Here is a 129,707-nt window from a genome sequence, read left to right as displayed (position 1 = left end):
GCTTAGTAGGAAAATTATTGCTAACTGTATAGCTTTTTTGTTACACACCCAAACAGTCCCAAAATTTCAGGAATATTTTCATTGTGGATATTCTCCGCGCCATAAATTTCTTGGCAATAGTGTGTCATGATAACATGAGATATAAGGGGTGCGCGGCAGGCTTAGTAGGAAAATTACTGCTAACTGTATAGCTTTTTTGTTACACACCCAAACAGTCCCAAAATTTCAAAAATGTTTTCATTGTGGATATTCTCCGCGCTATAAATTTCTTGGCAATAGTGTGTCATGACAACATGAGATGTAGTGCGGCGGGCTTAGTTGGAAAATGACTGCTAACTTATCTCATGTTTTAATGACACACTATTGCTAAGAGCTTTATGGCGCAGAGAATATGCAGAATTGAAACATTCCTGAAAATTTCAGACTGTTTCAGCATGTAACAAAAAATCTACACATGTAGCCGCCATTTTCCTACTAAGCCCGCCACGCACCCCTTATATCTCATGTTATCATGACACACTATTGCCAAGAAATTTATGGCGCGGAGAATATCCACAATGAAAATATTCCTGAAATTTTGGGACTGTTTGGGTGTGTAACAAAAAAGCTATACAGTTAGCAATAATTTTCCTACTAAGCCTGCTGCGCACCCCTTATATCTCATTTTATAATGACACACTATTGCTAGGAATTTCAGGGAATTAATTTTGAAGCATATTTTTCTGTGCTCTCAAAATTTTGTAGCTTTGTTGTGTGTAACAAAAAAGTTATACATATACGCAAAATAATAAACGCAATACCTATTTGGGCTAAAGGAAAGCTGGTGAGAATTCTGAAAATTATCAGGTCATGAATTTGCACATGTACCATGATACTGTGAAATTTTTGGGGCTACTGGGGCACAGGAAGCGGTATTACAGGTCCCTGCCGCGTTAAAATATGATTTTTTCATGTCAATTTTCTCTAGGCTCAAGGAGACCCCTAAATGACTTGATTATTTTTTAGGGGGATTATGAAAAGTCATTCCATTGATTCATCACAAAATATCACAAGAAATGCAAGCCGTTTTTTGGGGGGAATGCACAGTGCGCGAAGAGCCGTGGCGAAAGCGCGCACTGGGGGCGGGACGTCGAGACGACAACCCCCACAGTGCGCAAAGAGTTTCTTGCGGTGCTTGAAGTAAGTCCAAAAAATTATTACTCAAAAGTTTTATGATTTTATGATTTTATGCAATGAAAATTTTATGATTTCAACTTTGAACACCTTAATTTCATATAAAATACATGTATTGCATTTGTTGCAGTGTTGCTTGTACAACTTAATACAAAATTGTGCTAGGGAGAGGTATGGCAATGAGTCAAAAGACATTCAAATCCCTGCAGTGTGAGTGATGGACTTGGTGAAGCGTAAAAAAACCTTTGTTCTTGCTGGTACAGGATTTGGTAAAACTCATATTGCTGAGATGTACTGGGACTTGTTTCCCAAGGGAAAGAACCCGCCAAACGGGTATACGGGTCCAGGTATCTGGTTTTGGCAAAAAGTCCACCCGGTACCCATACCCGCCATGGTTACCCGGGTTCCAATGCCCATCTTTAATTGTATTGATGAAGGATGAATATATTAATGGAATCTTGATGATATTGATAGCAAGACCATGCTGATTACAATATTGCCTGCTGATTCTTACCTTTTTCTGTTATTGTAATATCAGCATAAATTATTAGAAAGTGAATTTCAAGTGAGCCAATAAATGTTTTCTGGAAGAAATTCAAGTGATTTTTAAAATAAATTATGAGAAAATTGATTATCTACTCCAGTGAAAAATAGAGTAAACTCTTTTTCTCACTTGGTGAAATTGAGTAGAATTTGAGTTTCCAGCGCTTGGAAATCTTGAGATACCTTCATCTGAATACCCAGTGAGTTGTTTTCACTGGATGACGAGTGCCCTGAAATTTCCCCTGGTGTTCTCTACACTAATCCACTACTAATAACCACAATAAACAGACCTTCCTAGGCTGCTACAAACTAGAAACTAACCACAGTGACCAACCTCTCTAGGCTGATCCTAACTAAACTAACTAACCACTTGTGACCAAACCTCTGTAGGCTGATCCTAACTAAACTAACTAACCACTTGTGACCAAACCTCTGTAGGCTGATGGGGAAAAAAGAAAATTATAGTGGGGAGAGGCCCTCCTTTTATGCTGGAGGATGAGGGATTTCTGCTGCAGAAAGCTCCTTGTGAGGGATTTCTGCTGCAGGGGTTCTCACCTACACAGCTTTTCTACACAGCCACAAATACAAACAACACAGCTTTGCTGTGCTAGATACACTTTAAATCTACAGCCAAACATCTATGATATACAAACTAACAAACAAATACACAGCCTTCAGCAGTAGATTCCTGTGAAGGCTGGACCAGATACACCCTATCTCCACCTCCAAACAACGCAGCCTCCTGATAGATACCTTCTAAATCCACCTCCAAACAACACAGCCTCCTAATAGATACCTTCTAACTCCACCTCCAAACAACACAGCCTCCTGATAGAATCTTCCCTGAACAAACAAATACAAAGACTCCAGCCAAAGATGCTGTTCAGCCTGTGTTAGATACCTTCTAACTCCACCTCCAAACAACACAGCCTCCTGATAGAATCTTCCCTGAGCAAACAAATACAAAGACTCCAGCCAAAGATGCTGTGCAGCCTGTGTTAGATACCTTCTAACTCCACCTCCAAAACAAACACAGCCTCCTGATAGAATCTTCCTTGAGCAAGCAGATGTATAGATTGCCACTATCCGTGACCATTCTGGATTCTGGGGGTCTTGGCCTCTCCTCCTCTTCCTCCTGTTCCTTCCTCCCTTCCTTCTTCCTTTGCGCTCCTTCCTTCCGTTCCTGGTTGAGACTATTCCTTACTACAAATCCTTCTTTGGTTTGTATGTGCCTTGACTGTTGATGTGATAATATCTCCTCCTCTTGTATGATGACTGTACTGTCTCCACCCTCTGTTGTATCCTTTTTGGCATTGACACAGGCACAGAACACCACACCGTCTTAACCCCTTCCTGATTCATGAGCGCTGATACGCAGTGAAGCCAGTCAGGGGGGATAGAGCTGAGTAGGGCGGCTGTGTGGACATCGTTCGGGGTGAGAGGTTTGGTAGGGGTGACCAGAGCGTTCAGGCGCTCGTACAAATTCGCAAGCGACTCGATGTGCGAGTGAATGTCATCGCCTTCCATACGGGCGTTGACTAGTTTGCGGATCCAGTACACCCGGCCGCCGGTCAATGAGTCTTGATGGGCACAAGATAGGCCGTCCCAGATCTTGGCGGCGTTATCCTCGTCGGCTAGATGACAAAGATTGGCCTCGTCGACGATCTGTACTAGTACGGCACAGACTAGGTCATTGTCCTCATCCCATGCGGCCGGTCGAAGATTGGCGGGTGTAGTAGTTAGGACGTGGTTGACCTTTGCCGATTTCAGTACGCAAAGGACGACCTTCTTCCAGTTCAAGTAGTTGGAATCCAACCCCGGCGCTTTGAGGATTGGGAGCCTTGCGGTCGAGGCAGGGGCTTGAGAGCCGAGATTGATGCTAGTGTGGGTAGGTGAGACCTCTTTGGTGTCTTTCGACATCGTTGCGAGAGAGGTGAAAAGAGATGATCCTTATAGAGAATTCCACGAATTCGAGTCACTCGATACGCCTATATTTTACGTGCTTAGCGGTGCTGTTTGTAGCTGGGAGCTAGCTGGTGCTCATAACCTGTTGAGCAAGACAAGGACTGAGAGCAGCGGGCACAATGCCGGGCGAGTGAGTTGTGGAAGGATGAGTATCATTGCACACTAAAGAACAAAAGAAACAAGAGAAAACAACACAGAGAGAAGGAATGAAATGAAAAGACATATGACTGTACCTGAGAGCAGCGGGCACGATGCCGGGCGAGTGAGTTGTGGAAGGATGGGAAAAGGGAATCCTTCCACGCCCGCTGCCTCAGGTATACAATGAGAAGTGTGACATGAAATGTGGAGCTGTGACATGTGTGAAGCATAGAGACAGAGAAGAAAGAAACATGAGAAAGAAATATAAATATGACTATCTCAACAGTTGTAATGAGATCAACGGTACCTACTTCCATTCAACGTTTACCTCTCTTTGATTTCTTTGTACAGGACCAATTACAACGTCACCACCAAAGGTACCTCATGCGCAAGAGCCATCTCCTGTTGAATTTTGTGAGTTCTTGAGGATGTGTGACAGCAGAGGTTCACTATGTATTGCCTGTCATTGTGTATCTGCATTGGAGTGGGTTCTTCCGGCGTCGGGAAATGAGACAGTTTAGTAATTCACATCATGGAACCGGAACTAATGACCCCCAGCACGCTGGCAGTAGTTGTGCTGCTATTGCGCAACATGGCGGCGCACTTCGCATGACTTGGAATATCCAACAGGGTCTGAAATCGTTGGGCGCGCAGCTCGTAAATCCCAGCCAGTCAAAACCATGGTTGTGGCGGTAGCCTGGGTTGCCCAATGCTCTAAGGCCCTTTAGAATGCGCCCCGGATGTGGAGTTGGCGCTATGCTCCAAGGTGGAGGCACCGTCTCAGACTTCCCCTGCGCGAGAGAGAATCATGGGAGGCTGACTGCAAAGAAGGGCGCGGCGCGGTTGGTTGCAAGATGGAGCTTACCTTCTAAGTTCTGTAAATTTGGAGTCTTTTTGGCAAACAAGCAAGACAATCTTCAGTGCTCCATCACTGAACAGGGAGAAGCCCATGTCCACCGTAACTTACGGGCGTACGTTAGGGTGGACAAAGTTCCAACACACGGAGGACCAGCTGACTGGTTGGTGAAAGGCACTCTGGACCGCATGGCCAGTTTTTCAGCTGATGTCACAGCTCCACCACGCCGTGACATCACTTGTCCACCCAACCGTTCGGCCGTACAATAGGGTGGACATAGAGGTTCCCTCGGACCAAACACCAGGCGTTGGACCCCCCCTTCCTGTCAGAAAATCCCCTTTGAGGCCAAGCAGGCAACACCACCCCTTTGTGCCTCCAAACCCAATTAATGTGTAAGGCAATACTTAAGCTGGCTGTCTCTAGCTTAAAGTCCCCCTAAGCCACCCATTGCCTCTGTTTCCCCTTCCACAATCCCCATGTCTAACGCCAATTTTTGAGATGGGAAACCACCAGGCACAGTCGCCAAGATCAACGCAATCTATTCGACGTTGCTTCCAAATTCCAACTCCCCCTGCTCTCGCAGCATGTCAGCCTTCCTCAGGACTCTGCTTAACTTGGTTCCTTCCAAGAAGAAACCTCTGTCGGACGAGTGGAAGATACGTCCCCTGCCACACAGCTTCCACGTCGGCTCAAACCTGCCGGACTCCATCCTCGTTCATGCAATAGATCCGATTCCAGAGGCTGCGCTCCTAGTCAAATCTCAAACAGTCGACCCAATATTCAGAGCTCTGTTTCAGCAAGACCTGTCCCGCTCTCATTTCCCAAGTCAGACCTTTGCCTGGGATCACCCGTGGGACGCGCACTGGAATCAAATTTTCGCTGCTTTTGTGTTCAAACACTGGTTGAATGCGTACAAGGAAGGAGCGTTCAGTCAATTTTTCATTGATCCCGCGGAGGCGGGTTCCAAATCTGTCGTACTTGGCCTGCTCCACTGCTGGTTCATTGGCAGGCAGGAAGGACTTCGTTTGGGTCGATTTTCCGCTGTGAGACAATCAAAAAAGCAGAAGTCCGAATCAAAGACAAAGATACAAATGCAGGTCAGAAATTGGCATCCTTAGTAATTGTTCTTTCCTGCATCCTGATCACTCATTACCACACCACCACAGATCCAACAACATTGCCAGGAAACACTCTTTAAGCTTCCAGTCGATCCTGCTCTCAAAACCTTGTTTGACAACATCAAAGCAACCTCTGACACCAAAACTACACCTCCGCGTTCTCTGGTCAAGGTGCCTTTGGCTTGGCGGTCGGACGAGTTCACTCGCTTTGCTCAACAAGTTGATGTGATTTATGCTCAGAAGAAAATTAACACCAAGGGCTGGGTCTTTGCGCAAGGATACATATTGGAGTGCCGGCAAAAACCCTTGGATTCAATTCCAACTATCGGCATCAAGCACGTTGTCCGCAGTCTACCTGTCAACTGCTATGACCCACAATACTTATCTACACTAACTCAATCCCAAAGAGCGCTCCTTGACGAAAAACCAGCTGCAGAGTGGCCAAATCTGACCATCCCGCACTAAACGTACAACTCCTCAGTGAGTGTGAGGTCTTCATTCCATGAGGTTTGTCATTAGCAGCTGTGCACACTCATACTGCTTGTTTCCTGCAGCCGGTACACTTAGCCTGTAGTCCAGTCTCGACATTTATCAGCACCCAGAACATCAACACACTGGTGGAATTGTGCGCTTACAAAGTCAACTCCCCTTTCCGCCTCTGCACTTGAAAAATGCTTTTTTCCAAGCTCCCATCCACGTAGTATTGGTACACGCACACCTGATGTTTTTGTCCCAAACAATAAAGTCTATCAATTGCTTGGTTTTCACTTGCTGGGTTCCAACTCGGTTCCTTGAAGATTGAAGGAAAATATCAGTCCGTGTGAGCCTTAGGCTCAATGCAATGTATGAAAAAAAACTGACCATGAGATACACGTTCTGAGCGCATCGCAAGTGAATACCCACTCCTGCTGCTTGCAGGGATCCCAATAATACATTACAATTGTTATTGGCCCTAAACCGTCTGAGGTTGTCATCACGCTTGCTCGCAGTGAGATCCCCTGTGAGCCGTGTGAAAACCATCTGATTGTCTTCCAGAGCGCGTCCAATGCTGTAGTTGGAGGCAATCAGCAAAATTCATTCATTGCCTTTGGAGAAAAAACCCCTGCTTACATTTCCAAGTACCCAACAAAACTTGAAAATACAACAGCCTTTGGTCATTTAATCCCTTGGACTCCACTCAAGAAGTTTTCCAGACTACTGATCAGGTGGAGAATCTTGCCTGAATCCTCCCATCGCCAGGTTGGTTGAACAAGCAGCTTGCTTCTTGCAAATAAAGGATGGTTGCAAAACTGTCTCAGCATCGTCAGCTGTTGAAAAAACTCGGTGTGGTCCCACTGCTTGCCAGATGACCGTTGTGGTGTGCCAAATCTGTTTCAAGTATCAAATTACATAAAGTGATGGTTGAATACATGAGAAGGAGATATATTCTTAGATTTATTATTGCATAATTAGATTCTGAAGGTCATTTAACCCCTAGTCACTCACTTGAACCACTAGGATAGCTCCACTCAGTCAAAAGTTATTTTGGTTAAATGGTTTGTGACAGAACATAATCAAATACTATAGAATTATATTTGGTAGTACATAGTATAGAATCAAGTACAAGTACATAGTTAGGGTGTAGTTTCTACAGGTACACACACGTACCCCTGTATGGTTGCATGACATCATCAGTCACATGTTGGATCACACGTTTATCAGAAGGCTCACTAGCTAAAATCCCTCAACAGAAGCTTCCATGCAGCAAAAATCCCTCACAGGAGAAGTCACACCAGCATAAATCCCTCAACTTACTTCCTCACCAGCAAAAATCCCTCACATTTTACTATATAAGGAGCCCTTCCTCCCCCCTCATTTGAATTCAGCATGTGAATAGCAGCCACCAACCAACCAGTCACTCATTCATTTAACAGTGTGATCTCAAACATCCACTCACCCAACACCTGTGATCATAATCAGGTTCTTAAATAGCTTGTGTCATTGCACATCATCTACATTGTTTGATCTAAGTCTGATAGAGACTACTACACATAGTGATCTCTATCAAGGTTTTGCCACAAAAATAAATAATTTTTTTTGTCAGAATCCTTGTGTAGTACAATAGAGGGGCAGGTCCTTCAAACCACCCGTAACATAAATATTGCTTAACTGCAAATATCATATTTGTTATCTCCCCCTCACAGAACTGCCACCCGTCCCAAAGGAGTTCTCACACCGTAATCTTCCAAAAGTTGCGACAAAAGTTTGATGCAACTCCCTTGAGACTTCTTCCCATTGTGGACTGTTCCTGACAATGACAGCATGCTCGACCTTATCAGGCAGGTTCAAAATAACCTCTTTGGTTCGTCTCAAGCAGACCGTCTGCATTAATGATGTCAGACTCCTGATTGCTTCTGCCGCCCTGAGATTCATTCGCGGAATCAAGCATCGCTTCCAAATCAGATCTTCATCCCACGGGGCAATCCTCAACGTCGTAATTAAACTCTGCAGGTCTGTCAGGCGATTTTGGACTGGTGTGCCTGTTAAGCAAAGTACAAACTTGGACTGAAGTTGCTGAATGTTCCGGGTTCGGTTTGCATCTGGATTCTTCATCAGACTAACAATAAATTTTAGCATTGCACGCGCTGACAAGCGGAAGGAGTAATTGACTCACTGGGCTTCGTTGATGACAACTCTAAACCAGCACAGATTAAGCAATTCAACCGTCAGCTGATCTTCCTGTGACCCATTGGCGCTCCCGGCAATCATCTCATATGTGGTCAAAACCACCAGGGCTGACTGTAGGTCCTTCCTACTGCACTGTTTCCGAGATGCTCCATGGAAGACCTGGTAGGTGATGGCGTTCTCTTCAAAGTGGAGCCTGATTTTGGCCTCCCAATTAGACAAGGTTGCAAGCGGGCATATGACCAGAGTCGCTGCGGATCGCTGTATCCAATTGGCCCAGTGAAATTGAACAGCTGAGTCACTAGTTGACAAGATATGAGCCAGAGTCGTCAACGTCTTGCCCAAACCCATATCGTCCGCAAGTATAGATCCCTGGGACCTTGACACCTTCAATTTGGCCGTTGTTTCAATCCCAGCGCAAGAGGTAAAGCCCCAAAGCCAGGCGTTGAGGGACTCCTGTCCGTACAAGCGGAGGCAGTCGTGTGAGGGGATGGGTGCTGTTTAGGCTGCCCTCGTGGCTGGGTGGTCCGTGGTGATGAGCGCTGAAAATGGGGGGGATCAGGGATAGCTATTGGGTTTTGGGTGGTTTTGAGAAGTTCGCCGGGGGTTTGGATCCTCGGCGGCGGTTGTTTTGTTTGAGGGGAAGGGAGATGTGATCTTAAGGAAGAGGAAGGAAAAAGATCCGGAAAACTCTGATGAAGGATGATCGGCGGGCGGAGCCCGTAAGTTGAAACTCTGAAGATAGGATCTATAAGCTCAGTGATGGTCTGTATTCTGGGGATCAGAATGCCATGGCCACCCATCATCCAAGTTCAAGCTGAACTTGGACTCCGGGTGACATGTCACATACATTTCATCACATCCTCCGCGCGCTACACGCGCACACACTCACAACAAACAAGAGAAGCAGGAAAAGAGAACATAACACAAAGAAACAAGAAAAGAACAGTGAGATGAGGCAGAAAGAAGAGAGCCAGAGAGAAGAAAGGAAGAAAGAAAAGAGGAGACAGAAAACACTCAAGACAGGCAAAAACAAACAGAAAGAGACAGAAACCAGAAACAAAACAAGGAAATAAACCCACAGCACATGCTGTGTTAGGACCAAGAAAAATGAAAGAGTTAGATGGCAGGGGACAGGGGAAGTGAAAGAGGGGAAGGAGTATGGAAGAGAAGGGGGTGGAAGATGAGGAGAGGGAAAAGGAAGGGAAAAGGGGAAGATCTTGAGAAGGGAGCCAGTTGAAAGTGGGAAGATGATGGAAAGAGGGTGAATTCTTGAAGGTCTTGAGGATCTTGATGAGTCTTGAGGAGTGAGAAGCGAGTGGAGTCTTGGTCTTGATGTTGCTGGCGGCGGTGATGCTCCTGAATAGCTGGCCACGAGAGGGGCCACCACAGCGTTACTCGGGTGATTCCAAACCAACGACGGGTTCTGGTGGGAGGACTTGTTTTCTCTGAGGAATCAGAGGGCAGTCAGCTGGTGCGGTTTTAGCTTGGTACGACAGAGCCAAAGAGCGGGTGCAAGCCAATCCTCTTTAGCAATACCGCCATCTTGCGCACTGTTATCAGCATAGTGTGGAATGTCAAAGAAAACACTGGGATTGTAGTGCCAGATTGTTGTTAGCTCCACCCGCGCAGCTTCGAAAGCTGACTGCACAAGGGCTACATTCTAGTAACAACTAAAAACGCAACCGCGGAGCTCAAGCTGGGCGCCAGGAAGGGTCACTACAAATGCTCTTATCTTGATGACATTGGGATTGGTGGGGGAGATCTTGCGATCGGTCACCGGAGTTGAACAAGTTGATACTGGCCCTAGTAAAGGACCCAGATGTTTGCTTGCAGTATTGCTGAGATCTCCAATTTGCTTCTGTGGTGCTTGATACACGTGGACTCTCCGGCGACCTCTTTGCAGAAAGCCCACCTGTGGGATGGTGCTGCCGGGTAAGTGTGTTGGAGACGAAATAGGAATTATGAATTGTCCAAGGCAAAATGTACTCCTCATTGCTTCGGAAGGATTGGAGGTCACTTCTGCCAGGACTAACAGGTCAGTTCGGTTTACACTGATTTGCTTACTGTAGATTTTCAACAAATTTGGTGTCAGCATCCAGGAGTGTTGTGATTGATACATCCACAAAGCGTGTTGTTCAGGTGGCAATGTTTGGCTGGTCAGCTTGGTATGTTAGCCATCTGTTTGGACCGGAACGCAGAAAATCATTACACACATGTCCACAAGTTACCAACATGCTGCAATACCAAACATTACAAACAAGGAAACATCATCACCAATCTCACTCACAGCTGGGCTAATGGTCAGCATTGCTCAGGTGCGAGCGAATCCAATTCAACCATGACACAATTGTTCTGGAAACAGGTGTTCTGTGAGTGACTACAGAGTGGGAAACTTTGAGCTATGCAGCGGGGCCCACCCTCATGCAATGGATGATTGCTCATCACATAACATTGACTGCTATTTGATCATCCAGAAGTTGTAGGATATCATTACGCTGCTGCCATTTAGCTGCAGCTCAACTGCTCCACCTGACACACAGCCTGACAGGGCCATCCGCTGCTCCCCTGATTGAGTGCAGTGAAACAAGCTGCCCATGCAAAATAGCGGCAATTTGTACCCTTGTGGTTTTGAAGAAAGAAAGCCAAGGGGAATTTTTGGGGGGCAGAGGCCCCCACTCATTCAAGGGTTAGATGGGCTGAACCAAGGAGTCCCAATGACATCTTTCTGCAGCCTGGCGGACCCCGCTGTTGGGCCAAATTCAACTTGCAATCAGAAACAAAGCAGTGATCTGCCTGAAATAAATCAAGAAGTGCACAGGACTTTCAAGCAGTAACAAGAACTTTTCATAGAACTCCCCTTCTTCTGCAATGGCGCCTTTGCATCTCCCATCACATTTTCCCAGGTTTGCGGCATGGAATTTACCATAGTGTGTCACAGGTTGTGATTTATTCTGTGCCTCTGTCCATTCAGAACTGATTTACACCCTGGATGGAAGCAAGGTTGCTCAAGGACACGCACCAGGAAAAAAAAATAGTCACTTGATGGCAAGTGACATGATGCAGCTTTGGTTTCTGCTCCAGAGCGACTCCAGCGCTGCTCCAAGTCTGCTCCACCAGCACTTGTAGAGCTTGCAGGACTGCACCAGAGCACTCAATGTGGCACAGTCAGCTGATCCTAATTTTTTCCCAGGAACAGCTGATGCTCATCATAAGCTGAGCAGTAGGCATTGACTGAGCCTGGGCCAAAGCTGAGCATTGGCTGAGCCTGGGCCACAGCTGAGCATTGGATATTCCAAGCCTAATACAAATTCAAGTGTCAGCTGGACCAAGAATATTCCAAATCTGAGCATCAGCTTAGCCAACAATGGTCCAAGCTGAGCATCATCTTGGAAAAGGCTTGTGCAGAGCTTGGGATCAGCTGGGACAATGCTGTTCCAAAGATTAACACCAGCTGGGCCAAAACTTTTCAAAATCTGAGCATCAGCTGAGCCAATGCTGGTACAAAGCTGAGCATTGGCTGAGCCAAGGCTGTTCTAAAGCTGATTATCAGATGTTTTGAGACTATTCAAAAGATTAATATCACCTGAGCCAAGGCTGTTCCACAGCTGAGCATCAGCTGAGCCAAGGCTGGTCCACAGCTGAACATCAGCTGAGCCAAGGCTGGTCCACAGCTGAACATCATCTGAGCCAAGGCTGGTCCACAGCTGAACATCAGCTGAGCCAAGGCTGGTCCACAGCTGAGCATCAGCTGAGCCAAGGCTGTTTCACAGCTGAGCATTGTCTTAGCCAAGGTTGGTCCACAGCTGAGCATCAGCTGAGCCAAGGCTGGTCCACAGATGAGCATAAGCTGTTACAGGAGTGGTCAGACTCAGAATCTGAGCATTGGCTGGGCCGAGATTTATCCAAAGCTGAAAATCAGCTGAGCATTGGCTGGGCCAATGATAGTCCTAGTATGAGTCTAAGATGAGCCATGAGTGGAATAAAGCTGAAACGCAGCTGGGCCAGGACTGGTTCTGATCTGGGCAACAAAGCTGAGCATGAGCTGGGCAACAAAGCTGAGCATAAGCTTGGAGCTAAAGCTGAGTATCAGCTGACCAGAAATGGGGATCAGTGGTGCCCAGTGAAAACTGAGGATCTCCTGTGGAAATTCTGAAAGTGGTTAGATGGTGGGTAGATGGTGGGTACATGATGGGTAGATGGTGGGTAGATGGTGGGTAGATGATGGGTAGATGGTGGGTAGATGGTGGGTAGCCCGCTGGAGCTGGCATGATGTCACTTGTCATCAAGTGACTATTTTTTTTCCTGGTGACGTCTCCTAGATTGTGGCTCAGACTAGATTGATGTGGGGAGCAGGAATTCCACAACAAGAACCAGTCATCCCAAAAAGCATACGCCCAAATAGGTTCAAATGGAATGCAAGGGAATCTGAGTCATAAACATACAGAATGAGTTAACAACAACAACAACATGCTGTTGTCTGCAATACACAGTGGGTTGCAGGGAAGGTTGGACCTATGTTGCAGCTGGCACATCAGTCACATTGGACCACTTGACACATAAAATTATGGTTGGGCACTCTCTAAAGAGTGCCACACTTTCTTCCCTGGTGAGTCTTGAGTAGCGTAGAGTCAGTCAGTCAGTAGAGTGTTAGTGCAGTAGTAGAACCCACAATCAACAACCAACCAACCAACCAACAACAAACCAACAACCAACCAACCAACCAACCAAAAACCCATTCTCCTTATTAGCATATTAGTAGTAGTAGTAGAAGTAGAAGTAGTAGTACAAATTATAACATCAACAACAGTAGAGGAACTTCACCATAACAAACCACGTTATCCTTAGTTATAACCGGTCTAAAAACACATTGAATTAGATATTTAGGTCTGATAGAGATTACTATATAAAAGTAAGAGCTATCTTGGAATCTGCCACATTTTCTTAAATATTGCACCAGGAAAAAAAAGTAGTCAGTTGATGACAACTGACATAACACAGCTCTGGTTTCAGCTCCAAAGCTACTCCATCTGCTAGTTCAGGGCTGGCTGGCACACAGCTCAGTGCCCATTTTGGCACAGCTGAAGCCTCTAGCTTGCAATTTTCACAAGCTGCTCCTCAGCTTTGTCCCAGGCAAAGCTGCTGCTCAGCCTTGGCCCAGGCCCAGCTGCCCCTCAGTCTTGGCACAGGACAAGCCACTGCTCAGCCTTTGCCTGAGCAAGAACGGGTGTTGATAGACACACACCCGTCCCCCGGAGGCAAGCCCTCGCCCACGCCCTTTGAAAAGGGCGTGTGGGACCGCACACCCTTGATAAAGGGCGAAAGGGCATGCACACCCCTGTATGGGCGTGCGAGGGCGTGCACGCCCCCACATGGGCGTTCACGGGCGTGCACCATGGCTCGTCGGGAGCTCCTCGGCGGGCAGATGCAAGTATACCTGCTCGCCGAGAGCCCCTCGGCGGGCAGTTACAGATACCACCTCGCCGAGAGCCTCTCGGAGAGCAGGTATACATGCACCTGCTCGCCGAGAGCCTTGCCTGCTCGCCGAGAAGGATAACTCTCGGCGAGCAGGTATACAAACACCTACCCGCCGAGCCTGCTCACCGAGAGCCCCTCGGCGGGCAGGTGCATGTATACCTGCTCGCGCAGAGAAATCCTCGGCGAGCAGGCATACAGATCCCACCTCGCCGAGAGCCTCTCGGCGAGCAGGTATACATACACCTGCCCACCGAGCCTGCTCACCGAGAGCCCCTCGGCGGGCAGGTGCATTTATACCTGCTCGCCGAGAGAAATCCTCGGCGAGCAGGCATACATATCCCACCTCGCCAAGAGCCTCTCGGCGAGCAGGTATACTTGCACCTGCCCGCGGAGAGGCTCTTGGTGAGCAGGCTCGGCGGGCAGGTGCATGTATACCTGCTCGCCGAGAGAAATCCTCGGCGAGCAGGCATACACCTCTCGGCGAGCAGGCATACATATCCCCGCTCGCCGAGAGCCTTGCCTGCTCGCCGAGAAGGATAACTCTCGGCGAGCAGGTATACAAACACCTGCCCGCCGAGCCTGCTCGCCAAGAGCCCCTCGGCGGGCAGGTTCAAGTATACCTTCTCGCCAAGAGCCCCTCGGCGGGCAGGTTCAACTATACCTGCTCGCCGAGAGGCTCTTGGCGAGGTGGGATATGTATGCCTGCTCGCCGAGGATTTCTCTCGGCGAGCAGGTATAAATGCACCTGCCCGCCGAGGGGCTCTTGGTGAGCAGGCTTGGTGGGCAGGTATATGTATACCTGCTCGCCGAGAGGCTCTCGGCGAGGTGGGATCTGTATGCCTGCTCGCCGAGGATTTCTCTCGGCGAGCAGGTATAGATGCACCTGCCCGCCGAGGGGCTCTCCGTGAGCAGGCTCGGCGGGCAGGTGTTTGTATACCTGCTCGCCGAGAGTTATCCTTGTCGGCGAGCAGGGATACATACACCATACCCGCCGAGGGGCTCTCGGCGAGCAGGTATATGTACTTGCGCCTGCCCACCGAGGGGCTCTCGGCGAGCAGGCACGGTGCACGCCCTTGATAAAGGGTGCGCGGTCCCACACGCCCTGTTCGAAGGGCGTGGTCGTGGGCGTGCCCCCGGAGGACAGGTGTGCATTTATCAATGCCCGTTCTTGCTCAGGCAAAGGCTGAGCAGTGGCTTGTCCTGTGCCAAGACTGGAGGCAGCTGTGCCTGGGACAAAGCTGAGGATCAGCTCGTGAAAATTGCACTAGAGGCTGGATAGCCAGCTGGAGCAGGTGTCATGTCAGTTGTCATCTAGTGACTACTGATTTTTCCTGGTGTTGATTACAAGACTCTTGGTTATTTGCATAGTACTATTAGAGGGGCAGGTCTTTCAAACCACCCGTAGATTGTAATAGCCTTTCAACCTATTCATACAATTTATTTCCCCCTCAAAGGAACTTCGATTACCCATCCATCCCTGGAGTCCTACACCAGCACAATCAATCATCGAGGGGAGTAGCCCCCCTTGATGACCAACACAGACCGGTCATCAAGGGTGCTACTCCCCTTGATGACCGGCACAATTGTTCATCAAGGGGGGTAGCACCTCCCTTCAATGACCAACACAGACTGGTCATTAAGGGGGTGCTACTCCCCTCAATGTCCGGCACAATCAATCATCAAGGGGAGTAGCACCTCCCCACGATGGCCCACACAGATTGGTCATCAAGGGGAGGAATTGATGACCAATCTGTGCGGGCCATCAAGGGGAGGGAGAGTAGCACCCCCCTCAATGACTGGTCTGTGTTGGTCACCAAGGGGAGGTGCTACTCCCCTTGATGAACGGTTGATGTCATCAAGAGGAATAGCACCTCAAATCAATGACCAGCACAGACCGGTCATTGAGGGGAGTTGCACCTCCCCTTGATGACCAATTTGTGCTGTCCTTCAACGGGAGATGCTACTCCCCTCAATGACCAATCTGTGCTGGTCATTGATGGGAGGTGCTATTCCTCTTGAGGACCAATCTGTGCTGGTCATCAAGGAGAGTAGCGCCCCCCTCAATGACTGGTCTGTGATGGTCATTGAGGGGAGGTGCTACTCCCTTTGATGAACGATTGTGCCGGTCATCGAGGAGAGAAGCACCCTTGATGACCGGTCTGTGATGGTCATTGAGGGGTGCCACTCCCCTTGATGACTGATGTGTAGTCAGGAAAGGGTGTGGCACCCCAGATGTTGAGTGGCTCACCCCTTTCACAGGGTGACATATTGGAGTGCTGGGGGTTTGCACCCCAGTATGATGGGGTGTTGTGGTGGTGTACACCATAGATTTCAACGGCTTTGGGGTACCCTGTGGCTCACCCCAAATTACATGAGGTATGAGGTGCTGTACCCCATCTTCACAGGGGTGCACAAAAGCACACCCCAAGTGGTTTGGGGTACATTTCAGGAGTACCCCTTTTTGGTGTACATGAAGTAAATGTTTGGGGTGCATTTAGGCTGACCCATTCCCAAATAGGTGTCCATTTTCAAGTCCACTGGCAGTACAGGTAGTTTTCCAAATACTTGTTTGTAGGGAGTGAATCCAGTTTTACGTTTTGTTGAGATCCTGTCTGAAAATAAAACTAATGGAAGATACTCCCTCCACTTTCCGCCAGATTTGCCACACATTTTAACCAGAGCGTCCTTGATGGCTTGATGTACATGTTCAATCATTCCATTTGCCTCCGGGTAGTAAGGTGTTGTAGGTTTTAGAGTTTCTCCAATATTTTTCACAGCTTCAATGAAGTCCTCTTTGAATTCTGTGCCTTTATCCACAGTGTCTGTCTTGATTGAGCCATATATGTAGACCCAGTTCTCCAAGATAAACTTAGCTACATTACTTGCGGTGAGTTTTGCCAGAGGGGCGGCCTCAACCCATCCAGATAATTCATCCCTTGCCGCTGTGGTAGACGGAAAAGTGAAAAATCAAAAGTTTTTTCTCATACATATATTTACTCACCCTAGGCCTCAAGATACCACCAAATGGACCTCAGAAATGGATTCCACGGCCAATTTTACCCCTAGTCACCACTGGAAGCATCACTGGAACCCCGCTGGATTGGAAGTTACACCCTCTTGGACCCTCATGGACACGGCCAGCCCCAGTCATCAACCTGTCACACCCCTCAAGTCACCTTTCCCAGGTATACACATACTCAGCAACAGCCCAACACATACTCTTTTCTATCCCTCTTAAAATCCACTGCATATGCAGGGGACCAACCCCATTTCCTCTGTATTTGACATGTCCCTGCCTCATTTATGCACCCCTTGCAGCTGCATGCAGTCTTCTGACCCCATTTCTGCACTCCTTGCATTAGTCTGACACCACTCATGCACCCCTTGCATGAGGTAACCCTGTATTTGACATTCCCCGCTTCGTTTATGCGGTCCTTGCATCAGTATGACATCATCTTTCATTTCTCACCCCACTTTTTGCCTGTATTTAGTATCTTCTAACACCACTTGTACGCAGCGGCTGCGTCAGCCCACCAGCTAAAATCCCTCATCCAGGGTTCCCCTTGTAGCTAAAATCTCTCACATTTGTCTATATAAGGAGCTCTCTCCCCCCCAGTTGTTTTTCCCTCAGCTCAGTACTCACCAGTTATTTACATACCACCCTTCACACTTACCATCACCACCACACATCACTACATCCTGTATATTTGCAAATAACTACTGAACTCACTCTCAAAAATCTCACATACCTGTCATCGAACAACTTCATCTGGAATTAGACCAGACCTATCACTTGATTAAAACCTGCCAAGCATAGCTTGGTGGGTCTTGTTGACTGATAGCATAGAAGGGCAGAGTTTGCACCTCCATCATCCCCTTCTCCATTCAGCAAAAGGGCTTCACAACCACTTTTGAGTCTTACACCGCAATAAGATATTTGTATTGACCAGCTTTGATGTGACATGCGTCCAGAGCCACTCGTCCAAGGATATAGCTATCCCCAGTTGAATTTTGAATTTCCCTAGGTACCGTTGGGTCACGTTTTTGACAAGCTTCACAGCTTTGAACCCAGTTCTTGACCTTCTTCTTCAGGCTGGGCCACCAAAGCCGAGTTACCAATTTCTGACAAGTTTCTTCTATTTCACAATGTCCCAGTTCTTTGTGAACCTGTTGTGGTAGTTTTTCTTGATAAGTGTCCTTAGAGATTACTATCTGTGGAGAGGGTGAGTGTTTCAGCACAAGTCGTCCATCGCTACTGAATAATTCAGCTGAGTTCTGCCGTAATTTTGCAAAGTCCACTTTGTCCATTCCGTCAGGTGGTCCCAAGCTTTCCAGGTAGTGTTGAAGGTTCTGTTGGAGTGTGGGGTGGACAAACTCCACATTTGGAGTATGTGGGAGTCAAGAGGAGGTCGGGGAGGATACATGCAATCAAGGTTTTTCCACTCACTACAGATTAAGAGTCTTTTTACCTACCACAGCGCTAGCCCATTTCGACTATTTTTCGGCACGATTGACTCGGTTTATGGTAAATACTCGTCGAGATCGACCAGAGCTAACGGGACCACTACCTCCTCCGACTCGGGCGAAACGTCCAAAGCAAACAAAGGAGTACAAGGCCCTTCTCAAACTTCCCCCTTTACCTCCATCTCCGGCAGAAGAACATCCAGACCCACTCAAACACGATCGGCCTCCATCCCCTTTTATATCGGCAATATCATACGTCTTCTCCAAGGTAGTAACCCGGCACATCGACGAAGGCTCGCAAGCATCGGCCCCAATCTCCTCCGACGATTGAGTAGTTATACATCCTTTTGGATTACCGATTGTATCTGTCATCCCTACACCCGCGTATTGGCCAGCAACGGAAGAACCTCGAGTGACCTTTCCACCGAATTCTCCATCGGAAACTTCTCCCTTGATTTCTCCCTCGGCACAATCATCAACCAGCTCGGCGATCGCGCAAAACCAGGAAGCAATCACTCATTCAATGTCACAAAACGCCACAGTCGACATTTCTCCTAAAAATAAATTTCTACAACAACCTAGCGTCTACAAATCCAAAATCGAACAGCTCACGGCCAACGGATCGAATTTCAACAAGTGGAAAAGAGATTTATCGCGAGTGGTTCTACTAACTCTCAGTCATGCGAGCTTCTTCAACAACACCGAAAATTACAAGAAACTTTCGGCTCAGGAAGAGAACTGCCTCCTGTACCTCATCCAAATTACGGTTCACAATGAGTTATCATCCCTTGTTGATTGATATACGAAAGGGACCGAGGATTTTGACGCGGTACAGTCCAATTTCCAAGGAACGCTCCGTTTCAGGCAAATGGAACTTGTCGATCAACTCCTCGAATTCTGAATTGCAGGGCCCGCGACCGATCCTTCTCAGGTTCAAGGGCTATTCAATAAAATTTTCGACGTCTTTGCCGATCTTAAGAATGTACAGGCGGGGCTTTCCCCCTTGCTGGAAAGTCTCATCTTGCAAGCAGTCGCTCCGCCACCTCCAACCATGTCTCGGTCCCAACTCTTTCAAAACATATCACTTCAGCTTGGCGACAAGAAGAACGTCACAGCTCGGGATATTCAAACGATCATCACATCAGCTTACGGCGAGAGTAATCGATTCGACTCTAGTACGGCACCATCTGTTTTTCGATCGTACCATGCTCCGAACACATCGAACAACTATCAGGGCCAACGACAAATCGGTTGGCACCCCGGCAATCCTCCTTCGAATCAAGCATCTTCGCGCAGTCATTTCCAATCACAATCAAGGCAGCAAGGCAGTCATCAACCTCCCTCTTGAACCAGAAACGTGGGATGTCCTGGAAACCCTACGATCGAGGATATATCTGCTGCGATCAATAACATCAATAAGGGTAATCAAGGACCCAGTGACCCGTCGATTTTCCAAGGCAAACCTTGCTCCTACTGTGGGGTATCGGGTCACTGGAGATCGTCGTGTCCGACCCTCCGAAGCGATGCCAAGCTACCTCCACCCAATACCCCAATTCCCGGTCGCCCCGCTTCAGTTTTCGCCCGTCAAGCAGCACCTCCGAACGGCCCAAACACTGGTCCTGATCAGAATGTGGCGGTTCAATCGGCAGTGGGAGCGGATGCAACAGGTGCTGCAGGCGCAGGCACGGTGTTGGATTCAGGGGCGACCCACCACGTGAGCGGATCTCTCCATAATTTTTCATTTCTAACAGCTTTACGACCGCCAGTGAGACTGAACCTGGCCTCCTCCACGGGTTTTATGATTGCGACGCACAGTGGACACCTGCGGATAACCAGTGGGGCTGGTACCCTAGCGGTCCCGAGGGTCCTGTACAGCCCGGAAATGACGGGAACTCTCCTTAGTCTCGGTCAATTAATCGACTCAGGTTTCCGGCCGGCTTTCCTCCCCAATAATGATATTCGCTTGGTTTCTTCTTTCATGTCGATCACGGCCACTTATCGCGACCGCTCTTGGTTCATTTCGTCCGACGCTCTTCATCCCATCCAATCTTCTATTAAATCGGTCACTTCAACTGCTCATGTATATAATCCTTCGTACGATTGGCACTGCCGACTCAGACACATATTGGACAAGACGGTCAAAGAATTTCTGAAAAAATTCGTCCCAACCTTCGATATCAAATCCTGGACTCCTTTCTTGTGTGAATCTTGCAAGACTTCCAAAAGCGAACGACGTCGACATCATCTCCCAGAGGTCATTCCTATGAAAGACAGATTGGACCTTCTCGTAACAGATGTGCTGGGCCCACTCGACCCGGACATCAACGGTAATCGTTTTCTCCTCACGGTCCGAGACCACGCAACCACATATTCTTTTGCCTTTCCTATGAAGAACCGATCCGAAGTACCCTCCATCATCACGTCTTTGATCAAGCGTCTCATATCTCATTTCAAATCGGCTCCCCGTTACATCAGATGCGACAATGCGAAGGAATACACGACGCAACCATTTTCATCATACCTCTCTTCAGTCGGCACCTCTATCCTTTTCACTTCACCATACACACCCGAACAAAACGGAGAAGCCGAACGCTTGAATCGTACTCTCGGTGACATCGCCCGTACAACCCTTGCCCATTCACAACTTCCTGAGTCTCTGTGGTCGTATGCATACCGGTGTGCTTGCTACCTGGTGAATCGCATACCCAATGTGCGATGCAACACAACTCCCCTCGAGCTATGGTCAAATCAAGAGCCGATGGGAGCTTCATTCTATCCTTTCGGGACCAAGGCGTGTGTACACATACCTAAAGAACGTCGACGCAAAATGGACCAGCGGGGATGGATCGGTTACTTGGTCGGTTACCAGGATGATGAGCGTGGATGGTTCTTTTGGAACCCGATAACACGGAGGGTTGTCAACTCAGAGTGTGCTGAGTTCATCGATTTTCAAGGGAAATTGCTAATCCCGTCCCCAAAGAATTCTCCTGATGATCCTTCTGCCCGTAGAACGATGCTCCTTGGTCAGGAACCAACAAAAGAAATCTGTGATGCGCAGGATGCGCAACTTGACGCGATTCAAGCAATTTCCGACGCTGACATCCCGACCAACCTGAAGAATGCGCTGGCATGTCCCGAAAAAGAATCATGGCATGCGGCGTGCATGTCCGAGTGGGACCAACTGGTAGAAATCGACACTTTCGACGTTGAAGACAAGGAAAATAAGCATTCGGTCGGCACACGTTTCGTTTTTGACATCAAGCGCCGGTCCGACGGTTCTGTTGAGAAACTGAAGGCTAGGTTTGTTGTTCGTGGATTCAAACAAAGAATCAGCCAAGATGTAAAATCGACTTTTGCACCCACGGCATCACTCACCACATTACGACTTCTGCTCACTCTTGCGATAATCAATAAATGGAAGATCAATTCATTCGACGTGACCGGCGCATTTGTTCACAGCCCCATCGATGAAACAATATATGTCAATCCACCCATTGAGTTGTTCCCAAACCTCAAAGGCAAGGTCTTAAAGTTAAAAAAGGCGCTCTATGGAACGCGGCAAGCCAGTCGATGCTGGTGGAAGCACTTCAAAGGACTTCTACAAGCATGGGACTTCAACTGCGATGAAGTCAAGGAATGTTTGTACAGGTACAAAAAAGGCAACTCGGTAATCATCATATGGATACACGTAGACAACGGGATTGTATTCAGCAACAATGATGCGGCTCTTCAACTTCTCCGGCGAAAACTCAAAGCTAATCTGAGGGTCAAGTGGGATGAGAAACCAGATAAACTTGTGGGGATCAAGATGGAGTATGAAGATGATGCAATATTTCTAAGTCAACCGCTCTTGATAGACCAAACAATCAACAAATTTCAATCAGAAGTACAACATAAACTGATCACAACGTACACTCCGCTCGCTGGGGACAAACTATCAACTTCCACAGAAGAACCAGTCAACGCAACACTCTACCAATCTCTAATCGGTTCCCTCAACTACATAGCACTCGGATCAAGACCCGACTTAAGCTTTGCCGTAAATTTCCTTGCTCGATTTAGTTCAAATTTGGATATGTCACATTGGAGTGCTCTCAAACATCTCGTCCAATATCTGGCAACAACCCGGGGCAGGCGACTAAGGTTAAAACATACCAACAACAACCTGGTCACGTGGTCTGATGCTAACTGGGGTGGGGAGTTCCAGCGATCAACTTCCGGCTTCGTAATGACATTCATGGGTAGCCCTATCGCATGGGGTTCTCGTAGGCAAAAAGTTGTGGCTACATCGACTTGTGCTGCGGAATACATCTCAATTGGTTCAGCGATTGATTTCCTACTTTTCCTAATTCCAATCATTCACTCTCTCGACATCAATCCGGAAGTTATACTCAAATGCGACAATCGAGCCCTGATGACAACGCCTCGAAGGGCAGGATGAAAAGTCTCGAACGTAATTTTTTCTTCGTCAACGATGCGGTCCGTGAACATAACATCAAACTGAGTTGGGTTTCAACATCCGAGAATCTGGCTGATTTCTTCACCAAACCGTTGGGCGCGAGGCTACACTCTATCTCGATGGACAAGATCTTCCGATGATTTTTTTGGTTGTTTCTCTATTTCTTCTCTCTCACAATCACCACTCAATCTTTGTATGTTTATTTTTTCCATGATATTTTCCAATTTCCCCTCTCTTGTTTGATGGTTGTATTTAGAGGTGTGGAGTTTGAGGGGGGGTGTTGGAGTGTGGGGTGGACAAACTCCACATTTGGAGTATGCGGGAGTCAAGAGGAGGTCGGGGAGGATACATGCAATCAAGGTTTTTCCACTCACTACAGGTTCCACCAATATCCTGGAGACTCCCATTGCTTGAGTTCTAGAACTGTTGATTGAGTACAAATCCTAAAGGTGTAACAAGGTTTGATCAGGGGTTCCTCCTTGTCGACGGTGTCCTGGTCCATGTAGAATTCCTTGTTGTTCCTTGAAATAGGGTGTCTTGAAAGCCCGTCCGGTAATGTGAAATTTTTACCAGGTTTATGAACTATGTTGTAAGAAAATAGCTGAATAAATGACACCCATTGAGTGATAGGTGCATTGGGTAGTGATGGAGAGTTTATCATCTGAATCAATGACTTGGCATCCACTTGGAGTTCAAAGTGTTGGCCCCAAAAGTAGATCTGTAACTTCTTCAAAACCCTAGCTACTCCGCACAACTCCAACTTAGGCTGAGAGTACCGTGATTCCACTGGTGAGAATACTGTTTATTTGTAAATTATAAGTCGATCCAATCCAGTTTTGAGTTCTAGTTGCATCAACACCGCACCTGCCGCTATGAAGCTTGAGTCAACCGCCAGTTTGATTAATCCTGTGTCCGCCAAGTAGTCAATGCTTTTGAGAACAATGTCTTTGCCAATTATTTCCTTGAGTTGCTTGAAAGCTTGATTGCCTTTATCCGCTGAGGAACTCTGGCCGGTGCTAGGCCGGCAGCAGTTTGGGGAGGGGAAAAAAGAAAACTGAGAATAGGATGCGTATGCCCTCCGGGTGATTGGCCGTGAGTGAGCGCTGAGAGATTCGTGTAAGCGTGGGGGGGGGGGTTGATTTTACGACGGCTGGAGATGCGCGTCGGCGGGTTTTGTTTTTGAGAGAAAGCCGGGGATACTGCCGGCGGGGTTGTGATCTAAACCAGTAAGGTGGAGGAGATCGGCGTTTTGCGGGGTAAAGAACTTAAAGACTTCAGACTTGCGGGCAGACAATTGCCAAGACTTAAACTTAGAATGTTGATGGATAACTGAGAATTTTATGGTTCAGAGTGAGTCCATGCCGCTCCAAAGCCTGAGTTCAAACTGAACTCAAACCTTGGAGTTGGTGACATGTAGCAGACATCTCATCACAACCTAGCGCGCACGCGCGCGCAACAACAACACAAGACAAAAGACAGAAACAAAACCAAACAAAACAGAAACAAAACAAACCAACCCTCCTTATACAAAACCTATCCAACGCGTGCAGAATGAAAGAGGAAAATAACAAAACATGATGAAAGTGAAATAGACAGGGAACAAAGACATAAAAACAGAAACAAAAAGAAAGAAGGAAAAGAAAACCTGAAACGTCTTGAGGATGCGCGCCACGCCGCGCCATTGAATCTTGAGGAAGCCCTGAGGGCCGGAAAATTGAAGTCTTGATGTCTTGAATCCTGACGTCCTCTGGCGCGCGCCATGCGCGGCAAAAAGCTTGATCCTACGCGTGTACCAGATTGTCCACCACACCGCCCAAGTCCATTTCGTGTCCTCCCTGGTGAGCTGTTGTAAAGGTGCTGCCTTTTTGGACAGATTTTCAATGAATATTCATACGTAAGTGATTATTCCTAGAAATACGTGAATTTCCGTGACATTTGAAGGTGTAGGCCAGGTTAATATCTTGTTTTTCTTTTGTGTAGAAACTTGTTTTCCAATCTGAGAAACCACGTGTCCAACAATGTCCAAAGCAGGGACACAACAAGATTTTTTTTTCCTGAAACTGTAAGTCCTGCTTCTTCCGCCTGGAACAATGTTTGTGCGTATTCCCAAATAAACCATCTAATTCCTGAATTTTCCTTCAAAGTTTGTCCGCCATAGGTTTTTTGTGGTCCTTTGATGCCACAATTGTCAATTAACACACCCACATGCTCTGGAATCTCATCTTGCAAGATCCACATCATCTGAGCCTGATATACCGCTACTAAATTGGTTGTACTGTAAGCCCCCATCCCTGGAGTCTCACAATAACCTTTCACAAGAGCTATCACAAGTATTACATAAGCTACAAGAGTACTTGGTCTCCTCCTGCTACTTCCCTAGTCCGGCAGAGAGCTTCACTCTCTCCCGGCTAGGTAAGCTATCTTTCATTCTTCTCATTCCCTTATGATCTAGTTGTACTTACATATGAGAGAGCTTCACTCTCTCCCGGCTAGATACCTGCAATACAGCCCCTACGTTGGTACTAGGCGGTTTCTTAGGCTTTTGCCTTGTCTTTTGTGCCCCTTGACGGCGACCAGTGAAGGACTCAAACAGAGTCCTTACATGTACCTTGAGGCAGTTGGTGTGGAACTACTCAAATGGGAGAATAGAGCTGGGAAGGGAAATGTATAACTACACTAGTACTAATGTAAGCTATGCCAAGGATGCTGATATAAGAGCTGCCTTCCTGACTAATACTGCTGGGGATGAGTGTAACACTAAGAAAAAGAAGAAAGGTGCGGCTTTTCTACTATAATCTTAGACTGACTAATACTATGAGCTGACTACTTGTACCTGTAGGGTATGAGGAGGAGAGGAGGAGTAGTGGGGGAAAATATGAAAGGTGATGTGCAAATGTGAATGATATATGCAGGGGGATATATTTCTGGTATGTATGAAAGTGTGTAAGATGTGTGAATGGCAATGTTATCTAATGGTGTGGTGAAATATGTACTGATGAAGATGAATCTAATGGTGGGGTAAAAAGGTCATACAGGGTGTATGGGGTAGAAAATGTATGTGGGGATATTACAACATCTAGAGGGGAGTATATATGTGAGGAAATACAAAAAGGGGGAAATCATGATGAGCACAATGTAACAAGGTCTGAAGATGAGCAATGATGAAATGTAATGATGAAGTGAAGTAATGATGAGCACTATGTAATGTAATGGTGAAGTGGTAATGATGAGCACTTATGGAATGTAATGATGCAGTGAAGTAATGATGAGCACTATGAAGTGTGTAATATATGTATCTATGGTGATGATGACTGGAATATGTAATGTAGATGAAATGTAAGAAGCAGGAAAATACCAATGAAACTGTGTTGGGTTGTTTCTTCCTCCAAAATTGACAGGGTCTTGAATTCCTTGGAGATGTAGTGCATAATGACTAGGTAAGGAGGGAGAATATGGGAACTATCCACAGAGCTTTGCATTTGCCTATCCCTAAGGAGCTCCCTACAGACTGATACCTTGATAGGGGTGCTGACACAGTTGAGTACTGCATGTCTTATTTCTTCTGCACTAGCCATATGCTGACACCTAACTAAGTAAGCTACCAGGTTGTCCAACTTGATGCTGAAGTCCTGGAATTCCTTCTGAGTTTTGATTCCTTTGGCCTGAGTAGTGAAAAGGAGCTTGTCCAAATCATTCCTGGTGTACTTGAGGAGAGGTAACATTTTCCCCCATCTTTGGACTAATTTCAGCTTAAGTTTTTCCCAATCATGACCAACCTGTTCAGTCATCTCCTGTACCTCATTGATCAGGGCTTCTCCTTCCAAGAAGACAGTGATTTGGATGGCTATATCACATCCTAGGGCACCATCCGGTTGAGTAGCATTTTCTAGCCTCTTGATGAAGTTACTGATTTCCATGTTGGAACCATCAAAAAGAGGCCTTTGGCCATGGATTTGATCTTGAAAAGTTTTCTTCCAAAAGGTTCTGGGTTGTAGGCGGGGAGTTGGATATTGGCTTCCAAGAAATGGTGAGGATTGCTAGTGTTGGTTCCCATATGGTAATTTTGGGCTGCAGAGATACTTGCTGACTGGTCTGCTACAGGTTGAAATGGTTCAGGGAGAGGGTCCAAGGCAGGGCTTCCAGAACTAGGAGGATTGGCATTCCTCATGGGGCCAGGATTGGTGGGTAGGTATGGATTTCCAGTAATTGACTCCAAAGTTTGCAGGGAAATAATTTCCATTCCAGGGCTGCTCAGTAGGTCCAGGTTTTCCAAATTGATTAGGTAATGATCCAGTGTTTGCTTGTCTTGTGTGACCACCAAATGGGGGTATTACTAGGTTGGGTATGTGTGTCCACTTGGGGACAGGTCCAGAAAAGGATTTTCTTCTAGGTTGGTAAGACATGATTCTAAAGATGTTTGGGTGGTGGGAGGATAAGGTTTGTTAAGTGAATTGATAAATTTTTGATGGTAGATAATCCTGGGGAACTTGGGATGTCAGGGGAATCTGTCAAGGTATGTAGATTTGTTAAAATATGAAGTTTTATAAATGCACTAGATAATCTGTAACTATCTATTAGACTAGTACTCCAAAAGTAAGACTGAAAACTGAAGATCTTCAAGCCACTGTTGGGACACCACTTGTGGAACTACTCTTGGTATGAATAGATCTGGAGAGGGAATGGTGCTCTAATGGGCTGCCTCTCTGGGAACAAGAAAAAGATATAAGAGTATGGACTCTTAAGGAAAGGTGTGGCTATAGAGGATTCTTGTGATATGTCTTGAGGGTTACTTTTCTACTAATCTAATATTTTGTACACAGATATCAAGCTTGTCCAATCTGATTTATTGGCATAAGCAAGGCTAATGACAGGTGACCAGTGATCTGGATTACTTTGAAAGGATCTGATGGGGAAAAAATGAAGAGGAAAACAACCCATTTTATATACACAAGAACAAGGAGCCATGAGGAAGCAAGGATAACCTGAAGGGAAGCATACAAAATTCTACTTCTATAGCATGAAATAGTCATGTGGTCAGAGTAGTGGGTCAAGGAGTCACATGATGGTGTGATAGTGGGTGGGGATGATGCCATCTTCTGGGGGCTATGGTGCAATCTTCCTAGTTGGAGGAGGGGATATGTGAGACATAACAGGGGTAGAATATTCTATGATCTAAGATAGGAGGAGTTAGAAGTTTCAGGAAGTGTTTCAGGAAGAAGTAATCTAGGGATATAAGATAGGAGGAGTCAGGTGTTTCAGGAAGTGTTTCAGGAAGTAATAATCTAGGTGGGGTTTGGGGCTATGTCTAGTATAATGTGTACCATGTTGGTTTTGGAGGGTGAAGGGTTTCAAGGGTGCTTATACATCTTTGAGCACATGGTTCTAAGGAAATACTAGAAGAAGGGGGTAACATTTGATCTGGGTAGATGTTTGAGACTAGGCAGAGGGTTTATCCAAGAGGGGGGAGTGTGGGAATAGGAAATACTATTATCCAGGGTATGACCATTGAGTGGGGATGTTGAGGGGCTTGGGCTTTGCTGACAAGGGGGCCAGAGGTATGGGATTTGGTCTTGAGGTGTGACAGCCTTGTGATTGATGGTTGCTGGTTTTCTGAGTAGATCAGGATTGGCTTACCACACCTGTTCGAGGAAAGAAGATAGAAACCCGTACTCACCGTTGAGGGTATGGGTTACTGAGTCCAGCAAGCAAATTTGCCTGCGGCAGTGGTACAAGTAGCGCTGTCAAATAAGATCTGACTGTCAGCTGTCAGAAATCTGGATACACAAATGGAGCCTTTGTCTTTTTTTTTTTTTCTCTCTCTTTCTTTTTTTTCTTTTCTCCTCTTCTTGAAGAAAACCAAGAAGAACAGTCAGAAGAAAAAAAAAAAAAAAAAAAGAACACCTACGTCAAATGACAAAAGTGGTCCGAGGTTCAAGCAATCAACCTGAGGAAAGTGAGTTGGCCAGCGGCACCGGTGACGTATTAGAAGGAGCCGGAAGATTGGCGAAGTTGGATTGAGAAGCAGTTGCTGGCAGAGGTTGAGATGTAGAGGATATACATATTGATACCCCCTATGGGGTAAGGTTGATATACATACACATAACCCGTGGCGGGGTAGGGAGCAAACACTTGAGACCGAACAAGAGCTTGGATGGGCGGGTACGATCAGCACTGTGTACCCGGGCCCCAAGCCCGACCAGCCAATCATCAGAGGCGGGGTCGAGTCCCCAATCACTACTTGTACACCAAGGCCCGCGGCCTCAAAAGCGCGCACCCAGGCGCTAGAGCAACAGCTGCGGCCGCCACCACAGCACAAACAGCACCACTGCGCAACTGCGGACTGCGGACTGCGCGCAGCACTTTGACTCCCAGAACCAACAAAAATTTCTTGTTAAGAAAAACCCTAAAATTGACAAAAATCAAATTTTTGGCCAATTTTCACCCTGCGCAGCCTCTCAAGCCACGTGGCCCAGAAGATGTCAAACTGACCAACTCTATCCAAGTTATGCAAATCACCTGGTACATGTCTCACGTCAAAGGTTCAGAAGTTGACAGAAAGCACTTTTCACGTCAAAATTGTCTGGGGACAGACAATAAGCACTACAAACATGGATGAATTTGGGAAGGCATATATTGATCAAATTATATTGATCTTTTTTTTTTTTTTTTGAAATTTCTCTTTAATTTTTTTCCTTCCTGCAACATCATAACCCTTCTATCATCTCTATTTCTCTTGATTTCCCCCTGTCTTAGTTTTTGACCATAGTAAAAGCTTCATTTTGTTGCCAGATCAAATAGGTCATTTTTACATACTCATATGAATTATTCCTGAGAAAAATAGTCTGTTAACTCAGGCAGGGAGGGGGAGGGGGGAGGGGGAATGGGGAGGCATGAACTATTGTCACTTGAACCTTGCAGAAGTGTTGAAATCTACTTTTCAAAAAAAAGGAAAAAAAAAGAAAAGCCAATCAGTCTCAATATATCATGCTACATCAATTTTGTTCAAATTTAATGGCTTGTATATATCACTCATCATATCCAATATCCTAAATTTCTACTAGGCCTGAGATTTATTTAACGTTTGTACCAGGTTTGAGTAAGGTGTCTTTTGCGTCTTTTGTTCAATCAAAGACAAATGGGAGGTGTTTCCCCAATATATTCAATGGGTCAACTGATGTTATCTCAGAATCTGAGGTTCAACATTTTTTGAATGTAAAGAGATTGATTGAGTCTGGTTGGTTTGAAACTATCCCCTAAAATTATCAGGCAGTGTTTTTTGTGCTTCTGCCACTGTGTCTCAACCAGGGCTATAATTTATTTCATGATATTGGTACCATGAGGATCAGCAATATCTGAACAATAATGTGAGAAATTTTTGGTCTATGAAAGTCCCAAAATGTTGCAGTTACAGTCTGATCAGTGTGAAATATTGCCTAATTGGTTGGTTTTGTTGTGTTTATACAACTATATCTCAACTAGCAATGGGGATGAATTCATGACATTGGTACCGTAATGATTATAAATTTTGAAATATTAATTTAGGATGGCTTTTTTCCAATGAAAATCTCCCAATGTAGCAGCCCCATTTAATCAGTCAGGAACTATTGCCTCTTTTTTTGTGTTTCTGCAATTATATCTCAACTAGGAATGTTGATTATTCCATGATATTGGTACCAGAATGTTCATCCATTTGCAAAGAGTATTTTGGTGTAGCTTTCATGGATTAAAATCCCAAAAACAAGCGGCTAAAGTCAGATTAGTTTCAAAATATTGCCTAATTGGGTATTTTTTGGTGTTTCTGCCACTGTATCTGAACCAGGGCTAACATTTATTTCATGATATTGATACTATTATGATAAGATATGTTGAGAGATTGATTTGGGTCATATCTTGACCATGAAAATTGCAAAATGAGGCTGCTACAGTCTCATGAGTCTCAAATTATCACCAAATTGGGCTTTTCTTTCTGTTTCTGCAACTATATCTCAACCGGGAATGGTGATTATTTCATGATATTGGTACCAGAATATTCATCCATTTCAAAAAAATAATCAGGTATAGCTTTCATGTATGGAAATGCCCAAAAGGAGCTGCTATAGTCCGATTAGTCTCAAAATATCAAATTTTATGGTGTTTCTGCCACTGTATCTCAACCCCACAATGGGAATGATTTCATGATGTTTATACCTTTATGATAAGACATATTGAGAGATTAATTTGGGTCAGCTCTTGACCATGAAATTCCCAAAATGAGGCAGCTACAGTCTCATGAGTCTCAAAATATCACCAAATTGGGCTTTTGTTTCTGTTTCTGCCACCATATCTCAACCGGGAATGGTGATTATTTCATGATATGGGTACCAGAATATTCATACATTTTCAAAGACTATTTTGGTATAGCTTTCATCCAAGTTTATTAAAAACACAGTTTCACAGAAATGAGGTGTGTGGTTTTGGCCTGCATATTATTGAAAATACAAAAAAAAGAAAATGAATTTTGCAAAAGTTCAAAATAAATAACCCCCGAAGACCAAAGTGCCTTGGCCTGACCCAAGCTTAACAAAGCCTCTCCAAGGAGGTGCGGAGCGTCTCCAAAGGAGAGGCTTACCTCTAAAGTCACACCGTTGGCCCTACAGACTCGAGAATTTCTGGCAAAAAAACACATATTTTATTTTCAAAATGTTTTTAAAAATGTAGTTCTTATTTAAAAAAAATCTGAGTAGACAGACTTGTAGCCTGCAATCTCAGATTCCATTTTACAGTTTTTTACCTAGCTGGCACACATAATTACTAGCCCACTCCACCTACTGTGAAGTGGTCCTGGAGAGGTGATCCAGCGGTTTTTGAGCTCAAAATTTGAAATTCCCTGAGCCCGTGCGGGCTAGAAGGGGGGGATTGGGTACAGAAATCCACCATGTAACAACATTTACAGGACGTTTCTTTCAAGGGGGGATGGATACGGGGGAGTTTGAAGTGGGGGAAAATAAGCTAAGAAGCTTGCCATTCCAATGGTGCAAAGGGCGCGGGATGGATCAAGAGGAAACAGGGAGGTATTGGGGAAAATGGGGGAGCGTAGGGTCCTCCCTGCCATTTGTCTCGATCCTGTAGGGCGAGACATGCGACTTTAGAGGCAAGTCCCTCCTTCGGAGGTTGCTACGCTCCCCCGAGGAGGGTACGCTTGTGTTAAGTTCGGGGCTGACCCCCCAGCCGGTGCGCAAGCAACAGGCAAAAAGAGGCCGGCGGACCCCCCTGTGCTCAGCAAGTGCTGCGCTGGAGAGGGGCCGATAAGCAAACCAAGCCTAGGTCCTGGGTTAGGTCCTGGGGGGGATATGAAAAAATGTTGACAAGAGGAACGAAGCCGATCGACTTTTGCAAAGTCGATTGACCGTAAATGGCAGCCAAACTGCCATGTTTGGCAAGTTTCGCATGCCGCTGTTGGGTGTAACACACCCTTGAAGGATGTCCCCCGCGCGCGCGGGAACGATCCTTCAAGGAGGGAATATGCGGACCGGTCGGGTGGTTTGACTAGATGCACAGTTTGGAAGTCTTCAATCCAAAGGGGGTGCCAATATTGGTCCAGGAAGCGTTCCAGATCCCAATTCCAGGAAAACTGAAACACTGCCAAAAAGAATTACCTGGAGGACTGAGAGTCAGGCAAGATCATGTTGACCCTCTGATGATCCTTTGGCCAGCACGACATTGGTGAATATTTATTTGCGCGCAGGCCGTGGACATCGAGGGCAATCAGCTTGCTTGGCAAACACGGGGTTGTTGCTCTTCTCTGGAGTGTGTGCTTCTGTAGAAGTTGTTCCGCTCGTTTCCTCCGCCAGAGGTAGATTATCCATCCTAGTTATACCCTCGGCTGCCACGCACTCCCAGCCAGCAAGCCGGCTTGATCAATACGCGTACGTATCCCCCACGAGTGCTGGTTATTTATGCAGCTCTTGGCGCCTGAGTCTGACTGGGCACTCTCTGACTCTCTTCGCCCGATCCCAACACCTGCCGACCCCTTCCGCATCCGCACTCACTGCCGACCGATCGATCCCTCCAGTGCATTTTTTTATATCCGCACCTCAACTATTTCAATAATATAATACCCCCCTCCCCCCATTCGCAGCCGATCGCTCCCACTGCCTAGCCTGGATATTCAGACCGTAATTTATCAAGTAGTAGTTAATTAATTATTCGCCCGGCTCAAGCTGAAACGAAGCTCGCCTCGATAAGCTCAGCATGACCCCCTCACGCTGGTCCTCGCTCACATTCACATGCCTGTGCCTCATCCTGCCCTCACTCTCCTCGCCAACAGCCAACACCACCACCACCACCACCACTGCAGCACAAGCACGACCATGGATACTCCCACCAACGAATCATCAGTTGCCCGTCGGCTGGTTCACTAACGATCGGCTGCTCAACAAGCTACTCAGCCCTCACCCTCCCCATCACTCACGCCCCTCTCATCATCAACATCGCAAACGCCAAACCTCCCAGTCTCCAAACACTGTCGACTCGGAATTCAGAAATAACAGCTTGTCTTCCGGGGCTGGTAGCATCGAGCATTCCCATGAGGAACTCTTCAGGGTGGTCCCAGAGGTATGGAGGACAATCTTGACTTTATCTGTAGAATTCTATCCGTCGAAAATAACACGTTGTCTATCTTCTTTCCAAACAGGTTCGCAACATCTATTTGGCACTGGCCCTAATCCCGGCGTTCATCGTAATCTTTGGCTCCTTTTCGGCGTTTGTCAAAGAAAGACTGTACATCGGAGAATCAATCATCTCAGTCGTCTTCGGGATCATCCTCGGGCCGTATGTCTCCGGGGTCTTCGACCCGCGCTCATGGGATTCTGGGCAAAACTTCGACGAGTTGACCCTCGAACTCACCCGGCTCGTCGTCGCACTCAGCGTGTTTGCAGTCGGCGTCGAGCTACCCAAGGCGTACATCCTTCGGCACTGGCGCAGCTTGGCCGTCTTGCTCGGCCCCGCCATGTTGTTCGGCTGGATCGTCAGCGGCGCATTGATCTACGCACTCGTCCCCGCCCTCACCTTCCTCCAAGCCCTCGTCATCGCTGCTGCCGTCACGCCCACCGATCCCGTCCTCGCTGCCTCAGTCGTCGGCAAGGGTAAATACGCCCAAAAACATGTGCCTGCCCATCTCAGGCATCTCCTCCAGGCCGAATCGGGCTGCAACGACGGCGCTGCCTTCCCATTCTTATACTTGGCCATGTTCCTCCTCATGAGGCAGGAAACCGGGGTTGGATCGGTCATTGGACAATGGGTCAGCCAATCATTCAATCAACTAATCAACCAACCAACCAAACAAACAATCCACCCACCCACCAAGCAATCAATCAATCAATCTCTAAATTCACTGCACAGTTGTAAGCTAATCGACAGGCTCATCCCTCTGCTCTCACATTACAGCTCCTGCTCGTCGTCCTCTATCAAATACTCCTGGGAATCCTCATCGGCGTAGCCATCGGGATCCTTGCGCGCAAGACGCTCAAGTTCTGCAAACGGCGATCGATGATCGACAAAGAATCCATGGTCGCCATGTATGTGGCCCTTGCGCTCCTTACAACCGGTATCACCGCCCTGGCCGGATCTGATGATTTGCTGGCTGCTTTCGCATGCGGAGCAGCCTTCGCATGGGATGATTGGTTCACCGAATCGATCGAAGCCTCCAACTTCTCCTCGATTCTCGACCTGCTGATTAACTGTCAGTCACCCCTCCTGAGCTGACCACCTTGATCCCACGCTAAAAACATCCCATACCAACAAACAGGTACCACTTTCATTTACATCGGAGCCACAATTCCCTTTTCTTCCTGGAACGACGCCAGCTTAACTTTGGTTCCATGGAGACTCGTTGTGCTCGGGTTTTCAATCATTCTTCTCAGAAGGCTTCCAATCCTTGTCATCATGCAGAAAATCGTCCCCGACTTGAAAACTAACCGTGAAGCCGTCTTTTCGGGCCATTTCGGACCTATCGGTTCGTCCCATGGATTTGCATCTCTCCCTCGTTTGTTGATCAGAAGGCTGAGTATGTTACCTTTCATGATAAACCTGCTTCACTCCATTAGGTGTTGGAGCCCTTTTCATCAGCACCTTGGCAACAGCCAAGCTTCCTACACCGCAGAACCCACCGCAAACGAGTCTCGATATACTGGCGTTGACCACTCAATCGATCATCTATTTGCTCATTCTATTCTCGGTGCTCATCCATGGCCTTTCAATTCCATTCTTCACCCTCGGCAAAAACGTCCACTCACGCGTTCACACTATGACGAGAACTTGGACCCAAGCCTCCGGCAATGAACCCAGTTGGCTTAGTCGCGTCAAACGCGTCGAGAGACCAGCCGATAGCAATCCTGATGTACCCAGATTTGATGAGAAGGATATCACTGATTCAGCAGGACTCTCACCTCCAGACCCAACAACCTCCTTGCAGCCTGGTCAGCGACAAATCTCCGATGACCAAATCACCCGTGTCGGCGATCAAAACGTCGCTGCGGAAATGGTCGAACGTCCGTCTTTACAACAAGAGGAGCCACAAGAGATGCGGCCGCCCTTGACGGGTAGCATGACTGACCCAGGCTCGCAGTATCAACGCACACCGTCGACTCGCGTTGCCATGCTCCGTCTAGGGTCGAGAACGAAAAGGACACCCGAGGAACAAGCGGCTCGCCAGCGTGAAAAAATGATCCGTGATGCGTGGTGCCGACCAGAACGAATTGACGTTCTGAAAAAAGGCGAGGAAAGAGTTTACAAATCTGGGCGGAGAGTAAGATTGCTTTGCCTACTATCAAGCGTGAGAATCGGTCAAATTGATCATATGTGTCTGCCCCCTTTTGGTCTTCTTGTGCAGCTTGTTGTTGAGCGTGGAGACGGTGATGAGGTTGAAGTCCACGAGCTGCCCCGAGAGTCGTCCAAGAAGTCTCTTCGTGAGCTTGCCAACCTGCAGGCTGTCCCCAAACCGCACTCTGCTGGACCCGGTCCTTCGAACCGGCAGGCTCAAGCCGGTTTGGCGCGTAGGTTCGATCTCGCCAAGTTGATCGGCCCACGCACTGCCAGCAAGTCAAAACTGTCGCAAGTTTCACAAGCTCAAGATGCAGGTGATGGGATGCCCTTGCCTGGTCAGGGACCCAGGAGTAAAACTCTCTTCGAGCAGGAACCGAACGATGAGGCTTCTGGTTCTTCCAATGCACCACGTCCGCAAAACGGCAGCTCAGACCACTCTGGTCAATCTAAGGAGGTTTGGGATGAAGGAAGCAAGGTACGTGCTTATCTGCTGCCCCACATCTTACAAATGGATCCGGAATTCATTTATTCGACATTTGTAGCTTGTGATTGAGAATAAAGATGGCACCGATGTGCACGTGGAATCACAATCTCCCCATGAATTGAGGTCGCCTCGCTCTCTCCCAGCCATGGCGATTGTATCGGAGCAATCATCCTTTGCTCCAAGCCAAGCTTTATCCAATGATTCCGTACCCATCCCTCCTGCCGACGGCAATGTTTCAGACAAGAATCATGAGATTAATCAAGACGTGGTATCCGAAAACATCTCACCAGGTAGCAAGCAAGACTGTGATGATGAATGGGAAGAAGACGATGGTACACCAGAGTTGGCTGAAGGACGACTATCATCCAATTTCTACGAGGGTCCAGCCGACCGGAACAGGTCGACTGCGAGTCATAGGCTTCATTCTGCGCGCCACCCTAGACGTTCGAGGCGCAAAGGGACTGCCTGGGGGCCAAGTTCACCCAGTGTACCTGCGAGAAAATCCGTAGACTCCATACGCCGTCCGGCCGGTGGCTCACGTACGGTCGAGTTTGCAGACGTCGAACGGCAGAGCGTTCGAACGGATAGGAGTCGGACGAGGAGATCTTCGCGATCGCCTTCGCCTTCTCGGTCGATCAGATTTGCTGAATATCCAGACCGACCGTCCAAGAAATCCTCCCGCTTCCACCACCGAAGTACCTCGACCAAAGCGTACCACAAGAACAGTGCGGGCAAGAACAAGTTAAGGTTGAAGAACTTCGTCGCTCCTGCCGTCGACAGCTGGCGAAGGTCTAGTTTGTCGAGCGCCAACCCGACGCCGACGAACGTTGAATCCTCCCAACGATCTGGTTACTTCCACGACTCGATCCCCACACCGAACAATGGAGAGTCTTCTCGACGCTCCAGTTATTTCCATGCAGGTGGCACTGAGGAGCCTTCTCCTCGGCCCGCCAGTCGCGCGTCGGGCCCGGCCATCCAGAATGACCAGAACACTCACGATGTCTCTGCAAAAAATGATGAGCAGAAGTAGCCATATGTGTGTACTCGAGCGCAGCATCTCCAAAACATATTTCTCCGTTCAACCGACCCTACACACTTAACAGAGAAAACGGCACCCTGTCAATGGCTTTCCTCCTTCCTGAACCCCTATAGCACTATTTATATTGTAGTCGATCTTCAACTCTCCTTTTCCCCCCCTCGTTTTCGCTTATTAGTTCCTGTCAACAATCATCACAACAAGAAGCCAGAAAAGGAGGGGGTGACACACCGTCATATTAAACCTAAACTAATGAAGCGATGGAAACAGACAGGCAGACAGTCTCAAGTTAACCTCCTCGCCCTACAAGGACGATAAGCTCATGAAGGCCTGAACCAAACTTCCCACCTGTCTTTCTCATCCCTTTCTCCCTCCTCGTTCTCACTTATTTCTCGAGCTTCTACTAGTAATACCCATACATCTTACTCTCTTAGCCAGTAACCGACTAATTACAGCGTGTGTGTTTTTTCTTCTTTTTTCTTGGTCGGTTTCTGCAACCTTTCATTGCACATGTATATGAGTGACTCGTAGTTATGTTTGAGCTACATGGCAGATTTGTTGTCGTTGTCTTTCTTTATGGGGAGATCAATCCCCCTCCTTTAGTTCTTTTTTTTATGTATCTTTGTTTTTGGTTTTGGTTTGCTTTTATTATTTAGTGATGGCTAGCTGATCTTGAGGACCGTTTTTAGCTGTGTATTTATCTATCAGTCTCTGTTTCATTGTTGACTTATTTGCGAGTCAGCTGCATCTGGTTCTGTGGATGTTAAACAAGACTATTTTTTTCGCATCTCCATGCATCCATTTTTTCTTTTGTGATTTGTCCCTCTGGGGTGTATATTCTCAATGTGCATCTTGCAAGGTCAAAGTCTTGTTTCGGCAGCTCTCAAGGAAGTCTATCACTACTTTGGCGGTTGGAGTTAGGGTTCTCGAACTTAAGTTGAGTGACATAAAATCATGGCATAATAAAGTTGATATGGAATCTTGTGTAATGTGATCTACTATCATCCCTCTACCCCCAGCAAATTGGTCCATATCAGTTTTTCAACATTGAAATTGAACCCATAAGGCTTGAAATTTGTATGTTTTGAACTTTGAGAACCCTAAGTACATAGAGACTTGCCCGTGTCCTGTAAATGGAGGACTTCCCGCCAATCTGGAAACCCAGATTTTCCCGGATTTCGCAGGGAAATCTAGGCAGATCCAGGATTTGGGAAGATTGAGCCCAGATTTCCCCACAAAATCTGGAAAAATCTGGGTTCCCAGATTGACGGGAAGTCCTCTCTGGAAAGTCAGATCTGAGCGGCCAGCTTCCAGATTTCGCAGGGAAATCTGGGTCCCCGAATTAGATCCCCGAAGTGATCCAGAGTTCCAAAGTTCAGATTTCCCTGCAAAATCTGAGATTTGAGATCTATTTGAAATTGACGGGAAGTCCTCCAATGCAGAAGCCTGCATGGTCGGAGCACTTTGAACACCAGCAATGCTTGTGCAGACTCATTTTTTCATTGGTCGTTTGAGGAAAAGGATTCTCAGGCAAGGATCCCAGCTGTTTTGTTTTAGCTGAGGCCTGTCGGGGTTGATGCTCAATGTGTATTGCTGGTGATATGTATTTTTTCATTTCCCAAAGAAACGGAGAAAGAACCGGACATGAAGCACTGGACTGCAGGGACTTCCTGCCTGCTTCTCCTGCAAATCCAGCTCACACTCTCATCACCAACCACAACGACATCCTCAGTAGCACCAACATCAGCAAGCCAACAGCCACTATTGCCGCCGGGCTGGTTCACCTCAGACGACCTGCTCATCAAGCTGCTCAAGTATCAACAACCGTCTGCCCAGCCAGCGGACAACCAGCCACAGCTTCACCACCAATGGTCTCGCAGACACATCGCCGACGCCGAATTCCGAAACAACAGCTTGTCTGCAGGCGCTACTAGCTTGGAACATTCCCATGACGAGCTCTTGAGGCTGGTCCCCGAGGTCTGATGGTCCAGCTGCTTTTATTCTCACATTTTCTCTCCAGCCAGAAAACTGAGACATGATTTATCTTTTCCCGAAACAGGTCCACAGCCTGAACCTAGCCCTCGTATTGATCCCTGCTTTCATCGTCGGCTTCGGCTTCTTCTCGGCTTTCATCAAGGAGAAACTAGACATCGCAGAATCGATAATCTCGGTGTTATTTGGGATCCTTCTCGGACCATACGTCACTGGACTCTTCGATCCGCGCTCGTGGAATGATGGCCGGAGTTTCAATCAGCTGACGCTCGAACTATCGCGGATCGTCATTGCACTGAGCGTCTTCGCCGTCGGGCTCGACCTGCCGCGAGCGTACATGTTCCGTCACTGGCGAAGCTTGGCCTGGCTGATCGGCCCAGCGATGCTCTTCGGCTGGCTCATCAGCGCCGCCTTGATCTATGCCCTCGTCCCCGCACTCACCTTCGTCCAAGCTCTCGTCATCTCTGCCGCCGTCACCCCCACCGATCCCGTCCTTGCCCCCTCCGTCGTCGGCAAGAGTAAATCCGCCCAAAAACACGTACCCGCTCATCTCAGATATCTCCTGCAGGCTGAGTCCGGCTGTAATGATGGAGCTGCTTTCCCTTTCCTCTATCTGGCCATCTTCCTTCTGATCAGAGAGGAAACTTCGATCGGATCGGTTATTGGCAAATGGGTGGGCTAAGCAATCCATTTACCCCATATGTTCTACCTTCCCTGGTAGGTTGAACGTGCTCATAATAATCTTTGCCGGATCCTTTTTTCTATTCATTTGATTACAGCTCCTACTGGTGGTTCTGTATCAAGTCATCCTAGGGACCTCGATCGGGATCGTCGTTGGAATCCTGGCACGCAAGACGCTGAAGTTCTGCAATCAGCGATCACTGATCGATAAGGAATCCATGGTCGCCATCCATGTGGCCCTAGCGCTCTTGACCACCGGTGTAGCCGCCCTGGCCGGCTGCGACGACCTCTTGGCCGCATTTGCTTGTGGCACAGCTTTCGCGTGGGACGACTGGTATACGGATTCCATTGAGTCTTCCAACTTCGCAGCGATCCTCGACGTGTTAATCAACTGTTAGTTTCACTTCTTCCTCCCTGTTTTTTCATTTTTCGTGCTAAGTCCTATAGCATTATCGTCACTTTTCATACAGGTACTACTTTCTTGTACATTGGGGCGACAATCCCATTTTCCTCCTGGAACGATCCGACATTAGGCTTGGTGCCATGGAAACTCGCTGTGCTCGGGCTCTCGATCATGCTCCTCAGGAGATTGCCCATCCTGATCATGCTGCAAAGAGTCGTACCAGACTTGAAAACTCATCGTGAAGCTGTTTTCTCCGGCCACTTCGGGCCGATTGGTTCGTGAGATTCATTCTTTGTGCGTGCTCTTGGAACCACTTCACTGACACGCATCCTTTGTCCTTTCTTAGGCGTTGGTGCGATTTTCGTCAGCAGTGTAGCAACATCGAAGCTTCCCACACCCCAGATCCCACCCCAAACCAGCCTCGATATCCTTGCCTTGACGGCCCAATCGCTGATCTATCTCCTTGTCTTGTTTTCGGTGACCATCCACGGCCTGTCAATTCCACTCTTTGTGCTTGCCAGAAAATTGCGCTCGAGCGTACCGACGATGACAAGAACTTTAGCTCAAGCTTCCGGTCATGAACTCAGCTGGTCCCATCGTCCCAAGCGTGCCACCAAATCTCACCCCGAGAATGACCCTGAGACGCCGAAATCTGAACTGGAAGATCTTGATCAACCACTTCCTATTGGACCTAGTCAAGACTTCACAACTCCAAATGAGTCAAACCAACGAAATAACTCGGATATACAAACCATGCATATAGCTGGAGATCATGCTAAAGCGCGTGAGCTCTCGGCTTATCAGCAGGGACAACCTCTTGAGGTCCTTCCATCACTATCAGCTTACAACAATCCAGAAGCTCACAGCCGCCCTATGCCTTCGAAGGCAGCCAGTTTTCTCCGCCTGGGATCGCGGATGAAGAAGCCAACATCAGGGCGAACCGATAAAGTTGCTCGGGGCTCATCCGGTGAACCAGTCGCGTCTAGTCCACACACGAAAACCGACTGGACGCGGAAGTCCACACTGACTAATCTCGGCGTACCGCTTGATTCAAGTATTGAGGCGGGGTCGTCGTCAGCGGCCACTAGTGCGATTACCGTGGGCAGGACGCGCCCTAGCGAAGAATCTGGGAAATTGTAACTTTCGTGCTGTCATCCACCACTTTGTCTGCAATTACACTCCATGACGAACCCTCGTTCAATCACTTCTTCGAAGATGTACATTTTGGTCCACCTGAAACCATTGTAAAGGTATCTGCAAGCAGGGAAAGATTCAATTCTGAATAAACGATTATTTTCAACTGCATATTTTTTCTTTTCTTCTCTCGCTGCTTTTAAATTATATTTTGAGATGTATATGTGTATCAATTTTCAAGACATGTTCTTTTTATCCACTTTGGTCATCCCATCGTGAATTTACACATGAAGCTTCTCAACCTTTAATCACCAGTAAGATGTTCGCATGTGCAGGACATGCTGATGGGGTGAAGCACTTTGTCGTTGCTTCGCAAATTCAAATTAAATTTATGACACTTGGAACTCTGAGTGATAAAATCCAACCCAAAACACAACACTCCCTGACTATCTGTGTCGGATTAATGTAGACCCAGGCGCTAATGTGTTATTCAGCTTTTGTTGGAATTTGTGGAGTCCATAATGTCTGCATCCGGAGCGAAAATGCTCAGTTGGGTTTTCTATTCCATGGAGCTCGATTTTTTGCAATTTTTACAGTTTCTGTGGATTGCGGCTGTTTCCCGGATAATATCCGAAAGCTTCAGTATTCGAAGTACCTCCTGATGACTTGATCACTAAGCTGACGGACCTTCAAAAGCTCTGCTTTCTCTCCGCATGGACTGTGTACCCATAGTGTATCTATCACCACATCCCGTCGAGGGATCTGCTGACCGAAAACTTAGCATCCTGGAATAAAATGGCTTGGAATCTTTGGGCCGATGGGTCGCTTCCCGATTTGATTCGCGTTGACTTGGGAGGTTTTGCTTAGAGCTTGGTGAAGCAGAGCCTGCACTTCTGCTACCAGGACATGCGTTCATCTCTTCAGGATTTTCGTCCTCTATGTTGCGAGTGGAATTAAATCGCCGTTCTAGAGTGTCAGTAACACCCGTTGGATTCTGGCCATGGGCTTTGGGTTCAAGTTGACTGGCATCGAATCTTGCAGGGCTTCCATTAGGGCCAGGCGTGTCGGATATCGAATGCGTTGAAGGAGAGCTTGATAAAGCTGAGCCGGGACGTGTTTGTCTGTCGCTCCCCCTGATATTTTCCTCCAATGGATTGTGCTCTGGCACGATTGAAATCCTCCGGCTCGCACGCGGTGAACGACGAGGTGCACGACCAGAGAACCGCCTCGGACGTAAGACAATTGAGTGGGCCTGAAGCCGAGTAGCATAAGCGAGTGATGCTGTTGGTAATGCATCATGCAGCTCTTCCCCTATCCGCTCATCCGATTGCCGTGCGTCGGTCACTGTTGACCTTCTATCCAGATTTTTGCCATTTTGATTGCATCCTGATGTGAAGTACTGTAAACAGGTCCAACAGATGTCAATATCCACACGTGGCTAATTTGAATTGTCTACCAAGCTTACCGTGTCATCTTGTTCCCCATCCTGTATCTCTGACTCTCGGCTAGTACCTAAGGTTGTCAAGAGGTGTTAGAAACCATCCTGATTCGATGATTGATTAGCAAAAGCCGAAAGCTCACTTGTCCTATCTGTAGGTCCAACTTGGGCTTCCGACTCGGTTGTGTCTGACCAAAAACTTAAAGAACGGACACTATTCCTGGAGCTGTTTACTGTGAGCCGGTTCGACCGGGGAGAATCGCCGGGTCTGAGGTGAGAATTTTGGGATGATGATGGTGGCAATAAAGGCCCCACCTCGGCACTTGTTTCATCGTTGCCACTGATGATCGGATACGATGGGACGTGTGCTCTGGTAGGCTCATCTGAGCTTTGGTCGGGCCACCTTCTGGGATGTGCGATTTTGGGCTCTCGCGGCCCTGCATCATGAGGTTTCAAAATAGGCTGAAAAGGTGATATCATGCCCAGATTAGGGAGCAACGGAGAAAGAGGTCCTACGGGTGATAGATATCGTGGATGAAATTGTAAGGTATCACTTCGCGTGGTCGTTGTACAATCAACCGAGGAGACGCCATTGTTCACTTTGGGCAAAGTGTTAGGCGTACTGGTTTCACCAATGGAGATACTCGGTCGTTGGTTGGATGTGCTCGGTCGGTAAGATGTGCTCCGTCGATGGCGACTCGTACTGGGCCGATTACCAGACGATAATGACCCGCTCCTCCTTACGGAATTCGCCCGGGAGCGTATGCTTTTAGTTATCGTAAAGAAGGGTATAGAAAGGCCATGGACAAATACCGAACAGAATATGAGTAGATACAAGATCGGTTGTATCGTCAAAGCAAGGATATCAAGACCGGACTTCGCTGGAATACTGGGTACAGGGAGCTTTTTGGTGGCCAAGAAACTGATAAACAATCCACTGACTCCTGAAGATGGAGTAGCAGAGTGAGTTGGTGGAGAAAGCTCAATCAGTCATGGGGGAGGGGCACATGACATACCAACTGGACCAAAATGCGCGCAAAACAAGGCTTCCTTGGTCGTTCGCAACTCTGGGATGAGTTTTCGTAAGAGGAACATGACCGGAAGCCTCCGGAGAAGAAGAATGCAAATCACCAGCAGGAACATTTTCCAGCCTACCAACGTCAAGATGGCATCATTCCATGCTTTGAACGGGATGGTGGCTCCAACGAAGATGAAAACAAAAGCTATCAAAAGAAAATATTCACAAAAATCCGAAATGTTGGTTAACGTCAAACTGGTCAAGGCGAAATGTGGACTAAACTGTTAACCAAGTTGGAAATGATGGCCGAAAAATTGGAGGCTTCAATCTCTTCAGAAAACCAGCCATCCCATCCAAAGGCCGTCCCACAAGCAAAGGCAGCTACGATGTCATCGGTCCCAGACAGGACGCAAACACCGGCAGTCAGAAGTGCCAGAGAGATGTACATTGGGACCATCGATTCGTTGTCGATTAGCGAATGCTCTCCAGAAAACTTCAATGTCTTGCGCGCAATGATTCCAGCGACCGCGCCGATGACGATTCCGACCATGATGTGATATAAGACGGTAATCAAGACCTATGTGGTTCAATTCATGAGGGGTCAGACAGCGAAGTTTATCAAAGCATAGCGAGAAATAATTGACATACCCAACTACCAATGGCATGTGCAACTGTGTAATCATTTCTCAAGAGAAGAAACAGTGTCAAGTATAGAAGTATGATAGCTACACCATCATTGGCCCCAGCCTCGGCCTGGAGCAAGTGTCGAAGGTGTGATGGAACGTGGTCTTTTGCATATCTTCCCTTGCCGACAACAGATGAAGCAAGTAAAACATCAGTAGGGCTGATGCAGGCTGCAATGACCAGGGCCTCAAGATACGAGAGAGCCGGGACAAAGATCAAGATAAAGGCGCCAGTGATAAACCAGCCGGCCAACAAGACCGGCCCGAGTAAGCAGACCATCGTGCGCCAGTGGCGCAGAATGTAAGCAGCTGGTAATTCAACCCCGACTGAGAACACATCCAAGGCGACGATTATCCTGGTGATTTCGAGAGTGACCTCGTTGAAGCTTGCACCTCCGTCCCACGAGCGCGGATCAAGTAGTCCAGATACATGCGGTCCAAGCACGATTCCAAAAGTGACAGCTAGCATTGCTTCCCCCAGATGAAGTTTGGATCGGATGAAGGAGGAAAAAGCCCCATAACACATGATAAAAGCTGGAATAAGCGCCATGGCTAGGTATATAGTGCGTACCTTCATGTCGGCGGTTGAACGGAGGATTAAGGCCAAAGTGCAAAGTAGGGATGGAAATCTAAGCCGTCTATTGAAATCATTATACAAAAACAACAGAAAGAGGATCTTACCTCCGGATATATCTTGTAGAGATGTTTGTTGGCCTCCGGCAAGTTTTTAGCGGTCGCAGCGTTCAAACTGTTATTATATACCACGCGTGGGTCAACAATGCTCCTTCGAAAATAATGCCCGGATATATCTGGTTGCAACGCCTGGATTTTGGGCGAAGCATCCGCCAAACCCAGGTCCAAATAAAGTTCTGGAATTGATCGACTTTTCCCCTCGACGTTTTTGACAAAGAGGTCGTCCTTCGGGTGAAGCAAAGTGTGATAAAGCGCTGGATCTCCTCCCAATGAAGCTATTGGGGATGAATTGCTGAGTAAAGTATTTAGACATAGAACGAAAAAAATTACCACGTTCCAACCCCTCAGTTGAAGAGTACCAGGGCGCATGTTGATTGAAAAAAGAAAAGAAGAAGAAAAAAAACCGCGCCTGCAAGTCACGTTGCCCTCAAGAATTGATTTGGTGCTCTTTGAGAATACCTACAAGATTAAAGAATGATTCGCCAAGTAAAACTGAGATATATGCTAGGTTACCCCGGGACAATTATTCGTGCGCAACTGATGCTTCTTCTTTGTACCGAGAGGACCACCGGGGAATAAAATGAACGACTTTGAGTGCGAGATATATGGAGCCCAGTCTTGTCTGTCTGTATCAGCCGTCTAGAGAAAGGAGGAGTCGTGTATATTCACTATTTGTATTTTGATTTCGAAGTCCCGTCCACTTGAAATAAGTGCTTGCAGGTTGCTGAAAGGCGAATTTACAATCGAAAATGCTGAAGCCGGAGATGAGAACGCGTCAAGAAATCGCCCAATTATCACTCAGAACGCATAACACTTCTGAGCCTTACTGGCGGGATCTACTTTGTGAACATTATGATTGCCCTGTAGTCAATCTTGACGTAATCACTCTTATCCGGGTAGTCCCAGATCGTCTCAGACCACCGCCAACTACGCGAGTTTGCTCGGTGACATGTCGAGCTAAGCCTTTAACCGCACTGCTGGACTTCGCATGACCTCGGAACGTCCGGAGCAGATGTGAACGCTTTATATGGGGGTGGTATTGTACATTAAGGATTACTTAAATACTGTCGGAGTAGTCGAGTCGGAACTTGCCCGTCGAGGACTGCCGATACATACTTGTTCTCACCAATGTCAGTGGACGCGTGCAGAGACCACATCAACGGCGCCACCATCCCGCATTTCCTCCGGGATGGCATCGAACACCGGGCACCTTCCGCTGTGGATCTCCACATTCTCAAGGGCGGAAAATCTGCACGCTGTCTGGCTACATGGCTACAACTGCGCAGTGAAAAAGTTCCTCAAGTTTTGCGAGGAGACTGCCAAAGTCTTTATCAATTTGCCAATTCAGGAAACGGCCCCGAAGCTCTTCTACCTCTGGGCAGGGGAGGAACGCGTACACCGTCAATGGCGGCAAGACCAACTCAATGTCAATTAAGCGGTACATAAGCGGCCGGAAGGCTTGGCATCGGTTTCACTCGAAGGCTTTCTCAGCTACGCGGTTCGACCTGATGCTGAAGGTATCCGGCGACCTCAAGTTCGAAGAATCGCTTCTCACTTCGGACGTATCTTTCTCGCACACAATGCATCACTGGGAAGCTTCGGAACACTGACCCTAAGGTCAGCTAAAGCTGCCCTCCCGGGCAGTCCTCAATTTTTTATTCTTAACGAGCAACGGAACGCCCTTTGTCCCGTGACTGCGTTGCGTCGACGCCTACACTCAGTCAAGGAAGTTAGGACCTCGCTTTCTGGCTACGACCAGACGTCACCTAACGAGACGAGCCTTCGTCAAAAAAATTCAATCAGTACTTCAACTTGAAGGTTACAGCGGCATTCTGGGGCACAGTTTTAGAGTCGTGAGTTTGAGGAAGCAGACGGGTACACTGCAGGTATCCCGCCTCAGATGGTTAGCTATCCTTGCGTCCGGTTCCGGTCTCTCCAATCGGTAAGGAAGAGAAAACCGGGACCTTGCGCAAGGTTAGATAAAGTAGATACAACGTGCTGTGGCGCGTACAATGATGACAAATCACAAGATTTGGTGGAATCACAAGCTCAAGATGGTAGGGATCACAAACGAGTCACAAACTTACTCTAACAGTGAGGTGCGTCATTCAGGCACGCAACAGGAATGAGCAAGGTGGACATGTGCACCCTAGTTTGCTGGTTATCCAGGTGCTATAAGCTTTATATTTGATCGAAATTGGAAGACAATGTCAGCTGGATGAAAGATGTGTTAGTCTTTCTGGCGCAGGACCAGAGTTGGGATTTGTAGGTTTTGTTTAGACATTCTTTAAGTTTATTTATTTATTTTCAATGTAGTGTTGGATTTTGACGCGAGGCTCAGGCCCCCTTTCTAAAAAAAGACTGAGTCATGAGTTTTTGCCTGAAAGCTGCTCCTCCATATTTACCATAGAACATCCCTACCATCCCAGCTTTCCCCTGGTCGAGGACAAAGAAAGGAAAGCTCATCCTTTTCCCCTCTTCCCGCACATGTTGCGGTAAGCTGCGGCGTAACGACTTGCGGCAAGTATTTATGAAAAATTATGGTGTTCAAAGTTGGTTTGCATAAATCATAAAATCATAAAAATATTTTGATGAGGAAATTTTGTATTACATAATCAGACAGTCATATCCCCTGCAAAAAAGATTTTATGATTTTATGATTTATGCATGCATAAAATTATGCAAACCAACTTTGAATACCAGCCGGAATCTAACTTAGCACAAGACCCTCTTTGGAGGGCCTGGTGCAGCCTGGCTGGCACGGAGCGCCCCTCACAAAGCAAGCCTCTGAAGGAGGGACTTGCGCCATATACCCCCCTACCTGCCCTACTCTTTTTGGCATTTGGCAGGGTATTATTTTAGAAACACTATCAAATTTGATCCACTCAACCTTTTTTTTCTTGTTCAGTGTCCCATGACCGCCTGCTTCTCCTCTACAAGCATGCCAAAAATCAAGTGTCCCACTCATTTTAACATTGGTCTTTTTCCTTGTTTTCCATGGGCAATACATCCACAGGCTGCTTACGTGATGTAAAGCCACCAGTCAGAGTACAGGGAATGGTGCCATCAAACCTGAGCACTTTGAAAGTCTTATTATGACATTAAAAAATGGTGTGAAGGTCCAAAAATAATGCTACATATCCTAGAAGATGGAGGTGAAGGAAGTGGTCATTTGGCTTGGCGGAACCTTTATGCTATTCCTCACGACTGAGGAGGTACAAGCAATAGAATGGAAAACAGCAAAAAAACAAAAAAGAGTAGGGAAAAAACTGGCACATAGTGTATAAGTCCATCCTTCGGAGGGTCCCTGCGGGATTAGTTAAGTTAGAGCCAGAATGGATACAATCAATCAACAATTGTTTTGCGACAGGTGAGGCCCAAGTTTCATTGGACGCCGAGCGGGGAAAAGTATTTTTATTTTTACGTCACGTTTTACCCCTTGTTTCAACCGATGTATTAGCAACTTGAGCGACACCTTGCAGCACCTTGCGCTGAAGAAGCAGTGTCATCGAAGGTTTTCAATTGAGGTCAAGCTTGGCGGGGCTTTAAAGATTGCCTTAGGCTGACTGACTTCAAAATCTTTATGTATATGCTCAATTAGCCACCAGCATTCAGATTTCTGAACCCCAAGCGTAATCTCATAGAAGAACCGGCTAGCTATTCTTCCATTTATAGGTTGGAATAACTTGAAACTCTCTAATCAAAGCTGAACGTCTGTGCCTCTGAGGCTTCACTTTCTTATATTACACGATTTGCATTGAAATTCACAAGTCCAGAAGACGCCTCGTTCTCAAACAGTAGTTCAACTCTTTTGCATTTGACGATGTTAAAGCGTTTACTTCTCCTCATCGTTGAGTATTTCTTGGGACTGATATCAGCATAGGATCTGGCTGATTTTGAATTGACCATGCTCTCTTTCCTGGAGTAGCTTTTTGGGCAATCTCTTGCGATGTATTGTCACCCTGGATCATCAGCTCCGATCTTTTATGGAAGAGTGGATAACAGCGCTACTAGACCGGGTGAATTGCCAGTGGTGGCGCAGCTCGTGAAATCCAGCGAGGGTGGCACAACTTCATATTTCCCAAAAACACATGGGGTCGACCAGGTTTCACAAGAGGTGAGTTGGCTTTGAGCTCAAGACTTGTTCATCACTACTGTTGAACAATACTAATTGATCAAGTGCGTGTTTTATGAACTTAGAGAAGGAATGTGAATTTGGATGATTCCGATTGTTTACTCGACTTATTGGAACAAGGACTGGCTAATGAAATCCAGATTCGACAGGAAGTTCAAAAAAGTAAAGCTGCAAATTTGTATGATTTTTTGCGCAACAGTGTTACCAAATTGGTACCTCAAACAGATTTTGCCAAGTTGACTCCCAAAGTGGATGGTAATAGGTGGCCTTCTACATTAGACTTTTGTGATTGGTTTTCTAGGACAGGGTGTGCAGAAGGCATAACTAGAGATACGGAAGCCGCCTATCCAGGTAATTCAGTTTACAAGTCCACTTTGAACAAGTACAACTATCCCCCTCCTGGTATACCAGTCTCCGAACAACCCTGAGAATAATATGATCATCAAAAATTTGACTTCTTCATCCATCATTTTATCTCTTTTGAATCCTGTTGGCTCATAATGCATTAATTAATCCATTCTCATTTGAAGTTCAGATCAGACCTGCTATAATATGGCTGAAATCTAATCATTTTATCTTTCCATGGAATGGTTTAATAACAATGTTGATTTTTTCTTGGAAAAGTGACTTTGCTGGGGGGGGGGCTTAATTGCCACACATTTTTTTTTTCAAAAAGTCTTCCTACTTGTTACTTTCCTTTATTGTCCAATGGAAAATCTGGCTCAGAAATTTTTGAAAGAGAGAATATATATGGCTAATTGCTTGCTATATTCCCACATTTGGATTGTGATCAGTCCCAGGACTATAAGTCTTGAGTAATCTTGTTGAAGCCTGAAAATACACTGATAATGATAATTTGTGGTCATTAGCAAGCTCCAGCCCTTTATTTTACAGGAGTGTCAAGTTGCAATAAGGGCCAAAGTTAGCTTCATGTCATTTTTCACCTACTCTACTCAATATTCCCATGGTTTAAATTTTGTTTTGCCTCACATGGGCATAAAATACCTCTTTTTTTGGGCTTTTACTGCTTACCAAGTAACAGATTATACCACTAGATAACTGTAAAATGAGCAATAAAGGCTGGCTCAGGCCTAAATTTGCATCAACATCTACTGCTCTGCACATGCTCAGATAAATCAAAAGCTGAACAGACATATATTGAAAACATCTCTCTATTTTTGGGGTAATATTTATTGAACCTCCATTCCTAGTAACATTAAAATTAACAGTGAAGACCCTGGTGTCTTACAGTTATCTGCTGCATACCTAATATTGTAAGCTATAGGAGGGAATTCCCTAGGAATCTAGCCTGTCACATGCTCAAGTCCACCTACTTATATTCTGAGAGGCTGGAGATCCAGACAGCTTCCTCATTCTTCAATATAACATGTGAAATAGGACCCAGAACCCCAGAACCCGGAATTCTTTCTCTCCATGTACCAGACCATAACACCTACTTTTTATTGATGGAAGATGGTATTTTAGTTTCTTGGATTTGGTATGACTGACTGACTGGATGATATCCTTATTTTGTTAGTACCAACTACAGCCAAAGAAGGGTAGTTATGTTACGTTGCTTTATCCACACAATTTTGGTAACGTAACTACCCCCGTTACTTTACTAGTAACGGGGTCATTTTAGGCCCCGCGCGTAACACATTTTTGAGGCCCGTTATCAAAGACTAGCACATTGAATCGAATCAATTCGAGTATTTGTATTCGTATTTGATTTGAGTCAAATAATGCCTGGGCAAATTTAAGCTCAAATATTTGAATAAATTCGAATAATGGCTCAAAGGGGCGCGTAGAGGGCCAATGCAAGCTTTTCTGGGGCCCAAAGGCCCCAGATGAGTTTGAAAAGGCCCAAAAGTGGGTCAGCTACGCTAACCATAGCTTTTAGTGTAGTGTAGCGCAGCGCAAATGCACTCTTTTTTAGCGTAGCATTATCACAATTGTGCGCATCTGCGCTGCACTATGCGCACATCTGCGCTGACACTACGCGCACAGGGTGCAAAGCTATTTTAGCTTTTAGCCTAGCGTTAGCACAGATACATTTTAGATTTTAGCGTAGCATTAGCACAGATACGCGCAATTGCGCTAATGCTAAGCACGCAGGGGCAAAAGAGTGCGCGCTATGCTGCGTCCGCCACTATCAAAAGTGCTTCTGCCACTATAAAAAGTGCTTCCACCACTATCAAAAGTGTGTCCGTCACTATCAAAAGTGTGTCCGCCACTATCAAAAGTGCATCTGCCACTATCAAAAGTGTGTCCAGCACTCTGAATAGTGCGTCCGCCATTATGAGATATGCCTCCGGCAATATTGTAAGCGTCTTTGGCACCATGATATTATTGACGGATGACCTCCTCAAAAATTTATGGCCCAGAAATGGGCCAAAAGAAGTCAAAAACACAAAAAATGTAATTTTTTGGTGTTTTTAATGTATTTTGGAAGTTTTTCCGTTGAATATCTCCGAATACTTGAATATTTGACAAATCAGTATTCAAGGGGCCCAAAAAACACGTTGAATACCACTGTGCCAGTCTTTGCCCATTATTGTGTTATCCCCCGTATAACACAATAACGGACCATTTAAGGCTTTTTTAGCCTCATTTTTTGCCCGTTCTCAGGGGCTCCGCGCGCCCGGATAACGCAACAAGCCTAAAAAAATGGCTTAATGTGGTGCAATAACGTAATCGCACCACCGTTACGTGTAACACGTAGATAACAACAAAAATTCTGTTACGTTGCCGTTATCTACGCGTTACGCGTAGCGTAACTACCCTTTGTTGCTACAGCAGCACCAATCCTCTAGGGTTATCTTGGCAGATTTTGGGGCTTTTATCCTTTACAAGATCATGCATAATCCAAAGTCCACATCAGGGGTGGAGAAAATTCATCATCAACAGCATACATCACTAGTGTTTTACACAACATCAATGCATAAATAGTCCAATATTTTAGAGTATATGTTGGTAGTGGCCAGTATAATAGAAACAGAGCCACTATCATGTATAGTGCTTTTTGTTCTGCAAAAGAGCAGGAATAATTCAGCTGATTCTTTTTTGTGATTTACGTCTCCAATAAGGAATGAAATAAAGAACACAGAAAACTCCCAAGTGTCCGCTGTGGTGTTCCATATGCGTGACAATGCCAAAAGCACATTTCAGAGGTATTATAGTAGAGGGAGTGTGTAATAAGGTGCAGGGGAAGAAGGGAAGAAGGAGCAAGATGGGAGGAGAGGCCTTGACCCCCAACATTGGGGATGGAACAGGTTAGACATTGGATGCAGAGTGTGTGGAAGAGGATGGAAGGTGGCTTGGTTGCATAGCAACACATGACTTCATGCAGCGCAGTACATGCATGCAAGTGCTGTGTAGCTTAAGCGCCTCATGCAGCATATATCCCTCATTGTTTGTACATATAGTACAGCATATGCAGGTAGATAAGCTGTACAGGAAGTGTTCCTGCAGCATAAATCCCTCATTTTTTGTACATGTAGCACAGCATATGCAGGTAGATAAGATGTACAGGAGGTGTCTCCTGCAGCAAAAATCTCTCATTGTTTGTAACGCAGGGCAGTACACGCATGCAGATGCTGTGTAGCTGAGTGTCTCCTGCAGCATTGTTATGAGCTGCGCTTGCGCGCCGTAGGGCTTCCCACAGACATGTCTCTCATTTGTACATACATGTCACACATCCCAAACCACAAGGGAGAGCCGGGGAAAGATCACTTAGCTTTCCCCATCTAGCAATCTACTTTATAGCTTGAAGATCCAGACCAGAGGTTCCAGATTGCCTCCTTACCCCGACAGACTGACTCCATATTGCTAGATCTCAACACGGGGAACAAGGCTCAAGACAACGGTGTATCCGCTGCGCTGCATATAGCGCAGCAAAGCGGTTAGCGCAGCAATTTTTTGGGTCGCTGCGCTACGCGCTTTTTGATTTTCCCGGAAAAACATTCAAAAAATAGCGCGCTAAAGAAGCAATCACGTAGCAGTCAGCGCCGCTTTTCTCTATGCTATGTGGGATCCAAAAAAAAAAAAGGAAAAAGGGTTTAATGTATGTAAAAACATGTTTAGAACACAAAACTGTTCCGCTATCCGCTAATTTAGCGGGTAGCGTAGCGAATTTTCGCTTTCGCTAATGGCCCTAGGAGGGTAGCGGACAATTGCTGCGCGTAGCGAGTAGCGCAGCGGTGTTCTTGCTGCGCTACGCAAAAAGGCCGCTTTTTTTAGCGTAGCGCAGCGGATACACCGTTGCTCAAGAAGAAAACAAAACCAACCTAGAAAACCGAACCAGAACACCGAATCAACTGAACAAGCAGAACTGTAGCGGGGCTCTACAGTAACTGGGGGACTGGTACGAGCGATGCGATAAAAGACAAGAAATGGCACTCTGGATTTTGAGAGGCAAAAAGGAACTGGGGCAAAAAGCCCTACAAGAGAGAGCACCTAATATAGGCGCCTCAAAGGAGAAATGAAAACAACAACAACCACCCCTGAATACAGGGGGACTATCGGCTACAGCCATACAGGGGTACTCCTGGCAGCTGTAACGAGGAAAAGAAGAAGGTGTGATAGCCTAACTCCGGGTCTAACCCCATCTAGGCAAGGGAGGCGCAGGGGCCTCCCGCCTCTCTACTACGTGGCGGGTGGTAACCCGCCCGTACATAGTAGCACGGCTACAGAACCCAACTAGAACCCCCAGAAACCAGACTGTACATCAACTGCCCGACAAACAACCTGCAGCATCCAACACCAGATGGCCAACAATGCGACATCATTACGCGCAAGGGTGGACAAACTACTAGCCGCCGTGCAAGAAGAACAAGGACACCGTCAAAGAGCCGAGGCCGACCTAGCAGCAGCCCGTGCGGGTATGGTTGCACCCGCCGTTGTGTCCATCGTACCAGACCAACTACCAGCAGACGTCACCGTAAAAGGCCCCAAAATTGGACTCCCGGATAAGTACGGCGGCACACGGGGCGCTAAGGTGGAGGTCTACGTTACGCAGATTGGGCTGTACGTGCTATCCAACCCTAGGATGTTCCCCGACAACCAAAGCAAGGTCATTTTCTCCATCTCCTACCTGACAGGACAAGCTAGTAAATGGGCCCAAGCTATTCGCCGGGCAGCCGGTGACGTATCTCAAGTTCTTGACGGCATTCCCAACAATGTACTACATCACCAAACGCAAATCTAGAGCTGAGAAAGCGATCCAATAGCTGAAACAAACAAAATCGGTGGTGCATTACACCTTCCAGCTCAACCAACATGCCGCCAATACGGGATGGGAAGCGACGACCCTAATGAGCCAGTACCACCAAGGGCTCAAGAAAGACATCTGTTTGGCTCTAGTGCTCGCAATAGTACAATTCACCGCACTCACGGACCTGTGCAACCTTGCACTGAAGATTGACAATGAAATCAACGGCGCCGACCCGTGCTCCACCGATTCCACACATGCGGTGGATCCTTATAACACCATGAATCTCTCAGTGATGTGAGGGACCCTCTCGACCACGGAGAAGGCCGGGTTATGCTTCTTTTGCGGCGAGAAGGGCCATATCGCGCGGGGATGTCTGAAGAAAGGGAAGGGGAAAGGGGAGGCGGCGACGCGAATCGCGGAGTTGGAGGAAGAGGTTCACCGGTTGACCACGAGCACAGGGACGAGCGGAGGCGCGGGAAGAGCGGAGGAGTCAAAAAATGGCGCTGCTTGGGAGTGAAGGTTGTGCCTCCCCCGAGCAGCAGGGATACTGTAGTTAAAGTTGGATCTTGTATTATTGTCGACACCAATGCAATGGATCCGAGGCTGTTCGCTAGCCTGTCCTTTTCTACATTACAGAAACCCCAAGCCACAACCCCCCTGATAGACTCAGGAGCCACTCACGATGTGCTGAGTGAACAGTTCGCCACCAAAATGGACCTGTGCCTGATTGATTCATCGGTGGGGCGGACTATCTCCGGTTTCGATGGCTCCAAGAGCCAATCTTCCAAAGAGGTCCAGCTAATACTCGACACAGACACGAACCCGACCACATTCATCATCACACGACTCAAGGATGCATACGACGGGATCCTGGGTATGCCCTGGATCAAGAAACACGGCCACCACATAGACTGGCGCAAACGGCAGCTGATACCGAACCAGACGAGAATCGCCGCTGCTGAAGCAGCGTCGTCACCTCCGCCAACAACCTCGCAGGACGGGGAGGAGCCCGGAGCGAGGCAAGCGAGGAGAATTGACGAGGGGGTGCCCACTTGGTGCGGAATAACACCCCCGCGATGTGAGTCCATTGATAATCTCCAACATGCAACCCAGTTAAGATAAACTGGCAAGTGGATTCATTTCCTAGAACAACCCCCGGGACCAATGATAAGGAATCAGGCCTCCGAGACTTGAGAGGACGTCAAGAGCACCCAACGGAATACCATCGCGGCCGCCCAGACGGCTTTGTCCAAGCCAAACAAAACCTCCAGCGACGGGGAGGAGCCCGTAGGGAGGCATGCGAGGCAAAGTGGCGAGGGGGTGCCCGCCCTAGGCGGGATAACACCCCCGCGATGTGAGTCCACCGCCCATTTTTTTATGAGTTGGCTAGGGACAACTGGCAAGCGGGCTTGTCCCTTAGAACACATTCCACAGGACCCAAGCATACCACGCGCCAGGGACATATTGAAGGAAATTGTTGCAGCCGCTTGTGTGGCTTCGTCTATACCGAAAAAAACCTCCACCGACGGGGAGGAGCCCGTATGGAGGCAAGCGAGGTTAAATGACAAGGGGGGGCGCAACTTAGGTGCGATAACACCCCCGCAATGCGAGTCCGGAATCCCCCCTATTCATCAAGTGTCCATAAGAGCAACTGGCAAGCAGGCACACCCTTTAGGACTTGACAGGCCGGCAACCGTTGATGCGGCGAAGGCGTTGTGGAGCACGTCGGCCCAACTGGCAGCACAGGCAAAGCAAAATGAGCCGAAGAAGTTGGTTGAAGAGCTAGTACCGCTACAATACCATCACCACCTTGGAATGTTCTGGAAAACCGAGGCGCAACGCCTTCCACCTAGGCGCAAATACGACTTCCGCGTCAATCTGTTACCCGGCGCAGTTCCCCACGCCAACGTTGTAACCGCTGCGCTGCAGAAAGCGCAGCAAAGCGGTTAGCGCAGCGGTTTTTGGCACCGCTGCGCTGCGCTGCAGTGTAGCGGTCAAACCGCTGCCGCTTCCGCTTTCCAAGATCCCCAAGAAAAAAAGTGTATTTTAGCGCGCTGAAAAAAGCGGCCATGTAGCGGCCAACCGCTAAAATCAGCGGTAGCGCAGCGTAAAACCGCTGATTCCAGCGGTAGCGCAGCGGCAATAAAGCGCTAATCTACATACACTGGGGGGAAAAAAACTTTTAAACTACCAGTAATTATCAATAATCAAGATTTTTTTGTAGGTTTTTAGAGGGGACAGAGCTCAAGAAAAGATAATAAAAAATTAAACTAGCACTTTTTTTTGTTGGGTTGTTTAGATTTAGATTTAGGTTTTGTTTTGTACCTTTCAAATTTTGGGTTACTCCGCGCCTCGTTGATAACCTTTTGGCAATCCAAGAATACTCCTTCCAGCCTGACTTCATTCCGGATCCACATATGACTGCTAATAGGGGGGTTCACAATACGATAAAAATAAAACTTTAGGGCCAATTTTAAGGCCTTTACAGACAATTTTTTTAAAAATGAAGAACACCCTCTGATTGCCAGGGGACACCTAATCCTGTACATCCTGCCATATTTTTAAAGAGTTGTTGATAAAGGCCTTAAAATTGACTCCAAAGTTTTATTTTTATTCTATTGTGAACCCCCCTAATACAGCGCTCAATCAACATTGAGAAGCAAAAAATTAATCAATTCACCATAAACATCAATTAGATCAATGGTTCTCTGCTGGGGCACCCATTCACATGAGTTGAATGTGTCGTATGATTTAGTTGTGGTCCAGTTTTTTGTGCACATTTTCTGAGTCATATAAGTCGCGTGAAAGCTGTCAAGAAGCGAGTCCCAATTAACTTGTGAGGCTTCCTGCCTTAGCCTCTCAAGGTTGGATTGGATTGCCTTGTTGATTTTGTCCGGCTCTTTGGGTGGCAAAAGATTCATCCAGTCATCATCCTCTTCATCTCAGGTGGTGTAGACGGTGGAACGTTGTTGGATTTGGCGGGTATGGCAGATTGCTGAGACCCAACCATGATGTTGACACCAAGCACTGACTTCGACAAGGATAGCAAGCGGAGATGTCGACGGGGTATACTATAACCACTCCTACTAGCACTGTTCACGTAAGCTAAACATCAGCAAGATTGAAATAAAGTTTATCCCATTGTGCCAGCCAATTTGGCTGGGAAAGTATGCTGATGTATATCTTTCACATGGTCATAGATTTCTTACGTGAACAGTGCTACTAGCACTACAAGAAAAACTCTGGAAACTGCTAGCAGTTGAGATGCAGAAGCTCAAAGGAAGCTTGAGGTGATACTCAAGCCTTTCTCAAAGTTTATTTCAACCAAGGGTGAATGCACAGTCACTGTGCAACGTGCACAGTGACTGTGCATGAAAGGATATGTGACAGCTCTGTTTATGAAGCTTAGGGCAAAAACCCATCAAAATTAAGGGTTTTTGGGCCCTAGCACTATAACTGTGCTGATGTAAACACTAGTAATGTAAATTACTAAACTTGTTACGTGGTAATTTAGCCACTACATGGGGTTTAAACACTCTTTTTAAAAAGAGGAGGATTTATTATGTAATTAATAATATATAATTATTAATTACAGGGAATAAATTTGGCGTAAAAGGTAGGTGGTAAGCGCTTAAGCTGATTGGCTGCTTGTCAGAGGCGGAGGTCTTACGGCAACTACTTTTAAGGATAAAGCTTGTAATTATACTAATAAGGGATTTTTGATATTTTAAAGGTTTAATCCAGTGGATTTTACGTGCTGGGGATGGTTTAAAGGAAAAAGGGGCTACAATAGTAGCTGAGGAGAATATTCACGGCAAACTTACAGTTTATGGGCGGTGAATGGTCTGGGGGATCTTTTCCTGAGGGCCAAATAGGCCTCTATTTATAGAGGGGACTTCAGTGGGCGTAAACACTGAGTCCTTTTCTCCCTATGGGAGTATCTAGGGGTGTAGCCGTGAAAAGGGCTTGGCTGTGGGTAATTTAACTATATTGTAATAGACTAATTTCCCTGACTCTGTCACATGACATGTTTATAACCAATTGTCATGTGAAAGAGCTTCAGTAGAAGTCTACATAATACTTTCACGGGGTATTTTTACACGAGTAATATTACTCATTAATGTACAACAGTTTAATTTTATGTACATTGTGTGTTTTACTAAATTTATGTATGTAATACTATTTTTGGGCGCTTTCTGGGGCCAATTCTTATTTATACAACTAGTCCATGAAGGAATAGGAATAAGGGGGTACTTTAAGTGGGTGACCCCCCTTAATTTATGATGAGGAATCTGATTCTGCAATAATAATTTAATAATTATTATTATTTACTAAGTTATTGCAGTCTTTTGGATACTTAATGTATCTCTAAGGCTGACAATATGATGTAATTATGTGGAGTTACAATGGCAGTTATCCTGGAGTATGCCACATGTCAACTGCTGGCAGTTTCTAGAGTTTTTCTTGCAGTGTAGGTATGCCGGTATATGCTGCTCCCCAATTGGAATCTGTGCAGCTTCTGCTCCCGCAGCATATAGCGGTGGGTGCAGCGTTTAGCGGTCAGGAAGCGCCCATGTAGGGGTTTTGCGCTTCGCTGCGCTATTTCGCAGCTTTAGCGCGCTTATTTCCGCTGCGCTGACGCTGCCGCCCCTCAGGATGAAGCAGTACCCCCGCTAAATTTAGCGCTAGCGGAAGCGGTTTTTCAACCACTTCCGCTAAATGCCCATGGGATGTAGCAATGTAACCGCTGCGCTGCGCTAAATGACCGCTTTTTCTAGCGCAGCGCAGCGGTTACAACGTTGCCCACGCGAGCCGGATAATCCCACTATCTCTGGCACAAAATGAAGCCCTGGATACATTGATCAAAGAAGGGCTGGAGCATGGGACAATACGAAGGACCACCTCTCCGTGGGCGGCCCTGGTCCTCTTCACAGGGAAGAAGGATGGCAATCTAAGGCCCTGCTTTGACTACCGGAGGCTAAATGCGGTCACGGTGAAGAACAAATATCCGCTCCCACTCACAATGGATCTCGTAGACAGCTTGCTGGACGCCGACACTTTCACCAACCTGGATTTACAAAACGCGTAAGGCAATCTCAGAGTGGCAGAGGGTGACAAAGAGAAATTGGTGTTTGTATGCCGGGCAGGGCAATTCGCACCCCTGACCATGCCATTTGGCCCGACGGGGGGCCCAGGATTCTTCCAATTCTTTATACAGGATATATTACTGGGAAGGATTGGTAAAGATACTGTGGCGTATCTAGACGACATTATGATCTACACACAACGCGGTGCAGACCACGAAGAGGCGGCGTACAAAATCCTTGAAATACTAAGCAAACACCAGCTTTGGCTTAAGCCAGAGAAATGTGAGTTCTCAAAAGCTGAAGTTGAATATCTTGGGCTACTAATCTCGTGCAACCAAGTGCGGATGGACCCAGCAAAGGTTAAAGCGGTGGCAGATTGGCCAGCTCCAACCAATGTGACAATTCATCGGATTTGCTAACTTCTATTGGCAGTTTATTAGCCACTTCTTGCGCACAACTAGGCCACTCCACAACCTGACAAAATCCAACACCCGTTTTTCTTGGGACAAGCAATTGTAAAACCCCTGCGCCACGGGTTTCACAAGCCCTTTCACAAGAACCAGCTCCAACCCCATATAGTACTATCGCCCCCGCCCTCCTAGCTCAGTAGAGATCCCCGACCAACTGACCATCTCTCCTGAGCTAGGTAAGCCACTATTCCTTCTTCTCTTTCTTTTCCTTCCCTTCCTTGATGTTGTACCTAGAAGAGAGATCCCCGACCAACTGACCATCTCTCCTGAGCTAGATGAAATAAAACCCCTACGTTGGCATCAGAAACCTCGAGACCGTTGTCTCTCTGTGTGCCAGTGCCCTAGCCCAGTGAAGAGCTCCTTAGCTCTTACACTTTTTTTTTCTGATCCCGACTGAAGGATTTTTTTTTCGGACTCCCTACGGACTTCTACGGACTTGAGCGCATTGGACCGGCTTGACTATAAGCTGGATCGGACTATTCCCTTGCGCAAACTTTTTGGACTTCCCACAGCCCCGTTCTCCCGGACTCGACAGACTGTTGACACCCACTCACCGGACTTCTCAATAAGCCACACCACCCATTTCGTTCCTCTACAACAGAGGACCCATGTCCACGAGGCGAACCACATCTTCTGACCAACTCCTTCCCCTGACCGACCCCAAAGACATCTTGCGACGAGCGCGAGCAGAGCAGAGACGACTTCAACAAGAAGCACTAGCCTCCACCCAACTCCACAAACCTGGGGTACCTGTCGGACCCGGCGGTACCAAAAACTTGACTAGTAGTGCTATCAACATCAACCCCGCCACAAACCGTTCCAATATCCCACTGGTGGTTGGATCAGCCCCAGCGTCCCTCCCATCTCAAATATCTCCTACAAATTTTCCTCCAGAATCATCACTCAACCCCTCCCCTTTGGTCCCCTCTTCCCCGGGTGCTCCCAAAGCCAGCCAACCACCAACCTCCCCCATTAAGGAAATGCCTGACACCACCATCAACACCGCTGGGACCAAAACCAAACCGGGCAAGGATTGTTACCCAGGGGACCCACCAACCGCTCCCCCGAACAAACCGGACCCACCGCCGCCACCGCCTCCAAACACATCCAGCAACCTGTCCACAAGGGACTGTATGAAGATGCTGATGTCGTCGCAGCAAGCTAGCATCGCCCAAGCCCACGCAGATTGAGTAGAATACGCGGCTTGACTGGCGCGGGCCAAAGAAACAGCCGCCATCCGCGCGGCGCGGTCAGAGGACGCTTTTGCAAGACTGCTCAAAGGAACGCTGGCAACCGGACGCTCCCAGACGGTCGCGATAGACCGTGTCGACCATTGCCACTTCAACACTTCCAACGCACCAAAATACGTGGGCCCATACATGGAAGTTGAGCCTTTTCTGGTGTGGATCAACGGTGTGGAATTTTTTTTCACATCTAAGGACGTCACAAAAGATCGAGATAAAATCCTCATTGTCGGACGTTTGATATTGGAAACCAACTTGCTCTCGTTCTTTCAAGCTGAAGCCCAAAAGTTGATCGAGAAGACCTGGATTGAGGTTAAAGAGGATCTCTTCGAGGCAGCCCTCCCATTGCAGTGGCGCACGGCCTTACAGAAAGAGGTCAGATATCTGAAGATGCTTGAGTCTGAAACTTTCAGCCAGTACACGACTCGTGCTCGGACGCTCCAACGGATGATCAATTTTGAACGGCATTCCTTGTCCAACTTCCAACTCGCGGAGGGGATGGCGTTTGGACTCCCGACTGAATTGGAGAACAAAGTCAACAAACTGGATCTCCTCAAACGCGAGGAATTCAAGTTCAAAGAGTTTATCCAACGGGTGGGTAATTGTTATGATGCCCTCCCAAGAAAGATTCATCGCCCCAGAGCGGGAGCCCCCAACACATCATCTCAGCAAAACCCAACCACAGGCAACGTTCCGCGCGACGAGTACATCTGGCGAATTCACTCATACCTAGATTCAGTGGGGAAATGCCACCACTGTAAACAATACTGCGGGAATGCAGCCGGGACTTGCCCAGGGCCAGCCTACCGCGGACCCGTCGACATCCCCCCGACCTTTGTGGTGCCGCCCAAACCAGCTGACTACGTGGCACCACGGGCTTGGACCAAGCCCCACGGCGCAGGAACACAAGCAGGACCGGCACAGCCGGGCCGACCAACGGGATGTCCAGCTGGAGTAGCAGCCGTTACTGAAGACGCAGCGATGTTACAAGAAGAATCGGCTGAGGTTTACGACGACACCGACTTTAAAGAGTATCATGCGGCAGCCATTGCAACACTCAACAAGATTGAATCCTCGCTCGCTGACAAGATGAACACCAGCACCCCCACACCGGATGATGGCTTGGTGGCCTACGTGGCAACCGCAGAGATCCTTGATGCGGAGCACCGGTTATTCACTGAAGGTGAGGCCTTAATTCTGGAACACCCCGGATTCAACTCCTTGCTGCTCGATAGAGTGGAAGGGGAATTCTCTGAGGATGATTCTGAGGAAATCGGGTATGTACTCCCTCATCTGCCTCGCTGCCGGGTTCTACATCAGCTCCATGCGGGCAGATGCTTACGGGGTACGGTTCGTACAGCTCCGACAGCTAGACTCCCGATCCGGCACATCACCTCCATCCATCGACCACGACTGCAACATACGCCTGATGTAACCATGATCTCCTTACACTCTACCTTTCTGACCGTCCTCGCTTGTTTAATCAACCCTACACAACCGCAGCAATTAACACACCGCCAAAAAACAAGAACCGTTAACACAGGTAGACAATCAACCATCTTCAATCCCGACCTTGCGGGCCGCTCTCAACGGACCAAATCTCGTACCTCCCGGCCTCCTTACACACATGCCCCAACCTACCCCCTACCCTCTTCTGTGCACTCCCGACGCGTCAAATCCCATCAATTCTCTCACCCCTTCTTTCTTCTCAATATAGGGGGGGAGACTGTAAAACCCCCGCGCCGCAAGCACCACGGGTTTCACAAGAACCAGCTCCGACCCCATATAGTACTATCGCCCCCGCCCTCCTAGCTCAGTAGAGATCCCCAACCAACTGACCATCTCTCCTGAGCTAGGTAAGCCACTATTCCTTCTTCTCTTTCTTTTCCTTCCCTTCCTTGATGTTGTACCTAGAAGAGAGATCCCCGACCAACTGACCATCTCTCCTGAGCTAGATGAAATAAAACCCCTACGGTGGCATCAGAAACCTTGAGACTGTTGTCTCTCTGTGTGCCAGTGCCCTAGTCCAGTGAAGAGCTCCTTAGCTCTTACAGCGATGCAACAAAGCATTTGAAGCCCTGAAGACTTTGTTCACCTCAGCACCTATCCTGAAAATTGCCAACCCGTACCGCCCGTTCCTCTTAGAGTGTGACTGCTCAGATTTTGCATTAGGTGTGGTCCTCTCACAAGTATGCGCCAAGGATAATGAGCTCCACCCAGTGGCGTACCTATCAAGATCACTGATCCAAGCCAAACAAAACTACGAAATCTTTGATAAAGAACTTTTGGCAATAGTTGCGGTGTTTAAAGAGTGGTGCCATTACCTCAAGGGCAACCCAAACCGCTTGAAGGCCATTGTGTACACCGACCACAGGAACCTAGAGAGCTTTATGAACAGCAAGAGGCTCACCAGGAAGCAAGCAAGATGGGCGGAGACGCTGGGGAACTTTGATTTTGAGATGATTTTCCGGCCGGGCCGGCAGGCAACCAAACCGGACGCGCTATCCAGATGCCCAGACCTGGCGCCCGCCAAAGAAGAGAAGATGACATTCGGCCAGCTATTGAAACCTTCCAACATCACGCCCAAGACGTTTGCAGCAATTGTGGAGGTCAACAAGTCAGTGGAATTGGAGGATGCTGATTGGTGGTTTGAAGTGGACATACTGGGAGTGGATGATTTCAAGGGGGAACAGGTGGACCTTATCCCGACAGAGACCAAACTGATAAATCTGGTCTGTGCCAATACCCAAGCAGATCCTAGGCTAACACAGTTGATCAGCCAGTCTCATAATGAGCCGCCCGGACAGAGCAGTTACTGCTTCAAGGACGGGGTGTTATACAATCAGGGCAGGATAGAGGTTCCAGCGGTCTAATCTGTCAAGACGGCAATAGTTTGAAGCCAACACGACTGTTGCTTAGCGGGGTACCTGGGACGTGCAAAGACACTGGCGTTAGTGCACCAATGCTTCAATTGGCCGGCACAAAAGAAATTTGTAAACCAATATGTGGACGGCTGCGGATTGTGCCAGCGCGTGAAAGCGTCAACACAGAAACCTTTTGGCATGCTTAAACCCCTGCCAATACCAGCGGGCCCGTGGACCGACATTTTGTACGATCTGATCACGGATCTGCCGGAATCAAACAACAGCAATAGCATCCTCACAGTGGTTGATAGACTCACCAAGATGGCACACTTCATACCTTGTAAGAAGACTGTCAATGCCAAACAACTAGCCAACCTTATGCTCAGACACGTATGGAGACTCCATGGGACCCCAAAATCAATAGTCTCCAACAGAGGGAGCGTGTTTATCTCTCAAACCACAAGGGAGCTCAGCAAACAACTAGGCATCAAATTATCTCCATCCACCGTGTACCACCCTAGAGCAGATGGGCAATCCAAGATTGTGAACAAAGCAATTGAACAGTATCTGAGACACTTTGTAGGATATCATCAAGACAATTGGGAAGAGTTATTTGTGATGGTGGAATTCTCCCACAACAATCAGGAACATGTGTCAATTGGGATGTCTCCTTTCTGGGTGAACTATGGATTTGACTTGACGTATGGAGGAATACAATCCACGGAACAATGCCTACCATCAGTCAAACGGTGCGTACAGATCATTGCAGCGGTACATGAGGAATTGAAAGCAAACCTTGAAGCAGCACAGGCAATGATGAAGAGTCAATTCGACCGCAAAGTGGCACCCCGAAATGGCAAGTGGGAGAGGCGGTATGGTTGAACAGAAAGAATATATCAACTACAAGACCCTGCACTAAGTTATCTCACCAATGGCTAGGACCTTTTCCTATATCTGACCAAATATCCCCATCAGTATATAAACTTACTTTTCCTCTTCCAATGGGAGGAGTCCACCCAACATTCCATGTGTCAGTTCTACAAAGACATAAGCCGGACACAATCAAAGGACACGCTGCGGCGGAGCCACAACCAGTGAAATTGGAAGGAGCCAAGGAGTGGGAAGTGGCAGAGATCCTGGAATGTAGGAAGCCACGGAAGAAAAAGGAGTACCTCGTGGTGTGGAAAGGACACGGGCCTGAAGCAAACTCGTGGGAACCAGAACCAAATCTAAAAAATTGTCAAGAACTAGTGACGGAATTCAACACCAAATTCCCGAATGCGGCGGCGAGGCACAAGAGGACTAGGAGATTCAAGTGATGGGTTGGGCTTTTTCCCTACGGGGATTTTTAATGCCACCCAGGAAGAGGACGCAGAGCCAGGGGCTTGGGCGTTAAGGGGAGGATAGTGTTATGAGCTGCGCTTGCGCGCCGTAGCACTCCCCACAGACATGTCTCTCATTTTTACATACATGTCACGCATCCCAAACCACAAGGGAGAGCCGGGGAAAGATCACTTAGCTTTCCCCATCTAGCAATCTACTTTATAGCTTGAAGATCCAGATCAGAGGTCCCAGATTGCCTCCTTACCCCGACAGACTGACTCTAACAAGCATAAACCCCTTGTTGTTTGTACATGCAGCGCAGTACATGCATGAGAGTGCTGTGTAGTTGAGATCCCCTGCAGCAATAATCCCTTGTGAGGAGCTTCCCTGGACCAAAAATCCCTCACCCTTCAATATATAAGGAGGCCCCTTCCCCCCTCATCAGACTTTTCCCCATCAGCCTACAGAGGTTTGGTCACGAGTGGTTATTTAGTTTAGTTAAGATCAGCCTACAGAGGTTTGGTCACAAGTGGTTATTTAGTTTAGTTTAGATCAGCCTACAGAGGTTTGGTCACATATGGTAGTTTAGTCAGCAGTGCGGTTATAATTAGCAGTATTAGTGGTTAGTACAAGTAGCGTAGAAGTTTAGTAGCAGTATTAGTGTTTTGGCAGTAGTAGAACCAAGCATAACCCAACAAAAAATTTGAGTTAAACAGCATATTAGTAACGTGTAGTACAAGTATAACAGAGTAAGTTATATATTTAGGGTGTTCAAAGGTGACTTGCATAAAATCATAACACCATGAAATCATAAAATTCTAAGCTGAAAAAAATATGTTGCACCCAAGCACTCAAATTAGAGCAACATTTCTAGAATGGTACATATGAAATCATTGCTTGAAAGTTTTATGATTTTATGATTTTATGCATTGAAAATTTTATGATTTCAACTTTGAACACCCTTATTGCCTGCGTGCAAAGAAGTTATAACAGAGTTGCTAGCCTGTTGAATAAAGTGATCTAGGTCTGATAGAGATTACTATATGAAAGTAAGATCTGTCTGGGAATCAGTCATATCTTTATAAATAGGGTCTTGGAAAAACAACTCCCAACTTTTGGGAAAACAACTCCCATACGTCGGCGCGACTATTTTTTGACCAGCGCTCGACGTCGACCTGGACCCTTTTTTTGGTTACGGGATTTTTGGGAGTCGTTGACCCAAAACAAAAAAATTTGGGAGTCGTCATGCTAATTTTTTGTATTATTTTTTATTATTTTTAATATGTATAACTTTTTTGTTCCACGTACTAGAGACATGAAAATTTGAGAGCACAGAGATTTATGCATAAATTGTATCCCCTGAATTTCTTAGCAATAGTGTGTCATCAGAACATGAGATATAAAGGGTGCGCGTAGGGCTTAGTAGGAAAATGACCGCCAACCACATAACTTTTTTGTTACAAACCCAAAAAGTCCAAAAATTTCAGGAATCTTTCCATGATACATATATTTGGTGCTATCAAATTATTAGCAATAGTGTGCCATTTTAGAATGACGTATCAGGGGTGCGCGGAGGGCTTACTAGGTAAATGACCACCAACCATATACCTTTTTTGTTACACACCCAAACAGTCCAAAAAATTCATGAAACTTTCCATGATGCATATATTTTGTGCTATCAAATCATTAGCAATAGTGTGCCATTGTAGAATGGCGTATAAGGGGTTCACGGAGGGCTTAGTAGGAAAATGACCTCCAACCTTATATCTTTTTTGTTACATACCCAAACAGTCTAGAAATTTCAGGAAACTTTCAATGTAGCATATAAGGCTTTCTATGAAATTCTTAGCTATGGGGTGTAATAAAAATAGGATATATAAGGTGTGCGCGGATAAAGCCCGCTGCGCACACCCCATATCTCCTATTTTTATCACATCAAGTTGCTATGAATCTCATATCACAAATTATATGCTAAACTAGAGGCCAAGGCGGCTTCGCCGCTGCACTTTTTGAGGTACAGGGGAATTCTATCTGGCAAAGTGTTCAGTAAAAATAATTCAGAGATTGTGTAGAAATATTGATGCCTGTTACTGGTTCTTGAAGACAGTTTAACTCTTTTGAATGATGTGTACCAGTCATTGAAGCAAGTATTACTTTTTTGAATTCTGGAGACCATTCATTGAAGATCTTGACTCTTTTGAATTGTGTGTTTCAGTCATTGACAAGAATATAACTCTCTTGAATTGCTGGCACCTCTCAATGAAAGTCTCTTGAATCCCTGGCACCTATCATTCAAGGGAGTGTTACTCTATCAAATGGTAGAAAAACAAATCAGCTGGGCAGAACTGCAACTTCAAAAGAGTGTGAAAACAGATCAGTTCAAAGCCTCCCAGAGTCCCCTCAATGAATGTAAAATAAGGATCTCAGGCAGCCTGATCTATGTACCCTCTCTAGAAAACCTGACTCATCCCAAAGAGACCTGATCAGATAAGTGAATAAAGTGATTCCAGACTTAAATACTTCCCTTCAACAAAATCCTATGCAAATGATATTGTGTTGGATATACCATCACAAGGCCCAATGTTCATTGTCTTCATTTTTTCAAGACTCTCAAAAACACCAAAAAAATAAAAACTGATTCAAAAAGTTAATGATAGATACCTGCAACTTAAGACAAAACCCACAAGACAATTCTTGTCCTAGAAAACCACTGTTTTAAACTCATTGGGGAACCCCCATGAGATCATTAGAAATAGACTTCTGACAAACACCTCAATCTGAATCACCCAATCACCTCCTCCTTGTATATATTTCAAGCTTCAATCACTTTGAATATATGGGAAAACAGAAATGAGAGGACACAAGTTAATTCTAGGATGCTACTGGATCTTTCTCTCAGACCCAGTCCATTGTAAGCAATAAATGACACCTCCTTGCCAATGATTGCTGTTATTCTTCTTGCAAGAAATATCAATTACTGGAAGCATATTTGGTGAGTACAAATCACAGAGAGAGTTGCATGGTGCCCAACTGGCTTTGGCAGTCTTGATCAAACCAAGCTAAAAATGGCAGTTCAGACAATAAATGATGTTAATTGATTCATTTGATTAATTTGCTATTCTTTTTTTTTGTAGAAAAGTAAGATTTGAATAGCCACATGGGTTTGGTAATAACAATCAAAATAAGCTGAGGTGAGGAATATTTGATGTCAAGCTACACACTTTTGACCGTTCTTAAATATAATATGTGTTGCCGTGAGCATTTTCCGATCCACAACATCATAATCTTTGGATGACCATCGCTGAAGCAGCTCCTCCCTGTTGCAATTTTGTCAAAGGTTTGAAAAAAAATAATCAGAATTTACGGTAATCGGTGAAGAAAGAAAAGAGATGATGAGAGATAGCGGCTAACTCCATTGCAAACTCCAGCCACGCCATATTCGCCTGGTTTCAAGGAATTAATCAAGCTGACAACAATCCAACAACAACTGCTGCCAATAGGGTGGCCCAAAGCGACCGCTCCACCGTTGACATTGACTTTTTCGGCTTTGATTCCAAGGATTTTCATACTGGCGAGGGCGACGACGGGAAAGGCTTCATTGATTTCGATTTTCGTCATGTCTTTGAACTCCAAGCCTGCTTTCTCTAATGCCATCGGGATTGCAAGAGTGGGGGCAATAGGGAAGTCGATTGGCGCACAGGCCGCCTCGGCATAGGCTGGTGCTACGTAGTTTTATATATTGACGAGCGGGTGACCCACGAGTCGTAGAAGACCACCGACTGCGAGCGGGCGTCGTCGGGCGGCGAGGGGTCTGCGAGCCGTACTGTTCCCATAGCGTCTTGGCCTCCCACCAGTCGGTCCCGCTGTGGAACTACTCTTTGGGGGAATAGAGTTTAGAGAGGGATGAGTGCGTGAAAAGCTGCCTCTCAGGTTGGGAGAGTAATATGGGACAAGAATAAGAGTATGGACTCTTAAAGAAAAGTGTGGCTGATGAAGTATTGAGAATAGTGCTTTCTAGACGAAATCAAGGGGGAAAATATACTGTAAAATATGTGGTAAAATAGGCTATGTAATTCTTATTCTGTGACCAGGGATGCAAAGTGACAATCTGATGGGGGACAAACAGAATGGGCCAAAAGGCTCTACATTTATAGTGAGGGGACAACAGGTGGTTCTGAGACGAAGAGAAAGATGGGAACAGGGTACAAAAAGCCTCCAACAAGGTGACAAGGCAACAAACCAACAAGGCATCTACTACATGGCTTGGGATGACATAAGAGGAAAACAATAACCATGGCGCATCAGCCGCCATGCATCTGAGAAAGAGTTACGCCTTGCTGGAATATAGAGGAGTTAATTCTAGTGAACACTCAGGGTCCTTCCTAATAGTCTGGCTCTGTTTGATGGTGGACTTTCTCCCACTTTGACCTGATTTTGTACATATTTTATTACCCATTGTGGAGGGCCATCCATGAAAGTGAATACTGAGAAGTTGAGGCGCCTTGTAGAGATGATTCTAGGCTATTATGAAGTGTCTGTGGGCGTGGATTACAGGTACCAGAGTGATTTCTAGAGGGCGTTTGGCGGTGATTCCTTCCTGGTGAGTGTCTGAGTGATGTAATAAGGTTTTGATTAGGCTCACCACATCCACCCCCAAATTAGATGATGTCCCCATCATCCAACCTTGAGTGAGGTGTGACAAAGAGAGGAGAAAGAAAATAGGGCAAGGCAAAAGAAGACTGTGACGTGGCAAGTTGTTTTTTGGGCAGATTTTTTTGTATGTTTGATTTTCCTTCTAGCGTAAAAAGAATTGAGTTGAGTTTGAAGAATAGAAAAGATATGAACAAGTGAGACAGAAATAGGATTTGGTTGATTTATATTTCTTTAGTGAATTTTATGCTGTTTTTCTTGTTTGATTTTATAGTAATCTTCCAGGAAATAATGTGACGATGAAAAGGTATAGCTAGATGAAGAACTAAAGGAAAAATGTAACAAGAATTTTTAGTGGAAATGGGTGGAGAAACCACCCCCAAATTGGTGTGATCCTTGCGGCGTAGCTATCCTTAGTTTCGTCTCCAGGGCTGTTTATGTCATCCGCGCTAGAAGTTCCAGATCTCGGCGCTCCTCCTTCGTCGTTGCTCGCGCTTCCAATAGCAATCCGTCGGCTTTCGCGCCATCAAGAGCTCCAATAGCTTTATTAGCCCCCTCCCGACTTGTGAACACAACCAGCGCAAATAACTCCATCCCAGATCCGACGTGTGGCGTAAAAGATTCTCTGATAGGTCCGTGCTCTTTCAAAGCTTCCGTGATGTCTGCGGCAGATGTTCCTGGCGCGATATTAAAGAGGTAGATGGGCCAAAAATGTGCTAAGGAGTATTCTGCTGACTGATTTGCAGGGACTTTAAAATGGTCACTCATTTTGAAGGGGTTGTATTGAGTTGATCACGAAAATGTTTATCCGAACAGGTTGGCTAGACGTGAGTTTGTCGTGATAAGAAAGCTCTTGCGAGATGGGGGGAAAGAAACTGGTTTGTGCGTCGGTCGGTCAAACCCCTCAAACAGCAAGCACAACACAAATTATCGTGCCATGTTGTTAGATAAGTAACTGGCCGGACTGGGCATGGCGCGACCTGTTGTCGCATGAGTTCTCTTTTTTTTTTAGTTTACATTATTCAAGTTGTGTTTGTTGATTTGGTTTCGAACCTGCCTAGGCCAAAAAAAAACTTGCTTTCTTTTTTTATTTGTATCGCCGCGTGTCGTGGTCGCAGAGGTGTAGGCCAAAGATTTTGTAACGGGCTAGCCGAAAGCTCGAAGTCCTCTTAGTCGCAGAGATGGGCCGAAGGTCATGTTACTGGCTAGACGAAAGCTTGTAGTCCGGCGTGGTCGCAGAGATCTAAGCCGATGATCTTGTTCCCAACTAGACGAAAGTTTGTAGTCCTCGGATTCTTCCGAGCCAAAGGAGAGCACCCAAAGCTATATAAAGGGGATTGAAATGATGGCAAAATCCAATCCACTAACTCCTCATTACTATCATTCCTTGCTAAGCCAACACAACCACTTCGCCTCTTTCTCCTGTTGACCATGTCTTTTATTCCTGAATCGCCTATTGATGGTGCCTGGGATCCAAACTCCCGAACAAACGCGCGCAGCGGTTACGGCGAAACCAATACTCCCTTATCTTTAGTAAATAATTATCCCCTTGGTTCACAAAATTATCCTATCTTAATCCACTCCGACGACGAAGATTTCATCGCTGGAGTACATGTAGCAGCTTCCTATGTCACTCGGGTTGTTGAACTCCCGCAACTTCATGTTTTTCGGCAACGCCTCCGCCTCCTTGTCGCCAGAACACAATTCCAACACAATCAACCGACTAGAAGAGCTCGTCGAAATGGCCGTGCCCGCGGCAGTCGTCCGGTGGTCCTGGAATTCCGCCATGTTGAGCGCGAACTTGAGGCGCTGATAAATGGTAGCTTTGAGATTCAAATGGCCTACTAAGTAAGCCCCTAATTTTTTATTTTTCACTGAAATTTACTCCTTTATTTTACTAATTTATGCTTCCTATCGGCAACACCAGTCCCCCACTTCTTTTTCTTTTTTTTTCTTTCTTTTTTTTTTTTTTTTTAAGTCTTGAAAGCCCTTATAGATCTAACTGTCTGAAATGTGAATAGCCATAGAAAATTTAATCTTTCCCAAAAAAGCAACGAAGCCAGAATAAAATCAGAGTTTTCTTGAATGGAACAGCTTCACATGCGGCGCCGCATACCTGCGCTTGAGTTCTTGACCGTCAAGTTCTTCTAAAGTATATGAGCCACTTTTTTCTTGTGATTTTATGCGGTACGGCCCATTCCAGCGGTTTTCAAAGAGCTTTCCCCACTGACTTTCTAGGGATTTATTGTACACAAGAACTAGGGATTCCGGCGTAAGCGGTCCTCTGTCTGGTTTCTTTTGATTCCAATATTTGACAGAATTTTCCCTGGAGTCCTTCATGTTCTTGTAGGCTTCTTGCAAAATTGATTCTCTCCTCTCCAGTTGGCGAACTCTGGCAAGGAGAAGGTCTGCGGTTGATTTTACTGACTCCCAATCAGTCCCTAAGAAAGTTTCCAGTTCGAGGTCAATTGGTAAAACCGCCGGTTGGCCAAACATGAGTTCATAAGGCGTATAACCAGTGGTTCTCTTCGTAGAAACTCTATCCGCAAAAAGGACAAGAGGTAAGTAGCTGCGCCATTTCTTTCCGTCCGTCCCAGCCAGTTTAACCAAGGTATCTTTAATGGGCTGATGACCTCTTTCTACCATCCCGTTTGCTTCCGGATAATATGGCGTAGTGACTTTTACAATGGATCCTTTCTGCTTTAAGCAATCCTGAAGTTCCTTCCCAAATTCCGCCCCGCCGTCGACTACAACTGTGTGAGGTGCACCATATCTGAAAATCCATTCGTCCGTAAACCACTGCGCAATCTTTTTAGCTTTAAGAGTTTCCAATCCCACAGCTTCAACCCATCCGGAGAGATCATCTCTTGCAATCACTAGATATTTCCACTTTCCCGCTTTAATATGTACTGTATCCATACTGACGCGCCCAAAAATGGTAGATTTCCCTGTTGCGTGCTTATGTTCCAAAGGTTTCAAGGGGCTCCTCTTCTGACAGGCGTTGCAGGACTGGACCCAACTCTTGACTTTTCTTTTCATGTGCGGCCACCAAAACCTAAGCTTAGTCCGTTTGTAAGTTTCTTCCACTCCTCTATGGCCAAGTTGTTCGTGAAGCGCCTCCAGAATGTGTTCCTGGTATTTTGGATTGCTGATAACTAGTTGCGGGAAAGGTTTATTTCTCTTTTTAAGTTTGCCGTCAGAGACCATGAAGCCGGCAGATTTATGCTTTATTACTTTCCAATCCGCGTCAGAGGTATCTGTTGGCCTATTTAGAGTGAGCAAATATTCTTGAAGCTTGCCCCAAATTCCTTCTTGCTGAAATTGACCGCGCTCCACCCCCAAATTTAAAGTGTTAACTTCTTTGACGCCAAAACCGGGATGAGGCTTAATCCATTTCTCATCTTCGTCAAAACTGGGCTGCTCTCCTTCATCATCGTCTGGCGGTCTTCTAGATAATCCGTCGGGCATAGTGAAAGTTTTCCCAGGGACGTGAACCAAATTATAAGAGAATAATTGAATAAAAGCCACCCAACGAGTCATGGGAGCATTTGGAAGATCAGGTGAGTTAATCATTTCTATAAGGCTTTTAGCGTCCACTAAGAGGTCGAATTGCTGGCCCCAAAGCTGAGTTTGTAATTTTTTTAGGATTTTTGCGACGCCACAGAGCTCCAGTTTTGATTGAGAATATCTGGATTCCACCGGCGAAAAAACCACGGATTCGTATAAGACTGGCCTGTCTTTCTGGTTATCTTCTTGAGTGAGTACTGCTCCTGCCGCAATGTAGCTAGAATCCACCGCTAATTTTATTTTTCCTGCTCCTTCAGAGTAGTCCAATTTTTTTAGAGTTATATCATAACCTACTATCCGTTTCAAAAGATCAAACGCATCCTGGCACTCCTTTTTCCAGTTCCATTCCGCGTCTTTTCTGGTTAATTTTCTAAGCGGTGCGGCAAGCTCTGAAAGTCCTTTAATAAACATCCTGACATAGACGCAGACTCCTAGAAAACCTCGAACTTCCGTTGCATTTTTTGGTACCGGCCATGTTTCAATTTTATTTAGCTGTTTTTTCGAAATTTTTCTGCCCTCCCTGCGCACAACGTGACCCACAAGATCCAACGCGGGGACGCAGCAGGCAAATTTCTTTCCGGAAATTGTGAGTCCAGCTTCTTCTATTCTAAATAAGATCCGCTCCAGAGTGACGGCGTACTCCCAGATAAATTTCCTGATGCCAGGGTTTTCTGCCAAAGTTTCTTGATTGTAATCTGAAACAGGACCTTTTATACCGCCATCATCAATGAATATACCAACATTTTGAGGAATTTCGTCTTGTAGAATCCACATCATTTGCGCCTGGTATACGGCGACAGAATTGGTTGCTCCTTGTGGTAATCTGGTAAGCTGAAATCGTCCCAGAGGAGTTTCAAAGGTGTTTAATGGCCTAGATTCTAATGATAACTCTCTTTCATCGTAGCCTCCCATTATATCTCCCAGACCGTAGCAAGCTCTCCCGGTAAAAGATTCAATTAATTCTTCCGGTGAAGGCGGTATTCCAGAGTCCTTAATTGTTACTTTATTGAGTTTTTGTAAGTCGTGGACAATCCTGAGCCTTCCATCTTGTTTTTTGACGCAAAAGACCGGGCTAGAGTAAGAGGAATAAGACTGCTCATAAAGACCTGTTCGGATGCGCTCCCGTACTAACTCTATGAATTGATCTTTAATTGCGGCAGGAATTGGAATAGGTCGCTGCTGCCAAGGTTTGTGGGCGATGACGGGAATGATGTAAGGTTTCCCGTAAGTGTGTTTGAGAAGTCCTCTCTCTTCCTCCCGAAAAGCAAGTCCTCCCTGCCGCATTACGATGATATGTTTGAATAATTTAAGTTCTTCAGGTTTGAGCCACCCGGGTGGACCGAAATTAATGACTTTAAGGCGGTCTTCTGTGATTTTCCAAGTAGGGGTAAAATTAGGCGGGTGAGGAGTTAAAGGTGTTACATAAGGATCTCTAGATAAAGGAGGACTACATAAGGGTGAGTTTATGTTCTGCGGCATGAACTGATTTACTGGCTTGATTTTTTTTGACATTGATTTATATTTTGCCGCAAACACTAACTTTTCTTCTACACTATATTTGGGCACCTTCCAATCACCTACTTCTGGAAGGTGCCAGAAGCTAAAAAATGACTCAAAGTTGTGGCAGAATTGACAGGAAAAGTGGTCTCGTATTTTTGGTTTGATGGGTTTAAAATTGGAACCAGGTAAGTCTGACCATTTTTATTTATTGAGAGGGATTCCACACCGCTGTCCTTGAATTGAATAGTAGCTGAGACGTCTATCAACCATGGTTTTCCTAGTATAGGCTGTACCGCCGCAGAAGAGACCCAGAAATGCACTTCTTTCGTAATATTTCCTACTTTAACCGGTACATTTTCCGCAATTCCCAGAATGTCACTCTTGTGTCCGCCAATACCGCGCAGTTTCATAGGTTTTTGAGTAATTATAAGCCCCATTTTCCCCGCTAGATCCCTAGGTAAAAGATTAACTTGAGAACCGTTGTCTAAGAGCGCCTGAATTTGCTTCCCATTAATGGTGACAGCAACATATCCTAAGGGGCAAGCGTAATGCGCTGGACCGCTATCTTGCGCTTCCTCCTCTTCGTCTTCAGAGTTGACGTCGACAGCGTTGGTTGTCTTAGGTTGATCTATAGGAACTCTTTTAGGACTAATCTTCTTTTTGAATGCATCCACGGCGCCGTTAGATATGGCAAAAACTTCTCCAATGGTGAGTTGAATTTTCTCATTTAACATTTGTGAGACCAACTTCTCTTCCGTGTCGGGGAACTGTGTAGCTAATGGTCTTTCCACATAGGTTTTGCGGGCAGGTTTCTCCTTTGTTGGCGCGCTGGTAGAGTCCTGAGGCGTGAGGATTTTAACCTTCTTCGGTGCGGGGTTTTCTTTTCTTGAAGATGCAGGAAGAGGAACTGGGTCATAATCATCCTGTCGAGCAATCTCCAAGATCCTCTCGTCGTCGACGTCCATGAGCTCTTCCTTTGTGTTTCTGACTTTTTTTGCTTTTGAATTGTCTGACCCTTCAGGATATTCTGCACCACTTCTGGTTCTCTTTCCAATGTCGCAGTCAAAAGTGTCTTCCTCCGCATATTCAACCTCCTCAAGCTTTCCAAAAGAGGTCTGGACTTCTGGTGCGCTATCTTCCTTTTTTCCCGTATGCGTTCCTGGCGGTAGATTGATAACTCCCGCTGTTTGTGCTCTGCTTTGGTGATAAGTGTCAACTACGGTTTTAAAAGGCCTGGTTCTATCATAAGGTATTTGAGTTCCGTCTGGTAAAATAACATTGGTTCCTTCCTTCTTTACTAATCCGTTGATTTCGTCCAAGTTAACTTGATTGCACCTGTGGATGGTATGTCCAATCATGTGACAGTAATTACATTTATAGCTAGATGGGGACCGGTCTAGTTGGGCGGGTTTATAAGGAACGTGACTTGACGACACAAATGGAGACGGCTGCTTTTGTACATTCCAGCTAGAGAGGCTTTTAGTAAGTTGATCCATAGCATTATCTTTTGGTTGAGCTTTCTGCGCCGGTGGCTGAATTGTTTGAATTTCTTTCTGAATGTTTTCGTCGTTTAAAATAGCCATAGTCCTAAGTTCTCTATTAATATAGTCCAAGATAGTGTTATACGGCGGAAGAATGTGAGATCCATCCAAGGCCATTTCCATGTGGTTATCTCTTATGAGTTCGCGGTTTACGGCGATCCGGATAGGAAAAGATAAGCAATTTAGAACCGAGTGCCTGATTTCTTCCGCGCTAACCATGTGTCGACAGCGTACTAAGTAGGCTACTAAGTTTTCTAGCTGGATACTGAAATCCTGGAACTCCTTCTGGGTTTTGATTCCCTTCGCCATCGTGGTTGAAATAAGTTTGTCCAAATCATTCCTTGTGTACTGCAGAAGCGGAAGCATTTTTCCCCAACGTTGGACTAATTTAAGCTTGAGTTTTTCCCAGTCGTGTCTTTCCCGCTCCGCCATTTCCTGTACTTCTTTGATTAAAGATTCCCCTTCCAAGAAGAATATAATTTGTAGAGCAATATCAGATCCTTGGGCGCCATCCAATCTAGCCGCATATTCCAGGCGCTTAATAAAATCTCCAATGTCCATGTTTGTACCATCAAAGATAAGTCCTTTGGCGCCAGCTTTGATTTTAACTGGTTTCCTTCCAAATGGTTCTGGGTTATAGGCGGGGAGCTGAATGCTAGTTTGTAAGAAGTGTGGCGTAATTTGAGCTGCTGCGCCTGATTGGCGAGTCTGGTTTACGTATTGCGGCGCAGGGCGGTATTGACTGTTTAAAAAGTTATTTCCTAGGAGTGGATCCAACGCTGCGCTTCCTGTGGTCGAAGGGCTAGTATTTCTCATTGGTCCAGGATTAAATGGCACTGAGGGCGCTTGATTTGATGAAAATGTAAGCCCGCTATTCACTATTGGCATAGCTCCGACGTTCCTCGGCGTAACTGACGATCCAGCGTTCCCCGGCGGAACCGACGATCCAACGTCCATCGGCGCAGGCGCTAATCCAACATTTGCTTGTCTAGTATTTCCTCCAAACGGCGGAATTTCCATATTAGATAAATGGAACCTAGGGTACGGTCCGGAGAAAGAGCTTCGTCTGCCGGCGTTAGGCATTTCTTGCGGTATTTCTACGGTTAAGTTTCTAGAGTCTACTAAGTTGATGATATAGTTATTTAAGGTAGAAAGACTTGGGTGCGTCGAGTTTAAAGGTATTTCAGAAGAATTCTAGGTCGGAATTTTGTTTGAAAAGATTTTAAACTAAGAGTAAGAGTAATTTTTCTACTAAGATCAATAGAATTTTTAGAGTAATTTTTAACTAATGTATTTATTTAGCCTAGAAATGACGAGACTATAAATCTAAAGATCTTCAGGCCACTGTTGGGACACCACTTGTGGAACTACTCTTTGGGGGAATAGAGTTTAGAGAGGGATGAGTGCGTGAAAAGCTGCCTCTCAGGTTGGGAGAGTAATATGGGACAAGAATAAGAGTATGGACTCTTAAAGAAAAGTGTGGCTGATGAAGTATTGAGAATAGTGCTTTCTAGACGAAATCAAGGGGGAAAATATACTGTAAAATATGTGGTAAAATAGGCTATGTAATTCTTATTCTGTGACCAGGGATGCAAAGTGACAATCTGATGGGGGACAAACAGAATGGGCCAAAAGGCTCTACATTTATAGTGAGGGGACAACAGGTGGTTCTGAGACGAAGAGAAAGATGGGAACAGGGTACAAAAAGCCTCCAACAAGGTGACAAGGCAACAAACCAACAAGGCATCTACTACATGGCTTGGGATGACATAAGAGGAAAACAATAACCATGGCGCATCAGCCGCCATGCATCTGAGAAAGAGTTACGCCTTGCTGGAATATAGAGGAGTTAATTCTAGTGAACACTCAGGGTCCTTCCTAATAGTCTGGCTCTGTTTGATGGTGGACTTTCTCCCACTTTGACCTGATTTTGTACATATTTTATTACCCATTGTGGAGGGCCATCCATGAAAGTGAATACTGAGAAGTTGAGGCGCCTTGTAGAGATGATTCTAGGCTATTATGAAGTGTCTGTGGGCGTGGATTACAGGTACCAGAGTGATTTCTAGAGGGCGTTTGGCGGTGATTCCTTCCTGGTGAGTGTCTGAGTGATGTAATAAGGTTTTGATTAGGCTCACCACACCGCACGCCGAGTCCGCCCCCTGGAAGCGACGTTGCCAGAGCAGCTCAAGGATGTCCTGGGCAAAGAGGAAGACGTCGTTGATGAAGACCAGGTTGGAGAGCCCGTCAAGGGCCCGGTCAGCATTGTCAAAGGCCAACAGCGCCTGGTTGCGGTACTCCGAGAGCAGCTTGATCCGGTCAACACCCATCCAGATCGTCTCCTCCATGGCGCACCGCATGTGGTGTTGCACGCCCAGTCCGCTCAGCACCGCGCCCAGATGGGCCAGTCCTTCCGGGGTGTACACACCAACACATACACGTTCTCGGCCCCCAGGTATCGCAGCAAGGTCAGGATTGCATTGGTGATCACCGGCAGCAACTGCTGCAACGAATGTAGATTCAGCGCAATCATCACCTTGAGCGCGCCTTTCGTCCTGCCGGCTCCGTCCAGGAACCGCATCCAAATAAGCGCCTCGGTTTTGGGCGAGAGCCGGCAGCTGAGCGGGGATTGGGTGATCCATACGGGCTGGAAGCGCTTTGCAAGCTCGTCGATGGCCTGGTCAATCCGTACGTTCTGGTTGAGAGTGGGGCCATGACTATCCAGCCAACGAGCGGGGCCCAGGATGTGGTCGCAGAGGTTGTAGGGCGGCACGGAGAGGTCGGGGTCGAGGCCAGGGTGGACAATGACGGGGCCGGTGCGAGGGGGGAAGGCTGAGGAGTCAATGAAAATGAAGCGGTGGAGGTGTTGGAGGCAAAGGAATAAAGTACCCAGCTTCAAAATACGGGCACGGCGGAGATGGTCGTCGTCTGTCGATCGCCGTTGACGCTTGCCAGTGGTCTATGGGGGCGGGACCTGCGGAGGGGCGAGTGTGGGTCGTCGGAGGGGCTTGGAGTGGGGTTCCCAGCCGCGCTTTTCGGGTCGTGGGGATAGATTGATTGAAAGAGTCGGGCTGTAGCATGACTTTGGATACGCGGCATGGTGATGTGTGAGCTTGGGAAATTGTTGTGAGGGGCGTAGCGGGCCCTACGATGGTTTTGACCGAGATTGATGTGAGGCGTGGAGAGGCAGGATGTGTTGTGGTTGTGGTGGGAACGGTTGGGATGTGGTCAGATTAACATCAGACGATGTGCCTATAAGTAGGGGTACCTCTGGCAGGTACGAAGCGCCAGTCGACTCGCTGCGCTGCAATTCCAGCCAGAGAGTCGACTCAACCCCCTCCGCTGTGGCACATGCACAGTTTGAGGGTTAATTTTTGATGACCCCCCTTTGCAATTGCCTTAAATGCGGCGCGCTGGGGGTCATCTGCCCAATGCTTGCAATCTCTCTAGTAGAGATTGGGCTTTGGGTTGGGTGTGATTTTATTTCTTTTTTTTTTGATTAAATTGTAGGGGAAACCCTTGAAGTTTTTTTCCATGATTTTCTGTCTTTAACAAACTTAGATGAGAGATTTCCTGAAATTCTTGGACTGTTTGGGTATGTAACAAAAAAGTTACATGGTTGGCGGTCATTTTCCTAGTAAGCCCTCCGCGCACCCCTTGTACGTCATTCTACAATGGCACACTATTGCTAATAATTTTATAGCACAAAATATATGTATCATGGAAAGTTTCCTGAAATTGTTGGACTGTTTGGGTGTGTAACAAAAAAGGTATATGGTTGGTGCCATGGTCATTTCCCTAGGAAGCCCTCCGCGCACCCCTTACACGTCATTCTACAATGGCACACTATTGCTAATAATTTGATAGCACCAAATATATGTATCATGGAAAGATTCCTGAAATTTTTGGACTGTTTGGGTGTGTAACAAAAAAGTTATGTGGTTGGCGATCATTTTCCTACTAAGCCCTACGCGCACCCTTTATATCTCATGTTCTGATGACACACTATTGCTAAGAAATTCAGGGGGTACAATTTATGCATAAATCTCTGTGCTCTCAAATTTTCATGTCTCTAGTACGTGGAACAAAAAAGTTATACATATTAAAAATAATAAAAAATAATACAAAAAATTAGCGCAACAACTCCCAAAAAAAAATTGTTTTGGGTCGACGACTCCCAAAAAGCCCGTACCCAAAAAAAGGGTCCAGGTTGACGTTGAGCGCTGGTTGAAAAATAGTCGCGCCGACGTATGGGAGTCGTTTTCCCAAAAGTTGGGAGTTGTTTTTCCAAGACCCTATAAATATTGATTACAAGACTCTTAGGTATTTGCATAGTATTGTTAGAGGGGAAGGTCTTTCAAACCACCCGTAAGTTGTAATAGCCTTTCAACCTATTAAGCAATTTATTTCCCCCTCAGCGGATATTTCACCAAATTATATTTAGTGCCCCACACAAGTCCTACACCGCTAGAAAGACTGGTTAAATCTATGAGCAGGAATGTACTCAAGTCTGTGCTTTTTCCATTAGCAGCTGCTGAGATGCAACTGTAAAACCCCCGCGCCGTGAGCGCCACGGGTTTCACAAACCCTTTCACAAGAACCGCACCAAACCCATATAGCCCAGAACCCCTGTCCCTCCTAGCTCAGCAGAGAACCATTCCCAACTGACTGTTCTACCTGAGCTAGGTGAGTTCCATCCTTTCCTCTTTCTTCCTTCTCTTTCCTTAGTGATCCCCAATTGTATATAGGAGAGAACCATTCCCAACTGACTGTTCTCCCTGAGCTAGATGAAATAAAGACCCCTACGTTGGCATCAGAAACCTCGAGACCGTTGTCTCTCTGTGTGCCAGTGCCCTATTCCAGTGAAGAGCTCCCAGCTCTTACACTTTTTTTTTCTGATCCCGACTGAAGGATTTTTTTTTCGGACTCCCTACGGACTTCAACGGACTTGATCACATTGGACCAGCTTGACTAAAAGCCGGATCAGACTACTCCCTTGCAAGCCTTCTCGAACTGCCCAACCCTGTTTCCCAAACTCGACAGACTGTTGACACGAACTTGCCCGGACTTCTCAGTAATTCATCGCCCTCCTTCCCTTTCCTATACAACGGACAATCCATGTCCACTAGGCGATCAACTTCTTCCCCTAACCAACCCCAAGGAAATCTTGCAAAGAGTGCGGGCAGAGCAGAGGCGACTTCACCAAGAAACCTTATCCTCCACCCAACCACAGCAAATCCCAGCAACGGACGAACCGGGCGGGACCGTAAACTCAAATGACACTACCAACGTCAACCCCGCCGTGAATCACCTCAACATCCCACTGGTAGTTGGCTCGGCACCAGCGCCCCTCCCATCAGGACTACAACTTTCCTCTACGCAGTCCCTTCAAGCACTATCCTTCAACCCTCCCCCGTTGATCCCCTCCCCTCCGAACCCTCCCGAAGAAAGCCAACCACTTTTTTCCCCCAATATGGAAATGTCTGACACTCCCGCCAACACCGCAGCCAACAAGACGAAACCTGGCAACTCTAATCACCCAGAAGCCTTGTTGTCCGGCCATCTGAACAAGCCAAACCCACCGCCGCCACCGCCTCCAAGCGCATCCAGCAACCTCTCCACGAGCCTCACGAGGGACTGCATGAAAATGCTGATGTCGTCACAGCAGGCTAGCATCTCCCAAGCCCACGCAGATTGAGTGGAATACGCGGCTCGACTGGCACGGGCCAAGGAAACGGCCGCTATTTACGCAGCACACCTAGAAGACGCTTTTGCAAGGCTACTTGAGGGGCCCCTAGCAACTGGACGCTCCCAGACAGTAGCAATCGACCACGTGGACCATCGCTGCTTCAACACATCCGACGCACCAAAGTATGTGGGGCCGTATATGGAAGTCAAACCTTTTCTGGTGTGGATCAATGGCGTGGAAATTTTCTTCATGTCTAAAGATGTCACAAAGGAACGGGATAAGATTCTCATCATTGGACGTTTGATCTTGGAGACCAACTTGCTCTTGTTCTTTCAAGCTGAGGCCCAGAAAATGATTGAACGGACCTGGCACAAAGTCAAAAAGGATCTTTTTGAGGCAGCCCTTCCATTGCAGTGGCGCACTACCTTACAGAAAGAAGTCCGGTATCTGAAAATGCTCAACTCCAAGACGTTCAACCAGTATACGACCCGTTCTCGGACGCTCCAACGGATGATCAATTTCAAACAACATTCTCTATCCGACTTCCAACTCGCGGAGGGAATGTCGTTTGGGCTCCCAACAGAACTGGAGAACAAGGTCAACAAGCTAGATCTTCTCAAACGCAAGGAGTTCAACTTCAAAGAATTTATTCGACGAGTGGGGAACTGCTACAACGCCCTCCCAAAGAAAACCTATTGACCCCGGGCGGGAGCCTCCAACACACCATCTCAGCAAAATCCAAACATAGGCAACATTCCCCGCGAAGAATACATTTGGCGAATCCATTCATACCTGGACTTGGTGGGAAAAGGCCACCACTGTAAACAATACTGCGGGAATGCAGCTGGGACTTGCCCAGGACCAGCCTACCGCGGACCCGTCGAGATTCCCCCAACCTTTGTGGTGCCGCCCAAACCAGTAGACTACATAGCCCCACGAGCTTGGAACAAGCCCCAGGGCGCAGGAGCACAAGCAGGGCCGGCGCAGCCGGGTCAACCAACGGGACGCCCAGCTGGAGTGGCAGCCATTGTTGACAACGGAGAGGCTCCACAGGAAGAGTTGGCCGAGATGTACGATGACACCGAATTTGAGGAGTACCACGCGGCTGCCATTGCAACGCTGGACGACATTGAATCATCTCTCACTGACAATATGAACGCCGGATGCAGACTTGTCGGCCTACAGGGCAACCGCCAAGATCCTTGATGTGGAGCACCGCCTGTTCACGGAAGGCGAGGCCTTGATTCTGGAGCACCCAGCCTTTGACTCCTTGCTGCTCAATGGAGTAGAAGGCAAATTCTCCAAAGACAATTCCAAGGAAATAGGGTATGTACTCCCTTGTCTGCCTTGCCGCCGGGTTCTACATCAGTTCCATGTGGGCAGGTGCTTACGAGGTACGGTTTGTGTAGCTCCAACGGCTAAGCTTCCGACCCAACGCGCCAGTTTCCCGCATCAGCCACTTCCACCACATGCACCCTTCATCGTGACAATCATCCCTTTACATTCCACATTCCCGACCGACCTTATCTGCCCAATCATCGCAACCTGGCCGCCAAAAAAGAGACAACGCCACACAACAAGAACCAAGAGTACACGTAAACCGTCACTCAACGCCAGTCCCAATCTCATTGGCTTCTCTGACCGGCCCAAAACCCGAGCTCATCCTTCCCCTTCTACACCCAACCTGAACTACTCCATTCCCCCTTCTATGCACCTTTGCCGCTCCAACGTTCAATCCTTCTTCCGCCGCAATGTTCCTCACACTTCCTTCAATCTCAATATAGGGGGGGAGACTGTAAAACCCCCGCGCCGCGAGCGCCATGGGTTTCACAAACCCTTTCACAAGAACCACGCCAAACCCATATAGCCCAGAACCCCTGTCCCTCCTAGCTCAGCAGAGAACCATTCCCGACTGACTGTTCTCCCTGAGCTAGGTGATTTCCATCCTTTCCTCTTTCTTCCTTCTCTTTCCTTAGTGATCCCCAATTGTATATAGGAGAGAACCATTCCCGACTGACTGTTCTCCCTAGATGAAATAAAGACCCCTACGTTGGCATCAGAAACCTCGAGACCGTTGTCTCTCTGTGTGCCAGTGCCCTAGTCCAGTGAAGAGCTCCCAGCTGTTACAGCAACACAAACAGCACCAAAATTGCCAAACTGCTAGCATTACCCTACTATGTAGCAAAAGCAAGATCAAGAAAGCTGTGCTACATGGGGTTTTTACTACATAGAATTTTTGGCACTACACTCACACTTCTTGGAATTGCAACATGGACATTACACTTTTTTCTGTAAAAAAGTGGGTCCTGTTTTGCTGTGCTTTTCTTAGACTAGTGCAGTAGTTGCAGTTTTGCTGGGAATTTGTGACCTTCTTGTCAAAGAAGACATTACCAGCAAGCAGGTAAAGGCTTGCTGGTAAAGGACGCTTCTTGCAGAACGGATCTACACTTTGTGTAACTAAATGTGTGCATATGTAGAGATTTCTCTAGCTTTAACAAATATACTTCCCTGCGAAAATCTAACTTGTTTGGGTCTAAATAAAAAAGGACATCTTCGGGGGTTCCCAGATTGCAGGGGAAGTCCTCCACTGTTTGTATTGGTGTGTCAAGCTTCAAAGCTATAGATTTGTTTACGTCTCTCGTCTCTCTTTGCTGCTTCACTAGCAATGCCAAAATCACATGATGAATGTACAAAGGAGAACCCGGTGGTGGAAATCATCTTTGAAACCAAAAACCAAATCCGCAGTTTTTGTGGGAGAAATGCAATGTTCAAACTGTCCAGCCTGTCAGCAGCCAGCTCCGATAAGGGGGTGCAAATTGAAATTAATGAGGAGCTGAGCCTGAAGGAGTCGGAGGGTTGGGCAATTGATGCTGATGAGCAATCGATTGATCTTGTCCTGTCCAGGTACACAGGTGCTGATGGCACGGCGGTGTGTTCAGTCGGAGTTTCCGCTGAGTTTCCGCTGAGTTTCCGCTGAGTTTCCGCTGAGTTTCGTCTGAGTTTGCTGGGTCTGACCAATAAGAACAGCCCGGATTGGCACACTTCCTCCCACAAGTTTGAGAAGCCGACGACAATGGAAGACACCAAACTGCAGCATCCTATTCACCTCAAACCAGAACCAACAGACCGTCGCAGACTGAAGACCATCGGCCTATTCCTACTCACCAGCCTGCTCCTCCTGACCTTCAACCACACCTCACACTTGGACTCATCCAAGCTCAGTAATTTTTTCAACCGATTATTCCGCCATCGTGTAGACAAACCAGACCATCATGACTACGACAAGGTAATGTGGACTCCCTTCATGTACTTTTTCTTTTTTGAAAAACCCAGCTGACCATGTTATTGTCCTTTCGACTTACTAGTTCGTCTGGCACAAGGACATCCTGTCTGACTGGGACCCCAACTCAGAACATCGGCTGATCACTTTCGGTGATATCCATGGCATGGTCGATTCATTAAAGTCAGTCTTCTCTCTCCCGTCCAATTTTTTTTCTCAGTCAATGCACTCAACGAATGGGCGATGCTGCGAGCAGGGAGCTCCTCAAAAAATTGAACTACGACCCTCAAACAGATACGCTACTTCTCGTCGGCGACCTGGCTGCCAAGCACCCGAGCATCCAAGCCTCCTTGGACACAATTCGCTACTGCAGAGAGTCCAAAGTCGAGGCGGTACGAGGGAACCATGATGAATACATCATCATCTGGAGGAACTGGATGAACGTCAACCGGGTGAAATTTGTCGAGCCGGACCAGCTGCTCGCTTACGATTCTGATGACCAAGCCAACCTCCAATCTGACCGTTGGCTCCAAGCCCCCGAGCCTCCTCAAGAGCTCAAGAAGAATCTCCCAAAAGGAATGGACTGGGGTACCCAACACTTCGAAATTGCTCGCCGACTGCCCAAGATCGATTTTAATTGGCTCCTGGAGCGAAGTCTGACAATCTATGTCTCCCCCCTGAGGTCAGCTGGTTTTTTTTCTTGCTTCATACCTCCAAAATGTACAACGGTGCGGCGCTCAAGCCAGTTGAACCTGACCTCTCTGCTCGAATTCTAACAGGTCATACTTTGTCCATGCTGGAATGCTGCCTTGGGTCCCGCCCACCGAATCCAAGGCGGATGCAGCACGGGAGGTCATGTCCTTACTTGGGCTGAAGGAGAACAAAGAGTCCTATACGCTTTTGGAGATGCGAGGGCTCAAGAAGGGCCGCCGGCCGACGAAAAACGCGAACAAGGGCAAGCCGTGGTACAAGTACTGGAACAAGACGATGCGGACCTGCGACCAGAGCTCGTCGACCGGCTCATCCGCCCGGGCCTGGTGCGAGCGCACCCAGTACGTCGTCTATGGCCATTGGGCCGGCAAGGGCCTCACCGTCAAGCCTTGGTCCATTGGCCTCGATAGTGGTTGTGTCTACGGCCGCCAGCTCTCTGCACTCGTCGTCGGTAAACCTCGTCCGTCACTTACCAAAAAACACAAAGGCCTCCTCAAACCTATCCCAGTCCAAATATTCAACCACAACGCCACAATCTTCCAAGTCAACTGCCGCGAACCCTAATCAGCTCTCTTCCTCCACTCCAATAGATTGCTTTTTTCTCCACCTCTCAGCAGTTTTTTTCATTCTTGTCTGAAACCTTTCCATGGCAGTCAGAAAGACTGCCCAATTCCTTTCTTTCTCCTACTTCATGATCAGCAAGATTTATCCCCTTTCGAGCTTCACAATAGCACTTGTCACTTTCTCTTTTTGCCCATCGTCTTTTTCATTTTTTGGTTTCATCACGTTTATGGAGAGATTCAGGCACACTCATCTTTTCATTTAGTTTTAGAGGAATTCCGTTATCTGCTTTCCGGTCAATTTGTGCATACATCACCCCGTTAGTAGGGTTATTCAATAATTGCATCTATCGGATAATTGAATGTAGTGTGTTGAGGATAAGAAATATGTTAAATGTAACACACATGTACTATATAATCACGGCTGTAGTTTATTAAATGAAAACAAACATGTGCATAGAAATAGTAACTTTTTTTGGTTCTACAAGCTACGCTACGACACTGGGTGCACCTGGGGATTGCAGATTCAACCCTGGGACAGCGATGTACCAAAAAGGCATCACAACAGAGATGTCGCAATGTGATTTCAATTAGATTTGGATATCTCTGCCCCCAAAGTGCCCGGGTGATGATTCATGCATGTAGAAAGTGCGCGCATTCACTTCAGGTTAACAGTGGGTTTCTTGATCACATTTTGACTCCAACCTAGACGTCATGGCAAGTTACTGGTATCAATGTGAATGGGGATATAATAATGTCAATCCATAAACTACGACACAAGACAGAAAGAATAAAACGAGCGCTACAACAATGAAAGGGTTGGAATAAGAATCGATTGGGTGTGAAGGATGAATGAAGACTTATACAATAGCTGGAATGAAAAAGATTGTAAGGTTATTGAAGCAAGACAATAAAGTGTGAAAGAAAAGAGAGAAGGAATGGTGATCGTGTTACGCTAGCTACACAAGAGAATCCAGACAGGACGACGGTTAAAGAGGATAAGAAAAGAAAGAATACAAATAGTGAAGTTGAAAGAAAGAAATTGGGAGATGAATTCAATGAGCGTCGGCGATTTCCAAACGGAGCGAGTTCTTCGATTTCGATTTGATAATCGGGACTTGTGTCGAGCCTTCGGGTACTTTATCCGAGTAGAATACTTCTTGACCTTCGTGTACGAGCCTGTCTCCGTTCTAAAAGAACCTCACACAGGTATATAAATAAGAAGGTTCCCAAAAAAACTGCAGAGGAGGGAGATGATCATGATTAAACGTACCTTCTCGAAACCTTCCGACTTGAGTCCTTTAGCGCATTTGAAGACCGAATCCTCGAATGCACAGGCTCCTCTACGAGTGCGCACCTCGAGCAGGGCCTTGTCGTCGTGGCCAACTGAAATCGAGAAGGAAGCACAGGTGGCCCGACTCAACCAGTTGCCGTTACTGATTAAACATCCGTTCCGTTGGCCTTGCTCGTCAACTACGTAAATGAAGTGTTTCCGGGAGCTCGGCGGGTCGTGCGGCTCGTGGCCTGGGTACTTCGGCCGATGGCCGCCATCTCCTCCTCCGCCGCTGTGACCCTAAGTATTACAAACGGTATCCAAGCGATTTTTAATGTTTACTTTTACATTTCACCAATAAAAAAAGGGCTTACCTTTGGTAAATACTGGATACCTTTATAAGGACAGGTAGATCGACTAAAAGAAGTGCACAAGCAGTCAGTACGAAGTGCCTGAAAATCCTAGTACACAAAATGAGAGACAACTGACGGTCCTACTGGGCTAGCATGTACAAACTTCCCATCGGCAACGGTGCCCACGGTGTTGAACTGAAAACGAACAAGGCTTTAGCACCTCGACGAACGAGTCAACTTGCGATCAATAATCGGTTGGACTGACGTGCCACCAGACTTCATTCAACGAGTGGCCACGACAGTTCCACACTGCCTCTTGGCCTGTATGTCGTTTCGCAACTTCTTGGAGCTGGTCTAGATTGTACGTCGTCGTCGCCGAGGGTACGATGTTGTCTGCTTTGAGCCACTCGTAAGTCGGTAAGCTTTTGAACTGCAAGACAGTTTTTGAAACAATTAGGGATCATTTATCTATTCTTTGATAAGGGGCTTGATAATTTCGAATTGTTGGCCTACCAAATCGACCGTCCGGTTGAAGAAGGTGACCACCTCAGATTCTGGTGTATGGTCAGAGTGGAGATCAGTATATGGCGGACAGATATCAGCTCATCAGAATAGGACGCTCACGAGGTTTGTAGGATGAGCCCATGCAGTGAGGTTCGAGGGTGCTGATGCAAGTGCCGTGTTTAGACCTATATTAGAAGTAAGAGCCCAGCAAAAGCAGATCCGAAGAGGTGAGTTGTTTTGAGAGCTCTGGAAGTGCTCTAGGCGAAGTGTTACAGACCATTCGTGTTGCCAGAAAGTTTCGTCGTTGCCGTGTTGATCTTTCCAGTACTTGTTCATCACCGACAAGGCCTCCTGACCGCCCCCATGCTCCAATATTTGAGTAATGTTTCGGTATTGTCGGCCCGGATCACAGGATGCTTCGTACGTTCCATCGCAATTATCGGGCTACACGTAGAGCATACTATATTCACTTTTTTGAGCCCGTGGTTCAATTTTGGGAGATGGTGCTTACCCAAAGGCTGGAAGATAACATTTTATTTGCGGAATGGATATGTCAGCAGTTACACTCTGTCTGCTTTGCAACTTTTGAACACAAAGGAAACTAAGGATTGCCAACCCATGGATGGTCCAGCTATCGGAAGGACCAGTGGCTGGATGAAAGTCCCAGAACTAAGGAAGGAGTGAGCATGTTAGTGATGAGTTGGTGATGAAGAGATGAGATGACCAACCTGGGTGAGTAAGATCTGACCGCCGGGGGTGTTGGTACAGCAGGAGTTGACCGGTTCCTTGCCGTCGCCGGAAGATAGATGGCAGCTCGTTGGTGGGTTCGCCGGGCAGCTGGTATCTTGGCTGTCGATGTGGTTGTTGGGGGCACTGAAAATGAGTTGGCCTGGTTGCTGCTGCTGGTGGGTGGGGCGGAAGGAGTGAGATGCGATGAGGAGGATAAGTGCTGGAGAGATCATGATGGATGGTCGGTCGACTCGCAGTGGGTTTGCTGGGGAAACCGAAAGGGGAGGCCTTGTACTTGAACGGTTCTCTCTCAAGGGCCTCCTGAGACCAGTGCACTGGGATATACCTCCTTTAAAATATACTCGAGACACCTGTCCAACAGCATCCAACTGCTTTCGACCATCAACAACCACAGGAGGAGCGTCTGATCCTGATCAGCGCATGGATAAATACTCGAAAACAGGAGGAATGGCGAGGAAAACACCAAGCAAGGCAAGTCGAAAAGCATTAACATTCATCCCCCACTTGCATAAATAATACATGAACTTTGTTAAAGCCCCTCTGAGTTAGATATCATTACATCCACTCTCAGGTCCATCTGTTTCTGCACAGCTCCATTGCTCTTATAATTTTTAGCTAATCCCAACCGCTGAGAAGAAAGAAAAAAAACTGTTGTTTTGATTTCCTTGTTTGTGAGATATTTTTATTTAGATGGGAGATGTATTTTGAGTCTCTAAAACCGAAAGTCCAATTGGTGTTGCTGAACCTAGAAACTCTTCACTTTATATATTTGTTCTGCATTCAGGAATAGCTAGTGAGACGGACAGGAATATAGACGGAGGGTGAGGGCGAGGGCGAGGGCGAGGAGGCGATCTATACGGAAGGGCTGGCAACGACTATTGCTCTTTCTTGACATTGGCCTGCTCAGCCTCTTTGATACTCTTGGCATCAGTCTTCGCATTTGTAGCAGCACCTGTCGACAAAAAAATAAAAAAAAGCGGTTCATTCTAAGATCAAACGAAACGGTGTGCTTGATGAAGAGGCCTCGTACCCATGAATCCGCTTGTTTGAAACGGCCTCTTATAGTCTCCCGTTGCTGGATGGCCGAACAGATGGATCTGGACAAGTTCTGGTTGATCAATTGCAGGAGAAGAATCAGTCGATCATCGATCTATGCGCTCTGTGTTTGATTAAGACGGCAAGGGACTGACTGTTGTCGTAAACTGTTTTGAGTGGCATGATCGATTGAAGGAAGAGTGGGGCATCGTATTTCATGTAGAGATGTAAGAAACACATCATCAGGACACCCATGAGCACGCTACGAAGCCCAGATGAGGATTGGCTGAGGTCGTAATCTCGATTTGTTGTCGTGACCAGTTTGCCGGGCTCGTTGGTCTGTGGTATATAAGAGGTGTATATGGTATCAGTTTGTTTGTTAGTGCCCTCTATCGGTTGGAGGGATGAATTCCGACGACGATGGGAATCAGATCCAGGTATTATCAATCAGGCGTGTTGGACGAACCATAGGAGGGGCGGGTTCCACGTATTTCAAGACTGTCGTGTCATTTTTCGTCTTGATCTGTGATTAGAGGCCAATTAGACAATATTATAGAGGATTCAGCAAATGCCGCTGTTCTCTAATTTTGGGGGGTTTGTGGAAATTGATAAATGTGGATGGCGAATGAAAGAACCGGACCTTGTGAGATAACCAATAATAGACCGACAGACAGATCAGTTGACTGGAGACATATGCCATCCTCATTCCAAATAACACTTGAGGATCGTTAAACGGGATCTTCCGTGCAACTTGCATTCCGATCAGAGGACTGGATACAGAGTAATCAAACCGGGCTATCAGCATCTGGGGGTTTTCTGAAACCAAGGAAGCAACAGGACAGAGTCACTCAACATCGCCATGTTCAACATTTGTGCACTCATCCTGAAGGAAGTCAGTGGTCCCGATCGGTTAACGTTTGTCTTTCTCGAGGTCTTGGGTCCTGGGGGGAGTATGTAGGTGCTTGCTGGAAGATGTGGATGTGGCAAGAGGACAGCCGAGCTGCTACATAGGATCCACTGATTACCTAATCACTCCCCCGGAGGCATAGGAGTCCACAAACCCTAACCCCTAACCCCTCCCCGAACAGCGACCATCAAGGAGCATCATCTCCCCCAACCACATGACCTGAATTCGAGCTCTCTTTCTTATCAATAACAAGAACAAGAATGTATAAATCTGTACTTTCAAGTATTTAGTATAAATTAGAATATTATCCTTTGGCACTACATGGAGGAAAGACTACGATGCGCAAGAGAACCCATCAGAATCATCATGAAATTAATGGAGACTCTTAAGTTCAGAAACCAATTCAGAACTGAGTGAATTCGTGTGTTCATTCCACGCGCACTGTGCTATGGGCGATTTGGAAAAGATACATACAAGCTTGAGGAAAGTTTCCAACCAAGCTGATTTCCTGGAGGCTGGCAGGTTGTGTTTTGTCAGTTTGCTGGCGGTATTTTCAAGATAAGATCCCTTGAATTCATGTAGTTGGCCCTTGGGGCTGTCCAAAGTTGAAGTGCTCTTTCCTTATTGCTGAAATCCAGCCGTAAATATTTATCTCCCTGCAAGAAAAGATTGATGCAAAAGTTTGATTGAAAAATTGAAGAGAGCTTCTTGGATCATGCAGGGTGTGAGCCATCGAAGCTGTTGCTAGCATGATCTTATTTGAGAGTTGGGATCAAGAGTGATTTTGTGCCTGAGCCAGCCATTCTTCTGAGGACTGATGGGCCCGCTACATAGTCAGATTCAGATAGAACATTCGAGGGATAGAAATAGAGTCGGACGTGTCTCGGGAGTGTATAGATAAGACTACTTATTTATGTAAAAATACAATCGGAATGACTCGGTAGACCGCGATACTGGTGCCTTGGCAATTTCCCCTGGGGAGCCCGGCTACTGACTGAATGGACTGGAGGCCAGTGTTAGGGTTACAGCGGGTGGGGTGGAGTGGGTGGGGTTGGAACCTGATGGGTGGGGCCGGTTGGGGTGGCGAGTGTGCAGAAATTAGTGACTCGGCCTGAACATCCGCCTCCCGCACTGCGAACACATCTCGAGCCAGCTCCGCCCACTTCCACCCCCCATCCCCCATCCCCCACCTCCCTGTCCTATTTCACACACACCCCAGCCCAGCCCAGACACATCCCAGATGGCTTCCTTCCTCAGGCGCACAGCCCTCGACTGCTGTGTAAGCATCGATCACCCCCATTGACGTCATCCCCCCCCCCAGCTGACCTCCCCCCATCCATCCTCGCAGCGTTTGCCTCGACTGGCGGGCAGGGCCAACCAGGCTCGTCTAGTATCAACCAAGGTATTCCGTCCCCTGCTGGCTGCGTCGCCTTCTGGATGGCTGACCTCATCCGGCGGATTCTGTTTTTCGCCTTCTTTTCGTTCAGTCCATCCACGATGAACTCGCCGATATCATCCCAGGACGGCTAGAGATGGCCAAGATGCTGAAGACTAACCACGGCGACAAGAAGCTCGGTGACGTCCAAGTCTCGCACGTCTTCGGCGGAATGAGAGGCCTCAAGGCCATGCTCTGGGATCCCTCCGTCCTCGACTCCGAGGAGGGCATCCGATTCTGGGGAAGAACGATCGCCGAGTGCCAACAGGTCCTGCCCAGTGCAAAGGATGGATCCGAGATGCTACCTGAAAGCATGTTCTGGTATCTGTTGACCGGCAAAGTCCCCAGCGAGAAGCAGATCGAAGCTTTCCAAGCCGACCTTGCCGAAAGAAGTACCAAGGTGCCCAAATTCATCGAGCAGCTCATCGATTCATTCCGTAAGCTGTATTCCTCATCCCACCCGTTCTTTGCCAAGCCTCCGCCTTACTCGAGCTTGATCCTGTAGCCAAGACACTTCACCCCATGACCCAATTCGTCATGGCCACCGCCGCATTGAAGTGAGCATCTTGAGTTGGAATCATCTTCCGCAAAAAAAAAAAAAAAAAAAAAAAAACTAACTGATCCGAGCCCTGCCCTTGTGTGTAACGACTAGCCACAACTCTAAATTTGCTGCCGCCTACTCCTCCGGAGTTAAGAAGGCCGATTACTGGAAGTCGACATTGGAGGACTCGCTCGATCTTGCCGCCATGGTTTACCCTATCGCCGCTCGGATCTACGTCACCAAGTACAAGGGCGGTGCCAAGAACTTGCCAGCCATCAACAAGAACAAGGATCTCTCGTGGAACTTTGCCCAACAGACCGGCTTTGGTGACTCCCAAGGGTTCATCGAGCTCGTCCGGCTATACAACGCTCTCCACACCGATCACGAGGGTGGTAATGTCTCTGCCCACACCACCCGTAAGTCCACGCGTCTTTTTTCTCTATTCACCGCTTTGGTCACTTGACCTATCATACTGAAGAATCTGTGCTCTTCGTTCATCTTCGACAGATTTGGTGGGCTCAGCCCTCTCGGACCCTTTCTTGTCCTACTCGGCCGCTTTGGCTGGTCTCGCCGGACCGCTCCACGGACTTGCCAACCAGGAAGCTTTGCGATTTGTGCTTGAGATGAAAGAGGCCGTCGGAGACAAACCCAGCGCTGAGAAAGTTAAGGAATACATCTGGAGTGTCTTGAAGTCTGGCCGAGTTGTCCCAGGCTATGGCCATGCCGTATTGAGGAAACCCGTGAGCACCTTTCCGATCTAACTCATCCATCAGCAGGGACCAAGTCACTGATCGCGGCTCTTGGGAAACTCGCTCAGGACCCCCGTTTCGCTGCTCTCCGAGAGTTTGGTAACAGACGCCCAGAAGTTGCAGCCGACCCCGTCTTCCAACTAGTCGACGCCCTCTACCAACAAGCTCCCGGTGTCTTAACAGAGCATGGCAAGACGAAGAACCCATTCCCTAACGTTGATGCCGCCTCCGGTTGCGTGCTCTACCACTACGGCATGACCGAGTTTGAGTACTACACAGTTCTCTTCGGTTGCTCGCGTGCGATGGGTGGCTTGAGTCAGTTGGTCTGGGACCGTGTCCACAACCTGCCGATCGAGAGACCCAAATCGCTCAGCATGGAGGTACGTTGCTCTTTCAAACGTATGAAGGATGGTATGCGTTTGTTAACCAATTCGGAACTTTTCCCTCCTACATACAGGCTATTGCCAAGATTGTCGGAGCTTAATCATTGAGCAGCAGGATATACAAACACATAGATTCGTCTTGAACTAGCAGTTATTTCATCTTAAATGCTTTTTCTCGCAATGATATTTCCACTTTCTCATATCCGACTTGTCTCTTCCGAGCTCATGATCACACACAGACCCCATATTAACACAAGTCCCTCTTTGGAGGGCCTGGTACTACTACAGCCTGGCAGGTACATAGCACCCATTGATGCGAATCCTTTCCCGCACAGCGACAGGGTGTGGAGAAGTAAATAAGCCGACCTTGGCGGACGGATTGATGAGTAGCGAGGAGCAGAAGGCCGCCGTCGATCCCTTCCTCTTGGTTCCGCCGATATGAATCGAATTCGACACATTCAGATCTTTCGGCTAGCTTAGTAGATTGATAGTTTCAGAATACGAGTTTTTTTTGTGTCTATCTGCTTGACGGATGGGAGAGCCGAAATACCTTGTAGCCCAATCGACGTAGGTAGTAGGTCGTTTGGCCAAACACTCGTTTACTGGGTTATGGCCCGGCAGCCTGGATCGCGGCCAATACGCTTGCGTTGGACTGCAGCGAATTCATGGCGACGAATAGCAGACATTCCATTTAAATACGGCAGACATGAAGGACTGATATTCCGAAAACACCCTTCGCCGATAATCGGAGCTTTGTCGAATCTCTTGAGGAAATTGACATGATGCTGTGGCAGGGAGTAGGAGGGGGTCCAGAATACGTGTGGATCGGAGGGAAAGGGGAAACAAATCTGCCCGCTTCAAACACCTTGCTGGCAAAGTTTCAGGGATAAGTTTCAATCAAACTAGCTACAGCTTTTGGATTGAAAATTATGGTTGCCGCATCTCTTCCTCTTGGCCACAAGAAAAGTTGTTGGGATCTTGTGCCTAGTCAAACCCCTCAACGGAGGCCTCAGCGGAGGAGTGACGCCAAGGCCCTCAAAAGAAGTGAAAACTCATGTCACTTGCAAAAGGAGTAGTCGCTCGACAGAAGTGTTGAAGACGAATAAAAGAAACAAAATCAGCATATTTACATGAGATTTCTTCATTTATTTTGTTCCCGTGTTTTGAGTGAACACCTTCATTGAATTCAAACCAAAATGAGAAACTGGTGATACAAACTGCATGTAAAAAAAATATTGCAGCAAATTAAAAGCGAGGTTGTATGATGTAGATACAAGATGAAGATTGTCAATGGGCATCACCTGCATCAAAGAGGTTTGTGTTGCCGGTTGACGTTGGGCCAGCTTCCTTAGATGCTGATTGTGGTGTGTGGTTAAGAGTAGCTCCATCTGTTGGCACATACGATTCTTGCGGTAAGCTTGATTCATCAAGTTGCTCAGCACTTTCAATCACGTCGTAAAGGGCTGAAGCTGCTTCGGGTGGTGGGACTCGCCCTCTGGAAAACGAGCAAAGCGCAGATGAGAAACTGACTTCGGTGACAAGATAATCATACAAACAGGGAATACTTACCGCAGAATCTCGAGCGAAGGGATCCGTTGGCCGTAGAAGGCTTCGTTGGTGTCTTTCTAGAGAAAAATTAACCGTCATTTGCAAACTGATGAGTGGGAAGCCGGAGTTGACGCTAGCTGCTGGATGAGAAAAAGAATTGAGCTGCTTACTCGCTCTATAAGAGCTGTGCCCTCTAGTGACAGACCTGCAAATAGGCCTATGATCCAAGGATTTATGAATGAGCAGGTCGTTCTTATTTGCTTAGTGACGATTCGTACCTTTATTTTTGCTGTATGTAAAGAGAGGCGCAGGATGCAGTAGGCTAGCATTAACAGCACCGCCCGTGCCAATTGGCCCCACAGCAGCACTTAGGTTGCCTATCAAACAAACCATCGCGGAAGGAGTTATGCAGATCAGACTAGGATGCAATATTGTGAGGCTTCGCAAGTAAACGGTTGAATTACCTCCTATGGTCATATTTCCTGTGGTTGCAAAAGCGCGAACAGCTTCTTCCGAGTTTAACACAATCACACTGTATAGGTAGTTCGGTAAGTGTAAAATTCAAGTTAGCGTAACTAAAAATGATCATATTTTTCAACAGAGTGATCGACGCACAATTCACTAAAGTCAGCCCCTACCTGTAAACCAAATCCTACACCACCGGTGGCAATGCAACTGGGTGCCGACCAAGAACCGTCTTCCAAACGGGCAATCACAATTCCGGATCCTGCTTTGCCTGACCAGACAAATCCGACCTTGAGAATCGTAAAGATCGCCAGACCTGGTGTAGGTATGATGAGACGAAAGGGGGAAAAATAGGATTGAACAACAAGGCATGTCAGCACGCTTCTTAGGAAAATGGGCACGAGCCAAAATATGGCTTCCGGTCGAAAAGAATGAGCATTCGGTGCCGACCATGTGCATTTTGTAGGACGGCCTTGGGTATGGCATTCAAGGCCGATTCAGGATGCAAAGGATCGGCGAGGAACGATGAGAGAATCTTTGCGGAGCGTTCACACTGTCAAACAATTCCGCAAGCACAAAATCAAATGATGAGCTCGAGGAGTAGCTGAGGTCCAGGATAGATTAAGTAAAATAAAATAAATAAAAAACCTCAGATTCAAGTTTGAACTCGGTCACCAATTGGCGACCACCATCGCTAGCCATCGTGGCAACATCGCGACTAAAAGCTGTGGCCTGAGTACCAACCTGAAAGGATCGGGGATACAAGGAAGGGTGAGCACCAAAGGTTTTATAAGGGCTTTTGCGAGAAAATTGGACGGCGAAAGGGTGAGGGGTACTGTGACTCACTTTCTTGGCCGCCGATTGGAATCTTTCCATTAACGACATCCTGGAAAGCTCTCCTTTTTTTTTTTTTGATGGGTTGGAATGGGCGCCTTGGATCGTTCGGCGCTGTAACCGAGGTTCCGATAAGTGATGGATGTGTAATGTACCTAGGGGAGTTGCAGTGTGTATGTATCTGAGGTCTTTCGATTTGTCCTTTTTCTGGTTGGTTCGTTCGCGGCTGAAATGACCTCACTTCCTCTCAGTAAGAACATATTCCAAGCAAGCTGCAAAGCCATACTTTCCACCATATCCATACTTTAAGCACATATTAAATATGTACATGCACCCTTGTGCACCACACTGTTGCAATCACGAACAAGTCCGTCTTCTTCAACATTCAGCCATCAAGCTTGCTAATATGTAACGTTAATGTTGGGACTGTCAAGTCTGTTAAAAGGAATTCATTCACTTCCTCATCCGGGGATAACTTGCAGGCCAATGAAACTTGAGATAATTGTGTTTGTACTGGAGCTCGCAAAATCAACCAAGACATTTACAAGGAAAACTTTATCTGCAGACAAGAAATGTTGTGGGTAGTCATGGAGAAAGATTCAAGAGACTCTCGATATTTACTTCTCCCCGCACCAAACTTAAAGGGGGATTCATCATTTGATGGATGACTCTCCGCTCTCACTTGGGGATTGTTGCTTCGCTGCTTTGGGCTTCCGTGTAGCTAACAGTAAGTGTCCAGTCCAGGTTCATTGCGAGATGAGTCATGAAAATCACTAATTGTAGTGGAGGAAACTCGTGTATTTGTATTTCAAAAGATGATTGATGTATGTGCATCGCAAAAATTGATGATGATGATGTGCTTCCTGATGATTAATCCAAAACAAAACAGAAAACCTCCAAATGAGACCATCCCTGTGTGATATATATTGAGCCCGAAAAAATACATGATATGCAAGAAAAACATTACTACTTTCCTCCTCGTTCTCCATAACCAGAATCATAACCTCATAAAGAAATCGTTAAGAAGATCATTGATGTGAAGTGCCTTCAGGTCGGTCGTAAATATGTGATATCTGCTGTTGAAATAAATAGGTTTGCGCGGTTCGATGATGATGTGTTGATATAAGTCCAAGTCAAACAAATCACGACGACTGAACGTGCTTTTTGAGTTCGTTCAGTTCAACCTAGATGGATTGAATCCAAATCAGCAAATATGTCTCATGCCGAGTCATGGAGAAAAAGATAATGCAACGCACTCTCAGCTGAATGACTTCATTTCTCAACCCCTGGATTGTGTTCAAATCTTCTAGATTGCTTGGAGTAAGCTCGGGGGATGTGGCCTCGGGGGATGTGGCTGTTAATGGGTTCTGATGTGAGATCGCCAGGGATCAGTGTCCAACTCGAGAGACTTTCATGCGGATTCTACACAGGCTGTTTGCTCACTTTTTCGTCGGACTTTTGGCCGAGGGAACTGTATCGTTTGGCAAGTCTCAGGCTTACCGCTCTGACTCGCTTTCCGCCAAACTTGCCAAGCTTACCAAACTCATCATGTTCAGATCCCTGGTCAGGCACAGGTAAGGAGCCGTTGATGCTATGACGGGGGTTGCTGTTTCCACCAAAAGCTCGTCGGAATACTGAGGCCCGGTTAGCTTCAAAGCTGCCACCTTTTCCTTGAGGGCGCTCACCATCCGCATCCTCGTTGGATCGGATGGACCGTTCGGCTTGCCCGCTAGGCGCGGTGGGGAATGATATTTTGATATCGGACGAGAATACCGTCGGAAGTAATCGATGGAGGAGATCTGAAAAAGAGCAAAAAGATTGAGTTAGTGTTGTGTAGTTTGCTGAACAGGAAATAGAGTTGATCACCAACCCTTGGATCGATAGTAGAATGTAAACTGTGCAATTACTTCATCAATGTCTTCGGCTACGAGGCCAAGTTCTGCGCCCGGAGGATGGTTTTCGATAAAGCCCAACCTGTGGAATTTTTCAGACGCAGAATTGAGCGAGGAAATCAAGTATGGTGATAGTTGTGAGAACGCACCTTGTCCAATGGCTTAGTTTTTCACGCATGCGTTCTGGCAAAGGCGCACTGCCACTAAAAACGGGGGTGAGAGCGACAACACGAGAAGTGGGTACGACTTTTGCCCGACTGAAAAGGACGCTGACCGAACCGACTCGGTCTAGGATGTATTTGTCGGCCAATGCGGAGTGTGGATCTACGGAAAAACGAAAAAAATGTGTCAGGACAAGGCTGATTTAGGGTTCGACTGCGTGATTTGTTGTGAGGTCAATCGGAGAAAGGATGAAAAAACTGACGAGTGGTTTTGATTTCTCCCATTACCCAAGGCCGTCTGCGAGTGCCATCGGGGACGACCCAGAGTCCATCATCCATACCGGTGATCGGAGCAGGAGGGGCCAAGCCGTCCGGGCCAATGCCCTCGTAAGATCTAGGTTGGCCTTTCTGACAGCCATCAACTTGAATTTGGACTTGGATCCCACCGGTGGCTAGTAGGCTGGGATCGATCGACCAGTGAACCGAGTAAGGTAAATCTGCTGCTCCATAGTCTGGATTCGGGTTCGGATTGGTCTCGACAGGTACGTAGCAGGTTGCCGAGCCGTCGATGGCGATGTTGGGTAGTAATTCGGGGAATCGGTTGGCGGGGTCGGTGCCATGGACCAAATGGCAAGTGATTTGGTTGGTCGATGGCATGATGTTGGTATGTGGGGGAATGGGAATTGTATTGTTGCTTGAGGTAACGGGGTATGGACTGGTATGCTTGTGCTGTATGGTGAGGTGAGCGTTTTGATCAAATGGTGATGGCGAGAAGAGCTAGTTGGAATGTAAATCGCTGGATTAGGAAGGCAGCCCGGGCGATCTTTGAGGAAGAATATTCCGGTGAATATAGAGTAGACTGCAGCCCTGTCGAGTTAAGATGGTTATCGAGCCTTCCTTGGTGGGGAGGTCCGTCGAGGGGTGTCAGTTAGGACCGTAAAAGTGAGTTGAGATCGAATCGCAAGTCTTGAGGTGGTGTACTCGTGAGTAAGGTTAAGTAACACAGACAACTCTGGAGATGCAGCCAGGGAAAGAGAGCTTTTATGTGCCCCTATCTCAGCCGTGGGTATGTATTTATTGAAATAAATCACTATGTAACCGGTTCTGGGCAGCTTCAGGGTGATCTGAACGATCCTTTGGCAAGCGTAAGAGTCCCGCTACATGAACCTGGTTGAGAGAACAAATCCGCAATCGAGGGCCAAGGGTCTTTCCTTTGGCGCAGGTCAAACACCCGTTGTTAACTAATTGGTTTTTACAGTTTGGTATGTAAAGACACAGTTTGGCCGACCTGCTGCCACCGTTACATAATAAAAGGCGCCAGGCAAAATCAGGGCCAGATATATTCTACAGATCATCAATCCTCTGCGGGTTTCGGTACCAATAATAGACATCTACAATCTGTATCAGGCATCTGATGTGGCAGAAATCATCACAAAGCGCTGTTCTTGATCCAGTTCCACGGACATATAAGTCCAGCTCAAAAGAGCGGACCGTGATTGATGGAAAACATTGGTGAGGTAGATGTGAGTCAAATCACATGCACATTTGTAGTTTCAGATATGTAAACACTTTAAATGTATGTATTCAGCAGATTTCATACATGAATTAACACACATAGAAGTTAAGATTGAGATGGACATCTCACATGCATTGGAAGTGACGACTATGCTATTAAATTTTATACCCAGCTTATTAAGAATCTTCAGATAAGTGCGGAGTGTTGGTGGCAAATTAATTGTTCATCTGGTGCAGTGTTAACGCCTTATTGGGAAATTATTGGTAGGAAGAATAAGAGTACGGGGAAAAAGCTAAATGATAATTTAGAAAACAAAATATACGAATAAAGGACTCTTCTGCTATACACAACCCAGTATGTATTTATTTATGAAAACGTTAATGTGAAGTCATTCGACATTAAAACAATTGCAAACGAATTGAGTAAGATCCTGCATTCGACCGGGAAAGGATATTGGTAATATTCTTGAACGCAGAACGAGATTGGGGATTTGCGGCTGCAACTGATCTGGGCCGTCGATGGTAGCTGGACGAGGTTCTGAGTTGATGCTAAGCCCAGGTCGGGGCGAAAACTTGGATTGTCGACCAGGGAATGCACAATCCGACCATTTGGCCAATCAATGGAAAGAGTCTAGTCAAGCAGCTATCCTCTGAGCCTGTGGTGGAAGTCAAATCAGCTATAGCTTCGAGCCATGGGGGCCATGCCTGAAGAAGACAGTATTAAAGTGGCAAGGCACTAACGCTTCGAGTCAGGGATTAACAGCTGGCCTTTACTGATGATTCCCGGCCGAGCAACTAGGTCGTTCGGGGATGGCTGACAACGCACCAATGTGACCTACCTGTTCACAGAGTCGACATGCTTTTTAGTATTGAGCAGCACAGATAAGCAATTGGAAGGTCAAACTAAGGATCGTACAGATGATTGGCGATTCTTGCGGGTGTCGAGAACGCGCCGATTCGTGGTGGCACTTGAGCGCTACCTAGGTCACCAAAGCTTCTTGAAGTAACCTCCCCATCCGGCAGCGGCGCTATCGTCAGAAGCCTGGGCGGATCCCTTTGGGTCTTCGGTGGTCGCGACCAGTTCTGAGGGGGCTGGGGTTGGCTCAGTTTGCTCGATAGGCTTGATGGTAGTCACGGGTTCAACTTCAGAGGGTTGGGGGGCTTGGCTGTCCCGCTTGATTTCCTTCTGTAGGTCGAGGTTGAGCCGTTCGGAGTCCTTGCCGAGCAGATCAAACATTTGTTTACGAGCTGAGAACATGTTTTCGACTACTTCTAGCTTCTCATCCAGCAGAGAGAGCCGGTCGTCTAGGCGAGGCAGATCAGATGGCGTCGGTGGTACTCTTGAGGAGGTTCTAGAATAGCTGGTGGAGGTACTGCTACAGCTGCTTGTGGTAACTGTCGACAGCTTCTTCCGTTCTCGTTCGACGACACGAGTCAGCCTGAGTTCTTTGCGCCAGGTGGACGAGCTGGTTGCAGATTCTGCAGTTGATGAGGAATCTGAACCTTGGGGGGATTGGGTGGGTTGTGATTCGGGGACCTTGGCGACTAATTTAAGCTGTTTGAGGTTGGGTGTGAGACGCTTGGAGTTGGTTCGGTTGTTTGAAGACCACATCGTCAGCTAGAAGCACGAATCAAGGGAGCAGGAGTGTGGGAAACGGCTGGCGAAGAAGAAGAGTTGAGGGAGGTTGAGCGAGAAAGCGATTGCGAGTGGCTGATTTGATTGATTGAGGTCTTGATTCGGATTCGAGCGAGAGGCCTGCGGATGTGTGGAGTGGAGAGGGATACGGAAAGTGGCTGAGTTTTGAAGTCGACTGTCAAAAGGACTGGATGACTTTTGCCGGTGATCCCTTTAGTACATACAAAGGAAAAGCTATATAGCGGGCTTTTGAATGATTCTGACTGAGCGGGGTTGCACGGGTGGACTGGAACAGTTACTGAACAACAACAAAAGCGGGAAGGGGGGAAGGATGTGGAATGTGCAGTGCGGGTGTACAGATCAGAGCGCTTTCCTTTATTTGGGCAGAGATAAGGCGTTAGAGTATTGCGGCGATGATAAGGATTTACGAGTTGACAGGGAGAGTTGGCTTGAACACAAGGAGACAGCTGATATCCACATAAACAGAGATGATGATATGACTTAAAGGTTTCTAATTGCTTCTCTATCCAGCTAAGTAGTTCGGGAACCTTGGAAGATCGATGAGAACAGATGAGAACCTGATTCACATAGGGAGTACAAGATGTACTGCTTGTACACTGGTTGAGATGACGACAAGAGATGGCACAGAGCCCAGGAGAAAGTGATGAGGGTGGGATCCGATGATAAATACTTTCAATGGCAAAAGATTTGAAAGTGTCGATGATGTCCAGCAAAACACGCACGGTTTTGGGGCTCGAGACTCGAGCAGATTAGTAATAAGCGGTGGCGAGGAGTGAGAAGAATGCAGCTTGTCAATCGGTTAGCCGCCAGGGGTAAGTCGAAAGTCAAACGGCGTAGCGGGGGTGATGCTGGGGCAGTTTTAGGTATGATGATGTAGGAGCAGCTTGCTGGCCAGTGAGGCCGAGAGTTGATGGAAGGGCATGGATGCTCAGGATGAGTGGATGGGGAGATGCAGGGCATGCCGATATGTGGTCGAAAACTGGAACATCGTTGGAATCGATACTGCATTGAATGATCAGATTCAAGGGGGAGCTGCTGGGGGATGGCACCCGCTTATAGTATGTATTCAGATCGGAGGTAGTTCAGGGTTCGGCGATGGCCTTGGCAGAGAGAGAGATTGGACGGGTTGCCTCGAACATGCGGCTGGTCATCCCATCCGCCTGGGCGAAGGCTGGAGCTGTGCCGGACGACGGCAGCGGCTGGAGGAAATACTTGGTTGGAAGCGAGTAGAGCACAGGCTCAGTCGGTAGAGGGAGTCTGTCCCCGGATCGAGATCACTTGTGAAGGTCTTCAAACCAGCTCATGTTAATCTCCAAGAAGCATGTCTATTTGATGCATGTATGCCTTAAGAACCGAGACAGACCCACGGGAGCACAACATGGAAGGTGCTCTGGGTAGTCATGGACAACGACAACGACGGAAGGATTGGCTTGACAACTCTTCCGTTTATAACCATTCGCCCTTGTGAACACATACACGGTTGGACTTGAGGTGACCACGGATCGGCGGAGGACACCGCTGAGGCGGAGCTTGTCCAAAGGAACTCACGAGCAGGGTTCGCATCTTCTGCACTCAACAGACTCATCTCTCATTCATTCTCAGGAGTTGATAGACCGACATATGTAATCTCCAAGACTACCAGGTAGAAGAAACTCTTTACTCGAGTTACACCACTTCCAGAGACTGCCGCTCCTTCTTCACCCAACGGATGATCCTTCAAGACAGCACGCTCGAAACACCCCGATCGATCGACAGATTTCTGTGAGATTGTATCTTGTTAAAACAGGAAACGCACTGTGAAAATTTCGCAGACAAGCAAACTAAGGCCGGAAAATGATATATACAAGTTATCCGAGTGTTCAGTCAGATGGGAGCACATGATACATCAGAGGGGAGGTAGTGGATCGTGTGTAGTTGAATGGACGAATTTGTAATCTCGCTGGACGGGTCGGCTTGTTCGTGGGCAGCTCCCAAACCAAGACGATCAAAGAAAACCAAACCATGTTGGATCAATGCATAAATAGAGAGGGCCAGCCGGATCAGAGGATCGCGTTGACTGCAGACGGTGGGAACAGGCTCATGTGAGCAGATGCAAATCAAGCTGCGTTGACATGATATAACGGCCGACTCACCAACATGGGTTGCCACCGCTGATCCGGCTCCAAAACCTGCTCCACCAGCCAATGCTTGCCCGAATCTACCCTGGAGTAAATTTTTCTAATAAAGGAACGATTGTTAGAAAGTGATGATCAAGTAGAGCTTTGAGAAAAACAACAAGGACCAAATCTGAAAGAAAAAAAAAGCAATCACCTTGGGTTTCTCAACAGTGATATTCACCGGGGGGGCACTCTGAGTGTGCTGTAAGGGTGGAGGCGGAGCAGCCTGTGGTGCTTTATAATCGCCGTACTGAGGCGCTTGACTGTATGCAGGTGATTGACATCCCGGATTACCTTGAGGTGGTCCGGGCGGGTAAGGAGCGATGGATTGGTGGTGCCGATATTGTGGGCTTGGTGAATGGGTGGATTGTAACGGCGGCGAAATCACTTCGACATGCTGAGAGCGTCCCCAATTCCGAGCTCAGTATGATATATCTAGAATCCTCTGGCGAGCATCAACAAGGAACATAGTTGAGAGGACTCACGTTGCTAGGAAAGAGCCCGCCGGGTTGCTGGCTGTTCAAAACCTGCCCTCGCCACCAGTCAGGATTCTCTTCGGCTAAAATGACGATGATCTCCCCCTTCTCGAAGCTCAGATCATCAGCTGCTGAGCCGTGGTAAGCCCATAAGGCTCTGGCTTGCTTATATTGCTGGGGTGGTTGATGGGCCAGTGGTGGTGGTGGTGGTGCTGTCACAGAAGATGGTAAATGGTGGGGAGAGGGCTGAGAATGAGAATGAGATTGAGGGTGTCCGTTTTGGGTGATGGGCGTCGGTTGAGGCAAAGAAGGAGCCCTGCCGTGTGGAAAGGATGGCTCGGGTAAGGCTGAGTGGGCACGGCTGGAGGATTGAGGAAGAGCTTCCTTGATGATCCCAACTTTGTCGCGAGAGATCTGCAAAGGAAAGTAGGAAAGAGGTAATGGTCAGAGTTGAATGGAACAGGTATGTCGAAGCGGCCGACAGCGGGTACATAAAAGACTGGTGGTGCATGTTACCTTAGCTTGCTGTAGGAGCAAATCGAGGTTCACATGGATCTGATTGATTAAATGAGCAGTGTAGATGGAGTCTGAGTTGTCAGGGTTGTGTTGGGCCATGTTGGTTGTGGGTTGGTTGACAAAAATATAGACTGGCCGATGAATATTTGGTTTTGAGAACGAGAACGAGAAACTGATTGTAAAGAAACGGAGCAGATGGCAATACATAATTTGGCGGATGAGCTCATCCTGAGGTTGCGACCCGGAACCCGACGATCCGGCAGTACCGTGTCGGATACAGGGTCAATTCGGATCACGGAGGCATTTTTAGAAATCCGATGCATTTGAAACAGCATATCCAAGATTGTTGTGATGTGTGAAGTCCCGGCTTCTACTTCCCTTTTCAGGTAGCCAGAGCTGGCGTTTGAGCAGATTGTAGCAGCAGAGCGAGTGCTGATGGTGGGTGTTGTCGTCACGGTCTGATGCTGATGAGTCTGCTGGGGCAGTGTCTGGCTGGCTGGGGGGAGATGGATGATGGGTTGGCGAGTGGGTTCGGATGTCAGTGAGGGTGAGTGGGAGTGCTGCGCTGGGGGTGATGGGGCCCGGAAGTTGGTCGGCGGGTGGTGCTTCAAGCGAGGAAGAACCCGACACAAACCACTTCGAAGATGTCGACCACCACCAGACCAACCAAGCCAGTAACGATCTATCGCAGGGGCAAACCAGCACCAGCAGCAGCATCACACTCATCAGAAGACTCCGAAGACTCGGACGAAGAACAGCAACAGCCCAAACAACAGCCGAAACCATCAACCAGCTTCCCAATCATCAACATACAATCAAACTCACTACTACCCGACCAGAAACAGAAAAACAAACAACCTGGCAAGTCACATCCATCCTATCTAACCAAAAATAAATAGAAACTAACACACCCACTCAAACAGACTCATCTGAAGAAGAAGAAGAAGAAGAAGAAGAATCCACAAACGAGAAACGGAAGAGACTCAGTAAGACTGTACGATACTCCCAAAACACAAGATAAACCACATCATCACTGACGACCACCTTCCATCGATCCATCAGCAGTCCAACAAACCTCAAAACCCAGATGATCATCATCCACCAGGATCAGATTCATCGTCATCATCATCATCATCCGGAGACGAAGAAGAAGAAGAAAGCGATGAATCATCAGAGAAGCTAGTACCGATCTACAAACCCGTATTCATCACAAAGTTCAGTACACGACTATACCCATCCATCCACTCCATCCACAACTCACCAACATCTTCTCTCTTTCAGGCGGAATCGAGAGACAATCCCCAGCCAACAAACTCAGACTGAAGCAGACCTGGAAGCTAAAAGATTAGAAGAAGAAGAGCTGAGGAAGAAAGCCAGTCAGAAATTAGTTGAAGAAACACTGATAAGGGAGATAGCAGAGAGTTGAGCGGTCCTAGTTATCCGCCACAAGCGATACAACTTACTGATAGATTATTACTTATCTCTGGTTGATCAGAGGAAGCCGATCAGGTATTCCCGGATGTCGATGATACCGATGGACTGGATCCGGAAGCGGAATTCGAGGCATGGAAATTACGCGAACTGACACGATTGAGACGCGATCGAGAAGCGCTAATCCAGTTGAGTATCCATTCCAACCATCTCCCAAAGAACTCACACTGACACCAAACCGAATCAATCCAGACGGGCCAAGGAGAAAGAAGAGCTCGAAGCCAGAAGGATGATCCCGGAATCTGAAAGATTGAAAGAGGACACCGAGTTCGCAGAACAGACCAGGAAAGCCAAGCCGAAGGGGAAACAAGTCTTCCTACAAAAGTTCCATCACAAGGGTGCATTCTACGCCGTACGTACACAAGCTGTCTACCTAGTAATCAAATTCACCCATCTAATCATCCCCCATCTTCACATCCAAAGGACTCGGATATCCATAAGAAACACGACTATACCGCGCCCACCGAGGGCACCTTGACCAAGATGGAACTCCTACCGGCTGTCATGCAAGTTCGAGATTTCGGAAAGATGAGCAGGACCAAATGGACACATTTAGTCAAAGAGGTACGCCACACTTGACCCATATCCTTCGACACACAGAGACAGAGAGAGAGTGTGTGTCCCTGTTCATGAAAAGCTCGGATTTTGTTTTTTCCTACTCAATGTACAAATCAGGACACGACGTCGTTCGATGCCGGATGGAGTAAGAAGAACCCCGGCCGGGCTGATAAAGCTCAAGAGGGATGCTTCGGATGCGGAGAGCGAGGTCACGTGAAGCGCGACTGTCCTCAGAACCAGGGCCAGAAGGCCCCCGGTCAGACTCCCGGCCAGGGAAGCAATCGGGTCGCCCTCGGGGTCCGCTCCCGGCCGAATGACGATCGCCATTCCAAACGACGCGGAGGGTCTGATGACGAGGCGCGCGAGAAGGAGTATCCATCCAAGCGGAGAGAGGGCGAGAGGCAGCGTACTACTGGAGATGACCGCGACCGTTCCCGGCGTCGCTACTCGCCCCCCCAAAGGGACCGGGAACGTTCCAGGGAGGATAGCCGGGCCCGGACCGACCGCGCCCGGCGGGACTACTCTCCCCGACGCGCAGCCAGAGCCCGCGCCGATCGACGGGAACACTCGCCACCCCGGCAGTCCGACCGGGAGGAGCGCGATCGAAGAGACTACTCGCCCATCCGCTCAGCACGAGACCGGGATTACTCCAGAGACGGGAGAAGACCCGACGACGATCGTGACCGGTCCAGGAATGAGAGAGAATACTCCGGCGCCCGCAGGTGACTCTTCTCTCCCCGGCCGGTTTACGCGTTAGAAATGCTTGCTATCAATGCTTTTCTTGTCGCTGCTTGGCTGTATTCTTCTCGAGTCATCCTGGAAATCAATTATCCTCTTCCACTCCTAATTAGAGCGCGTCTGGTAAGATACGGCTGGGATCAATTCCACAGTCATCTTGGCAATCAACTACCATCCTCAACCTTTGTGGGATCATGTTTCTTATTTGTTTAGGAAGGGCTAACCAGAGTGCTTCTAGTAAGATACAGTTGAGATCAATTCCAGCCATTGATACAAGGATCAAGTCGATATACAACAGAATTATGTCTTATTGCGCATCAATTTGATGGAGGGGGGGATGGGTTTTAAGATTGAGAGAGGGAATTCGATATGCTCCAAGGGTTCTTGTAGCGACCAGTAGAGCCTTCTTCCGCGAGACCCATTTGTATCAGCGCCGCATCGTATGTTATCCCGAGATGGCCAAGATTTCAACCGCTGCAGCCAGCTTGCATAGAGCAGCTGACACGACAACTGAAAACGAGGAGGGATATCAGCAAGACATTCCAATGGGAAACTATTCACCTTGATTGAAAGGAAGAAAAAAAGGATGAAACTAAAGAGAAAAAGCATACGCTCGTCCGTTGGCGCCTGCTTCCAAACCACAACAAGTCGCAAGCAAACATCGGTCGTGGATACATTTTGTTTCCTTCTTGCGGTCGCAGAACTTGGCGGGCGCAGGGTCTGGGCTAGGCAGCGCGAGGACAGATGATGCGCAGAGAACAAGGAGCAAAACTAGCGCTGATTTGAGCATTTTGGATGGCTGGTACACTCTTCGAGAAATAATTCTATCTATTCCTATTTAATAAGCGAGTCCTAAAGCTGGCGAGGCTTGGGATGAGTGAGGTGATGAAAGAGGACTGCCCAACCCCTGTTTTATATCCACTTCAACCGCCCGCATCTTATGCCCCCGATTTCTTGGTGAGGTCTTTGCCCACTGAGGACAACCAAGAAGAGAGCCGGAATAGCGGCCGGTTTCGCTGCTGGGTGCAAGTAGATTCCAAGCCGTACCCACATCATCCCACAGCCGATCGCGGTGACATATTTCTGTCAAGGTGCTACGTAGAAGCCATCCATGGAGGGGGGTGCGTCGCGAGCGCTTGCATCCATCTCATGAACGCTTTAATGGCAGGTTTCGGCCTGCAGCTTATTAACTTAAATCATGCATGCCATCCGTCTGTCGTGCGGAGAGCCCATTTCCACAGCGACTCTACATACTTGATATTCAACCCGGGTTAAAAGGGGTATCCAAGCAATGTCCATAAAAAGAAACGAGAAAATAGAGATTCCTAGTTCTGTTTGTCCAGTGATCACTTACCCTCTGGTTTTCCGGACAAGAGAGCTGCAAGGTGCTGGGTTTCTCGTCCGGCGTTGGTCTTTCATTCTTCCTCCAGGCGTAGTACTGGTGTTATGTTCGTCACGCTGTGTTGGGTCGCGTATTCATGATGCCATTGCTCAATGATCGGGGAGGTCGAGGGAGATAACCAAGGCTCGCCGCGTCTATTACATGGATGGATAAATGATAGCCACAGGACCTCGAGAATTTGGTTGACTACGCTTCGGGGCTCCCTCATCCAACTGCAGTGACCTTCCAAAGTTGGCCGGATAAACTTTAATTCCACTGACTGCGGTGTCTGGATTCCGCGCTATTCCGCGTCAAATCTCCTCTAAATCCATTCATCCACACCAGCAAGAAGCATAAAGCTAACATTGCATGCTGGGCGTGTCGGCTGATCTCTTTGCTAAAGAGTGCAGAAACGCAGTAGAACCCATCGAATTCGGATTTAAATCTACAGGGTTTCAATTTTTTGTTTCAATACAAAATCGACTTGAAAAGAAGCTGACGGGTGCGGCTTTATCCGTGACTCATGAGGTAAAAATAAATGGAACAAGTTGGTGCGGTACACAGCCCAGATCACTCTGAAAGAGATCTATAACTTGATTTGCTTTTGTATTTCTTCTTCTTCTTCTATAGTACAGTTGTTTCAAGAAACCGTCAAGTTGAAAAGGTCTTCTCTCTATCGATACAAGCTTTTTCAAACTTGATCAGCAAGGTTGTCCGTTTGGGGAATTGTGGTGAGGGGGCGGAATGCGAAGTGACTCGGGATGGCTGGAAAGATTTCGTAAGATCAAGGTTAGGCCAGGAAGAAAGAGACAAACAAACAGTCAAAGAAAGAGAAGATCAATTGAGGAAGATCAAACCCACAAAGCCAAGGCCATCCAATGCTCCCTCAACAATCCCGGCCATGTAAGCTCCACAGCTAAGTTGTGACATGTCTTTAGGAATGGTGATTGCTCGTGTGATCAGTAGATCATTATCAGAGATCATATATTCATCTTCGTTTTCGTTCGAGTGTTCCTAGCAGCACAATATTGTGCATAAATGTCAGATAGCAGCAAAATGGAAAGCTGATTTCAAAAAAGGGATACAGAGATACTCACCAGAACGTCTGCAGCTTTTCCCACGACGGTTTTCCAGAGGGTTGAATGAATCCAACTTAATACTGGCACGAGACGGATCAAGCGGATCGGGACAGCTGATGAAGCGCTACTGATCGAACCACCACCTAGACTGATGCTCTTCCCGGTACTCAGACTGATTGCATTCGGCGATCCTGATAGTGCATCACGTAGCGATAATAATGATAAAAGTCGACTGCCCACTTGATATCCCAGTATATTTAATCTGCCTTGACACAAAAACAAGCCGTTAACATTGTCACTCGCTCAAATCAACTGCCTCTTATAATCAAATGGGTGTCTTAACTTTTTTTCAAACTCGCCGATTCCATCGACCCGTTGCTGAGTGTACCTAACGATTTCAGCAAACAGTAACTCGAAAGCGACTAGATTGACATCCAAAGAAGAGACTGTATAGCTATTCGAAGCAAGTGCAGTCGATCCTGAGACGGCGGTTGAAGTAGATGAGGTTGAGATGTGTCTTGAAGGGACATTAGGAGTAGGGAAGATCGGCCGACTGTAGATTGACGAAGCTCTGGGTTTCCTGGTTTGGAAGAGCGGAGAGAACCTTTGAGATAGGCTGGTGAGATCGGCTGGAAGGGAGGCCCGCTGGGGATCGCTTGGCCGAAAGTCGCGGGCTGACATCCTCGAGTGGCTGTTGATAGTTTCTTGTGACCCTCCGAGGATTATGACCTGTGGTGGGTGGATGGTCGACCGGGGATCGGCTGCGACGCGTACACACACGTCGGTTCGGCCAGTTCGGGCGAACCAGCCGGAACACAACCATCAACATCTTCCTGAACCACTGGACCCCGACAGATCGAGGCCGACGATGTCATCCACAGCCAATGATCCAATTATAAACCCAGACCAAAAACTGTACGTCCCACTTGTGAATAACGCATTTCATTATCTGAAGGGAATCAAACTGAAGCGTTGTCTTCTACCTTTCCTTATCAACCAGGGCCAACCAGCAGACGACAGAACGAGATCAATCAATACAGACGAAGATTCAAGCAATTCTCTCCTCTAAGCTAAGCTTCATCAATGATATTTCAAACGAAAAGGAGACCTTCTCGCATGTGAACAACCAACATCGCTTAAAAGAGCTCAACCAGACTATCGGGGAATCAATTCAGAAAACACTCCTAGGTAACCACGTGAATCAAAATATGTCGCATTCCTAACTACTTTGGATACGTCCTTTCCTTTGCTTTCTTTGAAAAAACAAAAACCACAATGTATGTTGATTTTCATGAATGCCCGCATCCGATTTCGATTATAGAATTCTATTCCAATGGTTATAAATTCATGATCTGTACACAAGTGATTGAAAACAAAGGACAAGCAGGCAGGTGAGAGAGAAAGAGCAGCTAACTTGGCGCAAATCAATTCTAAGGTGCATTACAAGAAATTGATCAAAGCTGTCTTTGCATCCTCCAGAGCGGGCTTGGTTTCTCATTGGGATCAAGTTAATGACAAGGTCTTCAAGGAAGTTTGGTCAAATGTAAGTAACCAACATTGATCACTCGGGCGAGTATTGCCTACCTTAGTAGTTGACACCATTGTAAATATTCTTGAAATTAATAAATGAACTACAGGATTTTGTGATAGGGACAGTCACAGTATTCATCATTAAGGTTGCATATTAGTCCAATCAAAGGAGGAAGTTGTGCATAAGTGTGGAAAACATCATGATGTATGGAATAAGAAAGATAGTCCTCTAAGTCACTGGATCACCCAAGATGTAAGGAATCAAGGAGAGTCCTTCACTGGAAGTCAAAGAGAGTGGCTTGGATGGACAGGAACAGGTCTTGGACAACAAGATCTAGTTCACAGCAAACTTAACTCAGTCCAAAGGTGGAGCCTGAGGTCCAAAGCACCTCCACTGGAGGGACTTATGCAGTATTGGTGATTTAGGACTGAGAAAAATGACCAAAAAGACCATTCTCCACAAATGTTGCTACCTCAACCTCCCAAGAATCTACCAATATTTTTTTATAATCTGAAAGCTGTGCATCTTTTCTAATTTTTGATGCACTCATATCAATATAGGTCTTCCTTCTTCACAGTACAGAATACCATCTTGAAGATGGTGGACTGTGAAAGCCAACCCCAAGCTCCTTAAAACACCGCTCCAGTGCCAATCCATAACTTGCCTCAAGAAAAAAACATACAAGTATCCCGGACTGACATCAAACAATGTATAATGCTATTCCACTTTCCCATTGCCTATGTGCAATATGTTTGTGGGACCATGCATTTGAACCAGTTCAATCCAAATCCTAAGGGAGTCAGTTCAAAAAACATGATGCATTGGCTGTTTTAGCCAGCATGGGTTTATTTTTTACTACATTTGGTCTATCTTGGGTTTGGGAAGGAGAAAAAGACACAATAAGGTGGCAGGAGATAGCCAGGCTTCTGCCAAGTCTAAGTGTAAATTATAGATGGCCCCTATGAACCCGGGTACCTGTTCGGATGCGGGTACCCGCCAGCTTTTTTGCCAAAGGTTTGACACCCGCACCTGCACCTGCACCGCCTGGGGCAGTCAGAGCGGGTACCGGCGGGTACCTGCCGCTCAAAATTGACCGGAAGGAATATTCCTTCCAGTCAAAGAGGTTTTTCAACCTCTTTGACTGGAAGGAATCCTTCTGCTCGAAGAGGTTTTGTAACCTCTTTGACTGGAAGGCCTTCGAAGAGGTTACAAAACCTTTTCGACTGGAAAGGCCTTCCAGTCGAGGAGGTTCTGCAACCCCTTTGACCGGAAGGATTCCTTCCAGTCAAAGATTGTAACCTCTTCAACTGGAAGGCCTTTCCAGTCAAAGATTGTAACCTCTTCAACTGGAAGGCCTTTCCAGTCAAAGAGTTTTTGTAACCTCTTCAACTGGAAGGCCTTTCCAGTCAAAGAGGTTTTGTAACCTCTTCAACTGGAAGGCCTTCCTTTCAGTCAAAGAGGTTACAAAAAATCTTTGACTGGAAGCAATCCTTCCGGTCGAAGGGGTTGCAGAACCTCTTTGACCGGAAGGAAGGCCCTCCCAGTCCTTCTGGTTGTTGTGGCAGACACCACCTGCCCAAACAAGAGCGGGTACCCGCTCAATTTATCCCAGAAATCCAGCATCCGCACCCAATCTAGGGAGAAATTCCGCGCCAGAGTGAGATTGATGACAGATCCTGATTCTGGTTTACTGCACCGCCTGTACCATACTGTGCACCACAATGTTTGTAAGTGTAGGTACAATGATGAGTAGTAAGTAAGATGATGAAAAGGAAAAGAGAAGAGAAACCGTGTGTTGGAGTGTGGGGTGTACAAACTCCACATTTGATGTATCAAGGAGTCAAGAGGAGGTTGGGGAGGAGTACATGCAATTAAGGTTTTTACCCTCAGCAGATTAAGAGTCATCTGTCTACCAATTCGCTAGCCTACTCGACTTTTCAACTCAACCCTTTTGGCTGGATATTCCCGGTGTATGGTTAGCACCCAAAGTGAACGACCTGAATTAACAGGACCACTTCCTCCAACGACAAGAGCAAAGCGGCCAAAGAAAACAAAAGCTTATAAAGCACTCCTAAGATTACCACCACTACCTCCATCTCCGGTCAACGGAAAACCGGACCCGTTGGACCACAATTGACCACCTTCACCTTTCATCTTGGCAATCTCATACATTTTTTCTAAGGTATTAACTCCACACATCGACAAAAACCCATAGACATTGAATCCTGCTCTGTCTGACAATTGGGTTATTAGCAATCCTTTCGGCCTACCCTTCTCCATTGTTATTCCAACACCTGAGTATTGACCTAAGATCAATATCCCGCAGGGCACCTCACCTGTTCAATCTTTGTCGTCTCCCTCTTCTACGGTGTGGTGCTCCATTCCAAACCATAAGTAGTATTTTATTGCTTTTCTTTACATATATTCATCATTACATTGCCCATCTCCTTATAACCCTTCAAAAATACCTCATTATTATTGCATATTCAGATTCTACGCCAAATTTCACCTATAGTCACTCATACATAGTACCCCCTTATCTCCAATGGTTCAGTAGTTATGGAGGATACAAGACTTACAGAAACCTTACAGTCTTCATTAGTTACAATACTCATTTCATTAGTAACTTAGTTAAATCATTACACCACATTCTTTTCACAGATATTTTCTCACATACTAAACCCTTTACATACATTACTCATTATGTACTATGCCTATTGTACACATTACATCATTGGATCTGTGCTTACCCCTTTCAGTAGTGCTCATCATTACAAGTTGTTACTATGTTCACATCACTTTCCCCATTTGTACAATCTTTTATTCCCATAGCCAGAACCTTTCCCCATTTGTACAACCTTCATTCCCATAGCCAGAACTCCCCATTGTCTGTGCTCATCCTTCCTTTGTATAAGAACTGTCCTTCCCCCCTCACTTGTACCTTATGCAGAATTTATAGAGAATTTTAGATACAGAAATTATAGTGCCCATTCTCATCAACCCATTGCCATTGAATCATTGCCAATTGCTTTCCCCCTTCAACCATTGCTCCAACACTCTCACCCTCAGTAGTCAGTAGTCAGCTCATAGTACTAGCTCCTAAGATTAAGTAGAAATCAGCCACACCTTTTCTTTCTTTTTCTTAGTGTTACTCTCATCCCCTCAGCATTAGTCAGGAAGGCAGCCTCATCAGCACCCTTGCATAGCTTACATTAGTACTAGTGTTGCTATCCATTTCCCTTCCAAGCTCTATTCTCCCCTTTGAGTAGTTCCACAACGGTCTTTGAGATCCCATTCATACCCAAGTCACCTTTCTCCTCCATGTCCCAATGAGCCGCGTCCGAGGTATTGCCTAGAAACAAGTTCTTACAACAACCAAGCATCTACAAGGCCAATGTCAAACAACTATCGGCCGATGGTTCCAATTTCAATAAGTGGAAGCACGGCCTTACTTGGGTTATTCTTCTCACGCTCGGCCACGCTAATTTCTTCAACAAAGTGGAAAACTACATCAAGCTATCAGCACAGGAGAACACCTGCCTCCTCTTTCTCATTCAAATCACAGTACATGACGGGCTATCATCCCTGGTTGATCGATTCACTACTGGTACCAAAGCCTACAAAGCGGTCCAGTCCAACTTTCAGGGGACCATTTGGTTCCGTCAGATCGAACTGGTCAACAAACGTTTGGAATTGCGGGTTTCCGGTCCTACTACCAAACCTTCTCAAATACCCGGTTTATTTAATAAGACATTCGATATATTTTCTGATCTACAAAAGGTCGGTGCTCCACTCTCACACTTCAAGGATAATTAAATTTCCCAAAAAAATTACTCAAAGTTTGAGGTTGGGGAAATCATTGAAAAAAAATCACTCTGTACTGAAAAAAAATGCAAACTGAGCGTGCTCAGCCAAAAAAATAAAAATGTGTCAGACTGAGTAAAAAACAATGGGGCACATTTTTGGGGTGATTTGTTGGACGGGCCTCCACAAGGCCCGCATGGGCCCCTAACAGGCCCGTTGGGCCCATTGAAAAAGTAGTTTTTGTTTGGAATTCTGATGCTCTGCTAAAATGTGAAATGGGTCAAACTGAATAAAAAACATGGGGGTAAATTTTTGGGGAGATTTTTTGGACGGGCCTGAATGAGGCCCACATGGCCCCCACAAAGCCCACTGGGCCCATTGAAAGAGTAGCCTTGGTTAAGAAAGCATATGCTCAGCTAAGAAATAAAATGTGTCCAACTGAGTAAAAACCCTAGGGGCACATTGTTGGGGAGGCTTTTTGGACGGGCCTGCATCAGGCCCGTACGGGCCAGCATCAGGCCCGTACGGGCCAGCATCAGGCCCGTACGGGCCAACAGGGTTCCCAGGAAAAGGAAAGGGCCTGGACATACCTTCTGTGAGTGCACAAATTTCATACAGATGTCAGAAGCCCTTCAATATCTTCTGTTGATTAGTGGTCAATTGGTGCTGTTCTGAAACATCATATGGGCATTCTTAACCAAGACTACTTCTGGGTTGGCCGAACCAGCTTTGGGTGGGCCCTGACGGGCCTGATGCAGTTCTGTCAATAAGCCCTCCCCAAAAGTGTGGCCCCATGTTTTTTACTCAGGTTGACACATTTTTGTTTCTTAGCTGAGCCTGAGCATAGGCATTCTTGAACAAGGCTACTCTTTCAATGGGCCCAGTGGGCTTTGTGGGGGCCATGTGGGCCTCATTCAGGCCCGTCCAAAAAATCTCCCCAAAAATGTACCCCCATGTTTTTTATTCAGTTTGACCCATTTCACATTTTAGCAGAGCATGGGAATTCCAAACAAATACTACTTTTTCAATGGGCCCAACGGGCCTGTTAGGGGCCCATGCGGGCCTTGTGCAGGCCCGTCCAACAAATCACCCCAAAAATGTGCCCCATTGTTTTTTACTCAGTCTGACAAATTTTTATTTTTTTGGCTGAGCACGCTCAGTTTGCATTTTTTTTCAGTACAGTGTGATTTTTTTTCAATGATTTCCCCAACCTCAAACTTTGAGTAATTTTTTTGGGAAATTTAATTATCCTTGAAGTGTCACCACTCGTGGAGAGTCTTGTGCTACAAATTATTGTTCCGCCTCCGGCATCAATGTCTTGATCACAGCTTTTCCAGAACATCTCCTTGCAGCTTGGTGCTAAAGCTGACGTCACTGCGCCAGACATTAAAGCCATTCTCACATTGGCATATGGTGAATCCCTTTGATTTGATTCGGCTGGCCCTACAGTTCCGTCAGTTTTCCAAACGGGGCCGAGCCAGACTTCAACCAATCCTTGGGGTGTCCCACCCCAAATCTTGGACAACACCAACAAAGCCAACAACAACATAGCGTTCCGAACTCTTGACAACAAAACTCCTCATTCCAACAATCACAACTGCCCAACAATAACACTCGCAATCAAAATGTTGGCCGACCGGGTAATCCAACGATCAACGACATTGCGGCTGCCATCAACAACATTCGCAAGGGCAACACTGGACCCAGCGATCCCAATCTTCTTGCAGGGGGACCTTGTGTTTACTGCAGGGGCACGGGTCACTGGAGATCGACTTGTCCGATCCTCTGCAGAGACGCCGGTCTGCAACAACCCAACACCCCCGTCAATGGTCGTCCCGTTTCCGGTTTTGCCCGCCAAGCCGCACTTCTGAACGACCCACCCACTTGGCCTGATGAATTTCCGGCGGTTTGATTGGCAGTGGGTGCGGATGCGACAAGTGCTGCTGGCGCAGGCACGGTTTTGGACTCTGGGGCGACCCATCACGTGAGCAGCTCTTTCCGTGATTTTTCTTTTATGACAGCTTTGAAACCTCCCTTGAGACTGAATCTCGCTTCTTCAAATGGTTATATGACTGCGACGCACAGTGGTCACCTCAAGATAACCAATGGGGCTGGTACACTAGCGGTCCCAAAGGTCCTGTACAGCCGGGACATGACGGGAACACTTCTTAGCCTAGGACAGTTTATCGATTCCGGTTTCCGGCCAATCTTCCTTCCGAACAACAACATTTGCCTAATCTCTTCCTTTATATCTATCACGGCCACTTATTGTAACCGTTCTTGGTTTATCTCATCCGGGGCTTTTCAACCCGTTTACTCCTCTATTAAATCGATTTCTCCCATTACTCCCGCCATTAATTCTTCATTTGATTGGCATTGCCGACTGGGGCATGTGTCAGACAACATCGCCAAACAATTTCTGAAGAGATTTGTTCCGGCTTTCGACCTCAAATCCTGGTCTCCTTTTATTTGTGAATCATGCAAGATCTCCAAGAGCAAGCGACACCGTCACCATCTTCCAGAATCGATTCCCTTAAATGACAAACTAGACCTGCTTGTAACTGATGTGATGGGACCGCTGGACCCGGATATCAACGGCAATTGATTCCTACTCACTGTACGGGATCATGCAACCACCTACTTGTTTGCGTTCCCCATGAAAAACCGCTCCAAAGTACCCTCAATCATTATATCTCTTGTCAGGCGGATCATATCCCATTTCAAATCAGCTCCACGATACATCCGGTGCAACAACGCCAAGGAGTACACAACCCAATCCTTCTCGACATACCTTTCTTCCGTCGGTACCTCAATAATCTTCACTTCTCCATACACGCCTGAACAAAATGGCAAGGCCAAACGCTTGAATCGTACCCTTGGGGACATAGCCCGTGCAACCTTGAAACACTCTCAACTTCCCGACTCTCTCTGGTCATACGCATACAAATGTGCGTGCTACTTAACCGCATACCCAACGTACGCTGCAAAACAACACCCCTCAAACTTTGGTCGGGTCGGGAGCCCCTGGGAACTTCCTTTTACCCATTTGGCACCAAAGCGGTCGTACACATACCCAAGGAACGCCGTCGCAAGTTGGATAAACGGGGATGGCTTGGGTATCTGGTCGGCTACCAGGATGATGAACGTGCACCAGGAAAAATCAGTAGTCACTAGATGACAACTGACATGACACCTGCTCCAGCTGGCTATCCAGCCTCTAGTGCAATTTTCACGAGCTGATCCTCAGCTTTGTCCCAGGCACAGCTGCCTCCAGTCTTGGCACAGGACAAGCCACTGCTCAGCCTTTGCCTGAGCAAGAACGGGCATTGATAAATGCACACCTGTCCTCCGGGGGCACACCCACGACCACGCCCTTCGAACAGGGCGTGTGGGACCGCGCACCCTTTATCAAGGGCGTGCACCGTGCCTGCTCGCCGAGAGCCCCTCGGTGGGCAGGCGCAAGTACATATACCTGCTCGCCGAGAGCCCCTCGGCGGGTATGGTGTATGTATCCCTGCTCGCCGACAAGGATAACTCTCGGCGAGCAGGTATACAAACACCTGCCCGCCGAGCCTGCTCACGGAGAGCCCCTCGGCGGGCAGGTGCATCTATACCTGCTCGCCGAGAGAAATCCTCGGCGAGCAGGCATACAGATCCCACCTCGCCGAGAGCCTCTCGGCGAGCAGGTATACATATACCTGCCCACCAAGCCTGCTCACCAAGAGCCCCTTGGCAGGCAGGTGCATTTATACCTGCTCGCCGAGAGAAATCCTCGGCGAGCAGGCATACATATCCCACCTCGCCAAGAGCCTCTCGGCGAGCAGGTATAGTTGAACCTGCCCGCCGAGGGGCTCTTGGCGAGAAGGTATACTTGAACCTGCCCGCCGAGGGGCTCTTGGCGAGCAGGCTCGGCGGGCAGGTGTTTGTATACCTGCTCGCCGAGAGTTATCCTTCTCGGCGAGCAGGCAAGGCTCTCGGCGAGCGGGGATATGTATGCCTGCTCGCCGAGAGGTGTATGCCTGCTCGCCGAGGATTTCTCTCGGCGAGCAGGTATACATGCACCTGCCCGCCGAGCCTGCTCACCAAGAGCCTCTCCGCGGGCAGGTGCAAGTATACCTGCTCGCCGAGAGGCTCTTGGCGAGGTGGGATATGTATGCCTGCTCGCCGAGGATTTCTCTCGGCGAGCAGGTATAAATGCACCTGCCCGCCGAGGGGCTCTCGGTGAGCAGGCTCGGTGGGCAGGTGTATGTATACCTGCTCGCCGAGAGGCTCTCGGCGAGGTGGGATCTGTATGCCTGCTCGCCGAGGATTTCTCTGCGCGAGCAGGTATACATGCACCTGCCCGCCGAGGGGCTCTCGGTGAGCAGGCTCGGCAGGTAGGTGTTTGTATACCTGCTCGCCGAGAGTTATCCTTCTCGGCGAGCAGGCAAGGCTCTTGGCGAGCAGGTGCATGTATACCTGCTCTCCGAGAGGCTCTCGGCGAGGTGGTATCTGTAACTGCCCGCCGAGGGGCTCTCGGCGAGCAGGTATACTTGCATCTGCCCGCCAAGGAGCTCCCGACGAGCCATGGTGCACGCCCGTGAACGCCCATGTGGGGGCGTGCACGCCCTCGCACGCCCATACAGGGGTGTGCATGCCCTTTCGCCCTTTATCAAGGGTGTGCGGTCCCACACGCCCTTTTCAAAGGGCGTGGGCGAGGGCTTGCCTCCGGGGGACGGGTGTGTGTCTATCAACACCCGTTCTTGCTCAGGCAAAGGCTGAGCAGTGGCTTGTCCTGTGCCAAGACTGAGGGGCAGCTGGGCCTGGGCCAAGGCTGAGCAGCAGCTTTGCCTGGGACAAAGCTGAGGAGCAGCTTGTGAAAATTGCAAGCTAGAGGCTTCAGCTGTGCCAAAATGGGCACTGAGCTGTGTGCCAGCCAGCCCTGAACTAGCAGATGGAGTAGCTTTGGAGCTGAAACCAGAGCTGTGTTATGTCAGTTGTCATCAACTGACTACTTTTTTTTCCTGGTGGTGGATGGTTCTTTTGGAACCCGGCAACCAAAAGAGTCATAAACTCAGAGTGTGCTGAGTTCATTGACTTTCAAGGGAGATTGCTGATCCCTGGCCCCAAAAATTCCCCTGACATTCCATCTGCCCGTAGGACTCTCACCCTTGGCCAGGAGCCGACAAAGGAGATATGTGACGCTCAGGATGCCCAACTTGATTCAATCCAAGCAATTTCGGACGCTGACATCCCCACGAATCTGAAGACCGCACTGGCATGCCCCAAACGAGATTCTTGGCATGCAGCTTGCATGACCGAGTGGGACCAACTATTCCAGATCGACATGTTCGAGATAGAAGAAAAAGAAAAGAAACACTCCATCGGCACGCGCTTTGTATTTGACATCAAACGTAAATCAGACGGATTGGTCGAGAAATTAAAGGCTAGATTTGTTGTACGTGGCTTCAAACAAAGGATTGGACGGGATGTGAAGTCCACTTTCACACCCACGGCATCTCTGACAAATTTACAGCTCCTTTTGACCTTATAAATTGCCAACAAATGGAACATCAACTTGTTTGACGTGACCGGCGCTTTTGTACACAGTCCAATAGACGAGACAATCTATGTCGATCCTCCTACCAAACTTTTTCCGGACTTGAAAGGCAAAGTCCTACGATTGAAGAAAGCACTATATGGGACCCGCCAAGCTAGCCAATGCTGATGGAAACACTTCAGAGGACTTCTACAAGCATGGGGATTCACCTGCGACAAGGTTGAGGAGTGCCTGTACAGGTATAAGAAGGACGACTCAATCATTATCATCTGGATCCACGTCAACGACGGGATTGTTTTAAGCAATGATGATGGAGCTCTCAAGATCCTTCGTCAAAACCTTGAGTCCAATTTACGGGTTAAGTGGGACGACTGACCGGACAAACTTGGTGGTATCAAAATGGATTGATCTTTTTAAGTCAACCACTGCTGATAGACCAAACAATAAAAAAATTTCAAAGCGAAGTACAGTCTAAGTTGATCCCAACATACACCCTCCTCGCAGGAGATAAACTCTTGACCTCATCCGATGAACCAATTGACGCGACGTTGTATCAATCTCTGATTGGTTCTCTCAACTACATCACACTTGGTTCACGTCCTGACCTCAGCTTTGCCATGAATTGTCTGGCCCAATACAGCTCAAACCCAGATGTGACACACTGGGGCGCTCTTCAACATCTTGTACAATATCTGGCGACCACCCGCAACAAACGCCTGAAATTGGAACACACCAATAACGAATTAATCACATGGTCCGATGCCAACTGGGGTGGGGAATTTCAGCGTTCCACTTCTGGGTTCATGATGACATTCATGGGCAGCCCCATTTTTTGGGGTTCGCGACACCAAAAGGTTGTGGCGACTTTGACATGCGCGGCGGAGTTTATTTCAATCGGCTCCACGGTAGATTTCTTATTATTCCTAATCCCAATAATTCAATCACTTGACGTCAAACCGGAAACCATACTAAAGTGCGACAATTGAGCTGCGGTGCTCATATCCGACAACAACGCATCAAAAGGGAGAATGAAGAGCCTTGAGCGCAATTTCTTCTTTGTCAACGACACAATCCGAGAACACAACATCAAGCTCAATTGGGTTTTGACAACCAAAAATCTCGCCAATTTCTTCACCGAGCCTCTGGGGGCCTCTCTACGCTTGATTTCAATGTCTAAAATATTCCAATGAGTCATAATGGTAGCCTGATTTTCCTGTTTTGTTTATTTCTCTATTTTCACTTATCATAATACTCACTCAATTGTCTCTCAAGATTTATATTTCATGTTTCAATTTCTCTCACAATCACCACTCAATTGTTATTCATCTTTTCTCATTTTGTTTTCCAAGTTTCCATTTATTTCATTCCTAGTACCAGCCTGGCATCCCTGGGTACCGCGGGCACGTTACCTGTTACCTCATTTGGCTGGGAGGTAATGAGGTAACGTCCCAGGGTACCCCAGCCATAACTTTAGGATATCACAAACCAACTGAAAATTGTCATTGTGTTACCTCGAGGTAACCCAAAGTGTTACCCAGGTAACCAAAAGTGTTACCCAGGTAACCAAAAGTGTTACCCAGGTAACCAAAAGTGTTACCCAGGTAACCAAAAGGGGTACCCAGGTAACCAAAAGTAGTACCCAGGTAACAAGAAAGCTAGACAAGCTTTACCCAGGTAACCAAAGGTTTCACCCAGGTAACTAAAGGTGTTACCCAGGTAACCAAAGGTGTTATCCCACTAATCAAAGGTGTTACTCAGGTAACCAAAGGTCTTACCCGGGTAACCAAACGTTATACCCAGGTAACCAAAGGTCTTGCACAGGTAATCAGAAGTGTGACCCAGGTAAATGCAAGTATAAAACTAGACACATGATTTATGTTTTGGCGGAGTAGTGATTCAGCCAAAGTCCAGTCGCGGAATTAGCAGAATCCGCAACTGGATGCCTGGTTTGGCCGGACCACATGCATGACCGGGGTGAGGGTGGTTGATTACATAAAAAAATAGACATTTTTATGGATCCAGTCATATGGTTTATGTTTTTGGTGGAGGAGTGATTCTGCCAAAGTCCAGTCTGGATGCCTGGTTTGACTGGACCACATGCATGGCCGGGGTAAGGGTGGTTGATTACATAAAAAAATAGACATTTTTATGGATCCATTCATATGATTCATGTTTTTGGCGGAGGAGTGATTCTCCCAAAGTCCAGTCACGGAATTAGCAGATTCCACGACTGGATGCCTGATTTGGCTGGACCACATGCATGACCAAGGTAATTAGGGTGGTTGATTACATAAAAAAATAGACATTTTTATGGATCCATTCATATGATTTAGGCCCCGTTTGGCAGCCATCATGTTATGTGATGTTGTGCACTTACCTAATGTGATGCACATCACTCTTGAATTTCATATCTTTCAACATAACACGAGTGTTTGGCTGCCACTTGCGTCATAGAGCTTGCCTACATAACAAGCTCCATGTCCGGTAAATACCGGCCATCAAGCGTACATACCGGCAAGGCCAATCAAGTGTTTAACTCCTCTCAACGATGGCTGGTACACGGTCATCAAAGGGAATACAGAGTCCCTTTTGGGAAACACATAGTCCCATTGATGGCCATTGGTCATCAATGGGAATACATGGTCCCTTGGATGACCAATGGTCATCAAGGAGAATATGTACACAGTCCCTTCAATGACCAATGGTCATTGAGGAGAGTACATAGTCCCTTCTATGACCGATGGTCATTGATGGCCGATTGTGTTGGATCGGTCATCAATCTCGATGACCGTTTCCATTGATTGGAGTGTGTACTCCGCTCGGTGACCGGTACAAAGTCTGTACCGGCCATCGAGGTGAGTAACAGAGGTGGAGTTGGGGGTGTGTCGTGTAAGGGTGCCGATATCACCCCAAATACACCCCCAGGGGTACTATATCGGAAATGGCGGGGATGAGGAGGAGTGATGAGGAAACTCGTGATGACCCTCATAACTCCTCAAATCTGCCAAACATGCAAGTGATACGATATGGGCCTTGGTGAGGCCCGGTTATAGAAAAGCAGTGGTTATTACATGACATCACTGCTGCCAAACGGGGCCTTATGTTTTTGGCGGAGGAGTGATTCTGCCAAAGTCCAGTCGCGGAATTAGCAGAATCTGCGACTGGATGCCTGGTTTGGCTGGACCACATGCATGACCGGGGTGAGGGTGGTTGATGACATAATAAAATAGACACTTATATGGATCCAGTCATATGATTTAAGTTTTTGGTGGAGTAGTGATTCTGCCAAAGTCCAGTCGCGGAATTAGCAGAATCCGCGACTGGATGCCTGGTTGGGCTGGACCACATGCATGACCGGGGTGAGGGTGGTTGATTACATAAAAAAATAGACATTTTTATGGATCCATTCATATGATTTATGTTTTTGGCGGAGTAGTGATTCTGCCAAAGTCCAGTCGCGGAATTAGCAGAATCCGCAACTGGATGCCTGGTTTGGCCGGACCACATGCATGACCGGGGTGAGGGTGGTTGATTACATAAAAAAATAGACATTTTTATGGATCCATTCATATGATTTATGTTTTTGGCGGAGTAGTGATTCTGCCAAAGTCCAGTCGCGGAATTAGCAGAATCCGCGACTGGATGCCTGGTTTGGCTGGACCACATGCATGACCGGGGTGAGGGTGGTTGATTACATGAAAAAATAGACATTTTTATGGAGCTAGACACATGATTTATGTTTTTGGCGGAGGAGTGATTCTGCCAAAGTCCAGTCCTGGAATAAGCAGATTCCGCGACTGGATGCCTGGTTTGGCTGGACCATATGCATGACCGGGGTGAGGGAGGTTGATTACATAAAAAAATATACATTTTTATGGATCCAGTCATATGATTTATGTTTTTGGCGGAGGAGTGATTCTGCCAAAGTCCAGTCGCGGAATAAGCAGAATCCGCGACTGGATGCCTGGTTTGGCTGGACCACATGCATGACTGGGGTAAGGGTGGTTGATTACATAAAAAAGAGCCATTTTTATGGATTCAGTCATATGATTTATGTTTTTGGCGGAGGAGTGATTCTGCCAAAGTCCAGTCGCGGAATTAGCAGAATCCGCGACTGGATGCCTGGTTTTGCCGGACCACATGCATGACTGGGGTGAGGGTGGTTGATTACATAGAAGAATATACATTTTTATGGATCCAGTCATATGATTCAAGTTTTTGGTGGAGTAATGATTCTGCCAAAGTCCAGTCGCAGAATTAGCAGAATCCGCGACTGGATGCCTGCTTTGGCTGGACCACATGCATGACCGGGGTGAGGGTGGTTGATTACATAAAAAAATATACATTTTTATGGATCCATTCATATGATTTATGTTTTTGGCGGAGTAGTGATTCTGCCAAAGTCCAGTCGCGGAATTAGCAGAATCCGCGACTGGATGCCTGGTTTGGCTGGACCACATGCATGGCCGGGGTGAGGGTGGTTGATTACATAAAAAAAATAGACATTTTGATGGATCCAGTCATATGATTTATGTTTTTGGAGGAGGAGTGATTCTGCCAAAGTCCAGTCGTGGAATAAGCAAATTCTGCGACTGGATGCCTGGTTTGGCTGGACCACATGCATGGCCAGGGTGAGGGTGGTTGATTAAATAAAAAAATAGACATTTTTATGGATCCAGTCATATGATTTATGTTCTTGGCGGAGTAGTGATTCTGCCAAAGTCCAGTGGCGGAATAAGCAAATTCCGCAACTGGATGCCTGGTTTGGCTGGACCACATGCATGGCTGGGGTGAGGGTGGTTGATTACATAAAAAAAATAGACATTTTTATGGATCCAGTCATATGATTTATGTTTTTGGCGGAGGAGTGATTCTGCCAAAGTCCAGTCGCGGAATAAGCAAATTCCGCGACTGGATGCCTGGTTTGGCTGGACCACATGCATGGCTGGGGTGAGGGTGGTTGATTAAATAAAAAAATAGAAATTTTTATGGAGCTAGACACATGATTTATGTTTTTGGCGGAGGAGTGATTCTGCCAAAGTCCAGTTGCGGAATTAGCAGAATCCGCAACTGGATGCCTGGTTTGGCTGGACCACATGCATGACCGGTGTAAGACTCAAAAGGTGTCGTGAGACCCTTTTGCTGAATGGCAAAAGGTATGGATGAGGTGCAAGCTCTGCCTTTCTGTATATCAGAAAACAAGACCACCAAGGTAAGCTTGGCAATTTATTTTGTGATAGGATATGTTCAAAGATGAGATATATAAGAGGATTGTTGTTGATGTCCGAGGTTGATGGGGTTACTGATGTATGTGATAGGTGACGGTGACTTGATGTCTCGAGTGGGGCTTGAACCTAGGTCCTTGGCCTGAGGGTATATAATTTCAGAAAGTGAGGGGTGATGAGGGTGAGAGGGAGCTAAGCTCAACCAGGAGTGGAACCGGGGACTGGTTACTGGTGAAAGGTGTGTGACTGAGCGGTGATATGAATTTCAAATAAAGTGTGAAAGGTATGTGAACTGAGTGGTGGTGTGAGCTGATAACTGTGATATGGATAGATAATATGAGTGATAAGTGAGTAGGGAATATAGACCGCTGGATGGCATGAGGATCTGAGGGGGAATGTCCCCTGATGGGATGAGGAGAAAACAACTGGCAGGCAGAGGCCTCCTTATATAGACAATGATGAGGGAATTTAGCTCCAGGGGAACAGCTTTGAGGGAATTTGGCTGGTGAGAAAGTACAACTGAGGGAATTTAGCTAGACTATTTACAATGCGTCCCTTTGATATGCAAACAGGATCATATATATTCATACAAGGATTTTCCAAGATCAAAGATATGCAAATGGGAAACAAACATATGCAAGGGGAAATAGGAGGTGAGGCCTGATAAAAGGAAGGAAGAAAATTAATTCATGTGCCGTATGCATTATGCCAAGTATGGTAGCCAAGAGTTGAGTCTGTGTGTGAACCCACTCGGACTGGTGCGTGAAAGGGGTGATTTGCGTATCTTCTGATCCGGTAGAGATATGAGGGTGGTTTCAGTGGGTGACTAGGGGCTATTTTGGTCCTAGATTCCATTTCTGCTTTCCAGTTGGCTGTATCTTGAGGCGTTTTGTGAGTACACATAAAAGTTTGAATTTTCCTCCTACAAACACAGGAATAATGACCACATCCTCCCCCAACTTATTGACTGTCCCCAGTCAATTATGACTTATGACTGTGTTTGATTTTATATGATGGAGAGCTTTGATCCAAAAAGATGATGAAATCATGCTTTGACTTGAGTGTTGATTGAGCAGTGATCCTCCGCAGACGCGGTGAGCTGATTTTGTTTGAGGGTTGAGGTATAAATTTGGTTGAGTGTGTGTTTTGAACCCATGATCTGATAGTTTTTGTGTTTTTCAGAGAGTGGGACTTGAACCCAAGTTCTATTACTGAGAGAGGTTGGTTTTACTGGGGATTTGAACTGCAGTCCGCTTGCGCAAAAAGCTGGGTTCATGAGTAGGGGTTGAACCGGCGTTCTGGCTGAGGTTTCAATTCTTGTTTGTTGGTGGGAATTGAAACCAGGTTCAAGGTTGTAGCCTCCCAGGGGTTTTGTGGTTGGTTGGTGTGCGCGGAGTCCGCTTTGCGTGTGCCTTCGCGCTCTTCAAGTGCCTTGGGTGTTGAGTAGTCATTGGGGGGTACTGGTTTTGCGTGATTGGTCGCGCGGGCCTCGCTGCTGCGCCCGCAGTCGCGCTCTGCGCTTTCTGGTGACGTGTGCGTTCCTCCAATTCGGAGTACGAGTCCGTGACAGGTCTTCGCGCCTGTGATCCTTTCTAGCTGGTCCGATCCCGGCTTTTGATCTCCAGCAGCTTCCATGCCTCCTATCAACGATCCACGACTACTCGATCGATTCGGCTAGCGGTTCTTCAACTAGGTAAGTTGTGTCAGCGCCGGTCTCTTATGTGACTCGGTGCTGATGGGATTTTTGGTTGCGGTCCGCGGCGGTAAAGTAGCGGAAGCAAGTTTAGGGTTAGGGTTAGGGTTAGGGTTAGGGTTAGGGTTAGGGTTAGGGTTAGGGTTAGGGTTAGGGTTAGGGTTAGGGTTAGGGTTAGGGTTAGGGTTAGGGTTAGGGTTAGGGTTAGGGTTAGGGTTAGGGTTAGGGTTAGGGTTAGGGTTAGGGTTAGGGTTAGGGTTAGGGTTAGGGTTAGGGTTAGGGTTAGGGTTAGGGTTAGGGTTAGGGTTAGGGTTAGGGTTAGGGTTAGGGTTAGGGTTAGGGTTAGGGTTAGGGTTAGGGTTAGGGTTAGGGTTAGGGTTAGGGTTAGGGTTAGGGTTAGGGTTAGGGTTAGGGTTAGGGTTAGGGTTAGGGTTAGGGTTAGGGTTAGGGTTAGGGTAAGGGTT

At 47.2% G+C, this 129,707-nt stretch overlaps 16 protein-coding genes across 16 annotated transcripts; 7 read left to right on the top strand and 9 right to left on the bottom strand.

Annotated features, from left to right (window-relative positions):
* Nucleotides 1-33,123: 33,123 nt before the first annotated feature.
* Nucleotides 33,124-37,173, top strand: PtA15_9A16 (uncharacterized protein; the record flags this gene model as incomplete). Its single annotated transcript, XM_053172350.1, has 9 exons — nt 33,124-33,129; nt 33,236-33,451; nt 33,531-34,136; nt 34,283-34,577; nt 34,644-34,850; nt 34,942-35,642; nt 35,727-36,134; nt 36,202-36,433; nt 36,530-37,173. 9 exons carry the CDS (start codon nt 33,124-33,126, stop codon nt 37,171-37,173), a joined length of 3,315 nt encoding a protein of 1,104 aa, XP_053023447.1.
* A 1,650-nt stretch (nt 37,174-38,823) lies between these two features.
* PtA15_9A15 (uncharacterized protein) lies at nt 38,824-41,395 on the top strand (the record flags this gene model as incomplete). Its single annotated transcript, XM_053172339.1, has 5 exons — nt 38,824-39,156; nt 39,239-39,844; nt 39,951-40,245; nt 40,323-40,529; nt 40,602-41,395. The coding sequence occupies 5 exons, from the start codon at nt 38,824-38,826 to the stop codon at nt 41,393-41,395; spliced, it is 2,235 nt and encodes a 744-aa protein (XP_053023446.1).
* Nucleotides 41,396-41,948: 553 nt separating this feature from the next.
* On the bottom strand, nt 41,949-45,590 carry PtA15_9A14 (uncharacterized protein; the record flags this gene model as incomplete). Its single annotated transcript, XM_053172328.1, has 8 exons — nt 41,949-42,001; nt 42,077-42,788; nt 42,855-42,901; nt 42,971-43,771; nt 43,844-44,050; nt 44,128-44,422; nt 44,494-45,099; nt 45,210-45,590. The coding sequence occupies 8 exons, from the start codon at nt 45,588-45,590 to the stop codon at nt 41,949-41,951; spliced, it is 3,102 nt and encodes a 1,033-aa protein (XP_053023445.1).
* A 3,454-nt stretch (nt 45,591-49,044) lies between these two features.
* On the top strand, nt 49,045-49,784 carry PtA15_9A13 (uncharacterized protein; the record flags this gene model as incomplete). The annotated part of the gene is made up of 4 exons (XM_053172317.1): nt 49,045-49,071; nt 49,150-49,338; nt 49,422-49,518; nt 49,582-49,784. 4 exons carry the CDS (start codon nt 49,045-49,047, stop codon nt 49,782-49,784), a joined length of 516 nt encoding a protein of 171 aa, XP_053023444.1.
* Nucleotides 49,785-68,834: 19,050 nt separating this feature from the next.
* Nucleotides 68,835-79,456, bottom strand: PtA15_9A12 (uncharacterized protein; the record flags this gene model as incomplete). Its single annotated transcript, XM_053172306.1, has 3 exons — nt 68,835-68,873; nt 68,968-69,278; nt 78,988-79,456. 3 exons carry the CDS (start codon nt 79,454-79,456, stop codon nt 68,835-68,837), a joined length of 819 nt encoding a protein of 272 aa, XP_053023443.1.
* A 5,811-nt stretch (nt 79,457-85,267) lies between these two features.
* PtA15_9A11 (uncharacterized protein) lies at nt 85,268-87,058 on the top strand (the record flags this gene model as incomplete). The annotated part of the gene is made up of 5 exons (XM_053172295.1): nt 85,268-85,407; nt 85,504-85,789; nt 85,869-85,966; nt 86,040-86,465; nt 86,563-87,058. 5 exons carry the CDS (start codon nt 85,268-85,270, stop codon nt 87,056-87,058), a joined length of 1,446 nt encoding a protein of 481 aa, XP_053023442.1.
* A 1,051-nt stretch (nt 87,059-88,109) lies between these two features.
* Nucleotides 88,110-90,146, bottom strand: PtA15_9A10 (uncharacterized protein; the record flags this gene model as incomplete). The annotated part of the gene is made up of 11 exons (XM_053172284.1): nt 88,110-88,244; nt 88,328-88,627; nt 88,702-88,744; nt 88,817-88,875; nt 88,946-89,110; nt 89,194-89,234; nt 89,305-89,369; nt 89,462-89,628; nt 89,696-89,702; nt 89,801-89,853; nt 89,913-90,146. 11 exons carry the CDS (start codon nt 90,144-90,146, stop codon nt 88,110-88,112), a joined length of 1,269 nt encoding a protein of 422 aa, XP_053023441.1.
* A 663-nt stretch (nt 90,147-90,809) lies between these two features.
* On the bottom strand, nt 90,810-91,851 carry PtA15_9A9 (uncharacterized protein; the record flags this gene model as incomplete). The annotated part of the gene is made up of 6 exons (XM_053172978.1): nt 90,810-90,886; nt 90,965-91,042; nt 91,125-91,308; nt 91,436-91,492; nt 91,610-91,739; nt 91,823-91,851. The coding sequence occupies 6 exons, from the start codon at nt 91,849-91,851 to the stop codon at nt 90,810-90,812; spliced, it is 555 nt and encodes a 184-aa protein (XP_053023440.1).
* A 1,265-nt stretch (nt 91,852-93,116) lies between these two features.
* On the top strand, nt 93,117-95,085 carry PtA15_9A8 (uncharacterized protein; the record flags this gene model as incomplete). Its single annotated transcript, XM_053172968.1, has 8 exons — nt 93,117-93,155; nt 93,225-93,278; nt 93,364-93,748; nt 93,817-93,868; nt 93,964-94,268; nt 94,360-94,592; nt 94,670-94,981; nt 95,059-95,085. The coding sequence occupies 8 exons, from the start codon at nt 93,117-93,119 to the stop codon at nt 95,083-95,085; spliced, it is 1,407 nt and encodes a 468-aa protein (XP_053023439.1).
* Nucleotides 95,086-96,271: 1,186 nt separating this feature from the next.
* PtA15_9A7 (uncharacterized protein) lies at nt 96,272-97,882 on the bottom strand (the record flags this gene model as incomplete). The annotated part of the gene is made up of 9 exons (XM_053172957.1): nt 96,272-96,479; nt 96,554-96,609; nt 96,703-96,749; nt 96,811-96,909; nt 96,997-97,064; nt 97,148-97,313; nt 97,448-97,550; nt 97,646-97,741; nt 97,844-97,882. The coding sequence occupies 9 exons, from the start codon at nt 97,880-97,882 to the stop codon at nt 96,272-96,274; spliced, it is 882 nt and encodes a 293-aa protein (XP_053023438.1).
* Nucleotides 97,883-98,973: 1,091 nt separating this feature from the next.
* On the bottom strand, nt 98,974-100,541 carry PtA15_9A6 (uncharacterized protein; the record flags this gene model as incomplete). The annotated part of the gene is made up of 6 exons (XM_053172937.1): nt 98,974-99,015; nt 99,088-99,198; nt 99,275-99,630; nt 99,702-99,805; nt 99,873-100,047; nt 100,148-100,541. 6 exons carry the CDS (start codon nt 100,539-100,541, stop codon nt 98,974-98,976), a joined length of 1,182 nt encoding a protein of 393 aa, XP_053023437.1.
* Nucleotides 100,542-102,384: 1,843 nt separating this feature from the next.
* Nucleotides 102,385-103,011, bottom strand: PtA15_9A5 (uncharacterized protein; the record flags this gene model as incomplete). Its single annotated transcript, XM_053172826.1, has 2 exons — nt 102,385-102,675; nt 102,796-103,011. The coding sequence occupies 2 exons, from the start codon at nt 103,009-103,011 to the stop codon at nt 102,385-102,387; spliced, it is 507 nt and encodes a 168-aa protein (XP_053023436.1).
* A 2,084-nt stretch (nt 103,012-105,095) lies between these two features.
* Nucleotides 105,096-106,303, bottom strand: PtA15_9A4 (uncharacterized protein; the record flags this gene model as incomplete). Its single annotated transcript, XM_053172715.1, has 5 exons — nt 105,096-105,112; nt 105,189-105,273; nt 105,367-105,609; nt 105,698-106,102; nt 106,205-106,303. 5 exons carry the CDS (start codon nt 106,301-106,303, stop codon nt 105,096-105,098), a joined length of 849 nt encoding a protein of 282 aa, XP_053023435.1.
* A 545-nt stretch (nt 106,304-106,848) lies between these two features.
* On the top strand, nt 106,849-108,979 carry PtA15_9A3 (uncharacterized protein; the record flags this gene model as incomplete). Its single annotated transcript, XM_053172604.1, has 8 exons — nt 106,849-107,065; nt 107,128-107,198; nt 107,267-107,418; nt 107,486-107,625; nt 107,700-107,823; nt 107,888-108,047; nt 108,119-108,259; nt 108,371-108,979. 8 exons carry the CDS (start codon nt 106,849-106,851, stop codon nt 108,977-108,979), a joined length of 1,614 nt encoding a protein of 537 aa, XP_053023434.1.
* Nucleotides 108,980-111,023: 2,044 nt separating this feature from the next.
* PtA15_9A2 (uncharacterized protein) lies at nt 111,024-112,132 on the bottom strand (the record flags this gene model as incomplete). The annotated part of the gene is made up of 4 exons (XM_053172495.1): nt 111,024-111,137; nt 111,234-111,386; nt 111,470-111,713; nt 111,795-112,132. The coding sequence occupies 4 exons, from the start codon at nt 112,130-112,132 to the stop codon at nt 111,024-111,026; spliced, it is 849 nt and encodes a 282-aa protein (XP_053023433.1).
* Nucleotides 112,133-112,193: 61 nt separating this feature from the next.
* Nucleotides 112,194-112,994, top strand: PtA15_9A1 (uncharacterized protein; the record flags this gene model as incomplete). Its single annotated transcript, XM_053172384.1, has 4 exons — nt 112,194-112,366; nt 112,452-112,639; nt 112,773-112,842; nt 112,931-112,994. Coding segments are annotated over 4 exons (495 nt in total), but the record flags the coding sequence as incomplete, so codon positions are not given.
* Nucleotides 112,995-129,707: the final 16,713 nt, after the last annotated feature.

The sequence above is a fragment of the Puccinia triticina genome, chromosome 9A (assembly GCF_026914185.1).
Source record: "Puccinia triticina chromosome 9A, complete sequence".
NCBI classification, from domain to species: Eukaryota; Fungi; Basidiomycota; class Pucciniomycetes; order Pucciniales; family Pucciniaceae; genus Puccinia; species Puccinia triticina.
This window is presented reverse-complemented; position numbering and strand designations above follow the sequence as displayed.